Source organism: Staurois parvus, unplaced genomic scaffold (assembly GCF_062004578.1).
Source record: "Staurois parvus isolate SC_StPar_1 unplaced genomic scaffold, SC_StPar_1.0 ptg000394l, whole genome shotgun sequence".
Taxonomy (NCBI): domain Eukaryota; kingdom Metazoa; phylum Chordata; class Amphibia; order Anura; family Ranidae; genus Staurois; species Staurois parvus.
This window is the reverse complement of record NW_028318190.1, coordinates 2,544,164-2,688,342: the sequence shown is the minus strand read 5'-3', so window position 1 is coordinate 2,688,342 and position 144,179 is coordinate 2,544,164. Positions and strand designations below refer to the sequence as shown.

General features: G+C 42.1%; 1 protein-coding gene across 1 annotated transcript; it reads left to right on the top strand.

The window, feature by feature from the left end:
* Positions 1 to 49,857: 49,857 nt before the first annotated feature.
* TENT5B (terminal nucleotidyltransferase 5B) lies at positions 49,858 to 101,237 on the top strand. Its single transcript, XM_089686239.1, has 2 exons — positions 49,858 to 50,382; positions 88,942 to 101,237. Exons 1-2 carry the CDS (start codon positions 50,182 to 50,184, stop codon positions 89,968 to 89,970), a joined length of 1,230 nt encoding a protein of 409 aa, XP_089542365.1. The 5' UTR covers positions 49,858 to 50,181; the 3' UTR covers positions 89,971 to 101,237.
* Positions 101,238 to 144,179: the final 42,942 nt, after the last annotated feature.

Here is a 144,179-nt window from a genome sequence, read left to right as displayed (position 1 = left end):
AAAGGAGTTGATCGACCTGGCGATTCAGATTGATCGCAGGTTAAGGGAACGCCGGTCTGAGAGGACAGGTCAAGGCCAGGGTCAAGGAGCTACCTGGATACCCCCCAAAGGCACAGGTCATTCCGTCCCTGCTACTGTTCCACCAGTTGTCTCCACTGATGTGCCAGAACCGATGCAGCTGGGTTTGGCGCGGCAGACCCTTACTCCAGAAGAACGCCAGAGACGGCGGGCCAAGAACCTGTGTTTCTATTGCGGGGGAGCTGGACATGCAGTGCGAAACTGTCCAGTGAAGACATGTAAGTCTCGATCTTTGGTTCCTGTTTCCTTGAGTAATATAAGTCAGTCCAATTACTTAGCGGTACCCCTTTTGTTTCAGCTGCCAGAGAAAACCGTTGTAACCACTGCAATCATTGATTCGGGGGCCTGCAGTTGCTTCCTGGACCTTGACTTTGCCCGCCAGCAGGAGATACCATTACAGGCCAGGAAATGGGGGCTCAATTTGTTCTTGGCTGATGGTTCCCAAATAAAATCAGGTTTAGTGGACCAAGAGACCCCTCCCATACTCACCACCATAATGGGCTCCCATCAGGAATTACTACACTTTGACGCCATTGCGTCACCCCTTTTTCCAGTGATCCTGGGGCTTCCGTGGCTGCAGGCCCGCAACCCCCAGATCGACTGGAAAACCGGGTCCCTTAGTTTTTCTTCAGACTATTGTCAGAAAAACTGCCAGGCCTCTGGGCCCCGGGCCCCCCAGATCCTCTTATGTGCAGAAGAGGACGCTAACCTAAGACAGATTGTACCAACCGTATATCATGAATATTTAGACGTGTTCAGTAGACGAGGGGCTGATACACTACCACCACATCGACCATATGATTGTCCCATTGACTTATTGCCAGGTTCTGAGATTCCTTTTGGCCGAATCTTCCCGCTATCGGAAAAGGAATTAGGGGTACTGAAGGACTATATTGAGGAGAACCTCCAGAAAAAGTTTATTCGCCCTTCCACATCTCCGGCAGGGGCGGGTATCTTCTTTGTGGAGAAGAAAGATAAAACCTTGAGACCCTGTATTGACTATAGGGAATTAAATCGGGTGACCATCAAGAACCGCTACCCTCTACCTTTGGTCCCAGAGTTATTCCAGAGTCTGGGGACAGCGGTCTGCTTTACGAAGCTGGATCTGCGTGGGGCATAGAATCTGGTCCGCATCCGGGAGGGGGATGAGTGGAAAACAGCTTTCCGTACTCGATTTGGGCACTTCGAGTACCTGGTCATGCCATTTGGACTTTGCAATGCCCCAGCCACGTTCCAACACTTCATAAATGACGTGTTGCGTGATTTCTTGGACATTTTCGTTATCGTCTACCTAGACGATATTCTGATCTTTTCTCCATCTCTAGATGTCCACAGAAACCATGTAATCAAGGTTCTGGAACGGCTGCGCCTGCACGGCCTATATGCCAAGGCAGAAAAATGCAGCTTTGAGCAGCAAAGCATTGCATTTTTAGGAATGATTATCTCCACTGCGGGGATCGCAATGGATCCTCAAAAGATCTCGGCAATTCTTGATTGGCCAATTCCAGCCGATAAGAAAGGCGTCCAAAGGTTCATTGGATTTGCCAATTTTTACCGTAAATTCATCAGGAATTTTTCAGGTCTGGTTTCCCCCATAACGCAGTTAACCAAGTCAGGAAATCGCTTCAAGTGGACACCAGGAGCTCAAGAAGCATTTGAGACTCTGAAGCAACTGTTCACCACCGCTCCCATTTTGGGCCACCCGGATACGGCTCTGCCTTTTGTGCTAGAGGTAGACGCATCCGAAAACGCGGTTGGATCCATCCTCTCCCAAAGAAAGGGTCCCAAGGAACTTCTACACCCAGTGGCGTTCTTTTCCAGAAAACTAACCCCGGCAGAACGCAATTATGACATCGGGGACCGGGAACTATTGGCCATCAAGACGGCATTGGCAGAATGGAGATATTTACTGGAAGGAGCTGCTCACCCAATCCTGATCTTCACAGACCACAAGAACCTTGAGTACTTGAAAACAGCTAAACGCCTAAGACCACGCCAAGCCAGGTGGGCCCTGTTTTTCTCGCGGTTCACCTTTCACATTACATATAGGCCCGGTTCAAAGAATACAAAGCCTGACGCCCTGTCTCGCATGTTTGAGGACCCTGAGGAGGAACTCAAACCGGATACCATCCTGTCTGCTGGTAATTTTTTGGCTCTGCAAACGGAACTAAGGGCTAGGTTGCAGGACGCATCTGAAACTTGTTCCACAATGCCAGACATGCCACTCTCCCGCCAGGAAGGGTTAATACGGAAAGAAGGACTGATTGTGGTTCCAGAGGAGGTGCAGACACAGGTGTTAGGGCACTGCCATGATCACCCCATGGCAGGGCACTTCGGAACGGCAAAGACTCTGGAGTTACTCAAACGCACCTTTTGGTGGCCTAAGATGAACCAGGATTGCAAAAGATACGTGGAATCTTGCGAGATCTGCCAGAGGAATAAACCGACCAGAAACAAGGCCTGGGGGCTGCTACGCCCACTACCCATTCCTACACGATGCTGGCAAAAAATTGCCATGGATTTTATAGTGGAGCTACCCCATCCCAGGGTCATACGGCAATTTTTGTTATCGTGGACAGATTGTCAAAAATGGCCCACTTCATACCGCTAAGGGGGACCCCTTCAGCAGAAGAAACGGCCAGGATCTTCATCAAAGAAGTAGTTAGACTACATGGGGTTCCTGAAGATGTGGTATCCGACCGTGGGGTGCAATTCACCTCAAGATTCTGGAGAGCCCTGTGCAAAGGTCTGGACATTAAGCTTTCGCTTTCCTCCGCCTTCCATCCTCAGACGAATGGGCAGACAGAGAGAACCAATCAGACGCTGGAACAATACAGGTGTTATACATCTTTTGTACAGGACGACTGGCTGACACTCTTACCCATGGCGGAATTCGCATTCAATAACGCGAATCACTCGGCTACAGGGCAGTCTCCGTTTTTTTCAAATTACGGGTTCCATCCCATGTTCATGCCTGACCTGTTGGCAGAAAGTACGGTGCCAGCCACTCAAAGCATGTTGGAGTTCTTCTCGGACAACAACAAACGGCTACAAGAAGCTATGACTAAAGCCCAGGAGGACAACAAGGAAGCATTCGATAAGAAACGAAGGGGAGACTTAATTTTGCAGCCCGGAGACAAGGTCTGGTTGGCAACAACTAACCTGAAACTACAGTGTCCATCCAAGAAATTAGGACCAAAATTCTTAGGTCCCTTCCCGGTGAAACGCATGATTAATGAGGTTGCTTATGAGCTGACCCTTCCTGAAACCTTTAAGATCCATCCTGTGTTTCATGTCTCCTTGTTGAAACCAGTAGCCACAGACCCATTTCCAGATCGAGAAGCCAGACCCCCAGAGGCTATTACAGTAGGGGATCAGCTAGAGTTTGAGGTGGAAGCAATCCGGAACTGTCGTAGAAGGGGGGCCAGACCCAAGTCCTGATTAAGTGGAAAGGTTATGGTCCTGAGGAAAATTCTTGGGAACCTGTTCAAAATGTTCATGCTCCTAGACTTATGTGGGAATTCGTGCGTGGTCACCCGCAGTGGAGAGATCAATTGGGCACCCGGAGGGTACCCATAGGGGGGGGGGCAATGTCAGGAACCATCGCGACGCATGGGTCTACACATGCGTAGGTGTCTGCCAAGACGTATAGGTGGCAGGGCACTAGGACCCAGGCGTACCCATTGTCTGGACAGTACTAGGCAGCCACTAGGACCCAGGCTACGCCTGTCAGGTGCAGGGCGGCCTATTTTAGCTAGTCCTGCACAGACACTTGTTGCCGAATGGTCTTTGTATCCTGTTACCTGTGTGTGAGTACTTCTGATCTGGATTGTTTTCACCTTATTGCCTTCTCCCGTCCTGACCCCTTGGCTTGCCTGACTCTGCTCCCGGATGTTCCCGTTTAGATCTGACCTCCTGGTATTGACCCTGCGTGTTACCCGACTATCCTTTGCCTACCGTTTTGTACCTTACCGATCCTCTAGTTACCGTCCCGGCCTGCATGACTCTGATTTAGCTCATCCATCCATCCACCCCGCAGGGATCACTAGGCTCCCTTACATCAGACTCCTAGCTCTCTGGAGCCCCTGTCAGACTCCTCTACCCCTGTTGGAGATACCTGGTAGTTGCGACCTGGTACCGGAGCGCTCCAAGTCCATCCCCACCATCAGGGGCCCTGATGAACAAGTGCTCCGGTGCTTAGACTCCGCACGCTGGGGAGGCTCTACCGGGGGACTGATAGAGGTGCTGTCAGGCGGTCCCTTACAATCACTGACCCACCATCGAAACATATTGAACAATGTTACAGGCAGCATAAGGTTCTCCACGGCTTCTCCAGACCCTTTGACGTCTGTTACATGTGCTCAGGGTGAACCTGCTCATTTGTGAAAAGCACAGGGCGCCAGTGGTGGACCTGCCAATTCTGATGTTCAATGGCAAATGCCAATCAAGCTCTATGGTGCCGGGCAATGAGCACAGGGCCCACTAGAGGACATGGGGCCCTCTGATTCCTGATTGTTTGGTCAGAGACATTCACGCCAGTAGCCTGCTAGAGGTCATTTTGTAGAGCTCTGGCAGTGCTCACCCTGTGTCTCCTTGCACAAAGGAGCAGAAACCAGTCCTGCTGATGGATTAAGGACCTTCTTTGGCCCTGTTCAGCTCTCCTAGAGTAACTGCCTGTCTCCTGGAATCTCCTCCATGGTTTTGAGACTGTGCTGGGAGACACAGCAGAACTTCTGGAAATGGCACGTATTGATGTGCCATCCTGGAGGAGTTGGATTGCCTGTGAAACTTCTGTAGAGTCCAGGTTTTGCCTCATGCTACCCTAGCCAAATGCAAAACTAGTGAAAAACAGTCAGAAAAGATGAGTAGGGAAAAAAAATGTCAGTGGCCTCCACCTGTAAATCCATTCCTGTTTTTGGGAGTCATCTCATTGTTGCCCATCTAGTGCACCTGTTGTTAATTTCAATAACACCAAAGCAGCTGAAATTGATTAATAACCCCCTCTGCTACTTAACTGACCAGATCAATATCCCAGGAGTTTAATTGACTTGATGATATACTCTGATTAAAAAGTGTTCCTTTAATTTTTTTGAGCAGTGTATTACTTGTCCACTCACTTAGTGAATGATGTTCTCCCAATAAAGTTTATAGCATGACTAGGGAAGAAGGGGTGAGAGGGTGAGAAGGTGGCTGAAGAGTTTGCAGATGATAAGCTGAGAAACAGGTTTCCACAAATTTTTAAAGGAACTGTTCAAAAACCATTGATGATACAGATAACCTTCCTTAAAGTATAATTCCACTTTTGTAGCAAACTTGGATCACACCTATTTTATATTTGTTACATTTTCCTGTTGACATAGCGTAATGTAAAAATAAAAAATTGCTGGTTAGCTTTTTAAAGTGTTAAACTGGTAAATACCATTTCTCATCAGCAGTTAGAGCAGTCTTGTGACTTCTATCAGTGTCCAGCAGTGCACATATTAAAGCTTGTATGAGGAGTTTTCATTTTGCTCTAGGAGGATGCAGAACGCCTAACCTCTATCTGGACAGTGCTGATTGGCCCTATTCTGATCGCATGCACCCAAGAAAAAAAAAACCTCTCTAGCAATACACACTAAACTGAGCATGTGCAGAGTGACTCCACACGATATCTCTTATCAGGAGGTAAGAGGGGGACACTGGAAGAAGGGGAGGATCGGAGAAGTCAGGATCAAACAGCGTTTTTACACAATGCAGAGGATAACCCCTTCGGTTCCACAGTGAGTATAACAAGCATGCTTTATTGCATATACAGGCTGATTTTATTGTTGTGGGTTTAGTAACACTTTAAGTACTTCTTGCTTTTGCTTGAAAATCTTAACAATCTCTACTTCCTTTGTAAATTTAGGAAGGGGCTGTAGATGAATGATTAACATAATTACCCTGTCCGTAATATGCTCACAGCTCTTCATTATCAGTTGTAAACTAGATTTGAACACTGTCTGTCCTAACAAATGGTTAAACATTTAGAAAATGGCCTCCTGTATTGTATGTTAATGATGGATAGCTCAGAAATATAATCACAAAACCAACAAAAAGCATTACGGACACCCAGGGTAAAAAAGAGGAGAGAACCTTCAATGGACAATGTTTCAGGGGAGGCAACCCCCAAGTCTCTTCCCACCTGCCTGTACACTGCTAATGGCACCTGTTATATACTATAAAGAGCATTCCCCCCAGCCAGCCATTTGTGATGTCAACAATGTCAGAAATATATCATTTTCTATGCAACGCACTTCCAGAAGTGCCAGGCACCAGGTGGGTGTTTGAAAAAAACACTTCTGCCTGCCAACCAACCACATGGAGTGGCAAATCAATGTGGGGGGGGGAGGGTGTTACAGAGGACATTGCATGGCAAACAAATAGAAAACAAACAAGTGAATGTGCAGTCCATGCAGTCTAATGGAGATGCAAATGCGTTCTTCGTAAAAGGGAATTTAATGTGCACAATGTGCAAGGTTCATCTGTTGTACTACCTCGTTAGGAGTCGCTGAGTTTTGGGACCCCTAAGCTCTGCACAGCCAGGCAACATGCATTTTCTTCCAGACTGTGCACACAGGAATCATGAAACAGTCCTAGAGCTTGGTTTTTGTGCTTTTATTAAGGGACTTAGAACTTGAATGGGGTCTAGGAGTATATGGGATGCCCAATGAACTGCAGAACTTTGAGAACAAACTCCTTAGCAACTATGTACAAAAATGTGGATTTAGCAACAGGCTAGACAGCACAAAAGGCTCTCTGCTGTACCTCCTCAGACCCTAGATGAATCCTCTTCTTCACCCAGCTTCCTGAGGGTATCCCTGGGTAAGGGGGCCCAGAAGCTGCCAATTTAAAACAAGTGGTCCCAGATGAGAAGCTAGTTGGGTTTTCCACCTGACCGTCCTCTCCCCTTATCTGGCCCAAGGGGTGTAAGAGTACTCACACTGGCCTCTCCTGTAAGCTTAATGGGTTGGTGGCTGCCTTCAGGCCTTTTGCTGGGCTGGCTCCTTCCCTGCTGTACAGGCTGTCCTCCCATAGAGATGTTGAGGCAATGGAGATCCTCCTGCCCAGAACCAGCCTGTAGATAGGCTCCCTCCTTCTTGGGGCACCCTCCCAGGCTCCGCATTCCAGTCTTCCTCAGTCCATCTTCCAACTGAAACTGACTCTGCTCCCAGGCTTTTACATATTTGAGGTTTGCCCTGGTCACCATGACCAGCCTCCTACCAGGGAATCCTGAGATCCCTCAAATATGCAGATCTGGGCTTCTTCCCCTCCTCCACCCCTGTCCCAGCAAGCTCTCGGGTTTCTTGAAAGGTGGGAGCGCTCCAGAAGCCCTGACCTATTAGAGCCTCCTGCCTGTCCTGAGGTAACCTCTCTACCTCATTCCCAGGCTGACTCATCCCAGGCTGCTACTTAGCCTCTGACTAAAAACGGGGAAAAAAAAAAAGCCTATCTGGCTAACCTAATTGAAAAACAACATATACTGTACAATGAGTGTATATATTATAAAATTATAAAACATCTGTATCTCACCTCCCAACTGCAACTGGAAAAGAGAGCTGTGCTGGCATAACTGCACTGTCTGCTGAATTGCTTTCGCACCTCTTGTAAAGTCTGGTCAACATAGCCCAGACCATATGGTCACTTTAGAAGGTGAATAACTAGTAGAACAACTCACAAAAAGAACATATAGGAAGAATGTCGTCAGTATCATGAAATTACACTGTGAATAGTGTCTATAGGGATACATCCCCTACAGAAACTGATATATGCATAGCCATTTCTTACCTGCACTGTGATGTGCAGTTCTAGGATAGCCATGGGATTAACTCTTGGCATCACATTGTTACATTTGCATTTGTAGGCAGCAACTACAAACGAATTAAATGGTAACTACATACACAAACTAATTCGATTGGATTGGGAGAAATGGTATGTTTGAGAAGATTTTTTAGAAACACTCATGAAAATATAGCATACCATTTAATTATTCGAAAAGAATAATAGGTATACCTTGTCCACTGCACCCCCCCCCCCCCCCCCTGCACACCCTGGAACTGCAGGCTTAACTGTAGTCCCCTTGAGTAGGCTACTAGCGTTAAGGTAAATTTTGTTTTTTGGCCTCCCTGCAATCATGAAGGACCGTAATCATTTATATGTCTGTTCTAGGTTCTGCTTGTGCAGGTTAAGCTACATTCCCCAGAATCCCATTGAACTCTGGGATATAATGAGTGTGAGAGCTAACCCTGGCATGCATATTCATGCCCTTTCAGCTAGTTCCTGGTCAGGAGAGTGAGTGACCAGCAGGGGGCTGAGAGGGTTATAAATCGGATGGGGCCTAGAACAGCAGTCTCTTGTTCCTGGGCATCAAGATCCAGCTTGAGGGCTCATGGCATTCTTGGGAGCCTGAGGTCTGAGACATCCCTGGGAGTCCACTTGCCACACTAAAGAAATCCTTTTGGGGACCTAGCTCCTGTTAGAGTTCTGGGACCTCCGTCCAGATCATCCTGAAAAAGTGCAGAATGCTCTATAGGGTATCCAGACTGCAGACAACAAGTACAGAGACTGACCGATACTACAGGAGGCGTTACAGTACCCAGGGCACAGTGAGTACTGGCCTAGAGGATCCTAGGGACTTTCTCTGCCACCTTTGGGAGATCCATACAGTTTGTTCAGGACTATAATCCTGTTGAGGAGTTCCTGCTTTGAAGTTCCATTACCCTTTCATAATCAAGAGGGTGCTTACACCCTAAAGGAGCAGATTAGCATGCTTGTTATACTCACTGTGTAACCTAAGGGGTTAATCCTCTGAATTGTGTACAAATGCTGTTTGATCCTTTCTTCCCTGCCCCTTCTCTTATTGGAAAAATCACCTAATGCAGACTGAATCCGTAGTCACATGTACATGCTCAGTTTAGTGTGTATTGCTAGAGAGGTTTGTTTTTTTTCTTGGGACGGTGCATGTGATCAGCACAGGGCCAATCAGCACTGTCCAGACAGAGGGTCAGGACTTTCACATCCTCTTAGAGCAGAAAGAAAACTCCTCCTACAAGTTTTAACCAGTGCTCTGCTGACTGCTCTAACTGCTGATGAGAAAAGGTATTTAGCAGTTTATAGTTACTAAAATAATTGTGTTTCCATGTTCTGTGTACTGTGGAGACCAGATATAGTGAATGCAGGGTCCTGGGGTTAGTAACACTTTAGAAAACTGAGGGAAAGAAACCAGTGATAATTATCTGCAGCACTTATTGTGGATTGAACCCTTGTCCCCTCTTGTCCCCTACAGGCTGCATTGCTGGTAAGCATGGACTTATTGCCATCCACAGCCTAATCTTTTCATTGTGTTTTCTGTATGCTTCATACATTGATTGTATGTTTTTGTTATTTGTTTTTTTCAATAGTTTCACCCACGCTGTTTTGTTAACACGGCATTAAGATTACATTCAGTCTGGCTTATTGTAGAATTGGAGGGTTTAGCTGCATGTCAAGTTACACACAGGGAAACATGAAGCGACATTCATAGCCTGATCGTTGACTTGAGTGACTGTGAAATGCTGTGTGCTTGGCTGCCATGTGCAGGGAATAGAATCAGGGACCAAACAGCTGGCTGAAAAAAGAAAAAAGTCCATCCAGTTCAGCCATTAAAAAAATAAAATAAAAAACTTATAATCCTATACCCACAGTTGATCCAGAGGAAGGCAAAAAGCCCAGCAAAGCATGATCCAATTTGCTCCTGCAGGGGAAAAAAATCCTTCCTGATCCCCAGAGAGGCAATTGGATATATCCCTGGATCAACTTTACCTATAAATGTTAGTATCCAGTTATATTCTGTGTATCTAAGAAAGAATCCAGGCCTTTTTTTAAAAGCAATCCACTGAGCTGGCCAGAGTCAACTCTTGAAGGAGTCTATTCCACATTTTCACAGCTTTCAATGTGAAGAAACCTTTCCGTATTTGGAGATTAAATCTCTTTTCCTCCAGACATAAAGAGTGCCCCCTTGTCCTCTGTGATGACCTCAGGGTGAATAACTCTACACCCAGGGGCGGACTGACAACTCATGGGGCCCCCGGGCAGTAGGGGATCATGGGGCCCCTGTGTTCTTGCCCAAACTCAAAAAAGCCTATGAAAAAGGTACCAGGGGCATCTCATGGGGCCCCCTACTGACCCCGGGTCCTCGGGCAGTGCCCGAGTTTCCAAATGGTCAGTCCACCCCTGTCTACACCGAGTTCACTATATGAACCACTGATGTATTTATACATGTTGATCATATCCCCCCTTAATCTCCTCTTCTCAAGAGAGAATAAATTTAGTTCTTCTAATCTTTCCTCATAGCTGAGCTCCTCCATGCCTCTTATCAGTTTGGATACCCTGCTCTGCACTTTCTCCAGTTCCCCAATGTTCTTTTTGTGAATTGGTGTCCAAAACTGAACTGCATATTCCAGATGAGGTCTTACTAATGATCTGTGGTGTGTGCTACATACCCAAGCAAATAGAGAAAACTGTACCTCAGCCCCACTCAGAAAAACAACAAAGGATGGACAGATCTAGTGCTGCTTTTTTTACTATCAAGATAAATATATATATATATACACCTGCACTAATAAAAACCACAATAGATAATCAATAATCAAAAAATTAGCTGTGAAACATATAGAAGCTGAACACAAAAACCCTGATACTAGGCAATACGTAATAAGACATAAAAGTGCAGAGCTTACAAAAGTGAGAAATAATCATAAAAAAACAGTGAAAAGTGCATCAAACAAATAGTCCATCCAAAATTGAAAGAAAAGTCTCAGAGGTTGTGATGAAACAAAATAAATCCAAGGACAGTTGTTGTGTCACCAACCACTACTACAGAAGGCTTACCAAAAAGGCATGACCCCCTGTTAAGAGTGGTCAATTGTGCTTTGTTTAAACAATCCAGAAAGCAGGACACTTAATTGGACCTCCAGATCTCCAAAAGAGCAGATAAAGATCTTACAAACAATGGACCTTAATTGGGGTAGCTAAACCACTCAGGATAAGGCTTGGACTCGTAGTAGAAAACATGCAAAGAAAGAGCACTCCACATAGTGTAAAACCAGTGACAGGCACTCATCAAGAGTGCCCAACTATGCCATCCCTTTCCACCCAGCTCCTCCATTCACAGAAGTCGTACTACAACTTCAATGAATGAAGCAGTGTCTATAAATGGAGGACAGACAGATAATTGAAAGGTCCACCTCCTCCATTCATATATACTGTTCATAGAACCTTTCACCTCCATCTGGAGAAACACGTGTTTGCAACTTCATCTTCTTAAGGAAAAGAACCACCTGCTAATTTTACTGGCAAAGAGGTATTGAAATGTAGAAGAACATTGTCAGACTGGACCTCAAAGTGTTACTAAACCCAGGACCCTGCATTCACTATACCTGGAAATCCCACAGTACACACAACATAGAAATGCAATTATTTTAGTAAATATAAACTGCTAAATACCTTTTCTCATCAGCAGTTAGAACAGTCTTGTGACTTCTATCAGTGTCCAGCAGAGCACTGGTTAAAGCTTGTAGAAGGAGTTTTAATTTTGCTCTAGGATGATGCATAACCCCTGACCTCTGTCTGGATAGTGCTGATTGGCCCTGTGCTGATCACATGCACTCTCCCAAGGAAAAAAAAACTCTATAGCAATACACACCAAACTGAGCATGTTCAGAATGATGCCACATGATAAGTCTGATCAGGAGATAAGAAGGGGATACTGGAAGAAGTGGAGGATCAGAGAAGTAAAGAGCAAACAGCCTTTTTACACAATGCAGAGGATTAACCTCTTAGGTTCCACAGTGAGTATAACAAGCATGCTTTACTGCATATACAGACTGATTTTACTGTAGTGGGTTTAGGCTTCATTGCATTGCTCATTCTATTCCCATTTGTAGCCCTTCTGAAGCAAATAATTTAGTAGGTATAGCACAGATGCCAAATTTGTATAGTCACAAATAGAATGTAATTATTAAAACTGAACTTTGACAAAAAAACATTGGAAGGTGGATATATCATGACGTTCTCCATTCACAGAACATTTTGCATCTTGTGAGTAGAATGCAAGGTATTTACATGCAAACCAGTGCATACTGTACTGTGCAAGGTGAAAGTAATACAGTAGATTTTCAGAATACTGCATTCTACACACACGACACACACTTCATTAATGCTCCTTTATTTTTATGGTGCACATGCCCAAATATTGTTTTTGGCTGGAGTTCAGTTTAATAAATCCTGAAAAGTATTTCAATAGAGATAAATCTTTGGGTAGCCGTACTTGGAGAACTGCTTTCTACAGGGAATGTAATACATTTGCATCAATAACATGTCTGGTGGCTTGTGGCTTGTATTGAATGGCTGCCTTAATGCAATGCAGGTTAACACATGACATAATGGCTCTGATTTACTAAGAATCGAGTCTACCAGCAGACGCTGAACATTTAGGCAGACTCAATTCAATCAATTAGGACCTTTCAGTGTTCAGAAAAGCGTCTAGAAAGCTAATTGGAAATAGTCTACTTTATCGACACTATTCTCTTCGTAAATACGAAAGCAGCTTGGGCTTAGTTCTAGGAGCAATGCTGGATATGGTCGCTATGTGGCGAACAAGCACAGGCTTTGTCCCGTCCGGGTTTATCTGTCTGCCACATGAGAATACTTATAGGTGTGCTTTTTATTTTAAATTATATTATAATTTTGTATTGTATTATTTTTTGTTGCTGCTATTATTGTTGCCTCTATTAATTTTCTTGTCGTTTTTTTCTCCAAAAATGATCGGCCAACAAATGCATTTCCTAATGAATGTTACAAAGTCATACAGCCTATTTTCAAATGTCAAACATTTTCAAACTTATATCTCAAATAATTTGAATGTCTAGTTCTAATTTCCCAATATAATTATACTTCTTCATTTTCTTCAATCATGTAACTATTCTACATTCCAGCTCAAACTCTGTTACAGTGGCTTAGTGGTTAGCACTCAGGGCTTGCAGCACTTGGGTAATGGGTTCTAATTCCAGTCATGGCCACACCTGTCTAGAGTTTGCATGCTTTCTCTGTGTGGGTGTGTTTCTGCCAATACTCCAAAGACATGCTGTTAGGTTAATTGGGCCTAGTATATGTCTGAGTTTCTGGCCTTAGATTGTAAGATCCTTGACTATTGTGAATACCCTAAATATGGAGATCAATTTCCAGGGTTATGTCAGTACCAGAAATATTGATCAATCAATTAGATTGTAAGCTCCAAGGAGCAGGGCCCTCCTATCCCTCTTGTATTGAACTGTATTGTCTCCCATTATATTGTAAAACGCTTAGCAAACTGTTGGCGCTATATAAATCCTGTATAATAATAATAATCAATTAAGATTTTGGCTACTGACTAGAAAGTGGAGAAGAAGTCCAAGAGCTGGCTGGTATATGCAGGGCCACTGATAAGGGGGGCTCGGGCAGCTGACAAGCCCATCTCCAGCTGATAAATTCCATTGTTAGTCTTCTGTCATTCTACCACACAGCGGTTGACAGTGTTGTGGATGTTACCTGCGTTCCTGTTCTTCTGACAAGTTTGAAACTTTCAATTTTCCTTCTGTTTATATTGGATTGCAACTTTGTTTCTCTGCTTTCCCCTAGACTACTCATCCCTTTCTGTTCACTAATACAAACAGGAAAGTAGACATCGGTCACCCCAGTGGAGATATGGACCAGGCATCAGAGTTCCCAGGGCTGCTACGGATCGTTCTTGCAACATACCCCAGGAGAGTGTCTACGGATGAGTACCTGGAGCTCAAGCAGCGGATTCGGGAGGTGCTTTGGAGTGGAGCCCTCCAGCTTGCTGGTATGTACAAGGGCAAGTGCTATCCAACCCCAGGGGAACGGGCCAGGGACCATCGGAAGTTACGGATGCCATTCCTGGGAGAGCGACCCCAGGAGCAATGGGTGACTGAGTTGGACAGGCTGGTCCAGCAGGTGATAGAGCTGGACAACCGATATCGGGCTCTGCAATGGTACGCAGAGCAGAAATATTTAGGGGTGTCAACAGAATGCTCTCCAGAGGGATATGACTTTGGTGGCCCTGGATTGCTGTGGGAGAGCCTTACAGATCATTTTGTGTTTGGCAATGAAGGAGAACCTACCCTTGAGGACCTGCGAGAAGACAGAGAGGCTATGTTTGGTCTCACAGGAGTCTTAGAGCTTGAAACAGATCTGGAATACCTGCCGATGAAAGAACAGGATCTGGAAAGGGCATACAGGCAACTGCTAAAACATGTTCAGCAGCATGCCCAAGAATCGGCAGTGGACATTCCAGAGACTGGGGATTTGATAGACTTCTCTGCTGAGGAAAAACAACCTGGCGAGCCTCCAGCAGAAGAGCTGGCAACAGTGCCAAACATTGCTGAACTCTGCCCAGCACTGGTAACATCTTCTGGGTTCCACGGATAGGAGACGGTGAACCCCTATCCCCATACACCAGTTCCAGAGACTGGGGATTTGATTGACTTTTTTGCTGAGGAGGAACCAGCCGGAGTGCCTCCTGCAGAAGAGCTGGCATCAGGGCATGGCGTTGTTGACCCCTGCCCCACACCTGTGGTAGTTTCAGAGGACCAGGGGGAGAAGGGAGAGGAGGTTGTTGTCCTCCCTCCCCCACAGTCAGCCAGAGTGAAGGAAACTGTCTTCCTTCCCAAGCCAGGATTTGTGCACCAGGGGGACAGTGACAGAGGAATGCCATCCCAGCAGCAGATCCACAGTCTGGAAGTGAAGGAAGCCAGCCTCCCTCTCCCATGGTTAGCCGGAGCAGATGTGGGGTCCCCAGCAGAAGTGCTGGCAACAGGAGAGAGCGCCGCTGGCCTCTGCCTAGCAACTACAGTCACCACCTGGATACCCCAGGGATGCTGGGCAGTTTTCCCAGATCCCCAACAGCATGATGGAGTCGGCCCAGCCACCCTGTCTTCTCTCCAGAGGCTGAGAGGACTTCAGGGAGAAGGACCAGCCCGTACTTCTCCCCAGCGGCGGGTATGTTCTACGTGAGAGGCAGATGTTTGCTGGGTGAGTAATGTTATGTTTGGGACAGTTTGTTTGGGGAACTGTGTGGGTGCTGGTCTTGGGGGAGCACAGACTAACTTCGGAGTCCACCCGTCTGGGGTTTCCTCCTGTCTGCTTTAGTCTCCTGCCGAAAGGGGAGATATGTGACGGGAGTCACTTTGGGTGGGGGCCCATGGAACGCAGCTCACTTTGGAGAGGTGGGGAGACCCCTGTCTCAGCTCCCCATATCTCTCTTATATGTAAGTCACCCTGTGCCTGTTAGGGGTACAGGGTGATCTTTCCTAATATTGTGTAGACATGTTTAGGAGATAGGTGGGGGTTGAGAATTGTTTAATGCCATGTGGTTGCATCCCATTGTTCTATTGTGTGTCTTGCTTGGGAGCAAACTATTATGGGATGTATGTGTTTATGTGTATTGGCTTGGTGGGGGGTGTCTCCAACAGCCCTCCCTCTTGATGGGACTGTCTGTTGGTGTGTCTCTTGTTACTAAAGGTAGATTGCCCCGTCCTGTGTTATTATGCAGGGAGGGGGGGGGTTGTTCCCCTGAATGTATATATCTTGTATCTGTGTTAAATAAAGTAGTCTATTTAGTGGTTTACTTCAAGATTGGTGTAGTCTAGTCTTGTATGGTTTGCAGTGGTGTCTGTGGTCGGTGTTCGGACAGGGAAGCGGAATTATAACGGAAGTACTCAGTGCAGGCTGGGGTCAGTTCTGTTACACTGGTCAGTCCCATTCCCTTACCTATAATAATCTTTAGGGCCAGTTCACACTACATGCGATTCCTTTGCTTTTTTTCTGCATCAAAAATGCACAAAAAGAAGGTTATATGGTTGTCAATGTCATAGTCCACATCAGTGCTTGCATTTCCAGTGCGTTCCGGGTTCAGCAAAAAAAGTAGAACAGGCTGCATTGTTTCTGCACAGAACTGTACTGGAACATGGTAAAACGCACCAAAAATGCACATGTCCCTAACTGAATTGAAGAAAAAGAGGTGAAAAATTATCTGGAATGTATAAAAGCACACTTGAATGTGTCCAAAACGCACCAGAACACGCTAAACATACATCAAAAATGTGCATGCAAAAACGCATCTGGAACACATCTATACTGCGTTTCCATAGTGTGAACTGGCCCTTAGGACTTGTTCACACCATTTGTGGGGCAGAAACACATAAAAGAGAACGCATTTTCCTGCACAGCAAAGAAACGCAATGCCCTTTGTAGATGTGCGCAGGTACTATGATGAAAACCTAATTGCACCGCCACACATCTAATAAACACAGATGCATTCACAGCCACCAAAATGCATGTTACCAAATTACTACTGTATGGTTAGGTGCAACACACTTTTAAAATAATATGCCTGCAGTATTTTTATATGTTCCATCATGTTGGGCAGCCCATTGAAATTATTGGGATGAGGGAAAAATAAAGTAAAAAATGTCACTTTCACACAGGTCCTCTGGCCTGTACAGCATGAATAAGTGGGTTGTTCATGTGGCTGAAGCCACCTGTTACACTATGGGGACACAGCAGCTGTATGAACACAGGTTTTCATCGGACAGGTGTGGGGAAGTGGCCCTGAATGTTCACTGTCTGAGTTCAGGGCTGTACACCTGCACCTATATGCCTGTCAAATTAGGACCTGCAGCATTTCTATAGTGTAACATCGGTTGCATGCAAACTACTCCAAGCAGCGACAGCCACAAAACCAAACCACTGATTCACACTCTACAGGCCACAGCACCCATGTGAATGAGCCCCAAGACCTCAATTACACACAAAGCTTTATTTCTTAACTCACGTTTTTAGTGTATTTTTACCATCAATCTTATTTGGATATTTTCTCTGTTGGTGTGGAGCCTGTCAGGTAGGCTGTACGGGGCCCCGTGATATCTAACAGTGGCCCTGGGTGTATGCTTGTGTTTGTGCCACTTGTATAGTTTGGAAGAACAATAACTTGGAATACCTTGAACCTCTGCTATGTACCTGAAAATACAATTATTAGTAATGTTTCCCCTGAAGCAAGCATGAACTAACCCCTTAGTATTATAAAGCATCCTGAATTCTCATTTTCCAGAATGTACCCAATTATGCATAAGCCAGATATGTGTGTCCAGAAAGGACCTCCCAGTAGCTATTCTATGGACAAGATAAACTTTTCTGTATGCATGATCTATGTTGAGCTGCTATAGTCTATATGTTGCAATGGCCAGAAATATTTGGACCCAAACCACATGAGCTCAGGTATCCAAATGTGAAAGTTCCTTCATAGCAAACCCCCATTATGTACTGTATGGGCCTGGCCCACTCAAAATTAATGCATTGTTCCGGTAGGTCCTCCTATTACAGACTTTAGCTACATGTTGAGGAAATTGCACTGACTTTTCATCAGATTGTATATTATGTGGCCATTTTATGTCTTAGAAATAGGTGCATGCCACACCACTAATGATGAATATCCAGTAATGTACTTCTTTAGGTACAAGATGGCAGTATCATCCCCAGAAGCATAGACCAATCTAGGCTCCAAAATGTCACCACACTGTGTAATGCAAGGCATGGGCCCTTATCATTACTGCCATCTTGTGCCTAAAGAGGCACATTGCTGGATGTTCATCATTCCTGGTTTGGTATGCACCTCCGGAATGTGAGTGCATTTCTTATGGTTTAAACGCATTGTACTCTAACTCATTACACTAATGCACTGTACACTCTAACGCATTTTACACTAATGCACTGTACAGTAACGCACTGTACACTCTAATACATTGTACTCTAACGCATTGTACTCTAATGCATTTTACACTAACGCACTGTACACTCTAACGCAATGTACAGTAACGCATTGTACTCTAATGCATTTTACACTAACACACTGTACACTCTAACGCACTGTACACGCTAATGCATTTTATATTATAATAGTAAAATGCATTAGAGTGTACAATGCATTAGAGTTTACAGTGCATTAGAGTGTACAATGTATTAGAGTTTACAGTGCATTAGAGTGTACAGTGCATTAGTGTAAAATGTGTTATCGCACAATGCACTGTACACTAACGCATTGTACACTCTAATGCATTTTACATTAATGCACCGTACACGCCAATGCATTGTACTCTAATGCAATGTACACTAAGGCACAGTATGCAGTATACATGTACATATATGCAAAGATTAAACATGAAGGCCTAGCTGCTGGGATGGTTAATATCGGTGACCCACCAATACCCGCAAGCTAATGTGTAGATAAGCAGGAAGTAGCATGTGTATGCACATGTGCGCTAAGTGACATGCTGCTAGCCCCCCAAAAGCTGCACATTACCTTGTAACCAAAAAAAAAAAAAAAACCATCAAACTATCACATAACCCCCCCCCCCCCCCATGCTATGGACATAGTTGCAACGGCCACACTTACTTTGCAAATGAGGATCAGCTCCTTGGTTCAGAACAGCGATCTCGCCCTGTCCAGATGTGGTCTGGAATTCCACAAAAGAACAATTCGCAAAGCCAAAAAATAGATCACCACTAAACTCTCCTAATTACATTCCCATCCACTAACACTCCCCACTACCACTTCTGGATGCGCTCGAACGTCCTTTCGCAAACGTGATGGCATATTTCTGGTATGACAGCCACTCTAGCACCTCCTCCGACAGCCGTCTTGGCGTTTATTTGTGCACCATAGCAATTTTCCATCCGGCTCCATTGTGAATGTGACATTTGCGAATATATATTTGCAGCTCTATTGTGTATTTGGCATTGGCGAATATATGTTTGCCGGTAAAGGCCCAAAGTCAACATAAATTGGGGGCCTAATTTATTACTGTTAAGAGGATTGTAGAAAAAGAAGAGCTGTACATTGAACACGATCTATTCATTGTTACATAACTTTGTCTTGTGCAATATGGGGCTTTTGGTTCGGACATTTTTGCATTTGTGCACTCTATTAAGGTAGATTTGGGCATATTATATAGGTAGCAAAAAGTAAGTGTTAGGGGTGCTAGTATATTGAACTTAAACATGAAATAACTCCCACAAAATATACATAGTCCAAACATTTATTGATCAAATGCATATTCCACATTTATTTGGACAGCAGCAACAAGTAGGTACAGTCAATTTCTTGGTGGAAAAAAAAAAAAAAAAAAAGCATGATTGATGTTGCTAAAATAGAACTGTCCTGCTCATAAGAGCTTACAATCTAGAAGGCTATACTTCTAATGAACTGTGCTTTCACAGGTTACAGCAGGAAACATAACGGGTAATATGAATCATGCAACATTTTCAGGGCCATAAAATTAACACACACAACCACTTGATAGGATTATCTATCCAAAAAACAGGCTCCAGATCAAAATATCAATATAAAAATACATAAGAAAGTGCCAAAAAAAAAAACACCTCCCACCTCCCCAAATCCCCCACACATACATTTCTCATCAGGTTTGTCTTAAAACTGCATTTTAGTCTAAATAAGCAAGCAAATTATAGCCAAGTGCAGATTTGGAAGAGCAGAGCAATTGGCGTGTTAGGATTACAATGCAAAGACAATAAACACACAATCATTGTACAATAACACACAAACACACCTTAGAAGGACAAAAATGCAAAACATTTACAGCCCACATCAAAACACAGCCTGAGTCGGGTCTGGGGGCAATTCAGCACAATATCTCTTCTTTCTCTCCCTCCCCAAACCACTACAGGTAAGGACTTGCTGAATATAACCTGGCCTATTACCAGGACAAGCTACCCACTACTGCAGGCCTTTATATAACATAGGTTGGATTTGGAGCAAGCCAAACAAGGCCCCACCCCAATGAAGGCCACACCCACCACTATCATTCATTTGGTCAGAGAGAGTGATTGCACCTGATTAACCGGCACCAATCCTCTTCCCACCTGCGTTAACCCTTGGTATACAGGCCCCACAAATCAGAGTCAGAAAGAAAGTAACAGTGAAGTGTACCTGTGCAGCATACAACAGAACATTGAACAGGGATGTGAAGGGGAACCCCATGACAACATTTATTGGCACTATGGGCACGATTCCCTCAAGCTTATCGCATGAGTTAAGGCAGTCACATGACCACATCTCGCATGCGATACTGAAACTGTCAATTCACTTTTGCTAGTATGTGGGATTAAAAGACCTTACACCCCGGTCACATCAAAGCCGATTTGGAAATCGTGCGACTTACAGTGAAGTTGCCGATTTCCTTGCGATTTGCAAGACATCTGGCATGTCTATGCAAATCGCCACAAAAGTAGTACATGTGCTACTTTAAAAATCAGTGTCGGATATGCACTCATGTGACTGCTCCAATAGCGGACAATAGGGTGCGACTTGGCATACAATTTGCAAGTCTCATGTCATGCAAATCACATGCCAAGTCACACTCGATGTGAACGCTATTAGAGCAGTCATATCGGTGTGGTTCAAACTTGGTCAGAGCCGCAACGATTTATAAAGAAATTAATACACTACTTTTCGTGCGATTTTCAGAGAGATCTGTGTCTGATGTCTTGCAAACGCACTTGAAATCAGCATGTCCCCCAAATTTAAAATCATGCGACTTCACTGTAAGTCACATGCTTTAAAAGTTGGGCTTGATGTGACCGTGGTGTAAGTCCCACCAATTCAAAATCCACTTTGACGTGACCTGGGTGGCCCCCACTCACATCGGTGCGATTTGGCATGCGATTCGCATGCCAGGCGACTTGCAAATCATAGGCCAAGTTGCAACCTATTGTCCGCTATAGGCTGCATTCACATCCAATCCGATTTTGAAATCGTGCGACTTCACTGTATGTTGCCCGATTTCCAAATTGGATTAGATGTGACTGGGGTGTTAGCCCCCGGTCACATCAGGTGCAATTTGGCATGCAATTTGCTAGTCGCAAAGCATGCAATTCGCATGACAAGTCGCTGGTTCACCCTGCTGCGATTTCAGGTGCGATTTGGGAATTGAAATCGTACCTGATATCGGATCTAACGAATGTAAATGTGAGTGTCTTAACATATGCGATTTGCTGCAGCACAATTTCAAAAGTAGCTCTTGTCTAACTTTTTCTGCATTTTGTAGCGATTTCACATATAGACTGCAATAGAAATCGCAATGCAAAACACAATTGAAAACACAATAACTTATTGGGAAATCTACAGAAAACACGGTGAAATTGCCAACCAAAAGTGCAATTTTAAATCGCATCTAGTGTGAACCAAGCAGGCAATTCAACAAAGGAAATAAATCTTTAAAGGCATGCATTATCTGCATGCTCAGATAAGAGTCTGTTATGGATTTTGGGGGGACCCCACGCCATTATTTTATTACATTTTTGTGTGGGGATTCCCCTCAAATTCCTTTTCTCTCTCTTTCTCTCTCTCTCTCTTCTCTCTCTCTTAGCTCTTGGCTTGACAAACCCTTCCCAAAAGAGGGCGGAGTGTAAACCAAATCAAATCAATCATTAGTCCAGACCCTTATCTCAACCAGTGGCAGACTGACCATTTAGCCACTCGGACACTGGGTCAGTAGGGGGCCCCATGAGATGCCCCTGGTACCTTTCATAGGCTTTTTTTGGTGTGGTTTGAGTGTCAGTGAGGACACGGGCCCCATGATTTCCTATTGCTCGGGGGCCCCATGAGTTGTCAGTCCGCCTCTGATCTCAACCCATTCTTTAACACTCACATAAGGTACAGCTTTGAAGGCGATTGAACACAGACAAGGTCTCATTTTAATCCACATTCTAGGCATCATTTAGACAGGAATCAAAGATGCTGCCAGCACATCTATGTGAGGGCAGCCACCCAGGGAGAACATGCAACTTCATTGCCGTAGTTGGGGTTCAAACCGACGACCCTAGTGTTGTGAATCAGCAGTGCTAACCACTTATCCACTGTGCTGTGACACCCATCCAGCCTGCATTTATGTGGTGTGAATCAACCCTAAGTCCCTGGGCAAGGTCAATATAACTAGTCAGATATTTCAAATGTGACACAAATGTTGTGCTATGTTGCGAATTCAGATGTATGCTTGTTCTATGTATCCCAATACAAAGGATTGCAATACTAATACAGGTGTACCTCGGTTTACGAATGCCTCGGTTAACGTAATTTTTGGTTTACAAATGAAAATCCATTGAAAATAATGCCTCAGTTTACACATTTTTTACAAATTTATTTCGCAATACGAAGTGTATGTTGGTGCTGATTTTTAAATGCAAATGCCAGCTTTTTTATTACTTCACTATAGCTCACAAGTTTAGCTGTCACTTTCCCCAGAGTTACAGGAAACTTTGTTTCTTTTAAGAAATAAACTCAAAGAAAATGTTCTTTCTTTTAGCTGGGGGGAAAATGACAGCTGAATTTCTGAGCTATAGTGAAGAAAAAAAAAAGCCGGTGATTACATTTAAAAACCAGCACCATAATAAATAAAAAAACGGCGTGGGGTCCCCCCTCCCATCCATACCAAGCCCTGGTATGGATTTTGAGGGGAACTCCCACGCCAAAATTGTAAAAAAAATGATGTGGGGGAAAACGACCCATTTTCCTCAGAATTTCAGAGAGAAATGCACTGTAACCAGCATGTACAATATTTGCTGCCTTCCTTCCTTAAATAAGGGCAATAATTGCCACCTGCTTTTCAAAGAATGACTGACCTCACTAACAGAACTCCACACTGCTATTATTTTGAACATGCCTCTTTCAATTAGTGATTCAATTACACAGAATCAACAGCATGCATGTCATGACTGTTGGGTCTGTTGGATTTCTATTACTCTACTATACCTGCTAGTAAATTATTTGCCATGTAGAAATATAATTTCTACCAAAAACAGTGATTGATCAGGTTAGTGATCTCTGACTGCTATTATTTTGAACACAACTTAATAAGAATTACTACAGTTCTGTATTCCACTGTGGACAATAAAGAAAATACCTCATCATTATGGGGTATGAAGAAACATTTGACCTGCTCCCCTGTGATGGTGCCTGGGCTTAGCAACCAATTGCTAGGCTCGAGCTATATTAAATGACTATGGTAGTGATATTACTGCCACCCAGGTCACCGACACTGACAAATTCAGTTCCAGCTGTGATCAAGGAAAGAGGTATGAGAGAAGGCAGATGAGGTAGGCATCAGGGGTCAGGGATGTCTTCTATACAAAAACTGTCACTTTGTCCTGCATAAACCAGATAACAGTGTCTCTTTAAACCTCAACAGATTTAACAGAAGCTGACACACAGATATTTTAATTAAAAACCATCAACAGAATCACATGAAATATGTCTCTATTCATGATTCAACATGTGTTTTGCATGAATTTGTGACAGGCATACAGAATAAAGCAAAGGCTGCACATTCCACAATGTTCTAGGGACTGACTTTCAATTGGTGGATCATAGAATCAGAGATCAGAGTTGAGTGTAGAGATGATTAAAATGTATGCTTACTTTCCCAACTTACTTTACACTTAAAGGACTACACTGATGACCAATACTAAACACTGACAATTGTGTGCAATTCAAACATGTAATTATTGCATTCTGTATAATAAAGTGTATTTAAGTCCAATAACTATAATGCAATATATTGCAACTTACCAATCATAGTTACATAGTTAGTCTGGCAGAAAAAAGTCAAAAGTCCATCCAGTTCAACCATTAAAAAAAAAGTTATAATCCTATACCCACAGTTAATCCAGAGGAAGGCAAAAAAATCCAGCACAGCATAATCCAATTTGCTCCTGCAGGGAAAAATTCCTTCCTGATCCACTGATGTATTTATACATGTTGATCATATCCCCCCTTAATCTCCTCTTCTCAAGAGAGAATAAATTTGGTTCCTCTAATCTTTCCTGATAGCTGATCTCCTCCATACCTCTTATCAGTTTGGTTGCCCTTCTCTGCACTTTCTCCAGTTCCCCAATGTTCTTTTTGTGAATTGGTGCACAAAACTGAACTGCATATTCCAGATGAGGTCTTACTAATGATTTGTACAGGGGTAATATGATATCTCTCTCTCTCTCGTCTATACCTCTTTTAATACAAGAGGATTTTGCTCGCTTCAGAAACCAAAGCTTGACATTGGATGCCATTATTAAGCTTGTGATCTACCAGAACTCCCAGATCCTTCTCCACCATTGATTCCCCCAGTTGTACCCCCCCCTAGCATGTATGATGCATGCATATTCTTAGCCCCCAAGTGCATAACCTTACATTTATCAGCATTAAACCTCATTTGCCACATAGTTGCCCAATTAAACAGTGCATTGAGGTCAGCTTGTAAGTTGAAGACATCCTGTAAGGACGTTATTCCACTGCACAGCTTGGTATCATCTGCAAAGACTGAAATGGGATTTTTAATCCCAGACTTTATACTGTTTATAAATATATTAAAAAGTAAGGGTCCCAACACTGAACCTTGGGGTACACTATTGACAAACCTAGACCATTCAGAGTATGAATCATTAACCACTACTCTTTTATACTCTTTGAATACGATCTTTTAGCCAGTTTTCTATCCATTTACATACAGATTTTTCCAAGTCCGTAGACTTTACCTTACACATTAGCCATGTGTGGGGAACGGTGTCAATCGCTTTCGCAAAATCCAAGTATACCACGTCCACCACCACCCCTCTGTCCAAGTTTTTGCTCACCCATTCATAAAAAGAAATCAGATTTGTTTGACAACTTCTGTCTTTCATGAATCCATGCTGTCTGTTGCTTAAAATATTTTTTTCCAGCAAGAACTCATCTATGTGGTCTTTTATTAAACTCTCCAGTATCTTCCCAACTATAGAAGTTAAACTAACAGGTCTATAATTATTTCGTAAAGATTTTGACCCCTTTTTAAATATTGGCACCACATTGGCCTTACGCCAATCCAGTGGTACTATGCCAGTCATTAAAGAGTCCCTAAACATTAGAAACAATGGCTTTGAAATGACAGAGCTCAATTCTTTAAGGACCCGTGGGTGTATGCCATCTGGTCCAGGTGCTTTATTCACCTTTTTACACTGTCAAAATATTTTTGGATCATATCAATTTTGAGCCAATGTGGATCATCTGGAGCTGTGTCAATACAATGTCAATTATGGACAAAAGCCCCCCCCCCCCCATGCTCCTTTGTATACACAGAGCTGAAGAAGGTATTTCATTAATTTGCCTTCTCTTTGTCCCCAGTCACCCACTCTAGATTATTTTGTAAAGGGCCTACATGCTCGGATCAAACCTTTTTACTATTAATATATTTGAAGAATTGTTTGGGGTTGGTCCTGCTATCTTTTGCAATCTGTCATTCATTTTCAATTTTTGCGGCCTTTATTTCCTTTTTGCATATCCTGTTATATTCTTTGTAATATTGAAACGATGATAGTGTTCCTTCATTTTTATATTTAATAAAAGCTCTTTTCTTACTATATATAGCTTTTTTTAACTTTGGTCGTAAGCCACATAGGTTTGATTTTTAGCCTTTTAAACTTGTTGCCCATGGGAATATATTTTGCAGTGTGTTCACATACAGTCTGTTTGAAGAACTCCCATTTCTGTGTTGTGTTCATTGATGCCAATATTCCCTCCGAGTTTAAGTCTTGGAGAGCAGCTCTCAGCCTTGGAAAATTAGCTCTCTTAAAATAGAGCGTTTTTATTTTTCCCGTATGTGCTCGCTGTTTACAGCTAACAATAAATGAAATCATGTTATGGTCACTGCTACCCAGATGTTCTTTTATATGGACATTCGTAATCAGCTCTGCATGGTTTGAGATTACCAGGTCCAGCAGATCATCATCATTCCTAGTAGGGGCCTCTATGAACTATACCATAAAATTGTCCTGTAGTAGGTTTAAAAATTTTGCCCTTTAATTGTTCCTGCAGTACCATTACTCCAGTCAATTTCCGGCTAGTTAAAATCCCCCATTATTATCACTGTCCCAGCCCTTGCAGCCATTTTGATCTGTGCAAGGAGTTGAGTCTCCACCTCCTCATTAACACCGGGAGGCCTATAACAAACTCAAATTGATGTGGTGGTACTTACCAATGTGGTGGCTGCATGAATTTTTTTTCCTCAGGCTTATTTTTTCTTACCTGTGATACTGCCAGTAAAACACTTCCTGTCCTAGGGTGACAAGGCTCAACAACAGTACTATGTCTATGGAGGAGCAATGGTGTCATCGTAGCCGGTCTGCTCCCCCTTTTTGGACTACGCCCCCTCATCTATAACATTAGGAGGATGTGTTCTGTAGTCTACAGAAGTGTCGTTTACAGAAGTGAATCTAAAGCAGTTGTAATCCACTGAAATAAACAAAGCATAGCCTTCTATCATGTGTACATGCACAAAGCACCTAGTGCAATTTCTATCTTCTCTCTCTTCCCTCTGCTATCTGCATGAGTCACTTCTGACAGTTAATCTGGACACCAAGCATTCCTGGAAAACAGTCAGCCCTCCCCCCCTCTCTTAGCACACTAAGCAGGTGATAGCCTTAGATGTGCATGTTTCTCTATGAGATTGTGTAGGGGGCAGGGGCTGACTGACAGCTCATGGGGCCCCTGGGCAATAGGGGACCCTGGGGCCCCTGTGTCCTCACCCACACTCAAAAATGCCTATGAAAGGTATCAGGGGCATCTCATGGGGCCCCCTACTGACCCGGGCCCTCGGGCAGTGCCCGAGTGCCCAAATGGTCAGTCTGCCTCTGGTAGGGGGTGTCCTTTCTGAAACTCAAGTTTCAGATTACACTTAGCTTCCTGCTTTATGTTGTGCAATGTGTAACTCTCAATCCTCCCCTCCGGCTTCTGAAACTGGAAAATGCTGTGTAAATTCTGTAATTTGAATGGCTGTAGAGGAGAGAGGGCTTCGATAAACAGGTATAATGTATGTAGGAGAATCTGTTTCATCTACATGCATGACCTGAGACCTGTTGGTGTACATAAGAATTTACACCCATTTTAGCAGGGCTGGTAACACTGTTTGAGACTTCAGTGCAGTTGAGGAATAGTGTACAGATCATTACACGCTCACTTGACTTCTGGTAGGATCATCAGGCTCTTTTTTTCATGTATCAAAGAGATATAACAAAATTGCTGTAAGAGAAGTTTATTGCTGGTGTTTACTTGCACTTTAAAGCTCAACTCTGATCTGCAAGTAATATAAACATATTTGGTTCTCCCTCCAGGTTGTAAGAGTCAAAGCGGTTCTAAAGGCTCAAGGTTTTTTACCTTCATGTATTCTATGCATGAAGGTAAAAAAGCTTCTATGTGCAGCAGCTCTCCCCTGATACTTACCTGAACCCCATCGCAACCCAGTGATCATTCACAGCCAGTGAGCCAATCAGGAGAGAGAGGGGGCAGGGCTGAGCCACGGCTCTGTGTGTGAATGGACACGCAGATCAGCGGCTTGAGAGCAAGCCTGCTGGGTGCTCCCATAGCAAGCTGTTTGTGTGGGGGCACTTGGCAGGAGGGGGGACCCACAAAAAAAAGGATCAGGGCTGCTCTGTGCAATACCACTGCACAGAACAGGTAAATATAACATGTCTATTATTATTTTTTTTAAACATGCTTTTGATATGACTTAAAATGCTTGCTTAGTCTAGAGGGTAAGATATAGGCAGAAATGACTGCCTTATTTGCTACATAGTCTGTGTAAGAGAAACTCAGTACATAACAGAACCAGAAGGCTATATATTACACACTCATGCTCATGTGCATGCTCTTCAGCTAGTTCCTTCTTAATGTACATCTTGACTTGTTAAACCTGCCTACATGTGCTTGTCCCTGACATGTCTCTGGATTCCTGCCTGCCTGCTGTCACTTCAGCTTGTACTCTAACTCTTCTGCTTTAAAAGGGGAATGGCAGCCATCTTGCTACACCTAACATGGCAGTCTCCTGCTTTAGAAGGGGAAAGGCGTCCAACTTGCTACACCTAATATGTCGGCCTCCTGCTGTACTAGGGGTGTGGCATTCATCTTACTACACCCAACATGGCAACCTCCTGCTTTAAAGGCGCATGGTGGTCATCTTGCTACACCCAACATGGCAGCCTTCTGCTGTACAAGGGGCATGATAGCCATCTTGCCACACCCAACATGGCAGCCTCCAGCTTTACAAGGGGCATGATGGCCATCCTGCTACACCCAACATGGCAGCCTCCAACTTTACAAGGGGCATGATGGCCATCCTGCTACACCCAACATGGTAGCCTCCTCTTTTGCGTTGGGCGTGGCAGCCATCTTGCTAAATTTAATATGGTATGTAACGTACATGTAAGATTTGAGTAGCTGAGATGTGACCTGTAGAAATATGACTGTAGATTTAGCTCATTTCATGTTATAATAATATAAGATGTGTTCAGGATTCAGTCAGAGACATATGGTCACAAATTAGCATCTGAAGGGACAGAGCTTCCTTTAGACAGGAGGTGACACCTGGATGCCAATAAGATTTGTCACCTCCTGGAAATCTGGAAGGAAAAGGGCTCTAGAAGGTTTGGCTTCATGACACAGCGGGAGACCAGAGGTGGTCCCGATGTGTCTAGGAGCTTTGATGAATATACACAGATCAAAGGAATATATTTCATCTCTCATAAAAGCTAAAATAATAGTTGCAGAAAGATGAAAATACTTCCTTCTGATTGGACACTCTGTAGGCTACATCTGCATGTAAAACTGTATTTGTGGCCTAGGTAGAACCCCAGAGAAATGCAGAAAAGGGTTATATGATTGCAACAGCTGAACAGTGATTGGTACTGTCACGATCGGACTGATGCGCTGGTGTTGGAAATTCAACCCCTGACAAGGTAAATCGTATGGAGCCAGTTCTATTGACTGACGGATTGCGGACTTTCTCTGATTTGCTCCAGTCGCAGGATAACTCTTGGTAAAAGTTTTATTTCTGTTTTCATGTCCCTTTTATTTTATAGTCAATAGCCAATTTTGTGTCTACTTGTATTTTTTGTATTTTCTGTAACTTTTTATACTTTGTACATATTTTATGCACTGCCCACTTTCGGGATATTAAATCATAAAATTAATAAGTGACTTCTGGGTACTTAAGCTCGGGCTCATATCTCCAGAGAGATTGTATTGTATTGTATTGTATGGCAATGTCTTTATATGCTCGGTCAAGTTCATCTGTACGCAATTGCACTGTGTGCACTGTGTGTTGCCAGATTGCATGCAGATTGTAAAGGTAACAGGTCTGCCAGACGGAGATCTGTGTGTGTGGTGGCCCAGCAGGCCAGTAAAACTGTTGGGTGGTGGCAAGCTACAGTTTGTGGTGTGTCTGGTTTGGGGGGTGTGGACAGTGGAAGAGTGATTAACACTGGGTATCTAGCTTGTAGGATAGCTGGAGGAATCTTAGAAGGGTGTGCGATTGCTAGGCTGCTCCTCAACCCTTAGTGTGCACCAGATTGTATATAAAATTTGTGTCTACCTGTGTGTGTGGTCAGCTAGCTGGATTGGAGTCTCCCTCTAGTGGTGGCCAGAGGAATTGCAGGCTGTGAAAGTATATCACGGAAGGTCTTTTATATACTTATATATATTCAGATTAAGTCCCCCTTACCCCAAGTCACGGCCGCACGTGCGTGCATCAGTTAGCTAATCGCTGTGGGCGTGTGCATAAGGGGTGGATCCGTGACATGGTAGACTCCTGCTATACCAGGGTTGTTTCGGCCATCTTGCTACACCCAACATGGCAGCCTCCTGATGTACTAGGGATGTGGCAGCCATCTTACTACACCCACCATGGCAGATTTCAGCTGTACAAGGGGCATATCAGTCATCTTGCTACACACAACATGGCAGCCTCATGCTTTAGTATTGGGTATGGCAGCCATCTTGTTAAATTTAACATGGCACATTTGCAGATTACGCATAATCCATAGGCCTAGAACATCCCCCTTCTTTCTCTTGGTGGACCTCCCATGGCTTTGTTATTGTACATCATTTTTAGAGTGCTCGTATGTTTCCATCATGGGAATCTCTTCGAGAATCAAGGGGGGTCCCGCCACGGGAATATTATCGGTATTTGCAATTGCGCCACTGGGTCCTATCCCTCCGTTGTACCTCTACATACCCTTACCGCAAAACGCCCTTTGAACACGTTTGTCAGCATTCCCCAGGGTCCCCTGGTCTCATTTCTGTAATTTATGCCTCCCTTAACAGTAGGTCCTCCTCACCACCCCTGTCTTATGTCTCTCAATGGGAGTGAGATTTGGGTGTCTCGATTGTAGCGGAGGATTGGCATGGGGCCTGGGGGATGGTGGCGAAATGTTCATTCAATAAAGTCACTCTTGAGACAGCCTACAAAGTTCTTCTGTGGTGGTACTGGGTCCCAGCACGGACTGCTCACGGACTGATAGGTGTTTCTGGAACTGTGGTCTACGCGGGACGTCTTGCACATTTGGTGGTCGTGCCCCCGATTGATAGGCTTCTGGTCTAGGGTTTTTGGTTTGCTACAAACACTATTTCATATTACGGTCCGTAGGGATGCAAGGGTGGCCCTCCTGCATTGCCCAATTTTGGGTCTGTCTAGGTCTCAGGCGAAATTAGCATCCTACCTATTTATTTCGGCCAAACGCGCTGTAGCACAAGCTTGGAGAACCCCTTCGGTTGTCTTCCAGGGGGTGAAGACCCAGATGAATGCTATGTTGATCAATGAACAGATGTCTAGCATTCTTCATGATTCTCATCCGAGATTCCTTAAGGTTTGGGAACCTTGGATACGTTATTCCTTGCCATCCCTGGCTCCTACTAGTTATGGCCTCTTATAGTCGATGCCTCTGCTAGCCCTGGATCCGTGATTCTTAGTTTTCTTTTCCTCCATATTTTCTTTCTGATTACTTTTTTTTGTCATTTTATTTTCTGTTTCCTTTCTTCTAACCTTTATTCTTTGCTTTTCTTTTTCCGGTAATATGTTTGATTACTGCTGCTATTATTTGGTTCGACTTTTTGCCATCCCTCCTTGATGTAATTGGACATTTCGTTATTTGGCTAATACAAGTTAGTAGGATGTATCTATTTATGTGTTATTGTTCTGCTCTACCCCTGCGTGGGAGTATCTTGAGCTTGTTGTATTCCTAAAACAAAACTTTCTTAATAAAAATATTGAAACAGAAAATGTAACATGGCAGCCTCCTGTACAAGGGGCATGGTGGCCATCTTGCTACACCCAATATGGCAGTCTTCTGCTGTACAAGGGGCATGGCAGCCACCTTGCTACTCCCAACAGGACAAACTTCTGCTGTACAAGGGGCATGGTGGCCATCTTGCTACACCCAACATGGCAGCCTCTCACTTTACAAGGTGCATTGTAGCCATGTTGTTACACCCAGCATGGCAGCCTCCTGCTGTATCAGCATTGTGGTTGCTAACTTGCTACAGTTGCAAGAAAAAGTATGTGAACCCCTTGGGATTACGTGGAGTTTTGCATGAATTGGGCATAAAATGTGCTCTGAACGTTATCTAAGTCACAACAATAGAAGAACACAGTCTGCTGAACATAATACTACACAAACATTAGATGTTGCCATGGTTTAATTGCACATAACATTTAAACATTCACAGTGCAGGGAGGAAAAAGTATGTGAACCTTTGGACCATATATACAATTGTATTTATTAAAACAAAAAGCCACTCACAAACTCATAAAGCATGTCTCAAAAGTCGCTGAATCTCCACTGCCACCACCGCATTCAATTGCCAGCTAATACATAGATCAAAGCAGTTCTCACAGACAGTGTGGTGGTTCTCTCTTGCCTCTTGAGAAAGTCCCTGGTGGACGAAACATGTTAAGGAGTGGCCTAAACGGTGTGTGTGCAAGCTGTCAGAGAAGCCAAGGCTGAAGGAAAACCCTGTCTGTGAGAATTGATTTGATCTATGTAGTAGCCAGCAATTGAATGAAGTGGTAGCAGTGGAGATCCAGCAACTTTTGAGGTATGCTGTTTACCCTTCTGAGTTTGCGAGTGGCATTTTGTTTTAATAAATACAATTGTGTGTATGGTGTTACACTATTGGGTGTTTTTTTCTTGCGACTAAAATTTAGAGCTTTGGATAGAGCTGATCATTGGATTAGAGTGAGCTGGAAGATATTATTGATGGCCAACTTAATAGAAATCCAGCTTTATATGCCTAAATTTAGAGAGGGTATGGGGTTTCTTTATTAAAAGTGCAGAGTGCAAAAATCTGGTGCATCTGTGCATGGTAGCCAAGCAGCATCTAACCTCAGCTTGACACTATAACTTGAAAGCTGATTGGTTTCTGCCCAGAGCTGCACCAGATTTTGCACTCTCCAGTTTTGGTAAAATAACCCCTATGTGATTTGGCGAGTCCTGCCTGCTGAAGGGAGTGGGTCACAGAGCATCTTTTTAGCAAAAATTTGTAGTGTGAGCACTGAAGCCTGGTTCACACTAGCCTGCATGCTGGTTACATATGCAGGAATCACATCTGTTCCCGCAACCGCATCGCGTTTCTCTTGCAAAACGTGTCGGGATGCAATTCATTCCGAACTGGGCAAAGTGAAGATTGGAGTTCCATTTATTCAATGGAGTGAACTTGTATTATGAACTTTATTCTGTGTTTGAGAATACTCGACATTTTATGTTGAATTTATGCACAGATAATCACTTTAGGACCATATATAACTCTGTTTGATGAGTTTGATGTGATTAGGTGTAGTTACAACGCTGCACGGTGGTGATTGATATTGGAAATCATCATTAAGGCTCCGTTCACACATGTGCAGTTTGCTTTTTGTCCATTTTGCAGTGCTTTTCACAGTGGCCAGTGGTGGCTACATTAATTTTCCTTTTTCAGGCTAAGCACAGGTAGCACCCTCTAGCTTAGCTAGGTAGGATTTTTGTTAGTCAGAGGTTTGTTTAAAGCCTGGGGTGAGTAAGCCTGGGTAGAGAGTTCACCTTAGGACAAGCTGGGAGGCTCTACAGGTCAGGCCTTCTGGAAACCTCCCACCCTTCCAGAAACTTCTGGCACTTTCTGAAAGAGGGGTGGAGGCCCAAATGTGCATGTTTAAGGGAACTTGAACATGCAAATTTGGGCAGGCAATCTGCAGGCAGGAGGCCAAGCATGGTGATCAAGGACAACCCTTAAATATGATAGAGTCTGTGCAGCCGGGGAGTCGGGTGGAAGATGGACTGAAGGAATGTGCTGAAGAGTGGAGCCTGGGAGGGGAGCTATCTACAGGCTGGTTGCTGGACAGAACAATCTCCACTATGCCAAGTCTCCTAAGGAGGACAATCCTGTCAGCAGGGAAGAAGCTAGTCCACCGTATGTCAGGAAAGCAGCTACAACCCACCAGGCTAACAGGACAGGACAGTGTGAGTACTTCTACATCCCCTGGGCCAGATAGAGGGAGAGAGCAGTCAGGTGCTCGTTAGAGCTTACAATCTAAGAGGAATGATGGGTCTTGTAGTTTCGCAACAGCTGGAGGGCCGCCGGTTTGACACCCCTGTTCTAGTGTATATCCCCTCTTTTTGTGCTGACTCTGGTTTCCTCTTTTTATCTCCTCTCTTCTTCTTTGGGTGGGGATCAGGCTTAGGGTTGTCTATTTAATGAACATCTAAATAAATTTACCACAACTCCCGATGAAACAAATCATCTGATCTGAAAGCGCATACAGCAAACCACTTAATACATCAGATTTGTCAACACCAGCATAATACATCAGATTTGTTATTGAAAAATGTTAAACACTTACTGGTGGGGTGCTGGGGGAATTTTATGATAATAACTCAAGCTATAAATGGTTAAATGTTCTTTGGAACTGAAGCCAATTCCATCTTTTTAACTAAATGAGAAGTTTTAAATTATTTGCAATAAAGAAATCATGTTTCCCAGTTGCAGTTTCTAAAGATTCTTTGGGTATTATTATTATTATTATACAGTATTTATATAGCGCCAACAGTTTGCTCAGCGCTGTACATTACAATAGGAGACAATACCCAAGACAGTACAATAACAATACAATGCGATACACGGTTCGAGGGCCCTGCTCCTTGGAGCTTACAACCTAGGAGGGAGGGGATAGTGGTACGGGAGGAATAGCTGTGGGGGATGGAGTGGTAGGAAGAGTGGAGATCGGCAATTAGCAGAGGGCGGGGTAGGCTTCCCTGAAGAGGTGGGTTTTCAGGGTGCGCTTAAAGGAGAGGAGAGTAGGTGATAGTCTGATGGGGTAGGGAGTTCCAAAGGATGGGGGAAGCCCTGGAGAAGACCTGGAGATGGGCATGGGAGGAGGAGACCAGGGAACTAGAGAGTAGGAGGTCTTGTGAGGGGTGGAGAGTACGTTTTGGGTGGTATTTGGATATCAGGTCGGTGATGTAGTTTGGGGCAGTGTTATGGACAGCTTTTTACATCAGTGTTAGCATTTTGAATTTTATCCGTTGGGCAATCGGAAGCCAGTGGAGGGATTGGCAGAGGGGGGTGGCGGATACGGAGCAGTTAGGAAGGTGGATGAGTCTGGCCGCAGTATTCAGGATAGACTGAAGCGGGGATAGCCTGTGGTGAGGTAGGCCGGTGAGGAGGGAGTTACAGTAGTCAAGTCTGGTATAATAAAGGATATGGTTTGAAGACCAAAGTGCTGGTCCAAATATATACTCTACTGTATATAGAACCTTAACTGTATCATCACAGGTTGGAGGCAGGGAGGTGACTTTGCTGTATATATGTCATTGCACCAGAAAAAAATCCAGTCACCAGTCTGAGCCCCAGTGTGACTTGACAGATCAAAGTCGCATGACAAGCCACTTCTAATTTGGGACTATGGAACCTTTCAAATCAGTGCAATTCTAAGTCGCACGAACTTTGAAAAAGTTTCCTGCACTATTTTTTTGCGATTTTATGTGCAACAGGAATTGACATCTGTGCATGAAGTCACACAGATGTCGGCAAGCCACACATGAAGTTTGAAATCACATTGAAGTAGCATAATTTCAAAACCAGGGCTGGCTCTGCTGTGTGGTACAGCTGTGTTAATCTCAGAACTGTCTGGACAGATAAACAACTACCTTGACAAGTAAAATAACATCCATATATATGCATTTTGATTGCGTATTATTTAGCAGCTTGCCAGGGGATCTTCTTAAAATCACGGCACACATAAAGCAAAAACAGAAATTTGTATACGGTATGCTATTATTACACATATTAAACTCTAAACTTGCCAGAACATGTGTAGCAATGACTGCCCTTTTGGTTGCCCATAGTAATCAGAAGATCTGACTGACAAGTATTCCTTAAAACAATAATGGCATAAACACGTATACTCGTACTGGCTCTTTAGTTTTTGGCACTGGCATCCCGGTATTGTTATATTTTGGCACAGTACATTAAGCATTGGACATGGCTGCTTCTAGAGCAGGATAAAGTATTTTGCTACATGGTTGGTTTCATTTTAGGAATTTGTGTATGGAATAGACTTGCTTTGTGTTAGTTTTAGACTTTTAGTATGTTTGTTTTTAGTGTTTAAAGTGGAAATCCAGGCTATTGCCTAATAAACCTGCTCCCACAATCCTTCTAAATCCTATTCTAACTACCCTGTAGAAGGAAGATGTTTATATTTACCTAATCTCAGGCCTGTCTAGTCTGGTGTCGTGATCTGCTCCCAGCGGTGGCTTCAGGGTAAGAGGAGGGACAGCCAACAAAGCATGCCCATAGCAAGCCTATGGCTGACTTCACTGCCCAGACATTTCAGCCATTGTCGGCTGTTGGGGAGCTCACATGACCAGATTGGAGCACCCTGAAAATAAGTGTATAAGCATCTTCCTTTCACAGGGTAGTTAGAATAAGATTCTGAAGGGGGTGGGATCAGGTTTGAGCATAATTAGGCAATAGCCTGGAATTCCACTTTGGTTCGACTTATTAAACTGTTGAAATTTGATTGAAAACATTGCTTTGTATAAGGCTAAATTCACACCTATGCAGTTTGCCTTTGATCCGTTTCTGCAGTGCTGTTTGCGGCACGTTTTTGCACATGCGTTTTTGACGCATGAAAAACGCACTACATGCTTTTCTGCAGTGTCTCCATTGAAGTCTATAGAATCAAAAACCCAACTTTTTGCGTTTAAAAAAGTCCTTGACCCTTTCCAAAAAACGCACCGGGGTAATGTGGTAGTAAACCGCGACCTTTTCTTTAAAAAAAAACAAAACAAAAAAACCCTGCAAGACAATGTCATAATGTGCTAATATTCGTCACATTAGCCCTCTAGGAGAGTCTGTGGATATCACATGATCCACATTCTCAGCATGTATGAATTTATGAGCAGCAGTAAAGAGAAAATACCTCCTTGCGCATGGGCAGAGAGTTTACTTATGTGTACTGGCACAAAAACTTACTGTGCACCAAACAATCTAAATGTTACGATATGCTGATCAGCAGCATTGCTTTTATATGAAGCCCAATCTGTTTTGTGGCTGGACAGTACTTTGCCACTAATATAATCTGTGTTATGTCTATGGCTGAACCCTATCCCTAGCCCAGAATCTGCCCAAAATGCATATTATATCACCAGTGACAGTGCTGATATTGCTACTGCAACCAAAAAATAAAAACAAAACAGATGAAACACCACTGAAAAAATATTGCCCCCATCCTAAAAAAAAAAAAAAAAACTTTGCAGAATTGATGATAGTGTGCCTCCGTTTCAGGATTTTGAGTAGTGTCTGTATCTCTCTGCCACTGGTTTCTGTAAAGTAGGTTGTCTTCTGAGACACGCTTGTATATGTGTAGTACTAACCCCTTAAGTGTTTCTGAGTTTTGGGTCCCCTATAGTCCTGCACAACCAGGCAACATGCATTTTCCACACAGACTTACATCCAGGAGGCAGAGCTGTTTTTTTTTTATTTTTAGACTTTATTAGGGGAATTGAACTTGGATTGGGTAAGGGGTGTATGGGATGCAGAAAGGAATGGCAACCTGGAACTATGTACATGTCTCTTTAAGACAGTAAAAATTCTCTTCTGGAAAGCTAGATAGCATTTCGTGGTGTACCACCCAGACCCCAGATAGTCATTTATCCAGCTGTACTAGGTAAATCCCTGGGCAGGGGATCCTTTTGCCTTTCACTTTAAAAGATAAGACAGTCCCGGGTGGCAAGCTAATCCAGTTTCCCATTAGAGTGCTCCTTCCCCTTTATGGCCCAGGGGGTGCAGGTCTACTCACTCAATCCTCTGTCTGTGAGCAGTTGGGGACTGCTCTTAGGCCTTCTGTTGGGCCTCTCCTTCCCTGTTCCACAGATGGTCCTCGCTCTGGGAGCCAATGTGGTCCTGAGCTTTCCTCCTTTTCAGCTCCTCTGCCTGTAGGTGTGCCCCTTTCCATCTGGGCTCCCTCCCATGCTCTTGCTCTCCAGCCTCTCATTTCCTCTCCATCTACCACCCAAACTCTTGTCCTGTTGAGCAGGCTCTTACTCTCAAGGGCTGTCCTGGCCCCAAGCCAAGCCTTCTGTTGGGGAATGGCCAGGATCCCCTGAGATTGAAGATCCCCACCGCTTCTAGAATCTTCTCCAAAATTCTAGAGCAAGGGAAAGTTCCAGAGAGCTTGTCTGTAGAGTTTCTCAGCTCTGACCAGAATTTGACCTCCCTCTGACTATTCCCACAGGCTGCTGCTCAGCCTCTGTCTAACAAGCGGACTCTAGCTCCCCCTAGCTATCTAGGAGGGTGCTACACTTGCAAAAATTAATCAAGAGAGTGGGCAGTGGTAAAAGGTTATGCAGCTATAGCCTCTGTTACATGCATGTCATAGCAGAAATGTGACAAATCTTCCAACCATTCAAGAAACTCATCTAATATAATCATAGGCTTCATTCATATGAAGTGTATGAAGCCATAGCCTGTGTGAGGGCTGTGTTTACCCGCACAGGGATACACAGGTTTTCCACGCCTCCCTGTGCAGGCAGCCTCATTGTTGTTAATTTGGATCCAGCAACTGCAAGGATACAACGTGACATCTATGAGGATGCATGGCCCTGAACTGAGCATTCTTCTTTAGCCTCTTTCACTCTTTGGATGTATCTAGTACAAATATCTGGTTAATTTTCTTTAGCTAGCTCCTGCCATATATGTAAAAGTGATCTGGACAGCTGCAGAGCCACCCAATCATTTATTACAGTACTTGCAGATGATAGTGGGTCACTCGCTTTGTCCATCCATTCAGTAAACATCTTGCATTGTTGTCACAGCAAGCATTCTGTGAATGTAGGAGGTGTTAATAAATGTCATGATCTACCCTCCAAACACAGAATGCCTTGAATTTAGACAATTACTGAATGGATGAGCTGCAGTGCTAGCAAGCTGCTAGCACACAGCTGTACTCTAACCGGTAGTGTAAATCTCAGTGCCAGGCATTTACTATACTGTACAAGTAAAATGAAAGTAAGAGTTTTAAAGAAAGTAGCAGTCCACGATGTTTTTGACCAGAGTTCAGCTTTAATGCTGCAGCATACAAAGACATTGACATGAGAGTCAAAACTTGTAGCAAAGGTTTGAATAAGGCCCTTTACTGTTCCAGCATGACCCTCCTATCCCACTGCCCCCCTCCTTTGGCCCTGCCATCCTGTCCTGCTGCCCCCCTTCTGTGACCCTGCCATCCTGTCCTTCTGCTCCCCTCCTGTCCCACTGCCCCCCTCCTGTGACCCTGCCATCCTGTCCTGCTGCCCCACTCCCGTGACACTGCCATCCTGTCTTGCTGCCCCTTTCCTGTGACATTGCCCCAATCCTGTGACCCTGCCATCCTGTCCTGCTACCCCCTTCTGTGACACTGCCCACTCCCTGTCTCGCTGCCCAATACCTGTCCCACTGCTCCCCTCCTTGTCCACTGCCCCCTACCTGTTCCGCTGCTCCCCTCCTGTGGAGGAGATGGGACTGGAAGAGGAGGAGGACATGGGATGGGGGAGATGAGACTGGAGGAGGGCATAGAATGGAGGATATGAGACTGGAATAGGAGGAGGACATGGGATGGGAGAGATGGGACTGGAAGAGGAAGAGGACATGGGATAGAGGAGATGGGACTGGAGGAAGAAGAGGACATGGGATGGGGAAGATGAGGCATAAAGAGGAGGACATGGGATGGGGAGATGGGACTGGAGGAGGACACAGAATGGAGGAGATGAGACTGGAATAGGAGGAGGACATGGGATGGGGGAGATGGGACTGGAGGAGGAAGAGGACAATGGATGGGGGAGGTGCGACTGGAGGAAGAGGAGGACATGGGATGGGGAAGATGAGACCTAAAGAGGAGGACATGGGATGGGGAGATGGGACTGGAGGAGGACATGGATGGAACTCGGTGGGATTGCCAGTGAGCGGACTCAATGTGGCCCTTTTATTGGGTTTAAATCAATTTTAATTATTAAATAAACTTTAACCTTTAATAATAAACAGAATCACTGTTAACCATTAACAGAGCAACATGCTTAGTCAGTAAGACTCATTAACCGCTTGCCGCCCTGCCACTGTGTATATACGTGTGCAGGGCGGCAGTGGAGCGCAAAACCACGTTTAAAAACGGGTTCCGCGCTCCCGACACTTTCGCCGGCAGGGGGCGCGCGCGCTCCCGCCGACCCGCGGGTGACACTATTTGATCCAGGAGGGATCAATCATTAGATTTCAGCCAGTGATTTCTGGCTGAAATCACATGATCGGTCCCTGTGCTATCCTGTCCTGTGTTGACATACACACAGGGCAGGATATGATGTCATTCTTCTCTGCCTGGACACATTCCGTTCCAGACAGAGAAGAAAACATCCAAAAAGTGAGTACACAAGCACTACACTACAGTTAGATCACTCTAGGACACATTTAACCCCCTGATCGCCCCCCCCCCCCTCCAGTTAACCCTTCACTGCCCTGTCACCAGTGTTACTGATCAGTGAAGCGATTTTTACTGATCAGTGTCGCTGGCGACTTCCGATAGAGTTAGCGCCCCTCCCAGATAGCACCAGATTGCCCGCCAGTACACCAGTAATCCCGTTTAACCCCTTGATCGCCCCCCCCCTCCAGTTAACCCCTTCACTGCCCTGTCACCCAGTGTCACTGATCAGTGAACCAATTTTTACTGATCACTGTATCAGTGTTGCTGGCGACTTCCGATAGAGTTAGCGCCCCTCCCAGATAGCGCCAGATTGCCCGCCAGTACACCAGTAATCCCGTTTAACCCCTTGATCGCCCCCCCCCAGTTAAACCCTTCACTGCCCTGTCACCCAGTGTCACTGATCAGTGAACCAATTTTTACTGATCACTGTATCAGTGTCGCTGGCGACTTCCGATAGAGTTAGCGCCCCTCCCAGATAGCGCCAGATTGCCCGCTAGTACACCAGTAATCCCATTTAACCCCTTAATCTCCCCCTCCCCAGTTAACCCATTCACTGCCCTGTCACCAGTGTCACTGATCAGTGAACCGATTTTTACTGATCACTGTATCAGTGTCGCTGGCGACTTCCGATAGAGTTAGCGCCCCTCCCAGATAGCGCCAGATTGCCCGCCAGTACACCAGTAATCCCGTTTAACCCCTTGATCACCCCCCCCTCCAGTTAACCCCTTCACTGCCCTGTCACCAGTGTCACTGATCAGTGAACCAATTTTTACTGATCACTGCATCAGTGTCGCTGGCGACTTCCGATAGTGTTAGCGCCCCTCCCAGATAGCGCCAGTTTGCCCGCTAGTGCACCAGAAATCCCATTTAACCCCTTGATCGCCCCCCCCCCCAGTTAACCCCTTCACTGCCCTGTCACCAGTGTCATTGATTACAGTGAACAGATTTTTACTGATCACTGTATTAGTGTCACTGGTGACTTCCGATAGTGTTAGCGCCCCTCCTAGATAGCGCCAGTTTGCCCGCTAATGCACGGGATTTTTTTTACCAAAAACATGTAGCAGAATACATTTTGGCTTAAATTTATGACTAACTTTGAGTTTACGATATATTTTTTATAGCTGAAAGTAGAAAATATTGTGTTTTTTCAAAATTTTTGTGGTTTTTTTGTTTATAGCGGAAAAAATAAAAAGCGCACAGGTGATCAAATACCACCAAAAGAAAGCTCTATTTGTGTGAAAAAAAGGACGTAATTTTAGTTTGGGTGCAGCATTGCATGACCGCGCAATTATCATTTGAGTTAGTGCAGCGCTGTATAGCAAAAAAAGGCATAAATTACAGTATCTATACCATAGTTTGTAGACGCTATAACTTTCACACAAAGCAATCAATATACACTTATTGGGATTTTTTTTACCAAAAACATGTAGCAGAATACATTTTGGCTTAAATTTATGACTAACTTTGAGTTTACGATATATTTTTTATAGCTGAAAGTAGAAAATAGTTTTTTTTCAAAATTTTCGTGGTTTTTTTGTTTATAGCGCAAAAAATAAAAAGCGCACAGGTGATCAAATACCACCAAAAGAAAGCTCTATTTGTGTGAAAAAAAGGACGTAAATTTTGTTTGGGTATAGCATTGCATGACCGCGCAATTATCATTTGAATTAGTGCAGCGCCAAACAGCAAAAAAAGGCCTGGTCATTAAGGGGGGTAAATCCTCTGGGGCTCAAGTGGTTAATATCTTACACCAAACAGATATCAGTTTACCAACCACTGTCCATCCACAAAGTGGGTGACATTACCTCATGAAGATGGACTGCAACAAGAGAAAAGATCCAAAGGAAGGCTGAAGCTAATCCAGAGGTGAGTCCAGATAACAGACCTGAGGTAACTGCTGCCCACTGACAGGAGAGGATATACAGATTGAGGCTCCATGCACACGAGGCATTTTAATAACGCTGGTAACGTTAGCTGTGTAAAGTCACTTTAAAAACGTGAGTTTTCAGCGTTTTTGCATTAGAGTTTAGCGGCGTTTTTTCATGTTTGCGCTTTTAGGGTTTTTTTATTTTAAATATTTTGTTTGCTCAAAAAAAGTCCAAAAACACTGGTTTGTCGCGATTTACGGCATTTTGCAGCGTTAGAGCATTTTTACAGCTAAAAACCTCCTCTAGAAGCCCACTAGTCCTGGGGTTTTTTTCCAGCCAAAAAACACCCCTGCCAAAAAATGTTGATTACAGCCTATGTGTGCATGGACACATAGGATAACATGCTGGGGAGTTTACTGGCTGTAGAAAAATACCTCAAAAGCCAAAAACAGCCGCTGTAAAAACCTCCAGTGTGCTTTAGGACGAAAAGTTACTCTCACTGGCCAGCTGTTTACCGCCAAAATATTTTTCACCAATTCAGTTCTCAGCTGCCTGAAGATCTGCCTGGCAACCGAGGTAAATCCTCTTAGCAACAGTAGGCAGCTTGTACTCTGAAAGACAAAACAGAAAGAACCAGCAACCCCAGGGAGACATGGACGTAGGCCCCTTCACACCATACGTGCAGAAAGACTGATAGAAACTGACGCACAGATGTCACTTGCAGAGACATCTGTTTATATAAGTTTTCATGCACGCTCCAATGGGCCTTTTACATATTTCAGATTCCTGCGCAGAAAAACTGACGTCTCTGTACCATAGTGTGAACAAGCCCTTAAAGCACAACTAACCCATTGATTTACTGGTTTCAAAACACAGTTACAATCCAGGCCTGCCAGGAATCTAACTGCCACATTTGTTTGTGCTCTCAACCAAACCAAACTGCCAAGCCATCACATGTGCAGCACCATGGTAACTGTAGATCAAGCAGAGGCCAAGATGGCAGCTTCTTCGGTTAAAAAAGATATTAGGGTTAAGTTCTGCTTTAACCGTCACCATAGCCCTCTATTAAAGTAGAACTATAGGAAAAAATTTTTTTTACTTTGGATAGAGCTTTTATTTTGCCATCTTTGGGGAGATTTCTCTTCACTCCCTGTCCCATAGCCAAACAGGAAGTGAGAGGAAATCCCTGCAAATTAAGGGATTTCATTTGGGACCCCCAGAACACCAGAACTAGTGTCCCACTGGAAGATTTCCCCTCTATTACTTTTCTGAGGACAACCCAAAATTTGGGATTTTCTTTTACTTTCACTTTCAATGATAGTGGCAAACAGGACTAATAGAGAGGGTGAATCTCCTTAATGGGGCACAGATGACAAACAATGACAGGTGTTGTAATCCATCTTCACTGTGTCCAAAACTAAAAAAAAAAGCTTTGCCTTTAGTTATACTTTAAGAATATACCATATTTTTCGCTCCATAAGACACACTTTTTCCCCCCCAAAAAAATAGGGGAAAATGTCTGGCGTCTTATGGAGCGAATATGGAGCTGCTGGCTCGGTACAGTTTTTTCTCCCTGGCAGCGGCATCTGGCTGTGACAGCTTGCGGCTTCACAGCCGGGTGTCCATTGCGTATGCGCAAGAAGCACTGCGCTTTGTGAATGGTCCAGCAGTCTTCTGGGACCTATCACGTGTCCCAGAAGACGGGGAGGGAGGACAACTCCCCCCCTTCCGCAGTCTCTGGTCATCTCCTGTACCGTGTCCGCAGTCTCTGGTCATCTCCTGTACCGTGTCCGCAGTCTCTGGTCATCCCCTGTACCGTGTCCGCAGTCTCTGGTCATCCCCTGTACCGTGTCCGCAGTCTCTGGTCATCCCCTGTACCGTGTCCGCAGTCTCTGGTCATCCCCTGTACCGTGTCCGCAGTCTCTGGTCATCCCCTGTACCGTGTCCGCAGTCTCTGGTCATCCCCTGTACCGTGTCCGCAGTCTCTGGTCATCTCCTGTACCGTGTCCGCAGTCTCTGGTCATCACCTGTACCATGTCTGCAGTAACTGGTTATCTCCTGTACTATGTCTGCAGTCTACTGGTTCAGAATATTTTTTTGCTTGTTCTAAAACCTAGGTGCATCTTATGGTCAGGTGCGTCTTATGGAGCAAAAAATATGGTAATTTGTTTAAAAAACAAATGGGTGATGAGGTGAAAATCCTATGGGGCCATTTATCTTGTTATCCTTTGCCCCCTTTCTGCATGTTGATGTGAAATTATCTAAGTGCCGTTTCACACTGATGATGGGCGGGATTTGCAATGAATTGTGTTTGTTTCCTTCACTCCTTCACTTGTGCATGCACCATATTAAATTACACTCATTTATTAGTATTGGGGGAAGGTTTTTTTTTTTCAAAACAGATGTATGAAATGTTACATTACGCATAATGTCATGACAGAATCTTGATGTAAACGTTTAAAATGGGGGAGCAGGGCCCCAGGAAACACAGAGGCAGAATAGCAGAATGGAAACTGGTGAGACGAAGACAAAGTCCCGTGAACATACAGTGCTCAGCATAAGTGAACACACCCCAACAGATGTCAGAAAGCCTTTACTTTCCTTTCAGAATCAACATTTTCTATGGCACACTATACTACAAAATACTCCCACAAATGCGGGCCATTGATTGCAAACAAGATTTCTTAGGAGCAAAGCTAAATTTTAGATAACAAAATCCTAATTAACAAGAATTCAACTACAGGTGAGTCTAATTATTCATTAAAAAGGTGTCCAGCAGACAGATGATTTTAAAAGGGCATTACTTAACCACTTGCCACCCTGCCACTGTAGAAATAAGGCGCCAGGGCGGCACGGGCAGGCAAAACCAAGTTTTAAAACAAGTGTTTTGTAAACAGGTAGGGGGCACGCGCGAGGCGCGCCGCCGCCCTGCTTGTCCCGCTGATCACAGCCGTGGATATCAGTCACCGGGTCACAGCCGGTCCTTACCGGCTATGACCCGGCGATCGGCGGCAATCAGTGACAGAGAGCACAGCTGCAGTAGCTGTGCTATCTGTCACTTCCCTGACAGCTCGAGAGCACGCTGACCGGGACAGAAGAGTTTCCCTCTCCCGATCAGCGGTGTTCCCTTCAGTACACACCCCCGCCCCCTAGTAAAACACTCCCTCTCACTCAGATAACCCTTCCCTACAAAATAAAGTTAACCCCTTCCTCCCCAGTGCCTTTAGTACAGTGTCAGTGTTTTTTTTTTTTTTTGCACTGATCACTGTATTGGTGTCACCCCCAATCGGTACCCCCCAATGTCAGAATGTCCGCCGCAGTCCCGCCATAAGTTGCTGATCGCCACCATAAGTCCCCGATCGCCGCCATAAGTCCCTGATCACCGCCATTATTAGTATAAAAAAAAAACTAAAAATCCCAGTATCTTTCTCGGCATTTGTAAACGCTATAACTTTCACGGAAACCAATTAATTTACAGGTATTGGGGGTTTTTTTTACCAAAGACATGTCGCAGAATGCATTTTGGCAGAAATTTATGACTAAATTTGATTTTTAAATTTTTTTTTACTGGACATGTTTTATAGCAAAAAGTCCAAAATATTGTTTTTTTTCCCTCAAAATTGTCAGCCTTTTTTTTATAGCGCAAAAAATAAAAAACGCACAGGCGTTCAAATACCACCGAAAGAAAGCTCAATTTGTGGGGAAAAAAAGGATGTAAATTTCATTTATGTACCATATTGCATGACCGCGCAATTGTCCATTAAACTAGCATAGCGCTGTATAGCAAAAAAATGGCGTAAATTGCAGTATCTATACCATAGTTTGTAGACGCTATAACGTTCACAAAAAGCAATCAATATACACTTATTGGGAATTTTGTTTTACCAAAAACATGTAGCAGAATACATTTTGGCCTAAATTTATAACCAACTTTGAGTTTACTATATATTTTTTATAGCTGAAAGTAAAAAATATTGTTTTTCTTCAAAATTTTTGGCCTTTTTTTGTTTATAGTGTGAAACATAAAAAGCGCACAGATGATCAAATACCACCGAAAGAAATCTCTATTTGTGTGAAAAAAAGGACGTAAATTTCGTTTGGGTGCAGCATTGCATGACCGTGCAATTATCAGTTGAATTAGTGCAGCGCCGAGTAGCAAAAAGAGGCGTGGTCATTAAGGGGGGTAAATCCTCTGGAGCTCAAGTGGTTAACAAAGAAAACCCCTTCCCATTTCATGCTGTCAGCAATGTCACCACATGGAAGAGAAATGTCACAAGGCATGAGAAAGAAAATAATTTCTTTACACAAGAAACGTGAAGGCTACAAGAAGATCAGCAAAGCTTTACTTATCAGTTTCAGTACTGTAGCAAAAGTGATGCAAAAATTTAACAAAGGTGGAACTACAATCATCTCACAGAGACGTCCAGGCCTTCCACAGAAGTTAACACTTCGAAGGGGGCATCTTCTGATGAGAGGGGTTGAAGAAAATCACCATGCAAGTTCACTGCAGTTAGCTAAAGAAGTAGAAATCCAGACGGGTGATTGTTTCCTGTGATACAATACGGCGTATACTGCAGAGGAATGGTATGCATGGGTATCATCCACAAAGGAAACCTCTCCTAAAGCCCATGCACAAAAAAGCCCACCTAGAATTTGACATGGCCCATGCTGAAAAAGAAGATTACTGGGACTCTGCACTCTGGAGTGATTAAACCAAGAAAAATGTTTTTGGAACAGATGGTTTCAAAACTGTATGGCGTCGCAAAGGTGAAGAGTGCGAAGAAAAATGCATGGTGCTTCCAGTGAAACATGGTGGTGGCGGTGTCCTTCTGTGGAGCTGTATGAGTGCTGCTGGTGTTTGGGAGCTGCATTTCATAGATGGTATCATGAATTCACAGTTGTACTGCTCTATATTGTATCATGACAATGATCCAAAACACACATCTAAGGCCACTGTTGCATTTCTGAAGAAGAACAGGGTGAATGTGATTCAGTGGCCAAGTATGTCCACATAATATGTCTTATCAGGAGATAAGAGGGGGACTCTGGAAGAAGGGGAGGGTCAGAAAAGTCAGGTTCAAACAGCCTTTATACACAATGCAGAGGATTAACCACTTATGTTCCACAGGGAGTATATAAAGCATGCTTTAATGCAAATACAAACTGCTTTTACTATTGTGGGTTTAGTAACACTTTAACCTTACTTTCATGTAATGCACTAAACAAATGTTTTATAAAACTCAGTTTTGCCAACATTTTGGAAATTGTTCTTGTGTTCATTGAGATATTGATTAAAATCTTACTTTTCAAAAGGGGTGTACTCATCTATATTGAGCACTGCAGGTAAGTATATGGTCTCATGCACACTGGACATTGTTTAAGCTGCTCTTAAAGGCGTCTGGGTTTTTTTTTGCATTTTTTTGTTCCTAAAAAGACAGCGCCACAGCTAGTAAGAGATGTACTATGTGCAATTAATCCTAATAAACATGTATCACAGTGCAATATATCCATGTAAATATATAACATATATCAAAGTGTCATGTGCATGGGAATTCCTCATATAATGAATATAAACAGTCTGTGCAACCTATAGCAAAGATTCAAAAAAATATAAAAAATGTTCATGCAAATGTGTTCAAAGTGTCCCAATATAATAAATAAATGAATGTGAAATCTTCTAAAAATCTTCCTTATTCCACCAAAACACAGTGTGTTCCACCACCACATATACTAAATGAATGCACCAGAGGTAAATGCTGGTAACATTGTGAACCTCCTAACAGCGCATTCCCCTCTGGGAGTAATGATCTGTGGCAGCAGTAGATTCCTCTTTAAGAAGTTCTCAAGGCATCAGATCCATACATTACATCATATCAAGGAGGAACAGAAAGCTTGCATAGTGTAAAACCATTAAAACACATTATTTCTTAAAACCCATCCAAAGCACTCACATTTGTATGTGTCTCAACTGACATAGGTATAATTCATATAGTCGTACAGTATAACCAGGCTGGCTCCGGCCACAATCCCAAGCTGCAAGCAGAAACCTGGTGTACGTGGTGATGTTGCATCCAAGCCCCGTCCTACGCGTTTCGTCATCTGACATACTCTTTTTTTTGTGCTTCCTCTAAATGCCCCTACATGTTAGCCTATGTGTCTATGCAAACACTTTTAGAGGAGTTTAGAGGCAGAAAAAACAATGCACTACTAGTGCATCCAGGAGCAGCAGCGTTTTGGCAGAAAAAAATAACTTGACGTCTATTAATGTTTTTAAATGTGTCTAAATGCATGTTAACGCTATGCACATTTAGCACTTGAGCGTTCATTTCAATTGCCAGAATAAATTATTGTTCTGGCCAATGAAATTAATGTCCAAGCACTTGGTGCGCCTAAACGCGTTACACGCTTTTATAAGCAGACAGGCTTGTAAGAGAGTTGGCAAAACATCCTGTACGCATGAGGCCTACAAGTTTATTTACAAATTTTCTCATATTATTAGCAGATTTAGGCTGCATTCACACTTGAGAGATTTGAAGCTCGAAGCTCAAAATTGCTTGAGGAGAAAAAAATCCATTACTCTTAATGGAGATGGTTCACATTTCCACTCCAAGTCACCTGAAGCCAAATACCCAAAGCTGAAACAAGTTCTGGAGCTTTTTATGTTGCTCAATTTGGGCAGATTTTTTAACATTTTTAATTCCATAGAAATGAATGGAGAATGTGAGATTTGAGTGTTTTTGCACGCAAGTGCACGATTTTCTGCTCAAATGAAAAAATGTTTTTAAAAAATAGTAGTATAACAATATATGCATAAATAAATGTAAAATAAATACACAAATAAATTTAAATAATCATAAATAAATAAAAAATAATAAATATGTAATAATAAATAAATAATTAATTAACCTTTAAACTTAACCCCCTAACCCCCAAAAAGATATATATAAAATAAATTATTCTTGCTGATAATAATAATAATAATTTATTATTAGTGATAATAATTTATCTATTTATTGTGTATTAGGGTGTTTTATTATTCTATTATTATCATTATTAATAATAATTTTTTTTAAAGGGTTAGGGGGATAACTATTATTTATTATTACATATTATACATTTATTAATTGTATTTATTATTTATTTATGATTATTTTTATTTACGTTACATTTATTAATTTATTATTAGTGTTATTATTAACGCCCTAACAAAAAATAATTAAATCATAAGAAGACAACACATAAAATATTAACTACCCTACTTTAACAAAAAAAAAAATTACAATAAATGAATACTAATAAAAATAAAAGCTGATTGAAAAGCTAAAGCAGATGAAAAACATAGCAACAAATGGCTGCAAAAAAAAAAAAAAAAAAACCTGAAAAACGCTGTATGAAAATACGCGTAAACGAATGCAAATCGCTCAAAGACGTTGCTCTCGAGTGTGAATTCAGCCTTAGAGAAGGGGAGGTCCTCTTTAACTATACACTGCAGCTTTAAATGCACGATGTAGCCAACCACGAGACATTCTGCTGCAGAAAGTTCCAGAATCATCTTATTTATATGAAATCTAAAGAACGCCTAAAAAGACATCACATGGACCGCCCTGCACACAATAACAACGCCTCTGTAAGGGTCTGTGCTATTATTCCGCTGTCTGCACCAAAAGCGTTAATCTCCCCCATCACTCCGCTCTAACCATTACCGGTCCGCTAGTCCCTTTAAACCAATTGGCATTCCTACAGGCCAATCAGCGCTGGGATTCCTTACTCCGGGAGGTATTTTGCACCTACCAATAGGCTTAAAGAGCCGCTGGCAGCTGTCCAATAGTAGCGCCTTGCTGCTATGTGTGACGATCCCACGAATAGGCGGCAACCGAGGATATCCGAACAAATCATAGAAGGATACCGGGAGGAGGAGAAGAGTGACAGCTAGTTTACCCAATGAGAAGTAAAGCTGGGCATATAAGAAGAGAGGGTTGAGGTCGCGAGCTGCTCAGTGGGTGTTACGGCTGTCAGGATTAACATCTATTGCAGCGTGCCGGCCAGCACTGTAACCGCCCCACTTGCTCAGACAAGGCACTGACAGCGACACCTAAGCGGCCTAACGGTTCACTTTCTACTTTGTTTTTAGTCTTCTTTTACGCCCGTTGTTTTTACCGGTTTTAATTTGTAAAGCGCCGGTCGCCGCCTCTCTGACGAGCACGTTCCCTGAGCTGCAGCGTGCGTTGTGGAGACTGCGGGACCTGTTGCCGGGGCCCTGAAACTGCCGAAGCGTGTCTGAGTGCCGAGACGTGACTCCCTTCCTCGCCACCACCCACCGGGCCAGCCAGTGAATGTCAGGAGACCGCGGACAGCTCCGTGCACCCGCCATGTCCAGCCAGCCGGCGGCCGACACCCCGCTCCTGTCCCCCAGGTTCAGCGTCCTTTCGTGGCCGCAGATCCGCCGCCTGGAGGCCATCCTCGGGGAGACGGTGCCCATTCACGGACGAGGCAACTTCCCCACCCTGTCCTGTCGGCCCCGTCACCTGGTGCAGGTAAGTCCAATGTGATCTGCGTGAGGGGGGGGGAGGGAGGTGATGCCGGCCGGCACGGCCTGTCACACACGTGCTTGGTTAAAGGTCGCCTGCGCTAGTCTGAGCCTGCCACCCACACAGCACATGGACTGCCCCATGGTAAGTTGGAAACCTCTGGTCTGGTGCCAGCACTCCCAGCTCTGCCGGCCTGATGTGCGGGAGGAAAAGTGCTGCCTCAGATCCGTGCATGGCCATGGAGGCTGCTATTGCGTAACCAGGGATGTGCAGACTGGGCATGTGCTGACCATGGCACGGCTGTCTCTGCCTTTTTTTCCTAATTACACCCGAAGTCATACTGAAGGATTTTTTTCTCAGAGGTAATACTTGGCTGCTGTGCTGTAATAATCCACAGAATGCTCCCTTCATATCACTGGCACTGTCAGCTACTCCTTCCAGGTCCCTCCTTGGCAAGCCATGTGGTGTGGGTGCACCCATGCAGGTCGTACACTCAATCTGGGCTGTGTGCATCTATAGACACACGGTGCTGATAAACCATGCCACCAGCGTGCAAGAGCCTATGGCTGACCTGTCTCCTGAGAGTGGGGGACAGCATTGAAACAGCAAGTTGGTAAGGGATGTGGATCTGCCTGCTCAGTGGGGGATCTCTCCTCTGATCAAAGCTTGACAGGTCTGTGTCCCCTCTGGTGCAGTAATGCACTCTCCTCAATTGGTTGTTGGATGGAAATTGTCCTGTCTGTTGCCATCTGATCCAACCAACGGAAGGGGAATTGGATCCCCCCATCCGTCTTTTTTTTTTTTTTTTTTTTTTTTTTTTTTTTTTTTTTTTTTTTTTTTTTTTTTTTTTTTTTTTTTTGCTTGTTTGGTGTAAACCTGACACTTGTCCATTTACACCCGCTGCTCCATAGAGAATGCTGGTTCTGATCTGAAAAACGGACAGGTGGACTTGACTAGAACGTCCATGTGAAAGAGGCCTAAGTGTTTAGGGGCTAGGCATAGTGGATTTTTAACTCCATTTTTTATTTTTAAAATGGAAGTAGTCAATTATCTCATTGTAAAGTGCTGCACAAACTGTTGGTACTATATAAATCCACATTTTTTTTTTTTTTTGTCAGGTACTCATAGTGCTGTCAATTTATACAGCGCTTTACATATATATTCACATCAGTCCCTAACCCTCAAGGGGTGTACAATCTAAGGTCCCTAACTCATTCATACATACACATATTAGGGCCAATTTAGACAGGATCCAATTAACCTACCAGCATGTCTTTGGAGTGAGAGGAAACTGGAGTACCCGGAGGAAACCCACACAGGCACAAGGAGAATATGCAAGCTTCAAGCAGGTGTTGCCGTGGTTGGGATTCGAACCAACGATCCTAGTACTGCCAGGTGGAAGTGCTAACCATTTAGCCACTGTGCTGCCCAACATTTATATTCTTTACTTTAAAATTTGCTGACATGGAGGGTATTTGACAGACATTGGTCTTTTGCCATAAATGCATCCTCCTGCTTAGCTGTCATGTACTCTGAGCTGCAAATGCGCAGCTTGGTGAGCATTTATGGCCCTGATCTGTGCTGTCATGTGACTCACATGCGTGGGAGTGACTTTATCACGGTCTTTCCTATTACACGGCTGAAGGCAAGGGACCTGGGGAGGTAGACGAGGCGATGATGGAAGCACAGGGGGCTCTCCAGATTGATCCCAAAATGGCACTGGAGGGCACTGTTTGACAAGCAAGTCTGCCATAATGTACTAATATGCCATGCATACTAGCACATTATGGCATAACTCACCGGGGGGGGGTGAGACCCTTTTCACACTGGTGCCACTTTGAAAGGCACACATCAGTGCACTCTGCACTGCTGATTACATTGCGGCTTCATGCAACAGAAATCTGTGCAAGTCACAATGAAATTGGCAGAAAGTTCTACATGAACATTTTTCATGATCGCTGCAACATGAACCGCTCCATTGCCGGCATGGAGTGACTTGCCATGTGGTTTGTCCATGACAGGTCCCACCGGTGTGAACCAGTCTTAAAGGCAAATTAACAAACGTCATATTTACCTTCTATGTGCATTTTTTCACAGAGCAGCCTCTAGCCCTCTTCTCTGGTCCCCCACTGGAGCTCCTGGCCCTGCCTGCCTAATGCCAAGAGCGAGCGGCTTGCTATGGGGGCACCCAAGCAGGCTTGCTCATGAGCCACTACTCTGCATGTCCATTCATATAGAGCCAAGTTTGGCCCCACCCCCTCTCCTCATTGGCTCACTGGCTGTGAGGGGGCTGGGGAAGCTGCTGCACACAGGTTTTTCACCTTCATTCATAGAATGCATGAAGGTTAAAGAGGCTTTACAACCACTTTAAAAGGTTGTAAACCCTTACATATACCCAGTGAGGTGCCTGGCCTCAGGTGATAGTTGAAACCAATCATACATAAGTTGTACCTGTTTATCTTCAGTATTCTCTACTTTTGTTCAAAGTAGTGGTGCACTGAAATTCTGGGCTAAAATTCAAGATGCACCTGGCCAAAAACCAAAATTAAGTTTTTTTTTTTTTTAAAAAATGTAATTGTATTTGACTTTTTAATATTGTGAGTTTAAAGTAATATGAATTTTAAAAATACAATCATGCAAAATATACTTTTTTTGAAAGTAACACAAATTGGTCAAAATAAAATGTATATAAAATTGAAAACCTTGAATAGAGGAGCATTGAAGTCAGTTATTATCGATGCTTTTTTTTTTCATCAGCAAAATGCCAATAACCCTGTTTGCAGCCGATTCATTTTCGGCAGCCAATATATTGGTGCATCACTAGTTCAAGGTCCAGAATTGGTAGAGCTTGACTGAGCTGTCCAAAAGTGGGTTGGGGGGAAGGGACACATCACTCCTCACATAGCACATTGGGCAGAGCTGAGGTTGTTAGTTTGTGTACTGGAGGTCCCTCCTGTCACCTTCCAGTGACCAACAGTGGGGCATAATTCCTGCCAATGAATCTGAGATCAATGATGGGGCACTATTCCTCCTGACCACAGGTGCTATGTAACTGACCACCAACCCTGAGGTAATGTTTAATCTCAGATGGTGGGACATTTTCTATTCCCACTGGCCAAAATCCAGCCCCCCTAAAATGTGAAGGACAGTAAACTGACCCTTTGAAAAGTTTATAGACCCCCTCCCCTGCCTATAGAATTCATATTTCATGTCATATTTTAATGTATGCTATATATTAACCACTTGCCTACCGAGCACTTATACCCCCTTCCTTACCAGGCCAATTTTCAGCTTTCAGTGCTGCCGCATTTTGATTGACAATTGCGCGGTCATGCAACATTGTACCTATATGAAATTTTGATCATTTTTTTCTCACAAATAGAGCTTTCTTTTGGTGGTATTTAATCGCCACTGGGCGCTTTACTTTTTGCGCTATAAATAAAAAAAGTGCAAAAAATTTGAAAAAAAAAGTATTTGTTTCTTTTATAAAATTTTTCAAACGGGTATTTTTTCTCCTTCACGGATGGGCGGCACGGATGGGCGGCACGGATGGGCGGCACGGATGGGCACATGTAGGTGGCACTGCAGAGTGGCACAGGTGGGTGCACTGCTGGGCACGGGTGGGCGGAGCTAGTGGGCGCACTGCTGGGCGGAACTTGCGGGTGGTACTGCTGGGCACCGATCTGATCATCAGTGCCCTGATGATCGGTGCCGATCCCCGCTCTGACAACTGCCGGTTCTCGGCAGTACTTTCCTCACGATCTGACAGCATGAGGAAAGTGCAGCCGAGAACCGGCACTTGCATTTCCTTCTGATCAGCGTGTCATTGGACACCGCTGATCAGGTGGTAAAAGGCCGCTGTGATTGGCCTTTTACCACATCACGTGATCAGCTGTGTCCGTAGGACACAGCGATCACGGAGATCGCCGGGTGCGCGCCCCCTCGGGCGCGCAGGAGCGCGTTCTGGGAGGACGTCATATGACGTCCACTCAGAACTGGCCGGCCGCAGTGAAGCCGTCATTCGGCTATCTGCGGTCGGCAGCTGGTTAAAGTAAAAGGTGTGCAGCTGAGCTTAAGGCCATTCTTGATCTAGAGAAGTCTCTCCGCTCTTTCCCCCTCAGGGCAGACTGATAGCTGTAGGAGCCATTGGCTTCAGCTGCTGTCAAATTCTGGGGTGGGGGCCATATGCAAGTCTATAGACACACAGCATGGCTTAGGAATGAGCCTGCAGTTATGCCACAATAGGAAGTGGCTTCCTATTGATGGTACACCAAGAATAGGTGAGTGCAGAGGACCTGAAGAGGATTGGGGCTGCTCTGTGCAAAGTCATTGCACAGAGCAAGTATAAATTGTTATTGAAGAAAGCCTTGGCTTTAGACTTCTTAAAGTGACAGTTTTGGCTTAACCTTTCTAGTCTTAAACCTGCTCCCAATCAAAGCCCTATTCTAACTAGGAATGTCTTATACCTGTTCAGTTACATGGTTGGTTTCCAGCACCAGCTTTAGGGAAGAGCGCAGCAACAATGGCTGCTATAAATGGGGAGTGATGTGACCCATAGGCTTACTATTGGGCATCCATTGTCTACTGCCCTGTCCTCTGAAGCTGGCTGTGGGAGCCAATCATGTGACCAGAGTCTTTAGAATAGGCAAGTATAGACCTTTCCTCTACAGGGTAGTTGGACAAGGCTTAGAATGGGGGTGGTAGAAGCTTTAAGTATAGCTGGGATTTGACTAGAATTCTGCTTTTAAGGACTGGTGAGCTGCAATGAGTTTTGGGTTTAATACAGCTTTAAGTCAACTGTGCAATGCACTGTAGCGATGTATTTCACTGCCCCTACACAAACATGTAAACCAGTGCATGTGCCCTAGTGTTGCAGGCTGGTGTGAATGAGCCCCAAGTCTCATTCAACTGGGCTCCTGCAATGCCCCTGACATTTAATAGCATGTGCTGGGTATTAAAACTACCCCTTTAAGAACTACAGTTGCCTTGTGTGGCTCTTCCCTCCCCTCTGGCACATGCACAGATAGGCTCTGCCCAGCCTTTGGGTCCTGGCAGAGCCCTTTGGCACATCTGTGTGCACGTGGATAATTTCCTCATGTGTATATAGACAGAACAGTATTGGAGCTTCTGTAATTTAAGTCTTTGTGCATGTGCACAGATGTGCCTTAGGGCTCATTTGGGACCCAATGCCCTGTTACAGCAACCAGGCAGGGGCTACAAATCTCATTCTTGCCTAGATAAATGCAGAAGAGTCTGTTTATCAAATTGAGAAGGGAGGCAGGGGATATATTTTTTTTGCTCCATAAGACGCACCTGACCATAAGACACACCTAGATTTTAGGAGGAAAACAAGAAAAATATTCTGAACCAATGGACTGCAGATATAGTACAGGAGATGATCAGACTGCGGACCTTTGTGGAGCAGGTACCCACTCCCACTTCCATGTAGTTGTCCTCCCCATAGTCTTGTGGGACATGTGACAGGTCCCAGAAGACTAAAAGTGGCCATTCACAAAGCGCAGCGCTTCATGCGCAGTGGACACCCAGCTGTGAAGCCGCAAGCTGTCAGTCGGGTGCCCACACTGAAGATACTGGTGCAAGGGAGAGAAGACTGCCAGTGAAAGCAGGACACTGCTGGACCAAGGGACAGGCAAGACTGAGGAGCAGGTTCTTCTGCACAGTAGAGCCAAGCGGCCGGCCCGGTATTCTAACACAGCAGTGGTGGAAAGTCCGGTCACTCCATAAGACGCACAGACATTTTCCCCTTTTTTTGGGGGGGGGGGATGTGTGTCTTACGGAGCAAAAAATACGGTTTATTAGGCTCTATGCACACTGGGTGTTAACGCTGGTAGCGTTCGCTGTGTAAAGTCACATTACAAATGTGAGTTTAAGTGGTTTTTAGCATTTGCGTTTTGAGCAAAAAAAGTGGTAAAAAATGCAAAATGCAGCTAAAGTCCAAAAACGCTGTTTTTGCCAACTAAACCCCTCTAGAAACCCACTAGTTCTGTTTTTTTCCAGCCAAAAAGGCCCCTGGCAAAAACTGCTGATTTAGTCTGTGTGCATGGACAAATAGGATAACATGCTGGGGAGTTTACTGGCTGTAGAAAACCCCAAAAGCCAAAAACAGCAGCTATAAATACTTCCAATGTGCATGAGTACTTAGTTGGTGAAGGGCTGATTTAAATTTACTTTTTATTTAACTTTTTGCATATCGGCTGACTCCACCAGCCACCTGTCTACGTGTACTTGTGGCAACTACATTGCTCTGGACTGGGTTCCTGATGGTAGCACAGCATGTGTTGGCATGGTCATGTAGTCCCCACCAGAGGTGCAGTTAAGACTAAAATGCAGTGGAACCATTGGGAGATGGATAGAGCAATGTCAGCATAACAAGTGTATTTAACAAGGACCTCTGTATTGGTGGTCACTGTTTTTTAGTACAAGGTGCAGATTTAAATAGTCAAATGACTTGCACAGCCATGCAAAGCAGTGTGCAGGAGCTGACGGGAGAGAACTGTCAGAGATGCTCGGCAAACACCAGGCACCAGCAAGTAATCACCTTCTGGGACCTGGTGATTAACAGCAGAGGCTGCGAATGACAGTGCGGGTAGGATGTGCATGTGGCTCGTGCATGCCCCCTACCCACACATGCAAAATCACATGTATACATGATTTTGTGCACCCATGCTGCCCTGTAGCAGTACTTCTGCTATAGGGCAGATGGGAAGCTGTTAAAGCTTGAAGTATTCATTTTGCTCTAGGATGCCGAACCCCTGACCTGTCTGGACAGTGCTGATTGGCCTGTGCTGATCACATGCACTGTCCCTAGAAAACCATTCTAGCAATACACCCCAAACTAAGCATGTGCATAGTGACTCTACACAATGTCTTATCAGAAGATAAGTGGGGGACACAGGATCAGAAGTCAGGATCATAGTGGTTTTACACAATGCAGAAGATTAACCCCTTAGGTTCCACAGTGAGTATAACAAGCCTGCTGTACTGCATATAAAGACTGATTTTATGGTTGTGGGTTTAGTAACAGATTTGAGTGATTGGATTTTACAGATTCTAGGCTTCACATTGATAAACTGGGCAGCGGTGGTGATGGAAGGCTGAACTTTGGAAATGACTGGTAACTGGCCATGCTTGTGCGTGCCTTGAACCTGGAAGACACTGCTGATGTACTGGTGCATGGTTGTGCCTTTGAGCCACCCACCTGCAGTAAAGTTACTGCAGGCAGTGAGCAACTGGTTAAAACTGAATAGTGGATGCTCTGCTGTTTCCAATAGTACAGACTGACCATAAATTAGGTTTCACGTTAACAGTTGATCAAACTACTCATTCCCAAAGACCCAGCTGAGTTTAGCCAAAAGGCCTCTTGCACACTGGGTGCTTGGCAGTCTCTCCTAGACTCCTTTCCTTTTGGCAGTGGCGTTTTGGCAAAAATGCTTTATGCTTTTAAACATTTAGTTGTAGCAAGCACTTGGGCGTTCATTTATTCTGGCCAATGAAATTAACACTTAAATACTCCTAAGCATTTACATGCATCAAACACTTTCGGCCAAAATGCTGCTGCTCCTGGACCTGCAGACGTGTTTATTTACGCCTCTAAATACCTAATGTATGGACACAGACAAGTTACAGGGGCATTTAGAGGCAGAAAATGCCGATGCCCTTAATTGCAATGTTAATAATGGCTTGTGCATGAGGCCAAATAGTAGAGGTGGTCAGGAAAGGGAAACCATTAGTTTGTAAATCTTTGCTGCCCTAGGCAGTGGCCCACATGTCATGGTAAATACAAACCTGGCTCTGTATAGCCAAAAGATCACTTTGGAGCACTAACCTTCTTTAGCAGAAGACAGTGTTATCTGTAAATCAAGACCTTAGCATTTACTTTCTGCACTTCAACCTGATGAATGCAGGATAAAGCTATTAATCTTTGACTTGAGCATAGTGTTACTCAACTTTGCCTAGGCTGTAACAAATTAAAGTTCAGTCCCTAGCTGTAATTTTTTTTCAGATTAGCAAATCATAAACGGCAATGAGTTGCAGACTTGTTTCTACACAGCCTGTTTATCCTACCAATTTATCAATCTAATTAGTAGTTGCCCTGAGAATGCATAAGGTCTGACTACAGACACAAAATGATATGTAGTTAAGTCTGGTTATTAATGCAAGACTTGGAAGGGTTAGATTGTGCTGAGCCATGATAAATGGCTTAGGTTATCTAGATTCAAATTTGGCACGAAACCAAAGTAGTCAGAACTTGAAATTTGGCATCTTGCCAACACATTTTACTGATATTGCACTTCTAGAAGGTTCTAAAGACCTTGTTTCTATTGGCTTTACTTGGTGGGGTTTTACTCTAAATGTTCAGTTACTTTCTAGTATTCACCTACATGGGTTTAATGCGTTTAGCTTTAAAAATGTATGTTAGGCTCACATTCTAAACACCAGGAATTGTTTTGTTGCTATTATCACATGGTGGCTCACAAAGTACTCTATATTGAGCAAAAGGGGTACATAAGATGTAATGCATCCTCTGCACACAAGTCAACAGTATGTTTCTCAGCAAGATCAGTGGATTTTGAACTTAGAAATGCTAGGAGATGACTAGTTCAGGTTCATTTATTTCGATGCAGAAGTGGCACATAGTGCCAATAAGTGATCAGGCAGCTCTACAACTGCCCATAGCCTGCAGAAATAATCATGACTGCTTTTGCTGCCATGAGCTTGTTTACTCAGTTCTTGCCCAGCCAATAGCAAAATGACATCTGAGCAGGACTCTTGTTGATACAGGTGGGTGTCATGACAGCCTCACGGATTGTGCCTGCAGAGCCATGCTGTGGCGAGCTCACCGGTTTTGTCCCTTGGACACAGGCAATGACATTTCTGTACTGGCCCTTGCCAGTACCATGTGACTGCTGTGATCAGTCACAGCAGGTCACGACAATTGTAAACAATGGATGGCTTCCTTTCATGCCATCCCTTGTGTACAGTTGCCACTAGCAGTGATTGGTCACCGTACTCACATGGTACAGACTGGACCAATCACAGCCCATTTGTCATGTGATTAGCTGTGGCTAATCACCTCAAAAAAAAACTGAATTTATTAAATGCTTGCTTATAGCCATGAAATTCTTTGCTATAAGCAATCACAAATACTGACTACTTCCCAAAGTAGTTATGGTAACCTTATATTGCTCTGATCAGTGTTAGGAAAAATTGTAACCGTACAGAAAAAAAATCTAATTAGTTTAATTACTTTACTAGTCGGTGTCCTGAGTTACTGCCACACCAGTTAGGATGCTGTACTGGTGACAGTGTTAAAGTGTAGATTTTAATTAATTTTCCAAAATTATGACAGAAAAAAACTCACCATGCCTCTTATGAAATAAAGTGCCTGGTATTAAAGTGGTTAATTCTTGATTGGCTGTAAATTGTCCCAAATGTCATGACAAGTGTACAACCCCCTGGGTGAAAACAGCAGGTTGTACTTTTGTTGAAAGCACTGGAACTGGCTGCACTAGTGGTGTGAACTAGGGCCATTGGAATACATAGTAACTACTGTGATGCATTCCAGAAAATGCATAACAGAAATGCACTGGAAAGCTACTGGTTCAAACCAGGCTTCTAACATACTTCATGAGGCAGTTTACCTGGAGGCATTCTCCCCACCTTCACCCCATTACTGGACAGTGAGAAGTGGCACATGAGCTCACCTGTCATTCTGCTCTCCTACTGGCATGCTTTTTGCACTGCAAACTATTTGCTTCTGTTTCCTTTGTGCTCTTATGTACAGGAGGCTGACAGGTTGTCAAATTTGAGCATTTGTACTGCATTAAAAAGGATTGGTTATCTGCCTGGAGTTCAGCTTTAATTCAGGAAGCCTACATTTTTAAAACTGTTTAAATCTTAGGGAACAATGCATGAAGCATGCCAGGCATCACTAACAAATGAGTAAAGTCAGTTTCATGAGGGCAAGGGCTCAGTGTTTGGATATGCCTCTCCCCACAGGAAAACCTGTAAATTGAGCTTTAGAATGGGGTGTAGCCAGCAAAAAGGTGCAATTAATGCCAACTAACAGGCTGAAAAGCAGCATCTGGACACTGTACAGAGTGGTACGTAAGGGTCAGTCTCTCTGGGATGTTTACTTGCACGCTGTTTTTGTGTGCATGGAGCTGCACGTGTGCTGGTCAGTAACAATCCCAGTACTCTTGGACAAGTTGCAGAACACCAGGCTGCCAAGCAACATGGTTAAGATGTCAAAGTGGCTTTTTTTTTTATTTTGTTTTTGCAGGTGTTGCATGGGAATTATTTTGCCAGAGGCAGTGGGAAGAGCAATGTCTGGATTAGGAGGGTGGTGGAAATAGAGCTGTAGTTGTGCACTTGTCTTTGGGGAAATTAAATTGGTCTCAAAAGCTTTTCCACCTCACCTTCTGTTTAAGTACCTTTGGTGACAACTAGGATGATTTCTATTCTTTTGGTTGCAGGGCTCAAAGGGAAATCTGGCAGTACATACGTCCTGGCAGCTAACGATAACCAAAGTTTGCTGCAATAAATATTTTGTCTTCATTAAATTCCTGAAAGTTGACTGCAGTGATGTCATGCAAAGGGAAAGATTCCAGAGATGAGTAGTAATATATAATTGTATATGAATATAAAGTACAACATGGTGACTAATGTCCAATTCCACACCCACAGCTGTCAGCAAGTGACAACCAAGCTCTTGCACTGCAAGTTTTGGCCATCATACTTAACCAGACTAGGCTGCATTCATTTAGGAATGAGTCTCTTCAATAAAATCTAAGACTCTTATGGCATTTGAGTTTACTATAGTAGTCACGTGACAATTAAATGTTTCCATTAAAACTGTTCCCCATATTAAACAAAAAGCTAAATCTATAAGACCCTATCTTATGTATAGTTGCCTATGTCTTAGCATGGTGGGCCAGGCATAAGCACTTGCATGGACAGTTTTTAGCACTTGCTCAGCTCTTGTCTGTTTGCTTAATGGTTCTTTATGTACAAAAGCACTTGGCTTTTTTGGTGTATGTTCTGGTGCTTTTTTAAATCTCTTGTATTTACTCTTGGAATCAATTTTTCAGAAGAGAAGATTGTCTTGCTGAACTCTAAAGCAGTATAAAACTAAACAATATACTGCAGTTTACTTGTGGTAAAGGCATTACATAAAAGCTGATCATTGTAAGCACCCCTGTCAGCAGTAAATAGTCTCTCAATACATTTAACTGGTATATTAGCAGGAAAGCTTGTTCTGTTGAAAGTTTCATATGGTGATCTGGCTAGTAAAGAAAATGAATGCAGCCACCACATCTAATTGGTAAGCTGCAATATACACTGGTCAAAAAATTAAAGTAACACTTTGAAAACACATCAGCTCACAATGAGGAAAAATATCATGCTGGATATCTATACTGATATGGACTGGGAAATGTGCTCAACATGGGCAATACTAAAAAAAGTTATATTGGACCACAGACCTGATTCATCATGCCTGTTCTCTGCTGCCATGGCCAGGCATAGATGAGTATAATGCATTTTATACATTTCAATGACAGTCCTGTCATCCTGAAGGTGACCTGAAATTGACCGGCTCCACAATTTGGCCCCTCATAAATCACCTTAACCAAAAATTTGCAGATGTCTATACTCCAGCAAAACATCTGCATGGAGTCCCTCATTAATTTTTCTGGTCGCCTTGCATTCAGACAATTTCTCCCCAGCAAGTATGCCAGATATGGGGTCAAGATGTATAAGATCTGTGAGGGCAACAGGCTATACAGTGAGGAACAGAAGTATTTGAACACCCGGCAATTTTGCAAGTTCTCCCACTTAGAAATCTTGGAGGGGTCTGAAATTCACATTGTAGGTGCATTCCCACTCAGAGAATTGAAATAAAAATCAATGAGATTTCCTGAATTTTTTTAAGAATTTGTCTTGCACTGCTGAACAGAACTATTTGAGAGCCAGAATTCTTGCAGTTTTAGGTGTTCAAAGACCTGTTAGTGTGCCTTAAGTCCACCTCTACTCCACTAATTAATCTAACTTGGTGGCACCTGTCTGAGCTCTTTAAAAATGGTAAAAATCCTCCTGTGCTCAAAATGGGGTCCTAACTCCCAAGCTGCTAGCACAAACTGCTTTAAGACAATGAGTGAAGTGACTAAATATATACAAATAGTGCAGCGCTACAAATCAATAAATAAAACACAAACGCAAAACCCCCTGTGCACACACTGTAAAATATACACAGTGCAAAATGTGTAATCAAGTGTACATGTGACCAGTGTCCAATCCAACACTCATGAGAATCACAATAATATATCCACACAATTTTATATAAAAATGTCCAATAGTGGTGCTCATCACAAGAATATATATCCACACAGAAAATGCTCATGCAGGTGCTGACATGTGATCACTCTTCTGCAAATCCTTAATGGCTGAAGTGCCCCCTCACCTCCTTGTATTGACCCTACAAGGTCAGCTCGCTCAGATATAAACCCCTTAGGATGGTATCAGGATTATTGGCCAAATCCACTTCAACGTATTCCAATCTTCCCATATACAGCCCTGTCAGTGATGTCCTCTCTAGGCCATATATAAACAAAAAACCTCCATAGTGTAAAACCTTTTTATTGGGGTATAAACAAATTAAAATGCCCACTCACATTCCTTCGCCTCTGACACTGCAGATCTACCACATGCTGGAATTGTACTGCATGGGTATACAATACAGGATTTTCAAATATGGCTCCCACGCCAGAAGTGACGGCACCCGGAAATGCCTCCTCGCGTACCGACAAGCTCTTTAAAGACACCTGTCCACACCAGTCAGATGCCAACTACTACCATGGGCAAGACAAAAGAGCTGTCAAACACCAGGGACAAAATTTTGGACTTCCACAAGGCTGGAAAGGGCTACGGGGCAATTGCCAAGCAGCTTGGTGAAAATAGATCAACTGTTGGAGCAATTGTTAGAAAATGGAAGAGGCTAAAGACTGTCAGTCTCCCTTGGACTGGGGCTCCATGCAAGATCTCACCTCGTGGGATATCACTGATAAGAAAGGTGAGGAAAGCCCAGAACTACAAGGGAGGAGCTGGTCAATGACATGAAGAGAGCTGGGACCACAGTTTCAAAGGTCACTGTCAGTAGAAGACTATGCCGTCATGGTTTCAAATAATGCATTGCATGGAAGGTTCCCCTGCTCAAGTGATCACATGTCCAGGCCCGTCTGAAGTTTGCCAATGACAATCTGGATGATCCAGAGGATGCATGGGAGAAAGTCATGTGGTCAGATGAGACCAAAGTAGGACTTTTTGGTCTAAACTTCACTCCTCGTGTTTGGAGGAAAGGATGAGTTGCATCCCAAGAACACCATCCCTACTGTGAAGCATGGGGGTGGTAACATCATGCTTTGGGGGTGCTTTTCTGCAAAGGAGACAGGACGCCTGCACTGTATTAAGGAGAGGATGAATGGGGCCATTGTGAGATTTTGAGTAACAACCTCCTTCCCTCAGTCAGAGCATTGAAGATGGGCTGTGGCTGGGTCTTCCTACATGACAACGACCTGAAGCACACAGCCAGGATAACCAAGGAGTGGCTCCGTAAGAAGCATATCAAGGTTCTGGAGTGGCCTAGCCAGTCTGCAGACCTAAATCCAATATCTTTGGAGGGAGGTGAAACTGTTGCTCAGCGACAGCCCCAAAACCTGACAGATCTAGAGGAGATCTATGTGGAGGAGTGGGCCAAAATCCCTGTTGCAGTGTGCAAACCTGGTCAAGAACTACAGGAAACGTTTGACCTCTGTAATTGCAAACAAAGGCTTCTGTACCAAATATTAACACTGATTTTCTCAGGTGTTCAAATACTTATGTTCAGCAGTGAGAGACAAATTCTTTAAAAATCATACAATGTGATTTCCTGAATTTTTTTTTTTTAAATTCTGTCTGAGTGGGAATGCACCTACAATGTAAATTTTCAACCCCTCCATGATTTCTAAGTGGGAGAACTTGCAAAATTGCAGGGTGTTCAAATACTTCTGTTTCTCACTGTATGTTTTGGCTTTACAAGGGAAAAGTCAGAGCTCCCTGGATGCCCAGACTACATGGGGAGCAGTGGCAGGATAGTTTGGGACTTGGTGTCATCCTTTCCATATCAGGTACCACTTATGCATGGACAATTGTTGTTCAAGCGTGCCTCTATTTAGATATTTGTACAATCTTGGAATTGGCGCAAGTGGCACCATGCGACCTGATCACTGGGGCTTCCCTTAACAGCTTGTAAATACCAGCCTTAGTAAGGGGGAAAGCCTGCTTGAGAAATGAGCAATTGCTCGCAGTGAAGTGGAAGGACAAACAGGATGTTTTCATCCTGTTCATTTACACACGAACAAATTGCCACGGCAGCTGATGTTGAGAAGCCCGTGTCCACAACTATAACCTTGACATGGGAAGTGTGGACTTCAACGACCAGATGAAGCTGTACTTGGTTTCCTGAAAAGCCAGACACTGGTACAAAAGTGTCTTTATTTCAGTTGGCTTTATATAATGCTTTTGTGCTTTACAAAGCAACTGGACGAAGTGGATCCTTCCTAAAATTCCAGGAAAAGATCACGGCCCTTTTGTATCCAGAAGGTGCTGTGGCCCAAACCCCCATCACAGATGCAGTTAGCTGGCTGCATGAGGCATTTTCCCAAGGCCATTCCTGGTATCCCAAACTACACCCCAAAATGTTGTTTCTATAGCAGACATGGAATTAGGCATGACACCTGTGTTTGTTTGTTTTTTCTTTCCTGTCCTGGCCAACCTGATTTCTGCCTCGAGGACTGCTTCCATCACTACCACACTAGTTGAGTATTAGTATAGGGTACAGCACAGTTCAGGGCACATATTTGCACAGGGTCTTGACAGATGTTAGGGGTAGTCAGGAAACTGGCTATTGCATTGAGACCCTACAGTCTGTTTTTTCACTTTTTTTTTTTTTTTTTTTACAGAACTTAAAGTACAAAAGTTTAAAAAAAACAAGTTTTTTTGAGCTACTGTTAGGAGTTTACTGTTTTATTAACCATTGCATTTTTCTTTGCAGGAATGCCATTCAGCTGCAGCACTGACCTGTTTATTGTGACAACAGAAACATGCACTCAAAATATACATGTTGGTGTGAATTTTTCATCCGCGAAAATTTTTGGCAGATTTCTTCACACATTGACCGATGTCAATAGAAGAATCTGCTTTTTTGGTTTTGTTTTCTTCAGCTCATGGGCTGAATGACATGAGAAAAATTTCATGTGGTCACCATTAAAAGTGGGTGAATGCAGGACAGTATAGTCTAATGGTGGACGTACCACACTTTTTCTGGCTTATTTCCTTTCATTCAGCCCACAGGCTGCATATAAAAATATCATATGTCCAACAATGACCAGCGACTTACTGGTACATCACTGGACTGAGTGGTTATACAAGGATGCTGCAGGCATCAACCTGATATCATTTCTTCTACCGGCGATTACCTTCCATGTAAAAGCAATCCTAGTGGCTAATTATCTGCAGGATTGCTTTTACAAGCAGCGGGACGCACGCGCAGGGAACGGAACCCAGAAGATGGATGCCGGCATCAGCCAGAGGATATTGCCGGGCACACTGCAGGAGGGACATCGCGGGAGCGAAGGACAAGGTAAATGAAGAATAGATCCCGGAGCAATGCTGCAGGGTATTCCTGAGTGTAGTTCAGGGTTACCACTTGTGGTGCTGAAACTTTACCCCGAGCTACACTCTAACTCCTCCAGGGAGTTTAAAAAGTATGCAGTTTGTGGCCATTGCATGGGGCGTGTGCAACTTTAAAGCATGTCATATTTACTCTGCATACCATCTTTTTATATTTTACCAAATTGGCCAATATATAAAATTTACATTTGAAGTGACTGTGCCAAAAAATTGCAGCACCCACCATTTTATTCACTAGACTTGGGGGTCCAAAGAAATTTCCTAGCAACTATTTTTTTTGGTTTTTTTTCTTAATTTCACCCCAAGGAATTTAAAGAGGCATGGTGAGTATTTTGCAGATCTCATATTTTTTTTTTTTTCTTACAAGGTTTTGAAATCTAAAAATGTGTTCACTTTTTCCAAAAACTTGTGGCAACAAGATCTGCGAAAATACTCACCATCAAATTCCTTGGTGTCTACTTTCCAAAAAGGGCTTGGGGGGGGGGGGGGGGGTGTTGGATCTACTATCTTGGCATTTCAGGGACTACAAAACTGATAGCGAGGAAGTTGTATACCTTCAGGCTTTCAAAGTGGTCATAGGATTTCAGGCTCCTGTATGTGGCTAGAAGTGTCAGAATGCATTCTGGGGTGTAATTCCACATATACCCATGGCTTGTGTGAGCAATAGATCATTTAAGTGACAACTTTGTGTAAGTAATTTTCCAAAAATGTGTGGGGGGAAAAAAAATAAGTCTTCCATGGACTTAACATGCCTCTCGCCAGATAACTTAGGGTGTCTACTTTCCGAAAAGGGGTCATTTGTGGGTGTTTGTGCTGTCCTGGTATTTTAGCACCAAGAAATGATAGGCAGTCAAAGTAAAAGCTGTGTAAATTCCATCATCTATAGCAACCTTTCTCAACCAGGGTGCCTTAAGGCTTATTCAGGGGTGCCTTGGCAAAATGTCTAAATTGCCCAAAACTTGTATACAAGCCAGCGGGTGGATCAAACCTGCCTTTCAGTTACACAAAGCCACATGTTTTCATTGTGCACAATTACAACCTTCCACCTTGACAACCAATGACATCACTTGAGAGAGGATGTTAGCTGCCTAAACAGCATCCTAGTTTGACCCTCCCCTGCCCCTCTCATCCTAGTTTGACCCTCCCCTGCCCCTCTCAATCAGCGCTGGGGTCACATTAGCTCAGTGATGGAGAAACTGAGGAAGTGACACTGGAATACCAATCAGTCCAAGTGTGCGAAAGCTTTCTTTTTTTTTTTTTCTTAATAAAACATTTCTAATGTTGGTTGTCCTACATGTGTGGATGTTGCTGTGTTATAAAACTTTTAGACTAGTTTTTTCATATTTTAGAATGGGGTGCCTCAGGACTGTCCTTAATTGTAAAGGGTGCCTTGACTGAAAGGTTGAGACACTGACCTATACCATAGTTTGTAGATGCTATAACTTTTACACAAACTAATATGCAGTTATTGGAATTTTTTTATAACAAAGATGTAGCAAAATACACTTTAGCCCTAAATTTTTATGAAGAAAGTATTTTGGATATTTTTTATAAATGAGAAAATAAAATTTTCAGTTTTGGCATAAATTGCAGTATTTATATCTTAGTTTATAGGTGCTCTAACTTTTCACACAAAGCAATCAATATACACTTATTGGGGTTTTCTTTTACCAAAAACCACAGAATACATTTTGGCTTAAATTTATGACTGAGTTTACTATAGATATAGATATATTTATAGCTGAAAGTAAACTTTTTAACTTTTCAGTCTGTTTATAGCGCAAAAAATAAAGTGCACACGTGATCAAATACCACTGAAAGAAGCTATTTGTGTGGAAAAGACATGAATTTCATTTGGGTACAGCATTGCATGATCGTGCAATTACCAGTTGAAATAGTGCAGTGCTGAATAGCAAAAAAAGCCTGATCAGGAGGGCAAGTGGTTAAGAAGTCTCCCCCTTGTCTTTAGGATGGGAAGCGAAGGAAAAACTCCCTCTCCAATGTGACAAGCTTGTGAGGGTTTTTACTTTATACTTATCTACTTGATATAAATGGAAACCAGCTTTGGGTATAAATATCTCAATGTACTACCTATCAAATTTATATTCATGTTTTAAGCATTTACGGTAGTCTGAGCTCAAGGCAAGTAACTTTCTTGTGATTTACAGCTTAACCCAAGTAGTCTCCTCTCCCCATGTTCACTTGCTAATATTACAAACCTTTGCAAGTTGCTAGTTGAGGAGTAGAACCCCTCAACACTGAATACTACACAGGCCCTATGATTCCAAATTTTGAATTCGGATTTCTTGCACTAGAACAGTGGTCTTCAAACTTTAAGGGGCCAGTTTACTGTCCTTCAGACTTCATGGGGGCTGGACTGTGGCCATTAAAAGCAGAAAATGTCCTGGTGTCAGTGGGAGTAAATACCCTGACCTCTTTGGTGTGTAGAGGAACTGTGCCCCATCGTTTCCATCCTTGGTTGGGAAGATCCATGCCCCAACTCTTCACTATGAAGAATGGTGTCATTGGGAGGAATTGTGGTCTCGTCACTGGGCGGAATTGTGCCCTATCATTTGCGTTGGGGAAAAAATCATACTCCAACACTGATGGCACTTGGAAGAATGGTGTCCCATTACATGTCTTTGGGTGGGAAGAATCATGCCAGCACACTGGTATGGCATTGTGCACCATCATTGGTGTCATTGAAAGGAATTGTCCTTTTTTGCCTTCAGCCTTCTAATGCCACAAATAAGTATCCAAATTGGAACAACCTCTGTAAACCTTGGGATATGTACCTAGACTTAATGCTGTGGGCACAGCTTGTAATGTTCAGGCACTAGATCCTGCATGGGCACTCATCTTGGCAGTTTGTGCAACAAGTAGTCGTAAAGTGCTCTACAAGACTAGGGCCTGTCCCTGAAGACTGCTTTTGGGGAGGTAAGGGTGAAGACTGAATTTATGCAGTATAGTTTTGTGGACATGTAAGACATGGTCGCCCTGTATCTGACAGTGATATTCAAATTGTATTCACTACAGTGTAAAGGGTTCAAATTTGGTACTAAATCAACCACTCTATTTTAGCATGTATGGTCAGGTGTGAAATCGGAGCCCCTAAAAGGTACTGGGACTTTTCTCTCACCCTTACATCATGAGGATTTGCTATGGGATGGTTTAAACACTGGTTGCTGCATTTTCCCTCTTGACTACCTCATTTGGCATACCTTACAAGGGAATACCCTCACACATAGCTATTGTAGAGACAACCAGGTGGAAGGTAGCCATTGCAAAACCACTGGGGAACATTAGCTCTGCTGAAGGTCTGTATAACACTGACAGTGCCCCTTGCAGAGATTGCTGTAGAGCTGGCTCCTGCTCTAATGCATTTGTTTATTGCATGCTTGAAATCTGTCTACTTGAGAAGCAGCATTTTCTGCATCTGTCAATTCCTTGGAAAAATTGCTCTAATACAGCTGTCTTTGCCCAGGACTCACACAATTACCTCCTGTTCCTGGTTCTCTGCCTCAGTCTGCTTAGTCTAGGTCAGGCATATCAGGATCACACATGAGGCAAGTAAGAGGACCTAGAGAAGTTCTGAAAGAAGCTGCAAAAGATTTTTATCCCCCCAGAATACCACTATATTGAAGAGGGAGCTTCATGCAACTTGCTTGCTAATGTTGAAAAGCTCATTGCTGCCATCTGGAAAAGCCTTGGCATTTTCCAACTTGATTCTACATCTTGCAATGCCTCTTTGGGCACAAGTAGACCTACAAAATTTTTTTCTGTTCAAGTCACTGTACATTTTGCTCATGGATGACTTCAGACAGAATTTTTACTTCTGTTGGCTAGTTCAGGAAGTATTTTGGAAGCGTTCACAAAGTGGTCTGTTCTGTAGGTCTGCCTTTCTCAATTTTTTTTTTCAACATGGAGGAACCCTCAAAATAACTTTTGGGCTTCAAGGTAACCCTGCTAATATATTTATAGATCACACCACAGGTGTGGTGGTCAGTGGCTAAAATGCCCCTTACATCTGTGGTCATTGAAAACACCCCTCCCTTCTTACAAAGGGCTTAAAGCCTCATTGGTGGCAGCAGTGACTCACCTGAGGCAGAAAGCACTTGCTTAAAGAATCCCTAGCCTCTTCTGGAGGAACTATAGGGTGCCACTTAACCCTGGTTTAGAAATCCTGCTGTAGTTGACACTGCCATCTGTTAAACCTCTCACTATACCAATTGATTCTAAAGTTAGAACGTTTTACACTTTTAGGAGTAGTGGTGTTTATTTACTAAAGCTGGTGAATGCAAAATCGTGCTCACTTCTGCATAGGAACCAATCGGCTTCTAACCTCAGCTTGTTAAATTAAGCTTTGGCAATGAAACCTGGAAGCTGATTGGTTTGTATGCAGAAGTGAGCCCAATGTTGCACTCCAGCTTTAGTAAATGAACCCCAGTGACTTGACAAAGCAGTTGTAGCAACTACATTCTGTTTTGTGCCAACACCCTACTAGAACATGTTGGGAGGTTTCCAAAATGGCTTTAATCTGTTCATACACAGAATTTTGTGGCTAGCCTGAAAAGCTAAAGCTGAAAATGTATATCATTTATGCCATTCGTAGGATGTCTGTCTAGTCTTTAGAGGCATTTAACCAGTTCATCAGATGTCACAGGCAAGTCAAAATTCTTTTTTTTTTTTTTTTTCTTCTCTATGCTCCCCAAGGGTTAGTGAACCAAACCTTCCATTCCGGAATTGCGCACAGGACAGGGTCAGAAAGCTTTCTTCAGAGTAGAAATGCTACAAAAGTGGACTTTTTATGGTGGATGGATGGGAAAGTGTAAAGATTTGGTAAATAGCCCTGTTACCTCGAAGATCACACTAACTTTTTTTTTTCTGTTCAGTGTGCATACTTGGAGCTTACTCAAAATAAAAGGCATTCTAGCCAAATGCAGTGTTTGCAGAACTGCTGCAGACCAGATATCTGCAAGAAAATATGAATCCTAAGAAAATGCTCCCGGTCTTGTCATGTGGACTCTTCATGCTGTATCTTGGGAAGGGGGAAGAAGTATTGCTTAGTGTAGTATTTGCTTGAAGTTCTCTAAACTTCAAGCATCCTTACAAAATGTAATGCATTAGAAATCCCAACATGTGCATTCTGATGTATAATGCATTATTTCTGAGGCCTAACAGGTTAAATGGACAGCTGGGAATGTCATGTCCTTAAAGTAACATGAAGATGGTCTAGATGGCAATTAAAAAAAAGCTTTTGAGGCTTCAAACTGATGTGTCAATGAGCTTATTGGCCTCAAGTGTAAAGCTATTAACAGGTTCTTACTATGGCACATGGATAATTACAGTCCTGAGTATTATCATACAGCTGCTTCTGACAGGTCTAAGAGGTGTGGTGCAGATTCCACCCAAACATAAGGCATTTTAATTCTGCTAATCAGTCCACTGTCTAGCTTCTTATACACCTTTTTTGGCACAATTGGACTCCATGCACACTAGTGTTTAGGCTCCTAGAAGCTGTTTGCATTTTTTCTGCTCCTAGAACCTAAATGGTGTTATACTATGTGTTCATGCACACTTAGGCTGTTAGTGTGTTTTGAGCTTCAGTGGCTAGGAGTAGTTTTTGTAGAGGTTTTGAGCATTTTCCAGCAGGAAAAATTCTACTAAAGCTGTGTTTTTGTTTTTTTTTTGTTTTTTTTTTTTTTTTGTGCCCAATCCCTAGTTGATAGATGATCAGCTGATGGATATTGAGATCCTGTGCTAAGCCATAGAGCCCCAATTTAGCTCAGAACTGTGCAGTGTCCTTCAACATGCAGATTTCTGTACAACTTTCTAAACTAAAACTTAGCTGGCTTTAAATGTTTCATTTGCTGTTACAACCTCACAACATGCTACTTCTATAACCTGTTCCATAGAAAAATGTTTTTGCACTTTTCAGGTTTCATCACCCCTAGATGACTTAATGTCTTATTCTCTCCTTACTCTATTGTATTCAAAGGAAAAATGGCTGAAGATATTTCAAACTGTAATTGAACTTCTGTTCCTTCCCATAGGACCAGGAAATACACTTTTAGAGCCTTCTGATCGCTTTTAACGAATTCCATTAAAATGTCTCTAGGCAATTGGTTTTGGATAGTGGGGAAGGGTAAGAACTTTAAAATGAAAATACACTGCAGCTGGGCACCACAAAAATGATGTTTATCCACTTGCCCTCCACCTTATAGCTGAAGTACTGCTACAGGGCAGCAGGGGGTGTGCAAAATCACATGTATAAGTGATTTGTATTTCCTGGTAGAGGGTGCACATGCTACCCTATCTGCACTGCTGGAGGTGGTAATCACCAGGTCTCAGCTGGTACTCTGATCAGGGAAAGCTGGCAGAGGAAAGACTGAGTTTTTGCTAGAAAATTGTTTTTTGTTTTTTTTTTTTTTTATAGTGCAGAAAATAAATGCAGAGGTGATCAAATACCACAGTGAGCTCGACTTGTGTGAAAAACATACATTTAATTACAGCTTTGCATGACCACGTAATTGTCAGTTAAAGTAACGCAGCACTTTATTGCAAAAATGGCCTGCTCAAGAAGGGGGCTAAATCCTCTGCAGGGCAAGTGGTTCATTTTTTTTTTCATAGGTGTGCAACAAATGCATTAAATCAGACTTCTGAAACCTACAGCATAAACTTCTCATTCAACCAATGATGTGGTACAAGAGGTACATTAAAGCGTAACTAAATCCACAACAGTAAATACAGTCTGTATATGCAGTAAAGCATGCTTGTTAAACTCCCTGTGGAACTTAAAAGGTTAATCCTTTGCATTGTGTAAACATGGTTTGATCATGGTTTCTGATTCTCCCCTTCCAGTGCCCCCTCTTGCCTCCTGATGAGGCATATTGTGTGCTGTTACTCTAGCAATACACACCAAACTAAGCATGTGCAGTGGTTTTTTTTCTTGAGTGCATTTGCTCAGTCCAGAAAGGTCAGGGGTCCTGCATCCTCCAGCAAAATGAAAACACCAAGCTTTAGCCAGTCCTCAGAAGTCACTAGACTGCTATATCTTGCTGAGAAGCAGTTTATATTTACTAAAGTAATTGCACTTCCATGTTCTGTGTACTGTGGGAGGCTGGATATAGTGAATGCAGGGTCTGGGGTTTAGTAACACTTTAAGGAGACACATTTTCTGATCGATAAGCAAGCAAGGTGTACATCCATTAACTAAATCAAGGAATACTATAAAGTTAATGTAGTCAGGGATATTCAGAGGGGAACAAATAGCGCCTGCAGGGCCAGTATACCAGGGTCTATGCCGAGATAACAAAAGCTTATTGTCACCTAAAAGGAACTCCATCATGGGGGGAAGCTGAATGCAGGGTGCCTGCTGGATTTTGTGTGCACAAATTGTGTGGTAGAGGGAGGAGAATGCTGTGTAAGGGGAAGGAAAGGGGGGGGGGGGGGTCACCACCATGAGGGCAGTAACAACCCAGCTGAGCTGGGAACTTTTCCCTTTTTTTTTTTTCTTCTTCTTCTGGACATGCTTTACCCCTCCATGCTGCAAAAGCCAGTTAGACCGGGGCAGTGGCCATTTTTTTTGTACTAGTTACAATATAACCTGTAAGTAGCACAGACAGGAGTAAAAATGTTTTATATATAATCTTGTTTTGACTTTAAGAGCATGAATTTAAATTAATTTCTTTGAGTAGTGTAAATCCATATTAAAGGAGCACTCTGAAAACATCATCTCAATGGGGAAAATATGGTGGATATCTATATGCAATGTGGAATGTTAGGAATGTAAGAATGCTGTATCATTTGATAGAAATTGCCATTAACCTACAGAGGACTGAATTCAGACTCCCTGAAAAGCATAGTGAAAAACTGATGCAGCAGGCTAGTCCATTTTGCAGAAGAAACTCAAAATGGTACTCAGTAGTTTGTATGGCCCCCACGTGCTTGTATGCATGCCTGAAAATGTCATGGTGTTTCCTCTCAGATCTGGACCAGGGCATCACTGAGCTCCTGGACAGTCTTAGGTGCAACCTGGCGGCATTGGATGGACAAACATGATATGCCAGAGGTGTTCTATTAGATTTAGGTCAGTTTAGTGTGGGGGCCATTCAATGGTATCAATTCCTTCATCCTCCAGGAACTGCCTGCGTACTCTTGCCACATGAGGCTTGTCATTGTTGTGCACCAGATGGAACCCACTAGACCAGTGTAGGCTCTGACGGTGGGTCCAAGGATTTCATCCTGATGCCTAACGGTAGTCAGGGTGCCATATGTGCTAAGGGTGAGCCTGCTCTAATCTGTGAAAAGTAGAGGGTGCCAGTGGTGGACCTGCCAATTCTGGTGTTCAGTGGTAAATGTCAAGCAAACTCTGTGGTGCCAAGCAGTGAGCAAAGAGCCCACTAGAGGATGTTGGGCCCTCAGGCCACCCTCATGAAGTCTGTTTCTGATTGTTTGCTCAGACATCCACACCAGTGGCCTGCTGGAGGTAATTTTGTATGGCTCTAGCAGTGCTCATCCTGTTCCTCTTTGCACAAAGGAGCAGATACTGGTCCTGCTCATGGGTTAAGGACCTTTCTATGGCCCTGTCCAGCTCTCCTAGAGAAACTGCCTGTCTCCTGGAATTTCCTCATTGCTTTTGAGACTGTGCTGGAAAACACCTGGCAATTGCACATATTTGGTTGGACTGCCTGTGCAACCTCTGTAAGGTACATGTATTGCCCCATGCTACTAGTAGCGACCCTGACCCTAGCCAAATGCAAAACCAGTGAAAAACAGTCCAAAAAGAGTAGGGAAAAATGTCAGTGGTCACCTGTAAAAAAACATTCCTGTTTTTGGGGTGTACCTGTTTTTTATTAACACCAAAGCAGCTGAAACCTATTAACTCCCCCCCTGCTACTTAACTGTCTAGATCAATGTCTCAGGACTTTAATTGACTTGATGCTATGTTCTGATTAATGTGTTCCTTAACTTTTTTGAGCAGTGTATTTTCAGCAAAACTCAAATGCATCCCTTTATAAATTCAATGTATGTATTCACACTGGTCCATTGTGCTTCTCTTGCAGGGAATAATCCTGCTTGCTGCATTTTTGGTGAGGTTAAAAACACCCACTGAAGCCTGGTTCGCACAATGTTTGTTTCTACAAAAAGCCGTCTTTTTTTTTTTTTTTTTTTTTTTTTTAAGATGCAAAACGTGTTTTTGGTTTTACAGCCTTCAATGGAGACCCTGCAGAAAACTCATGTAGTCCATGTTGATGCATTTTCACGTTTTGCTTTATCTGCCCAGCAACAATAAATTTAAAAACTCAAACTGCATTGGTGTGAACCAGGCTCCAAATATATTGAACATTCACTCGTTGCGTTCGTTACATTTGACATTTTTAATCTGCCCAGCAGTAAGTTGGCCTCAAAGTTTAGAAATTCTAAAAGCGCATCAATGTGTCAAGAACACTTGTGCAATACGCAAGCAGCATTGGTGTGAACCAGGCCTGAAATGCATTGCAAAACCCATAAACACCTATTTTGATGTGTTTAAGTCGTGGCCTATGAAAAACGCACCCAAAATGTGGTAAAATCACACGTTTTTCAGCAGCAAATATCAGCTCCTCCCCCACCTTTCAGCAAAATGCAGATAACCCTATTTTCAGCTGATACATTTTGGCTGCCAGTATATCTGCATCCCTAGTTAGGAGTATTGGAGGAACTCATCAGAGAACAGGTTGCAATAGAACCAGTTTGTCTTCTGTTCCTCAGATTTGTGCTGCAAAGAGCAGAAGTCAGATTTTCCATTTGCTCAATATCATCCACTCTTGTGAGCTATTGGGCCACTGTTGGGGCTGACCTTTTCCACATGCAAGGGATATAGGCTTGTGCTGCATTAAGGGGGTGTTTGGGAAGAGATTGTTTCCTGGATAAAGGAGTCTACGTAGAACTGGCTGGAGCATCCTGCAGAGAATTATCTGAATTTGTAGATAAGTTGGAAGTACTGCTTGCCAAAGTCACAAAGCTTGGGGCAGTCCAAAAAAAAAATGCCCCAATAGATTCTCTATGGGGTTCAGGTCAGGCAAGTTTGCTGGCCAATCAAGCACAGTAATCCCACGGTCATTGAACCAGGTTTTGGTGCTTTTGGCAGTGTAGGCAGGTGCCAGGTACTGCTGGAAAATGAAGTCCGCATCCCCATAAAGCTCGTCTGCGGAAGGAAGCATGAAGTGCTCCCAGATCTCCTGGTAGACGGCTGTGTTGACCATGGACTTAATGAAGCACAGTGGACAAACACCAGCAGATGACATGGCTCCCCAAATCAACATAGACTGTGGAAACTTCACACTGGACTTCAAGCATCTTGCAGTTTGTGCCTCTCCATTCTTCCTCCATACTCTGGGTCCTTGGTTTCTGAATGAGATGCAAAAGCTGCTCTCATCAAAAAAGAGGACTTTGGACCACTGAGCAACAGACCAGGTAAGACGCTTCTGACGATTGTTGTTCAGGAGCGGCTTGACAAGAGGAATACGACATTTGAAGCCCATGTCCAGGATCTGCCTGTGTGGTGGCTTTTGATGCACTGACTCCAGACTCAGTCCACTCCTTGTGAAAGTCCCCAACACTTTTGAATGGCCTTTTCCTGACAATCCTCTCCAGGCTGCGGTCATCCCTGCTGCTTGTGCACCTTTTTTCTTATATACTTTTCCCTTCCATATAACTTTCTATTAATGTACTTTGATACAGCACTTTGGGAACATCAAACTTTTGCAATTACTTTTTGAAGCTTTCCCTCCTTATGGAGGGTGTCAATAGTTTTCTGCACAACTGTCAGGTCAGCAGTCTTTCCCATGATTGTGATTCCTACTGAACCAGACTGAGACCATTTAAAGGCTCAGGAACCCTTTGCTGGTGTTATGCCTTAATTAGCTGATTAGAGTGGAACACTTTGAGCCTAGAATATTGCACCTTTTCACAATATTCTAATTTTCTGAGATTGTGGATTTGGGGTTTTCATGAGCTGTAAGCCATAATCATCACAATTATGACAAATCACAGCTTTAAATATCTTTCTTTGAATATGAGTCTCATATTAGTTTCACCTTTTAAGTTGTATTACTGAAATGAACTTTTGCACAATATTCTAATTTTTCGAGTTTCACCTGTACATCCGAATTGGAAGAAAGGTTTAGGCATTACAGCTCTAAAGAGAAGCCATCCCCCTTTTCAAGGGACTTAAAGTAAAAAAAACCTGAATATAATCATATATAAAATGTTCAATTAATTTTGTTGAGAATACTTTACTGGCAATGACTGGCTGAAGTCTGGAACCCATGGACATTACCAAAGACTGGGTTGCCTCCTCTGATGCTTTGCCAGGCTCTAACTGCAGCTGTCTTCAGTTCTTTGTGGGGCTTTCTGCCTTTAGTTTTGCCATTTCAGAATATTCCACTTTCCTTCAAAAGCTCCTGAGTTGCTTTTGCAGTGTTTTTGGATCATTGTCCATCTGTACTGTGAAGAGCCGTCCAGTTAACTTTGCTGCATTTGGCTGAATCCGGGCTGACAGTATATTTTTAAACCCAGCAGAATTCATCTGGCTGCTTCTCTTGTCAAATCAATAAAAACCAATTTGTGCCACTGGAAGTCATGCATGTCCATGCCATCACACTGCCTCCACCATGTTTTACAGAGCACAGTGTGCTTTTGGATCATGAGGTGTTTCAAGCCTTCTCCATACTTTTCTTCCCTTCATTCTGGCACAGATTAGCCTTAGTTTCATCTGTCCAAAGATGTTATTCCAGAACTGGTTTGACCTAGTTTTTGAAGCTTTACAATGGCCTGTTTCACTTGCATGGAGAGCTCCTTTGAATGCATGATCTAGGTTCACAGCAATAGATTCCAAATACCACACTTAGAATCAGCTTCAGCCCTTTTACCTACTTAATTGATGAAATATTGAAGGAGTAGCCCACACCTGGCCATGAAACAGCTTTTGATTTAATTGTCCAATTACTTTTGGTCCCTTGAAAAAGGGGTGACTACTTTTAAGAGCTGTAATTCCTAAACCCTTCCTCCAATTTGGATGTACAAACCTTCAAATTAAACCTGCGTACACTTTCAGCCCAAATCAATTCTATAACTATAGCATGAATGCTTTGGTAAGTACCTGACAAAACTAAAATTGTGCCTGTGTCCAAATATATAATCTCTCCCTCCACTGGCTTCCCATTGCCCAATGGATAAAATTCAAAACATTAACATTTAAAGTCATTTATAACTCTGCCCCAAATTACATCAACAATCTTGTCTCCAAATACCACCCAAACCGTACTCTCCACTCCTCGCAAGACCTGCTCTCTAGCTCCCTTGTCTCCTCCTCCCATGCTTGTCAGACTTCTCCAGAGCTTCCCTCGTTCTCTGGAACGCTCTACCCCAATTTATCAGACTATCACCTACTCTGATCACTTTTAGGCGATCGCTGAAAACCTATCTCTTCAGGGAAGCCTATCCTGCCCTTAGCTAATGGAATCTTCTACTCTTCCAACCAGTCTGTCCCCCACAGTTACTACTTTTTTGTACCACTAGCCCCTCCCTCCTAGATTGTAAGCTCCAAGGAGCAGGGCCCTCCTATCCCTCTTGTATTGAACTGTATTGTTGCTGTATTGTCTCCCGTTATATTGGGCTGAGCAAACTGTTGGTGCTATATAAATCCTGTATAATATATGGACCTAACTGCAGAGTATTTGGTCCTTTTTGGGAATCAAACGTGACATCTCCCACTCAAGATTAAGTTGGTCTGTGGCATGAAGAGCCAACAAGGCTTTGTATGAGGCAGAAAGGGAATGACAAATTGGTCCCTCGCCTAAGCAGGGCTTCTCGAATGTAATTTCCATGTGAAGTGTAGGCAGAGACCTCAGAAAAGGGGAGATCTGGTGAGCTCTCCAGGGGTTTGGGCTGAGAGCTGCCTGCCCAGACAAAGTTGGTGGTTGGAATCTAGTTATGAGAACTATTGGGAGGCATGCAGGAGTCCTTGTGCAGATTATGATATGAAAGTAAGGCCAGGGGTGTACCCCAGGTGGCCCACTATTGGGGTCAGTGGAGAGGGCAAGCTTTGCAGTGAAGCTGACTGCATCTATTCACTTCCGCAAGTATGCATCCTATAAGGGGATGTGTGGTTAAATGAGCAACTGTCTCTTGCTCTAGGTTGACCCAAAGTTTTTGGTCCTTGTTCCTATATCAATTGACCACTCTGGTCATATGAACAGCTGTATAAGGCATGGTCAGGGAATCCACCCTGAAGTTTTGGCCTCCAGCTTTAGGGCCCTAAGACTGGGATATTTACCATGCCAGATACATTTCATGAAGGCAGATCTCATTGCAGGGAAGAAAGTTTGGGGTTTTCTAATGAGGAAGGCTTGCAGCAGATTAGAAGTCCAGGCATTGCATTCATCTTTAGTACAGTAGTTTAAAACTGAGTATTAAAATTCAATAATATATACTAGCTGCTTCTATTTGTGATGTAACCATCAAAGCTGGCACAATATGGAACAGCGCTGACCTTCCCTAAAATTACAACTATGTGCAATGTCTATTACCTTCCTGTAAAAATGTGAAATACTCACTATAATCAAGAGCTATTCAATTCTCTACTATACAACAGAAACCCTAATACCATCTAACATCCCCCTACGCTACCATATATCAAATTAAAGTGCAAGAGCACCATATGATACTGATATTTTGTGTATAACATCCCCTCACATTGTGTGTAAATGTAAGACCGTCCACCCATGCAAGATAAACCACCAAATGAATGAACTCACCAGAACGATGTGCTGGTCAGATCATAAACCAGCTAAACTGCATGTTCTGGGAGTAACACTCTGCAGTGCCATAATCCTGCTATCTCAGACTTGTCTAGATATGGTATCTCTCATTCACTAAAGAGGGAAAAAGAACTTCCATAGGTTGAAACAGTCAACTGATTTATTATGTAAAAGCACTTTTACAAGTGTCTTCACTGATACAGGTTTACAAGCATAACTGTTGGATTGTCTCCAACTGAGACCAACCTCCATGCATAGTGATGTCACCTCCAAAGCCCTGCCCTATGCGTGTCATCTCTTGACATTCTCTGGGAGCAGAAGGGCATACACCTCCTCGTACTTGCCATATATACTCATTGTAACCATGGAGACCATTATACCTCCACCTAAAAACATATTGCAACAACTAACAAATACATCTCATAGACAATCCCATAGAGCAACATGGACCCATATACTGAGATACCAATACATCATGCAGGTCCCATATTGCTCAAGGGAACTCAATCGAATGAAAACATAGTAGAGATGTGAGGAAACTGTTAGTTTATCTCGTATTACCAAAAATATGTATAAAATAAGCCAACTATTACAGAACTGCAAAAAATATTTTTACACAAACATCCATAAAAAGTAAAAATGTCATGATCGGGTATGTGTTTTTGGATGATTTTTGTTATTTTGACTTTTGATTTTGAGACCGATTTTAGATGTTTTCTAAGTAAGGAGATGTTATACTGATTGTGTTGCACATGCACTTTGATTATATGGTAGAGTGGGGGATGTTTGATGGTCTTAGGGGTTTTTTTTTTTCTGCATTCACTTATATAGTGGAGCTAATTGAATAGCACTTTGCACTTGATACTGGTGAATGTTTTATCACATTTTTACATAGTTGAGTATAGGGTAGCCTTGGAGCAGATTTAGACTCGTTTCACATTTTTATAGGGAAGTAATTGATTGCACATTGTTGGTTGTGATGTTGGGGAAGGTCAGCGCTGTTCCATATTTCGCCATCTTTAGTACTTTTGCAGTGACTGAATACCATTTCACAAGGTCAGCTTTGAAATTGAGTGTAAAAATATAGCTCAAATTTGCTGAGTTTTTGCTGCTTTAGATAATGAATGGAGCAAGCCACCCATTTAAATGGAAAAGTGGGGCATATGCCTGTCATAACAGTCTGGAGATCTCTTCTTTAAAGCTTCAGATTTTTGAAGGTTGACTTGGAATTTGGATATGGCTCTATACAGTTTTAACTTCTGGAGCAAAGTAAGGAGTTCTGCCACGTAGAAAAGGTCACGAGCATATACTGTAACTTTGCTGCCGATTTTCAGCGCAGATGCCCTTGATAGTTTGATTTTGTCCTGACAACTTTGAGAAGAGGCTCCAATGAGAACGGGCAAACACTGTCTGGTTCGGTTAGTGATCAGTCAAAACCATTCGCCCTAACCGTGGCAGTAGTGTTTGTGTATAAGGCTGCAATCCAAGACTGAATAGGGGCTGGCATTCCAATATGTTGAAGTGTTGCCTGCAGGAAGGCCCCTTTTTTTGTTTTTAATATGCAATTCAAACTCCCCTATCCATCCATGTCTCTATGCTTTATTCTGCTGAGAAATTGCTTTAACCACTTCCACACCGGACACTTTTACCCCCTTCCTGACCAGGGCAATTTTCAGCTTTTAGCGCTATCACACTTTGAATGACAATTGCGCGGTCATGCAACACTGTACCCAAATTAATTTTTTGCCTTTTTTTTTAGATAGATAAAGCTTTATTTTGGTGGTATTTATTCACCACTGGGATTTGTATTTTTTTTTTGCTATGTAAATGAAATGTCCAAAAATTTTGAAAAGTGTTTTTTATAAAAGTTTGTAAATATTTAATCATAAATCTTAGCCAAAATTTATTCCGTTATCTTTTTAGTAAAAAAAAAATCCAAATTAGTTTAAGCAAAAATTATAATTTTTAAACCTTTTTTTACATTTTTATTATTTTTTTATATTTTTATTTTTTTACATACTGTCACCCTAGCAGTACAGTGTCACCATGGTGACACTGTACTACTTGTGAGGGGTGATGAAGATTTTTTTTTTTTTTTTTTTTTGCACTGATTGCTTTTACACCCATATAGGATGTAAAAGCAATCATTTCTCTTTCTCTGTGTGCATTCTTGCACTCATTGAGAAGAACTGAGTGAGCTGTGATTGGTCACAGCTTGTCACATGGTACAAGGCTTTTGTGAATAGCCTTGTACCATGTGACCTCTGTGATCATTCACAGATTTCACACATAGTAAGCAATGATGTCAGAAGTGACATCTTGCTTACTACTTTGCATGTGATCACTGATTGGCCAATCAGTGATCACATGATCGGGACCTCGTACAGAGGTCCCATCCGATCGGTGTTTCACTGTGTCCGGAGGACACAGCGGGCACCGGATTGCGGTGCTGTGCGCTCCCAGGGAGCGCGCACAAGCAGGGTGCGGGGAGGCCGTTTATAGACGGCCACCCGACCCTGCAGTGCCATCGTCCAGCCGTTTATATACAACGGCCGGTCGGGAAGTGGTTAAACACCCCCCAGCCTTTCCAGCTGTTTTCATCTTGAGTAAGGGCAGATTCATGTAACAATGACTTCCTGGAACCATTTGCCCTTAGTTCAGGCATACAAGGAGTATGTGCTTGGCAGAGAACCCACTCCAGAAAACTCCTGGGAGCCACTGGCTCCTGCTGCTGTCTCTGACAATTAGGAGACAGAGAACCAGGAGAGCTGCTCCTCTCATGCACATCACTGGACTAAGATGGGGCTCAGGTAAGTACTGGGGGTTGTTGCTGCACACAGGTTTTTACTTTCATGCATACAGTATGCTGCATGTAACATAATCTCCCCACCTTCAACAGATCATGGTAACATGTAGAAAACTTTTTTTTTTTTTTTGTGGTCTCTTAAAAGTAGACTCCTTAACATGCTGGATATACTTGGCACACCTCTAATGTCTGTGGATTATGACCATGGCACTGAGATGGGCTGTAGCTCCTAGTAACAAACTGGTTTCTAAGTGTCCTACTTTTTTTCTGTGAAGTCCTTTAGTGGTAATCTGGTTGCTGTAGGCAACAATGCTTGAGTTTCTCCGATATAATCCCCAGTGGTCAGTGCACTAAAACATGAAAAATCTAATGTGACCTGGTCTGTGGTGTAGTTTTATGTATGCATATACAGTAACTGCAAAATTTAAAGCTTTTGCATACCTATTCTGAAAACAGGATATAGGTTAGCAGCATAGACATTAAATAACATGGGAATGGGAGTGTCTGGATTAAAATGCAGAAGACAACACACCTGTCTGATCAAAGCTTGGAAGCCTGACAGACGCTGAGGGGAGAATTGTCTCAAGAAAACATGTTGGAGCATGGAGAATTGCTGAATGTGCAGATCCTTTTCTGATATACTTGGGATGTAAATCTCAAGTGTTTGGGTTTTAATATAGAAATTCAAGCTGTCATTTAGTTTGCATAGTGAGACTTTGCTTAAACATCCAGTTTGTGTTAAGAGGACAATGACTTTGACCAAACGTATCTGTTTGGTGCAAGACAAGCCTTTTGTGAATTTTATATAGCATTTGCAGTGGGCTTCTACAGTTGCTGTCTACTGGACACTTTCATTAATCTCACAAAACTGACCTTGCTACTTTATTTAGTGGAGGTGCAACATATCCAGTTACTCAGTTTGGGCCCTCAGATGACACCACTGGTGTAATCAGGAGTGGGTGGGATATGGCTCTCTCGATAGAATCTTGAGGCTGGAAGAAGTGTTTGCCCATGCACTGATTTATATTAGACTTCAGGGCATGTATGTTCATAGTGCCTAAATGTGAAAACTCCTCACATGTTATGTCTGCTTGCATGTTTTATCATGTAGGCAGCTGTATGAGCTCCTGCAGGAATATGTGCATTAGTCCTTTTTTTAAAGGTTCTCAGCAGGGGAGGAGGCCAGGAGCGCCAATGTGGACCAGAGAAGAGTATCAGCGCTGCTCTATGCAAAACCATTGCACAGGGCAATGTCAAGTACTTTGATTTAAAAAAAAAAAAAAAAAAAAATCTTTAATGTACCACAATAGACCAGATGTATGGGGGTGGTAATGTCCATTGCGTTAAGGTGGCCCCTTTATTTGCCTGGGCTGCTGGTTCAACACAACAGACTTGGTTAAAGAATACGTTCACCTTTCATAACGTTACACCCATAATTCAGGGTATAACCTGTTACAATCGGACCCTCCCCACCCCTGCATTGATGGCACGCAACCATCCCATTCAGCCATGCCACTCATTCAGTCATCTGTGAATGAGACTAATGCAGGCCACATATGGGTGGAATTCTGAACTAATTTTCTTCAGAAAATCTGAAGTTTTGTGGGTTTTGTAATCCGATGGCACCGCCATTGATTTTCAAAATTCAACTCACGAAGCCTTTAATTTTACCTTTATGTTGCTACAGAAAAGAATATTCGTGGCCAAGAATTTCTTTTCTTTGCAGGTCACAGCTCATGCGGTGTTTTTTTTTGTTTTTTTTTTAATTACATTTTGCACACGATTCTCCCATCATTGATTAGAAATTTGTTCGATTTTCACAATTTCCAACATGTCCGATCACTCAAATTTGGTTGCTTGAAAATCTGCTGTTGCCCACTAACAATGTGAAATTTTAATGAAAATTCTTAGAAGATTTTTATAAGAATTATTTTGAAATTTGACCCATGTATGGCTTGCGTCTCAACAGCCTTAGCACTTATCAGCTTGTAGTCCTCAATGAACTACCACGGCACTGTAAAGCACAGTGGTAGTTCATTCATTCATCCTGTCAGTGTATCTGCTTGCTCAAGACCTGCATGGCATTAGCAATCTGCTGATCGCTGGTGCAATGCTTTCCAGGCTCCTGCAAACAAATGCACATTTTACCTGCAAAAGTGCGTTTTTTTGTTTGTTTTTTGTAGAAGGTGAACTTATCCTTTTTTTAGTCAAGTTCATTATTGAAAACTTGTGCCTGGTGTGTTTTAGTAATATGCATGTTGCTGGAGTGATGTGGTTGTGAATGAGCCCTAAGATCTTGTAAAAAAACATGTTGGATGGCAAAACTTTAGTTTTAATGTGCAGTGTTTTTAAAACCTTTCAAACGGAGCCACGTACGCTGGAAAGAATGCAGTTAGTGAGTCATAAAGGATGGTCCTGTGTCGTAGGCCTATATCACAGTAAAGGATTTGTACTGATGTATAGGCATGTGATGTCGTCCTGCTTGTTTTATATACAAGCCCTTTTACAGTCAACATGTCTGGAATAATGCCAACTTCTCCACTGTAGAGGACAAACTAGTGCTGCTGGTCCTCTCGTATGGAACCATTGTACTTTTGGTGAATTTCATCACTGGGTATTAAGTAGTCTCTAATGACAGTGAGTCCTGACAATATGATTAGATATTTCTACCAATATACTTCCTCTCAAAGGTTTTTGTGCCCCATATTCTAAAGCTTTTAATCTATAGCCTTTGGCTGTCCCCTACCACATTTTGGTTATGTTCTGAGTATGCCAGATTCACAAGGGAGTCATCAGGTGGCTGTTCTGGGACACAATCTCATGCGGGGAAAATTGTCGTCTGAGTATTATATCAAAGTTGCTCTGAAAGCCAGCAGTGGCAAGAATATGTAAACCCAAAATGTCAAATTGCTGTACTATGTGCTTGTATGAAAATCTGTCCTGTTCTTTGTATGGTTTCTTCTATGTGAAATCCCTGGTGTTCCTGCCAGTCCCTCTGATTTCCTATTAAAAATTGAACAAGCGAAGCACAAATTTTCTAGCTGTGCTGGAACTTGCCTGCTGTCAAATGTACAGACTTGTCCTGACACTCCCACCCCTTCCGTTCACTGGAAAGACCAGTGTACTGCTGTTTCTGCTCTGAGCTCCCTATGCAGCCAAGAACTGAGGGTATGTGATTATAAAGAGGGAAAGGTAACGTTGTTAGAAATGAAAGGCAAAACATAACATTTTATATTTTTAAACTGAATAAGTTTTTACAATGAGGATTTACATATAATTTAAAAGGTTAATTCATGGCAAAGTACAAGGACTTTCAGAAAGTTAATTTGCTTTGCCTGAATATTCAAGTTGCATCATTCAGACTTGCAAAAGTTCTACTTTCAGCATAACACAGGTCCATGACTCCTGTCGCTGGAACTTTTTTCTAACAGGTTGTGTTTTTTTCTCACACCACTACCACTGCTCTATTTGCTGGTTCCCTAAAGGTACTGCAATAGCATGTTCTTGCATTTGTCCCCTCTTAACCCCTTGGTGCTGACTGCCTCCTGGCTCTTTAAGGGTTCTTGAGGTCATGTGATTGTTGCTGTGATTGTCACATGATCAGAAACATCCCGATAGCAAGTATGCATCAGGTGCTTACCGATCACTGCCAGCTACCATGCTGCAAGCATGCATGGAGCATGCTCCTTGTTTGTTTTTAAACAGGGCTGCAAATTTGCTGCCACTTGGCATGAAGTCCCACATGCTGAGTAGCTGCAAATATGAAAGCAGTCTGCTTCAACATAAAGGGTCTTTTTTTCTGAATTTGATAAATGAGGCAGAGCTGCATAATTGTGTGTATATAGTTAGTGAAGAACAGAAGTATTTGAACACCCTGCAATTTTGCAAGTTCTCCCACTTATAAATCATGGAGGTGTCTGAAATTCACATTGTAGGTGCATTCCCACTCAGACAGAATTTAAAAAAAAAAATTCAGGAAATTGCATTGTATGATTTTTTTTTTTTAAAGAATTTATTTGTCTTGCACTGCTGAACATAAGTATTTGAACACCTAAGAAACCGCAAGAATTCTCTCTCAAAGACCTGTTACTGTGCCTTTTTTAAAGTCCACCTCTTCTCCACTCATTAATCTAACTTAGTAGCACCTGTCTGAGCTCTTTAAAGACACCTGTCCACCCCAGTCAAACACCAACTACCATGGGTAAGAGCAAAGAGCTGTCAAAAGACACTAGAGACAAAATTGTGGACCTCCACAAGGCTGGAAAGGGCTACGGGGCAATTGCCAAGCAGCTTGGTGAAAATAGATCAATTGTTGGAGCAATTGTTAGAAAATGGAAGAGGCTAAAGACAACTGTCAGTCTCCCTCAGACTGGGGCTCCATGCAAGATCTCACCTCGTTGGGTATCACTGATAAGAAAGGTGAGAAATCAGCCCAGAACTACAAGGGAGGAGCTGGTCAATGACATTAAGAGCTGGGACCACAGTTTCAAAGGTCACTGTCAGTAGAACACTACGCCTACATGGTTTCAAATCCTGCATTGCACGGAAGGTTTCCCTGCTCAAGTGATCACATGTCCAGGCCCGTCTGAAGTTTGCCAATGACCATCTGGATGATCCAGAGGAGGCATGGGAGAAAGTCATGTGGTCAGATTAGACCAAAAAGTCCTACTTTGGTCTCAACTTCACTCGTCCTCATGTTTGGAGGAAAGGATGAGTTGCATCCCAAGAACGCCATCCCTACTGTGAAGCATGAGGGTGGTAACATCATGCTTTGGGGGTGCTTTTCTGTGAAGGGGACAGGACAACTGCACTGTTTTATGGAGAGGATGAATGGGGCCATTTATTGTGAGATTTTGAGCAACAACCTCCTTCCCTCAGTCAGAGCATTGAAGATGGGTTGTGGCTGGGTCTTCCAATATGACAACAACCCAAAGCACACAACCAGGATAACCAAGGAGTGGCTCCGTAAGAAGCATATCAAGGTTCTGGAGTGGCCTAGCCAGTCTCCAGACCTAAATCCAATAGAACATCTTTGGAGGGAGCTGAAACTCCGTGTTGCTCACAGGCCCAAAACCTGACAGATCTAGAGGAGATCTGTGTGGAGGAGTGGGCCAAAATCCCTGTTGCAGTGTGTGCAAACCTGGTCAAGAACTACAGGAAACGTTTGACCTCTGTAATTGCAAACAAAGGCTTCTGTACCAAATATTAACACTTATTTTCTCAGGTGTTCAAATACTTACGTTCAGCAGTGCAAGACAAATTCTTTAAAAATCATACAATGTGATTTCCTGAATTTACACCTATAATGTGAATTTTAGACCCCTCCATGATTTCGAAGTGGGAGAACTTGCAAAATCGCAGGGTGTTCAAATACTTCTGTTCCTCACTGTACATGCTGCTCCATCTTGGTTCGTGTATAAAAGCGCATCTACACTGCATCAGAGCACCACAAACCAAACTTTTTTTTTTTTTATTTTATACAAAGTAAACTCACCCATTCATCCAGGTCTCTGTGCTTTTTGTTGAGTAATCACTTTGAAAAACTCCCACCTGATGAGTAAGAGCAGATTATCAATGTATTTACTGCCTGGCATCAATCTGCCCTTGGCTCAGGAATTCAGACAGGAGGGTGTGCTTTAGCTGAGAACCCCCACTTTCCCTTGAAGACTCCTGGGATGTATGACATTTTGCCTAGGCCTGGAAACCAGAAAGTGGGGTTTCTAAAGTGCCTCCTGCTAATTTTGAATATAATTTAAATTACTGTTTTGTCACATACTTGGAGAACGGCTCTTGAAGAAATGCATAGTAGGGAATCTAAAAATCGCATGTACATTACCCTGATGTGATAGGCTGCTTTATATGCAGTTGTAGAGTTCAAGGAGCTATGAAAATGTAGCTGGATCATAAAGGTAGGGTAAAAATACAGCTGCTTTTTAAAGAGTACTTTCAGGCTGACAGGGCTTTCTATACAGGAGGGTTATTTGCAGCATTATGTAGAGAACACTCCGCAGGCTACAACATGTTATGCATCTTGGGATTTTGTCCACACTGTTGTGTGGTATCAAAGGTCCATAAAATAAAAAGCGCACACAGTCCAGGTGTTAGTGGGTGAATGGCCCTATAGCATGTTTAATTTATGGACAACTGCATCTCTTAATTTTGGGTTTTGCTAGCATTCATAACTCTTAACTTTGTGTTCTCTTGCAGGTGGTCCGAAGTCGTCTACAGCAAAAGGGTATTGTAGTTCACAATGTGAGACTAAATGGTTCTGCTGCTAGTCATGTGCTGCATGAAGACAGTGGCCTGGGATATAAGGATTTGGACCTTATATTTATGGTTGACTTGAAAGGACCTGATGCATTTCAGGTGGTGAAGCATGCAGTGTTGGATTGCCTCCTGGACTTCCTGCCACCTGGAGTTAACAAAGAGAAGATCACACCTATGACTTTAAAGGAAGCTTATGTACAGAAGCTGGTTAAGGTTTGTACTGAAAGTGATCGATGGAGTCTGATATCTTTGTCAAATAACAATGGAAAAAATATGGAATTAAAGTTTGTGGACACTCTAAGACGTCAGTTTGAGTTTAGTGTTGACTCATTCCAGATCATACTAGAGTCAATGCTTTTAGCCAACCAGTGTTCAGAAACTCTTATGACTCCAACCTTCCACCCCACTGTGACTGGAGAGAGCATGTATGGAAATTTTGAGGAAGCCATGGACCACTTGCGCAACAAAATCATTGCTACACGTAACCCAGAGGAGATCAGGGGAGGTGGACTTCTTAAATACTGTAACTTGCTGGTTCGTGGATTTAAACCAAAATCTGAAGTGGACATGAAAACAATGCAGCGGTACATGTGCTCTCGATACTTCATAGATTTCCCAGATATAAGAGAACAGTTACGAAAACTAAAGTGCTACCTCCAGGACCACTTTGTGGGCATGGAAGGCAAGCGCTATGATTGCCTGATGACCCTTCACAATGTGGTGAATGAAAGCACAGTATGTTTAATGGGACATGAGAGACGCCAGACATTGACACTAATTGCCTCTTTAGCACTTCAGGTACTATCTGAGCAGAATGCTGTTCCTGCTATCCCAAATTTCACCTGCTATTACCAGCCAGCTCCATTCATGAATGATGGGAACTACAGCAGCTACTATTTCACTCCTCTACAGCCCCTTGTGTCCTGCAGTCACTCCTCATACCAGACATGGCTCCCATGCTGCAACTGACATGCAGGCTGAGCAGTGACTGGGGTATATGCTTTGCCTGATGGTCTCCTAAACTTAACAGGGAAGTCTACATTTTGTGTTCTTATTAAAGTGATAGCTTTTTTTCCCTCATGTCAGCTGGAGATCATGAAGGCATTCATTTTGGCATATACTCCATCTTTTCATCAAACAGGACTCACTGAAGGACTACCATTAGTATTCTTAAAGTTTTTCTCCCCTGCTAGACTTGTATGTACTGCTGCAGGCTTTAGATATGTAAATAGGGGGTGTTTGGACCAAAGAATAGGAGGTAGGACTCAAGTGCCTGATTGGTTTAACTCCTAGCTTCCAGAGATCCTTTCTGCCTACTTTGTGTTCATATTACTTAACACTTTTGCTGAATGTCCTAAGAGCTCAGCTTCCTTCTGACTTTAAAGTCATTACATCACTGACTTGTAGGGTAAAGTAGCTGTTGGTGACCCCCCCACTTGTCAGTTTGTAGTGTTTAAGTGCCATCTCTTTATACACCTAACATTTGCAGATAATTCCAGTGTTTCATATCAGTTTCTATATTTCATTTAAGAAAAAAAAAAAAAAAAACTTCAGTATTGTGTGGTGCTATGGGGCCACTTCAGTTTCCATCACTGCTTTCTTTAATTAAATGTAGATCATGTCAACTTATTCATCTCTAAATTCTTATGTAATAGCCAGACACACAATTGTGAGGGGTGGTTTTTTTTTTTTTTTCTTCCTCCCTGTACGTCAGGATTTTACTTCCCTCCTAGAAGTATTGATCTGCAAATGTAGAAGTGGTCGTCTGCTCTCCTCATATGTTTGTCATCAACGGTTGAAACCTGATGCATAAATGTATGGCTTAAGCTTTTAGAACACACAAAAGTATACTTTGATGGTTCACCATAGTAAAACTGGGCAACTTTACAATGCATCAAAGATTTTAAAGGTATTAAAGTTGAGCCGTGTTTGGGAAAATTGGACCTGAGAATTTTTTTTTTTTTTTTCCTCCCCAGTGTTGAACACTTTACGATCTTCCAGTCTTCAGTTTTCTTCTGTATGGTGCATTGTCAGTCTTGCATGTCTTGGCTAGTACACTTTGATAGTCTCAATAGTGGATGTTTCTAGAATGTCTATCCTAAGTTGGATTACGTTGTGGTTTAACTACACGTTTTTTATTTAGCAAGTTCTCGTTTTTGCTTCCTAGAGTTCTGTTCTAGGCAAACTTCATTCTATGAAAATAGAAGGGTAGGTGCTACAGTGGGAGACTGACTTCATACAATAAGCTAGCCATAGATGGATGGGGGGGACCTCTGATATCCAGCCATGTTTTGCCAACTTGCCCAGCCAAGCATTGGCAGAGCATGTGCAGTCTGGACAGTTTCTGCTGAAGCAAACTTCGATCTATGTATGGCTGTTCAAGCGAGATTTTAACAAGCCAGTTTCTCATGAACAATGCATGCAGCCAATAGGCTGCGGTGCTGATCAGTAAATTCTGACAGGGGCATCCCACTCCCATCCCATCCCTGCTGGCCTTGTATACTAAAACTTGCTTTCAGAAATCTCCGGTAGAGGGTTTAAGAAAGTTTGAAAAATCTGCTCATAACAATTGGGCACATTCTAGCTGTCATTTCCCTGTTCCTGTTGTGGACTCCATAAGGAACACTACTGCTAGTGATAAAATCACATCTAGGTCAGTAGGCAGTACCGTTGAATTGTATTTGTTCCAGGACTAGTCCTTTTAAAATGTGAGGATTCATTTGGTTAAATTTTTTAGATTTTTTTGTTCAACTTTAAAACTGATTTTAAGGTATGGCCAGCATACCATTTAATTTTGTAAAATGGCTGTATGACCAGCATAACATTTAATTTATAAAGTGGCCATAAAGTTTCAGGCTTGTAACACAACTCTTGGTCTAAGGGCTCACTTGCATAGATGCTCGCTCCTATGCAGTGGCCAGAGCCGTTTGTTTACTACCGCTGAGCTGCAGGCAGCCCATAGAATGTGGGTACCATGCACCTGTCCTGCATCCCTGTAAACCTCTGGGTGGATCTGACAATGTGTACCCATTTACTTTCTGTGAATGGATACATACCTCAGTGGAGCTAGTATTTAAAAAAAAACAAAAAAAAAAAAACCAAAACTTGGTGCCTGAGTGAGCCCCAATTATGTAAATTTTTGCATTCCATTAGGTTTGCTGTAACTGTTACCAAAATGCCATTTCCCTATAGATTTATGTAATATCTGGTATTTAAAATTTGTGTTTTTTTTTTTAAATTTAGATTAGATGGCACATTTTTATGCTCCACGTTGGCCTTGTAAATTTTTGGATAGAAACATTTAACCCAAGTCTGAACTTGTACTTGTGCCTTTTTTCAGCTTCTAGTGTCAGGTTGTTGAGTCTAGCTTTGAAAGCTAGAAGTTTGTTGGTTGCCAGAACACTGCTGCTCTAGTTTATTTGTTGTATTGGTAAATTTCCCTCCGTGTTACTAGTCCAGTTTTTAGTAAAACTGTGACTAGACTCTGGACATGGAAATATTTACACTCTTAAAGGCTAAGTTTACTTTTTTTTTTTTAATTATGGCCTTTGCGGTTAAGGGGCCCCAGTAGATATTACAAATCCATGCCAATTTGTTCAAATCCTTCATTTTATTTTACATTTAGGTCCCTTCAGAAGCCTGGCTAATATGAACTACATGAGCATTGACCTTCACGCATGGAGGGCAAGGGGACTTTCTAGTTTTATTTAAAAAGATATTTTTTTTATACCATACTTTTTTTTTTAAGTTTTTTTTTTTTATTTTTTTAGCAACTTTATTGCTATCACCAGGACTGAACATGCTGGTGATAGCATGGGCGGTGACAGGTCCTCTTCATGGAAAGATGGGGGGTGTTTAAGACACCAAATCTCTCCTGGCCTCTAAAGCATCTGATCAAACCAAGATTGATTTGTTCAGATGCTTTATACGCTGGTAACTGCTTGTAAATAAACGAAGGAACAATCCTGATCACTTGAGTTTCTGATCTCAGAGGGTGGAACGATGTCGGTTCCTCTGCAGTGTAGCTGATGCTGCCAGTTTGAACAAGAGAAATTTCTATCTAAGTTCTGCTTTACAGCACATTTTGGACTTGCACACTTAAGTGCTTGTTCCTGAATGGTCTAAATTGGGTTTCTAGATTTTCCACTAGAAGGATCGCTGTATTTCACTTGGCATCATTTAGTGTCTGTTTCACTGAGTGAAGTTATAGGGGCACACCGTTTTCAATGTCAGCTTTGACTTTGCAAAAGGAGCAGTAAAAACACAGCCATAGTGTAGCAATGGAAAGTGGAAAACACAATTTGCATGAGTAATGAACAAATCAGACTGTCCCTAGTTTAACCTTGTGGCGCCGACCGCATGCAAATGTGCGGCCTCCCGGCTTGTGAGCCTTGATGCCAAGTGGCCGCACATTTGCGTGCAATTAAGAAACCTATGTGATGAGAGCGCTGCCCTGCGCGCTCCCAACACACATCTCCTCTTGCGATCCGAGCCGTTCCCAATCATGTGACTGTGAATCACGGCGGTCACATGACCCTTAAACCCCGCCCCGCCTCTCAGCTTCTAAACCCTTAAAGGGCCAGGAGGCGCCTGTGGGTTAAATTGGGTCGGTCTTTACTATAGGTTTTTTCTTCCCAAACTGACTTATTGGAGCTCATGCTTTGGAGATTGGTGCATGGGCATACACCTTTTTTGAGGTGCCTGGGAGCTCTAGCTGGTGTGCAATTCTGCCCATAGGACTGCATTGACAGTCTGCTGTGTGTGGCTAGACACGTAAAAGCTGGTACTTAGGTTTGCATGCATATAGTTGTATTTTCCCAAAAAGTTTACTTTATCGTTTAAGAAATGACATCCATGTGTGAATGCAAGATGGAGTATTTACAGGTGTATATTTTGTATTGCACACTAGCTGGTGCTCCTGCGAGCTGCAGAAACAAGTGTATTTTCTAAATTCCAATTTGCCTCGATTTGTGAATTTGCCCTTACAAAGGGAGCCAACTTTTTTTTTTTTTAAATCTACATAGGATGTATAGATAATTATGGCAGGTAATGTAAAACATTCACCTGCAAAATTGACCAGTACAGGGCACATAGGAAAGAATGGTAGGACATAAGGCACAAGTTGCACTTTTATCAAAAGTAAGCCTGCATAAGCACAGGTGGAAACATTAATGGCAATGGTCAGTGCATGATGCTTTCTGCAATCGTATAAGTGTAAGCAAGCTTATTGGTCCATAAAGACAAGACTTTTGGAACTAGACTCCAAGGTATGAGATTTAATCTAATATGGTTGAACACCTTCATGATTTGCTTAAATTATATTCTAAACCCTTTAAGCGGAATACAATTCATGTGGATTCCTTTCTAGATGTTAAAGACTGGCCTGTGTGCAATTAAGCATCTAAGGAGCACATGACTGTTACTTATTTAGGTTGGGTTACTGAAGGCCCCAGTTCATAGTAGATGGAAATCACAAACTGGATAAATGCACTGTGAGAACTATTCCATTTTATAGCAAAATTACAAGCTTTTGGGTTTCTTGCCTTTTTTTTGCAGGAGAGAACTTGATAGGTACCTGTTTTATATGGAGAGATGCCTGGTGCAACCAAGGGTCTCATCTAGTATGAATTGTCGGTTTGCTTACTCTTGGCACAAAGCACACAACTTTTTCAGCCATGGCTGTATGTTACGGCTGCGTGGTGTTTGATCTGTGGCCTTCAAGCTTTGCAAAACCTAGGCCCTGTTGATACTTGTCTCTGAATGCAGTGCATCAGGACAGCCAGTTCATTTAGAGTAATGGACTGGAAAATGCATCTGCGCAATTCTTTGGCAAGGCATCAATGTGGATAATGCTGCACTACAATGCCAATGCATTGCTTTGTGTTGGGGTACTATTCACAATTAAAGGAACCACAATGTGGTATGTGAGGACTGCCTAAAAGTAGTGTGGCTGCTTTGTACATGAGTGTTTGAAGCTGGCATTGCATGTGTGTGGGGGACTAATATGTTTGGGGGTGGCCCCCCAAAAGAAACTGCTCAATTTGATAGTTATGGGGGCTTTGGGCCTACTCGGCTCTAGGTCTTTTACCAGAATGTCTTAGGTCTTCCTTTACCAGAATGTCTTAGATCCTGTCTGGTTCCAGGTTTACAGGATCTCTTCTCGCTGTTGACCAGTTTGTAAACATTGTTGTTCCCCCAATGGACTCCCAATACAGAAAGTACAGAAGTCTCTAGGTTAAATATCCACACTTTTGGTGTTGATCACAGCTGCATCTAGCTAAAATATGACGGGGGGAGTTATGATGCTATAAGTCTGGCCACAGATTTGCTGCACAGCTGAGTATCTAACTTTTGCTGCTTATGTTTTTATTGAACTACTGTAGAGTTCAAATGTACTAGAGTACTGTTGGTGTCTAAACAACTGTATTTAGCCTTGTCGATCGAGATTCACTTCTATGCAATGGCATAAAGGGGCAATATACTGGCCTTTTCAGCATGTCTCTTGAAACTCCACAAGAGTTTGCAGTTCACATCTGCTATAAAAATTGGGCTGGTTGGATGGGGCTACCTCATACAAGCCTACATCAGCTGGAGGGAGGAACAGCATGTGGAATTCTTTCTGTGTAGCAGGAAAGTTGTGGTATTTCAAGATGCAGGCTGCTAGAAAGGTAACTTACCACCACTTAGTTCTTTTGTATAAAAGGGTTCCTGTGCGGACAGGGTCACTCTGTATCAACTCTCGTCCTATTGACTATAGTTGCCTGTACTGCTTAGGTAATCTCCTCTTGAATTGTCAATATATTCATAACCGTTAGGTATTACATTTCTTTTTTTGGCCTGAGCAGAAATGTCTGACCATCATGCAAGTCATACAGGTATACAATGAGAGAAGTCTAATGGTTTCCTCCTTCTGTGCCAAACCGTGCAGATGAAGTAATCATCCATGCCAGGTATTGTAATTGGACATCTGCAGCACATGTTGCTGTCTGAATGCCTGAGCAGTGTCTTCATCCTATTAGTTGGCAGTCCCTCTTTGGCTCTTTCCACCTACATTCTTAAGCCAGGAGGTGCAAACAGGGGTCACCCATGGCTTGCATGTCAGAAGATTAGGGAAGACTTAAGCTGGCCATGCATAGTTATGTCAGCTGGCTCCTTAATCTGCATCTTCTCAGCACTGAGCTCAGACAGCTATGAAAATTACAAGGGGGGGAAAAAGGCAAAACTACCAATTAAATCCTTTCTCCAGCAACCCAGACAGCATTAAGCTTAGGAGAAGGGGCTGCCTCATTTGGGGCTTTATAATTAGATATCAGACTGACAGGTAGCCAATATTGCTGAATAACGCTCGACAGATTCCTGTAAGCCATGGCTGTTTTAAAAAACAAAAAAAACTTGCAAGCATGGACCATCTAGAATCTAAATTTTTATGTTTTTTTTGTTGCCAAGCTGTGGATACTTGTATTTAAGGGTGCCCTCACACTGGTGGTTTTAACTGATCCTGGCCATCCCCACCCCTCCTGTTTTTGATGTGTGCAATTCAAAGCACTCCCTAGATCAACAAAGTGTACATTGTTGGGAACTGTTTAAGAGGTGGTCCAAACCAGTTTGTCATGCAAACTGTTCCAAAGCACAGAACTTTCCATAGATGACTGCACAGAAGTGGGGATTACCTGTGGTCTGGTTAGTGAAGGCGATTATGTAGGTGTACATGAAAACATCTACTTAGTCCAGTGTGGGAAGGGGGGGTGGCAGTCAATCTAGGGACTTGGGTATGATTCAGTGCAATCAATCCCAGGGTAAGTGCACCCCTAAAATACCTTTTCACTGCCTTGATGTGAACAAGCCCCTGCTGTTCTCTATAGCTACACCTGCTGTAGGGCTACCCATTCCTTTGTTCCTAACCAAGGCACTGCAGGGGCCTTCTAGCCAGGTATTTCTGTGGAATGTAACACATTCCATAGCTTGGCTACAGGTCATAAACTACTACAGGGAAAGCAAGTGGCCACTGCAAATAGTTCAGTTATGTAAGTGGCTATCTGTCTTCAGTAATTATGCTTTTTCTTTGTCATTTTTAGTGGTGGAATAGGTAGCTTTTAATCCTGTTCTTGGTCATGCCTGACATGCTGTAAATGCTAATTGTCATGTAGCTCCTTAGCGACTACATATTGAAGGTAGATTAGAACAATGTCAGTTTTTTTTTGTAAGTCTTGACACTCCTGTGAGTTTTTATGCTTTATTCATGGTCAGTAAGTGCTTGTTCAGTGTGCTGTATAGAAACACAGCATTCAGTAACCTACCTTGTCTATGATGGGTAGAGATGCCTTTCAGATTGCTACAATGCAGGCGTGTTGTGATGCAGTTCACAATATTGTGCTATGTTGCCAGAAATGCTGCAGGTGCAGGCTTTTCTAGCCTTCATGCAGGGAGAAACTTAACACCAACAAATTGGCATGGTGTGAATGGGCCCTTTCTATGCAGTTAATGAGTCGAAATAAAGGGAAGGCACCAACCTTTTTCCAGATGGAAACCTGCAATGGCAGCCCCTGGTTCTTATATGTAGGTTTTTTTGGGAATCTGTCCCCACTTACTTTAATGGTGTGCAGGAATTATAAAGAGATTAGAAGACAATTTGATAATTTTTTGCATTTTTTTAAATAGTGTGAACATTTTAATACACTTTCAATTATAACTATGCAGGCACCATGACTGCTTTTGCTTAGTTTAGGAAGTGATCTTTTTTTGTTTACACACCCGGTCATGTGACCCTGCATCTCCTCTTCCTGATGGATATGAAATGTCCCTCTACAGAACACTGCAGACATAGTGCCTGTATTTCATAGTCTGCTCAGCTTGAGGTAAGATGCAGGGGATGTGTTAAAGAGACAGGCTGTGATTGGTCAGGGGGGGGTGTGTTGGTTGTACAAATTACCCCATACAGCCATTTCATGTATCTGCTGGTCATTCAATATAGGACACTATGCAAAACATGAAAACTGGCTACAGTAAAGGATCTGAGGCTGCATGGTCAGTTTCAAAACTAGGAAGAAAAGGCAACTGGCAGGACCAACCAGATATTTCAGAGGGGGGAAGTATATGAGAATTTTATAAAATTCACATGTGAATGCATATAAAAAATATTTAGGGTAACATACTTAACTGGCTGCTATCAAAAACAAGGAAATTATGCAATACACACTTTCACTACAATTTGCCAAATCCAGCTGCGTAGCTAGACCTGAATGAGTTACAGCTTCAAACATCTTTAAAATACATGGGTTTATAAGATGTCTATTCTTCTCATGCTGTATGGGAGAATATTTGTTTAAAATGTTTGATACTTAGGCAATTTAAAGTGGGGAAAATAATTGATCCCATGCAGCTTATGGACAAAGAAATGAAAGGTCTATAATTATCATAGGTGTATTTTAAATGATAGATACAGAATATTTTACTCACTGAACTGGAACTCCATTTATAACATTTGTATCATGTTTTTTCTGGATGTCTGGTTAAAGTATTTGATCCCCAAGTAAAACATGACTTAGTATGTGGTGGTTGGCAAGCATAGAGGTAGGATATTTCTTGTAGTTACCAGGTTTGCACACATCTCATGAGGGATTTTAGTCTGTTCTTTACAGATCTCTAAATCCTTAAGGTTTCTTGACTGTTTGGCAACTTGAAGTTTCAGCTCCCTCCATACATTTTGTAGGCAACTCCATGCCCTTTTAATGTGCTGCTTCTTGAACCACTCTTGTTGCCTTGGTGACATGTTTTAGGTCATTGCCATGCTGGAAGATCCATCCACAACCCATCTTAAGAGTTCTGATGGCTCTATCCATTGACCCCTGAATGTGGCAAAATCGGCCTGTAACTTTTTAGCAGAGAAACAGTTCTAAAGTCTGTTTCCACCTCTGCTTGACTGTAGGGATGGCATTCTTAGTGTTTTGGAGGAAGAAAAATGTTGACTATGACCCTGAGCTGACTTAATGCCAAAGAGCTAAATTTTGGTCTCATCTGACCACCTCACTTTCTCCCAATCCTTCTCTGAATCATTTAGATCTTCATTTGCAAACTTCAGATTGGCCTGTACATGTGCGTGCTTGAGGAGGGGGGCCTTGCAGGATTTCAATCCATGGTGGCATATTGTTACCAATGGTTTGTTTGGTGACTGACTGGTCCCAACTGCCTTGAGATCATTCATAAGCTCCTCCTGCGTAGTTCTGGGCTGATCATCACTTTTCTCATTATCATCCTTACCCCAGGAGGCAAAATCTTGCAAGGAGCTCCAGACCGAGGGTGATTGATGGTTATTTTGTATTTCTTTCATTTGTGAATAATTGCTCAGTTGTCTTTATCCCACCAAGCTTTTTCCTGAAGGTCTTGTAGGCATTTGCAGCCTTGTGCAGGTCCAGTCTGGTCTCTGTCCTTTTGACAACGCTTTGGTCTTGCCTAGGGTGATGCTCAAGAAAGGGATTCTATGGACAGGGCTTTCATACACATACATTGTCATTAGGACATTATATTGACAGGAGGATGTTCTATTGACAGGACTAATCTGTGTATCACATGAGCACATAGCCAGGCTGTGGGAGACAGAAATATTGTTGGTAGGGGATCAAATACTGCTTTGAATCACTGAACTGCAACTCCATTTATAACATTTTTTGTTTCTGTGTGTTCTGGATTTTTGGTTGATATTTGGTCTGTAATTCTTTACATAGGTGTATTTTTAAATGATAGACCCTTCATTTCTTTGTAAGTGGGCAAATGTACAAAATCTGCAGGGGGTCAATACATTTCCCAACTCTATGTGCAGTACAGCATGTAGTACAGATTTGTGTCATCCTAGTTAGGCTGTTTACACTATACCAGTTTCTCTGTTTGTGGGACACAGCAGCCCATTCATTTGAAAAAGGGGGGGGGGGGGGGGGGTGTGGTTTCATTAAGGATTCATGGTAGCCCTGCTTGTCTGCTAACAGCAGTGTGGAAAGGTGTTGTGATTACATGCAGTCCTACATCTGCATATAGTGTGAACCTAGGCTAAGTTGATGGTGCAGTAACTGTGTGAGGAAGGTGCAGAGAATTACAGTAATGGCACTGATGATGCAGTTGCACATGGTTTTTAAAAGCCTTAGGTGTGAGCAAATGGGTTTAGGTACCACCTTTAACCTTTTCATAGCTGGGGTGGGACTTCTTTTGGTGTAGCTGTATGCCCTCCTTCAGTGTGGATGAGAGAGAATGGCGAGTGGTACATATCCCATATCTCTGGGCAGACCCAGACTCCATAACTTTTATAATGGCAGGAAAAGACTACAACTGTGTTAACAGGCCATACTTAACTTGAATACACTCCAACTTTAGGAATAAAATGTATTTTCCTTTGCATGAGAGCACGTACCACTGCTAAGAATGATACCAGTATTTGCCAGGCACTGGAATAATTTCATGGAACCTAGTTTGGGGTGTCTATTTTTAATCTGGTGTTACAGCTAACACCTGGCCTGACCCTGCTTGTAAAATGACTGTCTGTCTTACACCGCCTCACTTAATGAGAACACAGTTTGATGCTGCAGAATTTGGGTGGAACACATGGTAACTGAGTCACAAGGGAAGCTTTACATTGTCTTGCTGTTTTATAATATGCAAAGAGATTTCAGGCAACTGCACCTCTACTACTTTCCAAGACTAGTTTTTATTCAGGCCTGTGGGAGCTTAGAAAACTAGTTGGTTGTTTGGCAAATGCAGTCGGTGTGTGGCCTATCGGAGCACTTCTACTTTTTTTCACTCTAACAGAGAAAAAGCACTATAGTTCTGACCAAATTTAGGCAGTGTTCTCTAGGATTGGGAGTGCCTGACAATTGGTGACTTCATTCTTGTAGCTGCCTGCTCAGCTCATTCCTGGAATCTGAGCACACATTTTAACGCTTTCAATCCATAACAAGGCCCATGTTTCCACTGCAACATAGCAATGAAAACTGATTGCATGTACTAGTCAGGCATACCATTTATGTCTAGCTTGATATTGTGCCTTTTTACTTATCATTTTGTTCCATCATGTTTTGAGGCTAAACTGTTGCATTTGGGAGTTAATGTCTCTTTGGTTTTGCTTGCAATGTTATGTAGCCAGAATATTTTCCAACATGGCCCATTATTTTCTAAGGGGAAAATGTGCAGTGTTATTACCACTCTCCTATGGGATTGTGGAGAACCGCAAAAAAATAAATCTATTTTCTCAGTGTCTGTCTCTTATTCCTGTGTATACATGTCTATAAAATGCACCAAGACTGATGCTGAAATACTGTTCTAGGCAAATTACAACATGTAAAATAAACTACCGGGGGGGGGGGGGGAAGGTATATAGTGCCTGGTAGTGATTACAGCCCTATTATATATTTTGTGAGTATAAATGGCTGATAAGTGCCAATTTTGACTTTAAAAGTTACCTAAATAATTTTCAATGCAAATAATTAGACAAAATGGTCCAATTCCAACCTTGAAAACATTTCTTCATAAAGCAGAATAGGGGCCTAGGTGCAGTAGCACCTTTTTGCCCCCTAAACTCCTTTTTATATTAAATTAAAAAAAAAAAAACAGTAGGAAAGGGGGAATTGTTAGTGGGTGACTTGGATGTTACTTTAACCTGTTGAGCTCTTGAAATGTTACCTTCATGATTATGCCTCTTTTGCTATTTAGCTTAGTGCTAATTTAACTGGTAATTGCATGATCATGTAATGCTGCACCTGAATTTATATATAATTTTTTTCATACAAAAAGCCTTCTTTTAGTGGGATTTGATTACTAATAATTTTTATTTTTTTAATTTTCTGCCATAAAACAAAAAATCAAATTTATTTATAAATTTTAGGCCAAAATATACTCTGCTATATGCCTCCTCCCTTTTTTTTTTTTTTTTTTTTTTAAGCCAAAAAAAAAAAATTATCCTCAAAGTGTATATTGATTAGTTTGTGTGAAAGCTATAGTGTTTACAACCTATGCATACTGGAATTTTTTTTATGCTAGTAGTGATCAATGACTTACAGTGGGACTGTGTTATGCAGGCCATAGACGGGGAGAAAAATGGCAGATTTTTCTTTTAAAAAACGAAAATTCGGTCGTTCAAGCGGCTGACGTTACCATTAATGGTAAAAAAAATCGGCCGATTTTCATCCTGTCTAGAGCCGGCAAAAAGTGTCCCTGCAGAGAGCTCTGCTATTTCTTTGACAGTTCCTTGACCTTTACAGAGGTTGCAACATTGTATCTATTTGTTTCCATTTAGGATACAGATGTTTTTATTCAGAAACAAATTGACAGTTCTCTGACAGTTCCTTGACATTTACAGAGGTTGCAACATTGTATCTATTTGTTTCTGAATAAAAACATCTGTATCCTAAATGGAAACAAATAGATACAATGTTGCAACCTCTGTAAATGTCAAGGAACTGTCAGAGAACTGTCAAAGAAATAGCGGAGCTCTCTGCAGGGACCCTTTTTGCCGTACTGGAATTTCTCTAATTTTTCATTCTTCTTCCTCCCTATAGCCTGCATTAGTGTGTCTAGCAATCTAACATCTCACCAGTGAGAGTAATACAGTGTTAATACTATATCCAGTTACTGTACTAATTGCACTGGCTGGGAAGGGGTGAAATGTGTACCATAACAAGTGGTGTAAATTTTTTAATGTGGTGCTTTTTACTAAATGTGGGCGGAACAGATTATTTCCTCTGGATAGAGCCCTGCAGTTGTCAACACTGAGCTCTGGGCTGTGATTGTACACAGCAGGAGCTTCCAAGGTGTCCAATCACAGTGAGAGTTGGTGGTCAGGGGTGTGCGCCCTGTACCCTGGTAAGGCCAGCAAAATACAGGTATGCCCTGTGTCCATCTGCAAGCGGTTAAAGTAGCCCTATTTTGAATAGGCTTTCAATACAGCAGAGCAGACATAAAAGGGTACTTTTATTTTTTCAAATCCCCCTCCTTGCTCTGCTGTACTGCATTGCAAAGCAGGAGTGCTATTCAAAAATTTTGATTAGGCTGAACACAACTTTTTTTTTTTCTTCAAATTTAAAGTGATTAATTGTAAATAGAATGAGAAATGCAGGTGTATGCATTGGTAAACAGCTACTGTTGATTTTATGAAAAAAAAGTGTAATACAGAATAGCTCATACCATCAGTTTTGCAAAGCTCTGCAATGCATTTACCATTTTTGTATTGACTGCTTTTCACCATACATCCACCCAAAACAATTCCTTTATTAAAGGGCTAACTGCACCCACCCTGGATGACAACTCTCCAACTTTAGATGCTTGAGTAGCTATTCACAAATTTAACCTATGAAGAAATCGGTTAGGTGCAGTGTCATGTAGTCTACCTGAAATTAGTGGGTATTTTTTTTTCATTAGGACTCTGGCAGGGGCAATGTTGGTAAAGTATTTGTAAACACCTTATGATGTCTCCATAGCAGCCTGTGCTGCAGAAGGCAGGACTGCTCTAGACTAAAATGTCCTAAATTACCTCAATGGGGAGCTAAAACTGAATGGGAGGAATTTATAAATTAAGTTTTCACATACTCTAAATCTTAACTCCTTGCCCCTTTCAGATTTTATCTGCTATTTGGGTCCCTGCTACAGCGATTTGATCTTGTGTCTATCATAGTGATGACTTCAGAAAAACAGGACCTGATGGTAAAGCTCTCTAATGGGAACAGAAACAAAAAACACTTTTTAATAGAGCGGATAAAGGGTAAAAATTAGGTTTTATGAGTGTGTGGCTTCCTCTCCTACTGTCCCATGTTTCATCATGCCTGTGGTGTAATGCACAAAATAAAGGGGAAGTTTCTTTCCTAATATAGGCACAGAAAATATTCAAAACCTGATGGATGTTCTAACCCTTCTATACTGTAGACAAAGGACAGGGATTTTTAATAATTGCAAATTGGTATTTAGATCATGTTACTGCTTACTAAAATATCCATTTGCCAGGATAACATTCTCCAGTGCAAATTAATATATTTCATAATAGAAACTATTTAATGGCAATACAGCCCTGCAAAGCCAAAATTACTCCTTAACTACATATAATTCTCTACATCTACTTTAAATATCGTTACACATTCCCTGTGGAGAAACAATGGATGTAGCACTAAGAAATTAAACTGGCCTTTGGGCAAGCAAACGGTTAAAGTGGCCAGCAAGCCACTCTAATGTGGGTCAGCAGTGGGAGGGTGTATTCAGTTAGACAGAGGATCTTTTCTGTTCTAGTTTAGTGTAAAATGTTAGAAATATTTTCTTGTATGTGCTGATGTAATCTTACATGTTTAGTATTTCTCACATTAGAAGATATTATTGCAGTGGGATATTTTCCTTCTGGAAAATGAGTACTTCTGCCTGCATTGGGTACAGTACTTGTTATTGCCTTATATCCTGTCAAACCGCTTGCTAATAACAAGCGATGCTCACATGTTGGAACCTTACTTGTTCATATTAGACAGACCATGGCTGACCTCACCCTTTGCATTTTATCTTAAAATGTATTGCCATTCAAGGCATTCAAGGCATTTAGCACTGCAGACAGTGCTGCACAAATGCTGGGTATTCATACACCTTGAGTTATAGTCTTGTACGTTTCAGATTGGCCACTGGCAAAATTTTTGAAGATACGCTCCCTTAGTGTCTCCTGCTTACCCTAATTAAACACCCTACTCCCTGAGTACCCCACAGAGAATTACCCTCATTAGCTATGGTGGAAATCAGGCAAACATTCACTTTACTGAAGGTGTGCACAATACAGAGTCACGATGCTTTCCTTGCCTTGGAGCAGAACCTAATTTTAACATCGGTCTCTGCATTTGACTCTAGTTCTGTTTTAGGCATGCAACAAGTGGCCTACCTGCCAAAGGCAGATTTTTCTGCTACTATGTCACAATTCCTCTGACAACAGTTTTAAATCTCTGTCCAGGGCTCCTTCCCCAGCTCCACTGTCTACCTGAGTTGGGTCCCAATATGGCTGACACAGAAGAGGTGGAGAACAAAGAATGAAATGAAGAGGACCAAGGGCAGTGTTAAAGGAGGATGTGGAATATTTCTCAGCTCTAAACTCCTATACACCTAAAGTTGCAGCTTCACATAATATGCTTGCAAATGTTCATGTGTTCACTTTTGCTGTGCGTAAAAGCCTTAACATTGTTGAGGATATTTCCCATTCATGGACAATTTATGATGAGTGGGTCAATCCAGAGAAGACTTTCACTCCAAAAATTATTAAGCTCTAGCCAATGGAAAAAAAAAAATGTTTTGACCCTACTGCCTCAATCTTAAACCTCTTACTGTACAATCGAAGATATTCATGCACTGAAAGATTCTGCAGATAGGAAGTTTGAGATACTCTCTTTACACTTGCAGACCTACTGTAGCTGTGTCTTAACTGAGCAAGTACAGCAATTGTCTTCTGCTCTGCTTTTTTTTTGTGTGGATACCCTAGAACAAATAGTGGAACAAATTTTTAAAATGGCACATATCTCCATTCACATGTGCAGAATCTTGTGGTTCATAGCCTGGTCAGCTGAAGCTGCATGTAAGACTCCTCACACATTTGAAGGAGAATGTCTTTTTGGTCAGGCACTTGACAAATTCATCAAAGATGTAATTGGAGTGAAGGTTCTTAACCATATAAGATTCAAAAATCCCCCTTCCCAAGAGACTCTACCTCTTCAAAACACAGAGGACCTAATTGCTATACCTAGACTTCAGCTTTAAAACCTAAGTTCAGCCCTTACTTTTGGCATAAGACTTAGTCCACCAAGTCTTCCAAGTGAAGGGGCACCCTCATTCCTAAAGCTCAGTTCACATCCAAAATCACCGTGATTCTGCCCACACCACACTAGTTCAGGAGCCATTCATTTTCAATGGCATCTAAACGTGGGTGCAATTGTGGCACGATTGTGGCTTTGCAATTGTGGCAAACCACATCACATAAAGTTTGTTGCCCAAAAAGGACCTGAACAAGCGTGGTGTGATTTGTCAGTTTTGTAGAGCATTTTGGGATCGTGGGCAAAAATGCATAGATGTGAATGTAGCTTAAAAGTGTGGGGGGGGGGGCAGGGGTATCTGTTACAGTTTGCTTTTCTCTTGGTCACAGACATCCTAAACCTGTGGGTTCAATCATTGGTTTCACTGTGGTACAAAATAGAGTTCAAACACCCCCTCACCTTTTTCTCACCTTTTTTTTCTCCTAAATTAACCAAGACCTGCACAAAGACAGTCATATTTGCAGAATGCCCTGAACCAGACAGGTTCAAAGGATTCTATTCATACAGTACCAAAGGCAAACTGGAGTATTCCTCCTATTTTACCTAAAATCCCTCAACAAATACCTTAATTTCCAAAACTTTTTTATGGAATCTGCAAGGTCAGTTATTGAGACCAGGGGAATACTAGGCAGCCCTTGCACATCCAAGATGCCTATATGCATAGTCCAATAAGTCCACCTCATCAGCGCTTTATATGTTTGACAGTGTGACATACTGAATATGATTGTCTCATACTGCAATTTTGATCTATCCTCTGCATCCCAGTGTCGTCTTCTTTCCCTTCTAAAAACTCAAAAATAAATAAATAAAACTCAGGACATCCAAGTAACAGGTTATCGAGGCAACGTTCTAATGAACTCATCTCCGTTCCAGTTATCGACAAATGACAATTTAGATCATGGGTGGCCAACCTTTTATTGTTCCTGGACCACATTGGAAGAGGAGGAATTGTCTTTGGCCACACATAAAATACACTGAGAATAAGAATAACTGCTGAGCAGAAAAAGTTGAGCAGATCACAAGTTAATGATCACTGATATAGATAATGTACCTATCTGAGTAATAAAACGTTTTAAAATATTTTTAATTATAAAAGTAAAAGAGGGCAACATAAAACTAGTGTGATATTTGAAACTGTTTTTGATAAACTAACGCATTTTAACTCCCGTCCGGCCATTTATATGCATGGGCCGGACAGGAGTTTTGCAGGAGTGGGTGGCCGTTTATAAATGTCCTCCCCGCTTCCCTGCCTGTGCGCGCTCCCTGGGAGTGCACAGCACCGCGATCCGGAGCCTGCTGTGAACACCAATCGCTGTACTGGACCTCTGTATGAGGTCCCAATCATGTGATCACTGATTGGTCAATCAGTGATTACATGAATAGTAAACAAGATGTCACTTCTGACATCATTGCTTACTACTAGTGAAATCTGTGAATGATCACAGAGGTCACATGGTACAAGGCTATTCACAACAGCCTTGCACCATGTGACAAGCTGTGACCAATCACAGCTCTCACAGTATTTCTCAATGGCTGCAATAATGCAGCCAGAGAGAAGGAGAAATTATTGCTTTTACAGTCTTTATGGGTAAAAGCAATCAGTGGTGACACTGTACTGCTAAGGTGACAGTATGTTAAAAAAAAAAACCATTAATAATAATATAAAAGAAAAATGTCAAACATTTTTGAAAAATTATAATTTTTGGTTATAAACTAATTTGGGTTATTTTTTTTTTTACTAAAAAGATAGCTGAATACATTTTGGCCAGGATTTATAAAGAAAGGTTATTTATTTGCAAAATTGTATAAGAAAAACACCTTTTTTCAAATTTTTGGACTTTTTCATTTATATAGCAAAAAAATTAAATCCCAGTGGTGAATAAATACCACCAAAATAAAGTTTTATCTGTCTCAAAAAAATGCTAAAAAATTCATATGGGTACAGTGTTGCATGACCGCGCAATTGTCATTCAAAGTGTGATAGCACTGAAAGCTGAAAAGTGGCCTGGCAGGAAGGGGGTGAAAGTGTCCGGACTTGACGTAGTTAAAAATCAACATTTTTAAGAGTGTACAATTTTATGTTGGGCTGCATTCATGGCAGTTTTGTGCCACAGGTTGGACACCCCTGATTTACATGCTCCAGACTTTCCTTGAGAATTCTACCCTCATGGTAACCTCCTTCAAGACTATTCTATTTGGCCAATTTCATTCAAGGCCTCTTCAAAACAACAACTTGTTGACCTGGAACAAGCATGCTCCTTCTCTTGGCCTACCCATGTTCCTGTACAGCCAAGCATGGAATTCCCTAGAGTAGTGGATTTCCAGCCCAGCCTTAACAATATGGAAGCCTTTCCTTTCTTATAACTAGATGCCAGTATTTCAGGCTGGGCAGGAGTGTTTCAGTGCCTCATGATCTAGGGAACTTGGTCATCAGTGGAAGCCAAGCTCCCAAACAACATCCCGGAGCTTGTAGCAAAAGAGTGGCTCTGCAACACTGGACCCTCTTCCTGCAAGGATACCCAAATGGTGCAACCAGACAATGTCACAGATGTGGCCTGGCATCATCTACCAAGGGGTTTCCAGAAGTCATACAAAAGTAAGAGAAAGTCCCCCTGCGCTAAACGGATAATAAATAAATTAACCAAGCAGCGAACACCCTATCCTATACCTGAAGGTGCAATAAATGATAAACAATAAATTGGTGTAGCGCTACAATAAATAAGTGAAATTGCATATAAGTATATTCAATAAGACCATATATACATATAAATAAGTGGGGGATCCTTCAGGGATCTGAATGAAGTGAAACAACAAGTGGTAAAGTATATATATATATATGGTCCCAAAATGGACCCAAAATAAAGTGCAAAACTGCCCAATCCCAAATTGTTATAAATATACTATAAACAAAGTGACACAGTGAATCCCAAATGGTGGGATAACCTTAAATCAAAGTGACTTCTGCTGAGACCCCAAATAAATACACATGTATCAAATACACAATGCAAAGTAATAAACACATTGATCAATATAAATGAAAAACCACGTTTAAAATATTAATATATAAAGGAGTCCAATGAAAGTGCAAAGATTGTGCAAAAAAACAAAAAATGTGCTTCAATCTTCAAAAACAGATGTTCGTAGTGCTTGTGCCAAACGCAAGTGGATAGATATCCTTAAATGGCAGAAATGCCTCCTCACTTCCTTACCTCGACCCTTAGAGCCAAAACGCCTTATGAATCACCCTGGATCCTACACAGCAGATAGCTTCACACCATACAGCTTCAGATCATACAGGCTCCAGTGGCTCCACATACCCTCAATGGTAGCTTGCTTACAGCATTGGTTCCCCTTCCAAAGGTAGATCACCGCAGTACAGCCCACTTAATTAAGGCCATGAAAAATATGAAAAATATTAAGGCCACAAAAAAAACGAGAGACCTCCATAGTGCAACACCATTTAATGGTAGTAAATTAGGGTAAAACGCCAAGTAAAAACTCACATTATGGATGATACAATGAAGCAGTCACACCACATGCTATGGGTGTACTCTGTAGAACACTTGGTGTAGCAAGATGGCGTCTGCCAGAAACACGTCATCGCGCATCTACGCGTTACATCACGCTCCCCATGTGACTTCCTCAGGAATCCACATGAATAAGTGGGCTGTACTGCGGTGATCTACCTTTGGAAGGGGAACCAATGTTTTAAGCAAGCTACCATTGAGGGTATCTGGAGCCTGTATGATGTGGAGCTATCTGCTGTGTAGGATCCAGGGTGATCCATAAGGTGTTTTGGCCCTAAGGGTCGGGGTAAGGAGGTGAGGAGGCATTTCTGCCATTTAAGGATATCTATCCACTTGCGTTTGGCACAAGCACTACGAACACCTGTTTTTGAAGATTGAAGCACATTTTTTGTGTTTTTTTGCACAATCTTTGCACTTTCATTGGACTCTTTTATATATTAATATTTTAAACTTGGTTTTTTACTTATATTGATCACTGTGTTTATTACTTTGCATTGTGTATTTGATACATGTGTATTTATTTGGGGTCTCAGCAGAAGTCACTTTGATTTAAGGTTATCCCACCATTTGGGATTCACTGTGTCACTTTGTTTATAGTATATTTATCCCAATTTGGGATTGGGTGGTTTTGCACTTTATTTTGGGTCCATTTTGGGACCAGATATATATGCACTTTACCACTTGTTGTTTCACTTCATTTAGATCCCTTAAGGATCCGCCACTTATTTATATGTACTGTATATATGGTCTTATTGAATATTCTTATATGCAATTTCACTTATTTATTGTAGCGCTACACCAATTTATTGTTTTTCCAGACGTCATGCAGCCTTGAGTTAAGCAAGCCAGATCATCTCATGGATGGAGTCTCGCTGTCCAGCTATCTCTGCTGTACACATCCCAGGACTGGACAACTGGAAAGCAGTTTGTCTCAGCCGCCACTGCCTGGATTAATAGGAAGGGGCTCTTCCTGTTGGGGACTGCAGATACCCAACAAAAACCTACCTTAGTTGTGGCCAGGACCAAGGATCCTTGAGCACTGGCATTGCATTCCTTAATCCCCTGGTCTCAGTTCAGGCTAACCTGCACCTTCCCTTTAGTGCAAATTCTACCTCATCTGCTGCGCAGCACAGTGGCTTAATGGTTAGCACGTCTGCCTTGCAGTCAAATGGGTCATGGATTCGATTCCCAAGCATGGCACCTCCTGCATGGAGTTTGCATGTTCTCCCTGTGCTTGTGTGGGTTTCCTCCGGGTGCTCTGGTTTCCTCCTACACTCCAAAGACATGCTGGTAGGTGAATTATTTCCTGTCCAAATTGGCCCTACTATGTGTATGTATGAATGTGAGTTAGGGACCTTAGATTGTATGCCCCTTGAGTGTTAGGGACTGATGTGAATGTACAATATATATGTAAAGCGCTGTGTAAATTGACAGCGCTATATAAGTACCTGAAATAAATAAATCTGCTCCACAAAATAGAGAAAGAGAAAAATCCAGTAATTGTCATTGCACTAAACTCTTCCAGAAGGTACACAGACATACTTGGACTACTAGAAGACAACCCCTGGCCTCTCTCCAACAGACCAGACCTGCTGTCTCCCAATTCACCCTATCATCGGAACCTTGCAATGGACATCTTGCTTCCAAGTCCACCATTGCTCCATTGATAAGACAACTTGTAGCTAGATTTTATGCTCTAAAGGACAAGACTCCTGCAGTTTTACGTGCCCACTTTACCAAGTCACTTGACTTTTTCTGGGCATTCCAGCCCATATTTGTAAGGCCACCATGTGGTCTTTTGTTCATATCTTATCTGCTTCAAAATCTTACTAAGTGTACATTCAGTCTTCTGTGGATTTAGCCTTTGGCCGCAAGGCTTTTGCAGCAGCACATTAAAGTTGAATCCCTGTTGTTTTTGGGCCTGTTGGCATTATTTCTGTTTGCCCACCTTTCTCATTTATTTCTTGGGGACATCCCAGGGGCTATACTGTACGATTAAAATAGGAGTTCTGTACTGTACGATTAAAATGAGAACAATTTTGACTTGCCCATAAATTCCATATCTTTATCTTTAAGTACATTTCACAGGCCACCCTCACTTCCTTTCCTGGATTACTCTGCATTGCTTGCTACAAAAATGAGAACTCGTGGGGTGGTGTAGGTCATAGGAGAGACACCCAAAAGGTGTGTCCTCAAAAGTTTTGCCCATGTCCAATCACCTGAAGGTATGAGACTATAACCCAGGGTCTATGAATACTCTTGTGTCTTGTACTGTACTCCAAAATATGGCATTTACGGGTAAGTCAAAATTCCTCCTTTTTTTATAGCACAATGTTAACCTTGTGTGTTATAGCAATGTCATACTTTTATAGGAAATTTTTTCTTCAGCTCTTGGCCTGGTGCCACAAGATATGAGGGAAAATCTCTCTTTAGTGTGGACAGAGTGTAATTCAAGCTAAAAAGAGATTCTAACTTTCTCCAAGCCATCCATTGCCTGTTTTGAGGTGAAATGTATCATGAGGTAAAGTAAAAATGCAGCAAAAAAAAAAAAAAGTAAATGCGCTTCTGGGCAACTTTCCAATATGATCCTGAGCACCAGGGCTCAAATAATTCAGTGAACAAGCAGAGGTCTTCCTGCTTGACTATGGCTATCCCAGCAGAGGTAAAGGCAGCAAGCAAGAGCATGCTAGTTACCAGTCACCAAACTTGCCAATAATGCATTATGCTACACATCTACCAGGTAGCTTGAACCTGTTTAATTTTTCTGTGCAGTGATAATAGTTCCTCTTGAAGCTGTAGTTAACAAGTTCCCCACAGGGGCTGGCTCCCTCCTCTTGCATTGGGAATAAGTTATTTCATATTGTACCCTGATTGTACCACAATCTGTTAATGGGGGAGAGTCTAATGAGTCACAGGATTTACTACACAAAATGGATCATGTTACATGCAGTGTAATCAATGAAAGAATGTTTTGTCAATGGGGAGGAGGTGGGTCCCCACGAGGAGCATGTTCACTGCAGCTTCATAGAAGACTCAAGCTATTAACTCCTGCAGTGCCCGCAGAGGACCTATCATCACTGTAAAGACCTCTACAAGATCCAGCTGCCTGCACAATGTGAGACATAATTACAGGTAAGAGGAGTCACTAAAGCTGTAAAGAACAGTGGTGGTCCTTACAGCAAAAAATACAAGAAAATAATTATTTTCCCTCAAATGGTTCTGCATTTTGTTTCTGACAAAGAGAATATGTTTTGGAGCAGCAGGTTAACTATTATTCTTGCTGAGACTTCTTTAACCACTTCTAGTCCGGGCCAATTCTAACGTCCCTCTCCTACAGTACTAGTGCCGCACTACCTTTTGGTGAACTGGCGAGCCCCAGCAGCCAAGTACATCCAAGTCTTTTTCATACCAGCACTGCAGTATCACTTGGTGACGTGACGAGTCTAATAAGTGCAGTACAAGCTGGTGCTGTGGCGATTATATGGCCTGTAGAGTCCATAGTGTGCTTCTGGAAGTGCTTGCAAATCCTGATTGACATCCCACAGATTCTGCAGCACCCGTACTTCCCCCGTTCACTGCCCAACCCGGAATTCAGGTGGAAACAGCAAATTTAACTACTGCCCTTAATTTTATGGAGCTGTTTTTCACAGAAGATTTGTACAATTTGATTGTGGGCCAAAGCAATCTATATGCACAACAATATATCACCCAACCCAAATTCAGCTCTTGCCATGGAAGCCTTTTTCAGTTTCCGAATTTTAAACTTTTTTTGGGGCCTAACCCTAAACTTGGGCATTACAAAAAAATAATGAGGTGCGGCCATATTGGTCCACAGACCTAATTCATCATATGCCCATGTGCTCTGCTGCCATGGCCCGGCACAGATATGAGGCAATAATGAATTTCATGCGTTTCAGTGATAGCACACGTTAGCGATAGAAGTCGTTCTTGGGTTGACACTAAACATGACCGGATCTACAAAATTTGGCTCCTCATAAACCATCTCACTGAGAAATTTTCAGATGTGTATACACCCCAGCAAAACATCTGTATGGATGCGTCCCTTGTTCACTTTACTGGCTGCCTTGCATTGAAACAGTATCTCCCCAGCAAGCGTGCCAGATCTGGGGTCAAACTGTATAAGCTCTGTGAGAGAGCCTCAGGATTTAAATATAATTTTAGGGTTTATGATGGAAGAGACAGTGAAGTAAAGCCCACTGACTGGCCAGACTACATGGGGATCAGTGTCAAGATAGTTTGGGACTTGTTGTCTTTGTTCCGTAAGGGGCACCACTTATATGTGGACAATTTCTACACAAGTGTGCCACTATTTAGACATTTTTACAATCTTGGAATTGGCTCATGTGGCACAGTGCAACCTAATTGCCGGGGCTTCCACCAATGGCTTGTAAATACCCAACTTAGAAAGGGGGAGAAAGCCCGATAGAAAAATGATGAATTGTTCGCAGTGAAGTAGAATGACAAATGGGATGTTTTTGTCCTGTCTTCCATTCACACAGACATGACAGTTCAAGCTAGCATGATATCTGGCGTTGTTGAGGAACCTCTCTGTGTCCATGACTATATCCTTCACATGGGAGGGGTGGGCTTTAACGACCAAATTATGAATCCATACCTAGTGTCCTGGAGAGCTCAACACTGGTACAAAAAGGTGTCTATTTATTTCAATTGGTTATATGTAACGCTTTTGCAATTTACAAAGCAACTGGATGAAGTGAATAGTTTCTAAAATTTCAGGAAGAGATCATCAGCCCTTTTGTATTCAGAAGGTGCTGTGGCCCATTCCCCAAATTCAAATGCAGTTAGCAGGCTGCATAAGAGGCAATGTCCTCTCTGGTACCCCAACCCAAAGGTCACCCCAAAGAAGATGTCGTGACATGACACCCACTTTTTTTCGTCCCTCCTGTCCTGGCCAACCTGATTTCTGCCTCATGGACTGCTTCCGTCGCTACCATACACTAGTGGAGTATTATTATAGGGTACAGCATGACACAGTCTAGGGCAAATATTCTCCATTTTCACACAGGTTCTCAAAAGATGTTAGATAATCAGGAAACTGTCTATCGCATTTTGAGAGATCAGAAGCTGATACAAAAATTTTAAAATAAATAAATTCGTTTTTTAAAAAGTAAAAAAAAAATACAAAAAAGTTGTAATTTTATTGAGTTAAAGTTCTATTGTTTCTTTGCTTTACTGTTAACCGTTGTTTGCTTTACAGGAACACCATTCAGTTGTTGTTTTATTAAGTCAATGTTCTATTGTTACTGTGCTTTTTTGTTAACCGTTGTTTACTTTGCAGTAACACAGCAGCACCAATCTGTTTATTCTGACAGCAACAGGGTCTTGTTCTCAGAATATATGTCAGTGCGTGGGTCGCTGCTGGATGAGATTTTTCATCCGCAGTTAAAAAAAGAACATATATGCCCAAGCATGGGGGTCTGGGGTGGTCAGTGGGTAGATCGTCCCTATGCTTCTGCATTTTTTTTTTCTGACATTTCAATTACAAAAGTTGTCTTTTTATTGAGTTAATGTTCTATTGTTACTATGTTTTATTGTTAACCGTTGTTTGCTTTGCAGGAACACCATTCAGCTGCAGCACCAATCTGTTTATTCTGTGTTTATTCTGATAGCAACAGGGTCTTGCTCTCAGAATATACATCCATGTGTGCAGTGCTGCTAGATGAGATTTTTCATCCGCAGTTAAAAAATAGAACATATATGCCCAAGCATGAGGGCCCGGGGTGGTCAGTGGGTGGATTGCCCTTATGCTTCAGCATATCTTTGTTCATTTTTTCTAGCAGAGATTTCTTCATCCACATTGATTGGTGTGAATGGAGGAATCTCTTAGGGTCTTCTTTTTTTTTTTGTTCAGCCCACGGGCTGAACGAAAAAGACAACATTACATGTATGCCCAACATTAGAAGTGGCTGGATGAAGGACGATATATTTTAATGATGGGCATACCACACACTTTTTCTGGCAAAGATTTCTTCATCCACATCGATCGATGAAGGAATCTGTTAGGTCTTTTTTTTTTCGTGCATCCCGCAGGAAAAAAAGAACATTACATATTTGGCCAGCAAGGACCAGTGATGTACTGGTATGTCGCCTGACTTTGAGTTATTTTTTTCAGCTGACAATCGGATTTCATGTAAAAGTAATCCTAGCGGCTAATTAGTCACTGGATTGCTTTTACAAGCAACGGGAGCAGATTCCACCGCCCCCCTCCCTGCAGCCTTTTACGGCTTTCTCCGGCTCTCCTGTCGCACCGGGGAACCCTGGAATGCAGCTGTTGGTTCTGACTGCTTACCATAGAGCTTATCAGAGACTAGAACGGCTCCAATCATCTCTATGGTCTAAGAAACCGGAAGCTCCGAGCATTTCACCACTTCGGTTTCACCGGATATAAACAGCACCATTTTTAAAATAGGAAAGCATCGGATCACACTAATCTTGGTGTGATCAGATGCTTTAAAGGCAGAGGAGAGATCTACAGTCTAATAGACCCCAGATTTCTCAGAAGAGAGTACCTGTCACTGCCTATTGCTATCATAAGGGATATTTACATTCCCTGTGATAACAAAAAAAGTGATCAAAAAAATAAATAAGTAAAAGGGTCAGTGTCCCCCACGCTCGAGCGCAACGACGTACGCAAGCATTGGGCCTGTGTCAATATGTAAACAGCGGTTGCAGCATGCATGTGAGGTATCACCGTGAATGTCCGATCGAGGGCAGTAGGGCAGTAGACCTAGTAGAGTGCTAGACCTCCTCTATAAATCTAAAGTGGTAGCCTGTACAGGCTTTTAAAGTGTCGCCTATATGTCACCGTTGAATGGGGAGTGCGCAGTTTTAAAGCATGTCATGTTTGGTATCTACTTACTCAGCATAACATCATCTTTTATATTTTACCAAACAATTGACCAATATATTGCTTTAAAATGCAAAAATGTAGTTTTTCCAAAATATTTGCGGTTTAAAAATTGCTGCGCAAGTACTGTGTGACATAAAAAATAGCAACACCCACCATTTTATTCTCTAGAGTCTCTAAACCCCCAAACATTATATATATATATTTTTTTAAATTAAAGTAATTTTCTAGCAAAAAATACAGATTTTTTTCATGTGAACAAAAGAGTGTCAGAAAAGGCCTCATCTTCAAGTGATTGGAAGAGTGGGTGATGTGTGCTAATGTTGGGCATAAAATGCCAGGATAGCACAAAACCCCTTCAATTGACCACTTTTTGGAAAGTATTCACATATACCCATGGCATGTGTGAGCAATATATCATTTAGATGACAACTTTGTGTAAAAAACATTTTTTTTGTAATATTCCACAAACTTGTGGTTAAAAAAAAAAAAAATCTTCCATGGACTCAACATGCCTCTCAGCAAATAGCTTAGGGTGTCTACTTCCAAAAAAGGGGTAATTTGAGGGCGGGGGTTGTGCTATCCTGAATTTTTGGAGCCTTTGAAACTGTGATAGGAAGTGAGGAAGTGAAATGAGGAATTTAAACACCATCAGGCATTCAAAGGGGTCACTGGATTTTGGGCTCCTGTGTGCGGCTACGCTGCCAAAAAGTCTCACACATGTGGTATCCCCATACTCAGGAGAAGTAGGAAAATATTTTGGGGTGTAATTCCATATATACCCATGGGATATGTGAGCAATATATCATTTAAATGACAGCTTTGTGTAAAAAAAAAAAAAAAAGTTTGTCATTTTCTAAAAACTAGTGAAAAACAAAAAAAAACTTCCGTGGACTCAACATGCCTCTCTGCAAATAGCTTAGGGTGTCTACTTTCAGAAAAGGGGTCATTTGGGAGGGGGGTGTAGTGCCCTGGCATTTTAGCACCTCAAGCAATGTTATAGGCAGTCAGAAAGTAAAAGCTGTGTAAATTGCAGTATCTATACCATAGTTTGTAGACGCTGTAACTTCCACAAAAACCAATGAATATATACTTATTGGGATTTTTTTTGACCAAAGACATGTAGCAGAATACATTTTTGCATAGATTTATGACTACATTTGAGTTTATTGGAAATTCTTTATAACAGAAAGTAGAAAATGTTATTTTTTTTCAAAAATTGTGGTCTTTTTTCATTTATATCACAAAAAATAAAATACTCAGTGGTGATCAAATACTACCAAAAGGGGAGTAAATCTTCCAGAGGGCAAGTGGTTAAAAATATTTTTATACTGACACTTTTTTTAATTTTTGTATCTCGTATGAGCAGGTAGTTACTCAATGACAGGAAGCATCAATCAACTACCTATAGCTCTCACCAGCGCCATGGTAGTTCATTGGCAACTATAAGCTGACAGCCACAAAGACTGTTGGTACTTGTAGTTCTCCCATTCACAGAACTCTGTGAATAAATTAAGTGGCCAGGTGGGTGAAGCCCCGAATGGCTTTGCTTGTTCTTTTTTAAATTGTGACAGCGGGTGCGGGGAGAGGATCCCTGGCTCACTGTCACTATGGGGGATCTCGGGGGAGCGTGTAGTGGCTGCTTCAACAGTAACATGTTCCATGTTATACCCTGAATAACGGTGTAACATGTTACAAAAGGTGAACTTATTCAAAGTTTTTTTTTTTGAGCTTTCACATTCTTTCAGCTAAGGGATTGCAGTATATTACACCACAGCCAGCCACTAGCGTGCTGTAAAATGAATATTGCTGATGTGTTTTTTACTTTATTGAAATGCCACAAAATGACATATCATTCATCTTTAAGCACTGCATTGCAACATGATGTGCTGCCCAAAAATGCAGCATGTACTACTTTTTTTCAGTGCACATCACTGTGCTACAAAAACGGTGAGTTTGAATTGAACTCATAGGACTCAAGGCAAATTGCCTTGTCTATGTGTTGGGACTCCAATGGGCTAGGCTGCCTAGTGCACCCCAAAGAATATGGTGTGAATAGGCTCTAAATCGGAGGACAGGTGTATGGACCATGATCACATTGTCCCATGAAATAGAAAAATGTTTGGGTTAACAATGGTATAATATACACTATATTGCCAAACGTATTGGGACACCCCTCCAAATCATTGGATTCAGGTGTTCCAGGCACCTCCATGGCCTCCATGCAGACTGCTTCTACAAACATTTGTGAAAGAATGGGTCGCTCTCAGGAGCTCACTGAAATCAAGCGAGGTACCGTGATTGGTTGCCACCTGTGCAATAAGTCCATCCGTAAAATTTCCTTGCTACTAAATCAGGGCTTAAAATTTCAAGTCCTGAGATACTAGCCAGGCCTTAAGAGTTACTAGCCACCGGTTGTCCCACCCAACCCCTACCCTGTCGTGCCCCTAATTCTGCCCCTAAACACGCCCTAGTAAATTATTTCATGATGTGACAATCATAAATGTTTTATGCAGATTTAAGTTACAAAAATAAATATTAGCAACAACTTTAACAATATTAATATAAAGCAATGTAAGGAAATAAGTTATTTACATCAAAAGGGAAACAAAATATTAAGCGTAGCTGCTCAAACTCTTTATAAACTTAGAACATTTTTTTAACCCCCCCTTCACACCCCCCACAGCCATGTTATGTACCCCATCACATTCCCCTCCCCCCCACAGCCAGTGTTCTCTACCCTCCTTCACACCCCACTCCCCCCCCCCCCACAGCCATGTTTTTACCTCCTCCCCACCACAGCCATGTCCTCTACTCCCATCACACACCCCTTCTCCACAGCCAATCATCTTTTATTGTTCTTACTGTGGTAAGCCTTGTAAAGATACATTATAATTGGTTGCTATGCGTTACTACATTGTGCACATCATTACTGCCTTGTTAAGTAAATGTTTTTAATGCTATATTTAATATAGAATTAAAATATCTACTTAACAAGGCAGTAATGACCAGTGCCTATAGTAGCCAATCATATTTTATCCTTATTTTATCACAGTCCGATCAATGAAATATGATTGCTGGTATGCTGCTCACCCCCCACTCACGATGCAGCTCCACACTGCTGAGTGCTCATTCTCTGCTAACAGAATGATGGGACAGAGGCTGGGAGGAGACTAGACTCCCATTTAGGTGGTACCCGCACCCCCTTCAAATGTGGCTTCACACTCACCCTCAGCTTATTTTCACTGGCGAGTGAAAATTTTGAGGGCTGTACTAAATATTCCATGGTCAACTGCTGGTGGTAGTATAACAAAGTGGAAGCAACTGGGAACAACAGGAACTCAGCCACGAAGTGGTAGGCCACGTAAAATGACAGAGCGGAGTCAGCACATGCTGTAGCAGACAGTGCACAGAAGTCACCAACTGTCTGCAGAGTCAATAGCTAAAGACCTCCAAACTTCATTAGCACAACAACAGTGCGTAGAGACCTTCATGGAATGGGTTTCCATGGCTGAGCAGCTGCATCGAAGCCTTGCATCACCAAGTGCAATGCAAACCGTCGTATGCAGTGGTGGAAAGCACGCCACCACTGGACTCTAGAGCAGTGGAGACATGTTCTGTGGAGTGACGAATCATGCTTCTCTGTCTGGCAATCCGATGGATGTGTCTGGGTTTTGTGGTTGCCAGGTGAACGGTACTTGCCTGATTGCATTGTGCCAAGTATAAAGTTTGGTGGAGAGGGGATTATGGTGTGGGGTTTTTTCTCACGGGTTGGGCTTGGCCCTTAGTTCCAGTGAAGGGAACTCTGAAGGCAACAGCATACCAAGACATTTTGGACAATTTCATGCTTTGGGGAGGGCCCCTTTCTGTTCCAACATGACTGCACACCAGTGCCATAAAGACATGGATGAGCGAGTTTCAGGTGGAGGAACTTGACTGGCCTGCACAGAGTCCTGACGTCAACCCTATAGAACACCTTTGGGATAAATTAGAGCGGAGAATGCAAGCCAGGCCTTCTTATCCAACATCAGTGTCTGACTTCACAAATGCGCTTCTGGAAGAATGGTCAAACATTCCCATAGACACACTCCTAAACCTTGTGGACAGCCTCCCAGAAGAGTTGAAGCTGTTGTAGCTGCAAAGGGTGGGCCAACTCAATATTGAAACCTATGGACTAAGACTGGGATGCCATTAAAGTTCATGTGCATGTAAAGGCAGGCATCCCCATACTTTTGGATACAAAGAAAATCAAACAGAGGGCATACCGGCCTAGTGCATTATCACAAAAAATATTTATTGGAAGGATAAAAAGTAAGTATTGTACTAACAATTGACATACAGTTCAAAGGCACATCACACTAAACAGCGGTGTCCAATCCACACTGCATATAAGTCCATAAATGGAACCCTGGACTTCCAACAGGGTAACACGTTGAGGACTCAGAGCCCTGAGGAAGGAGTGCATTTTCCAGGACATCTGAGTTGTTACCATAGCCCTAGCTGAGTCCATCCCCAAGTGCAGGAGTACAGAGTTTGCTGTGTTTTCATCCCAATACTTTTGGCAATATAGTGTATGTGCATGCTTTTAGATGCCAATAAGCTTGGCTCAAACAGTTAAAGTATAACCACTTGATCTCCGAAAAGTTTTACCCCCTTCATGACCAGGCCATTTTTTTTCTGTTTGGCAGTGCGCTACTTTAAATGGTAATTGTGCAATCATGCAATGCTGTACCCAAATGAAATTTATAAACTATTTGTTTTCACACAAATAGAGCTTTCTTTTTGTGGTATTTCATCACTACTGGGTTTTTCATTTTTTGCAATATAAACAGAAAAAGACCAAAAATTAAAAAACAAAACAATATTTTTTATTTTCTGCAATAAAAGATATTAAAAAAAATAAAAAAACTAATTTCATAAATGTTTGCTAAAATATATTCTGCTACACGTCTTTGGTAAAAAAAAATCCCAAATAAGTGTATATTGATTGGTTTGCATGAAAGTTTTAGCATCTACAACCAATGGTATATATTTTTATACTACTAATGGTGGCGATCAGCAGTTGTGGTGGCACATCGCAGCTGTCTGTAGAGAGCATTGTGTTGTTTACCAACACAGGGCTCTCTAATGTCCTTCACTCAGCCTATCAGTGGGTGCCGGCCATAAATCATTGGCCAACACCTAATGATCGCCATGTGTTGGAGCAAATTGCAGCACAGCCAGGGTGGCTGGTGTGGCGTGCCCCTTACCAGGAAGAGCCGGATCACATACATGTACATGATCTGATGCAGTGGGCCCATTCTGCTGCAGTATAGGCGGTCGCCAACTGGTTAATTTAAGGTACTTTTTTTTTTAAATTAGATTTGGACAGAGCGGAGAGGGGTTAGAACGCCTGTCAGTTTTTGTTGCTTTCTGTGCCCCTGTTAGGGAGATTCCCCCTCTCTAATAATTATGTTTATCTTTATAATCGAAAGTAAAAAAAATCCCACATTTTGGGCTGTCCCCAGAACTATGAATGAGAGGACATTTTTTGATGGGGACACTATTTCTGGTGACAACCAGGGATTCCATCGCTTTAGAGGGATTTCCTCTCATTTTCTGTTTGGGCTATGGCACAGGAAGTGAAGGGAAATTTCCCCAATCGGACAAAGATGGCACAAACAGCTGATGGGGTTGTAACCCTCCCATACTCTATCCAAAATAAAAATATTAACCTTTAGTTCTACTTTAACAGCATCTTTATTCCACACAACATGTGCTGTAAATGTGTAACTATATATGCGTGTGTGTATTTATACCTAAAATGTATGCATAACTCCTATTTCAACATCCCAGGTTTAAATAATACCCTGGTAGGTTAGCGGCATAAACTGTCAAGAGAAAAACAAAACTCTTACAAAGATTCGTTTTTAATAAAGTCTGCTAAATTATTACACATATTCTTTTTATCTGCCTACTACTCCTGTTTTACTTAGCTGTGGAGCACAAAAAGATTGATAAACATTTCTGTTCTACAGACTCTGTTCCACTGCCTCTCCTACTACCTGCTCTGAGCAATTATTTATGATATGGACAGCCACCTAAGCAACTCCTACTCATGAGCTTGTAGAGCAAGACTGTCTGCCAAATTGTCCCTTTAATAACTGACATATCTAAGTTATACTTAGCCTGTAATTAATTAAAATCAGCCAGTACCTGTCTACATTTAATAATTCATTGAACTGTAAAATGTAAATATGCGTCAGTAATTAAAATCATGGGATGGCAACTGCAAGTCTAATTTTAAAGTGTTAATAAACCCACAATAGTAAAATCAGTCTGTATATGCAGTAAAGCATACTTGTTATGCTCACTGGAACCGAAGGGGTTAATCCTCTGCATTGTGTAAAAAGGCTGTTTGATCCTGACTTCTCTAATCCTCCCCTTCTTCCAGTGCCCCCCTCTTATCTCCTGATAAGACATATTGTGTGGAGACACTATGCACATATTCAGTTTGGTGAGCATTGCTAGAGAGGTTTTTTTTTTCTTGGGAGAGTGCATGTGATCAGCACAGGGCCAATCAGCACTGTCCAGACAGAAATCAGGGGTCCTGCATCCTAGAGCAGAATGAAAACTTCTCCTACAAGCTTTAACGTACTCAGCTGGGCACTGATAGACGTCACAAGAATGCTAACCCTTTGATCACCCCTCATGTTAACCCCTTCCTGCCCAGTGCCATTAGCACAGTGTCAGTGTTTTTTTTTTTAGCACTTGGTGTCACCCTTATAAGGGGTGCCACTTAGAATATATGTGGACAATTTTTATATAAGTGTGCCACTATTCAGACATTAATACAGTCTTGGAATTGTCTCATGTGGCACCACGACACTGGGGCTTCCCATAATGGCTTGTAAATACCCAACTTAGAAAGGGAGCGAAAGCCTGCTTGAAGAATGCTGAATTGCTCACAATGAAATGGAAGGACAAATTAAATGTTTTCAGGGTGTTGCTCTCAGAATATATATCAGTGTTCACAGTTCTGCTGAAGGAGATTTCTCATCCACAGTTAAAAAAAAAGAACGTATATGCCCAAGATTGCTCCTATGGTTTGGCATATATTTTCTTCTTTTTTGGGGGGGTTGGCAGAGATTTCAAATAAAAAAAAAGTTGTTTTATTAAGTTAATGTTCTATTATACCTGTTGATTGCTTTGCAGGAACGCCATTCAGCCGCAGCACTGATCTGTTTATTCTGACAGCAGCAGGGTGTGCTTGCAGAATACATATATCAATGATTGCAGCACTGAAGGAGGAGATTTCTCATCTGCAGTTAAAAAAAAGAACGTATATGCCCAAGCATGGGGGCCTGGGGTGGTCAGTGGATGGATCGCCCCTATGCTTCGGCTCATTTTCTTTATTCACATCGATGGATGTGAATTGAGGAATCTGTTAGGTTCTTTTGTTTGTTCAGCCCATGGGCTAAATGAAAGAAAGAACATTGAACAACAATACAGAGATTTTCCAGCTAGCAGGACCACAATCTAGGTCCCATCAGCCTGAGAGCGATTGTCACTGGGTTAGGTTAATTACGCAATTAACCCTTCAAACTCCAAACTGCCACCAGATAGCTTTGGGCCTATCAACCCTTCACAATGTTAGCAAGAACACATGTGAACAATAAATGTCTGTAACACACACTATCACCACAGACAAGTATATTCAGAGGATTATTATATACAGTAGCACTCTTCAAGAGACATGGATTCTTAGTTTGCATTAAAAGCTTTAGAGACAGTTTCAGCACTTTTCAAAATAGAGTTTATTATTAAAAAGATCAAAATGGTGCAATTAAAATATTTACAGAAAGGGATGTTACAAAGAAATAAAACGAAAAAATGTTGCCTTGGCTCTCAAGTCCGTTAAGATGTTCCTTGGTTGATGTTAAACGAGAGCTTGTATACTAGATCCGGTCAGCTCTGGCATCTATAGTGTTTTAATTAAGATTAGGCTCTTCTGAAGTTCGTTAAAACTTACAGTTACAAATTCCAGTTTTCAGGAGGAAGGAAGGATGGAAGATCATTGCTCATGAAAAACAAAAATGGCTGTCGCATACAGGTTCCATGTCTCTATTGCGCACAATTGTTACAGAAGTGGGTGGATGCAGGGCTGTATATTCTAATGGTGGGCATACCACACACTTTTTCTTGAAGAATTTTTTTTCTCTCTTTTTATTCAGCCCACAGGCTGCATAAAAAAAAGAATATAACATATATGCACAACAAGGACCAGCAATGTACTGGTACATCACTTGACTTTGAGTGGTTATACCAGGATGATGCTTGCAGCTGCAGTCAGAAAGTAAAAGCTGCGAAAATTCCAGTACCTATACCATAATTTTTTTTACCAAAGACATGTAGCAGAATACATTTTGGCCTAAATTTATGATGACATTTGAGTTTATTGGATATTAATTATAACACAAGGTAGAAAATATAATTTCTTTTTAAATTTTTGGTCTTTTTTTGTTTATATCACAAAACATAAAAAATCAAGTGGTGATCAAATACCACCAAAAGAAAGCTCTTTTTCTGTGAAAAAAATTATCTAAATTTTGTTTGGGTACAGCATTGCATGACCTCGCAATTACCAGTTAATTAGCGCAATACCAGGTAGCAAAAATTGGCCTGGTCAGGAAGGGGGTAAAAACCTTACGGAGGTCAAGTGGTTAACCACTTCGGGTCTCACACCTATTCGCCCTTTATAGACCAGAGCAATTTTTACATTCCTGCTATGGACCTGTTTATTCGGTGATAGCCTATTCATTTGAATGGACAGCTGTGCCCGCGTTTCATGCAAGGAAAAGGTTCATTCACCTTTTCTGAAATGCATCCACACAGAAATGGCATGGTCTTTTTGACCATGCAGGTTCCGTGCAATTGCCACTACTGGATGAGTAGCATGGAAGAAGCAAGAGAAGCGCAATGCGGCTGTGGGTGTGGAAATCACATCGATTTCTGCATCCACAACCACCCTGCAGCGTGTGGGCTAGTGTGAACTTAGCCTCAGATGACAACATAATACATATATTGTTTTTTTTTAAGGACAAACAAGGATTCTTTTTCTTGAATATTGACTTGCACCAATTATATTTTTTCACAATCCTTAGACAATTAAATACAACAAAAATAACAAAATTGCACTTTTTAAAAGGAAATTACTGCACAAAAAAAGTGTGCATTTCATTCTGTAATTTGTCTTGTTTAAAATTACACTAAAAATGGTACAAAGCATTAAAACGTTATTTACAAATTAAATAAAATTTTTTTTTCAATTTTGCGCATAAAAATATTAATGAACAAAGCAAACACAAGAACAAGTTTTAATTATCAATAGTTTATAAAATAGAAATAAACAAATAAAATCAGCAGGAAAATATTAAATGGAAAATGAGAAAAAGAAGTTTAGGGCTGATTGGAGTAAATTAAGGGTTATTAAGGGGTTAAACAGAGGAACATTTGATTAAAACAAAAACAAAAACTTTTTTATACTTGACAGGTTGCTTTTAACTGACTTAATTTTCAAATTGAAATTCATCCTTTTGATCTGTAGATGAATACACAGAAACAATGTTTCTTTTTATCTTTCTGTTTTAGGCTGAGCAATGTTGTTGATAAACCCTGTCAGGCTGCTTCTTTTTTTTTTTGACAGCTCCGATTGCTGAGACATTTCTTTTGTTTACACTTCAGCTGCCAGCAGGGGAACCCTGCTGACAGCTGAATTGTCTCCAGTTGTTAAAGAAGCTGTTGCCCCACAATTACAGGCTTTTTTTGCTGTCAGTGGGGAATCTCACTGACAGCTGCAAGAACTGAGCCTGATGGTATCAGTTTCAGGTATCAGAGCATTTGCAAGAGTACCTATACTCATGCAAATGCTTAGTATTGGCACCGATACCAGTATCAGTATTGGTGCAACTCTATTAGTAATAGTAATTTTCAGCCAAAATATCACAGCACTGAAAAATGGCCTGGAAATGAAGGGAGTGAAAGGGGGTGAAACATACTGAAGTAGTTAAAGAAGTTTAACTTACAAAATGTTTACTTTTATTTATTTCCCTGGGGGACTAAGTGCATTTAGCATTTGGTCCTGTTCAAATTGATCCCTTGGTTGGTTAACAGCATGATCAAACAATTCACCCTCTGCTGCCTGACAATGATATGTGACTGAGAGGTGGATTTGTGACAGGGATGGTTTCTAGAATCAGGAGCTGCTCTAGAAGCCAGTGATTCCGTTTACATCACACAGCCTGTGGCCCTATGTGTCTCTCTGTAGCTGCACATATCTAGCAGATGGGTAACATAGCCCATAGCATTGAGTGATTTTTCACTTTTATGACTGATCAGTAATGGCGGACTGTGTCATACTCGGCACTGACCCAACATCGCTGATCATTCTTTATAAAAGTGAAAGTTCACACAGCGCAGCAGTGGGGCTATGGGGCCAGGGTTGTGTGTGTAAAATTAGCTGCTGAAAGATCACAGCATCTATTACTAATAAACAATAAGTGCTACCTTTTCATTCATAGTAGTAAAAGATCACTCACAGCTCTGTGTGATCTGTCTGTGGCTGCTTTTACACATACAGGGCACTGGCAGATAGATTACACAGAGCCGCAGCTGTTTTACTATTATGAATGAACAAGTTGCTTTGATTGTTCCTTCATAATAGTGAAAGATAACTCAGTTTAAAAGCACTTTCCCTCCACCCTATAGCAGAATTACAGGATGGCAGGGCTGCGCAAAATCTCTTATATATACGTGTTTGCATTTGCAGGTAGGGGATGCGTGCACTGCCCTACCTGTGCCACTATTGGCAGCTAGGGATGTCAATCACTGGGTCCTAGTCAGCAATTCCTGGCCAGAACTCGGAGATCGTTGGGTAAAGCTGACAGGGGAGAGACTTCTGTGTAAACAACACAGGTCTCTCTCCTGTCAGCATGGACATGCTGTTTTCTATCTCTCTGCACAGCAGAGAAATACAAAGCAGCATGTCTCCCTACTAAAACACAGCACACAGTAAAACACACACATCACACAGTTAACTCTTTGAGCACCCCAGATGTTAACCCCTTCTGCTCTGTGTCATTAGTAATTTTTAATAGCACTGATCACTGTATTAGTGTCACTGGAGATTTCAGTGGCAGTTAGTCAATTCCCACCCAGTGTCAGAATGCCCACCACAGTCCCGCTATAAGTCGCTGATCACCACCATTACTAGTATAAACATTTTTTTTTAAATTCCAGTATATATACCTCCATTTGTAGATGCTATAACGTTTGCTTAAACCAATTAATTTACATGTATTGGGATTTTGTTTTAGCAAAGGCATGTAGTAGAATGCATTTTGGCCTAAATTTATGAAGAAATCAGATTTTTTTAATTGGATATGTTTTATAGAAAAAAGTCAAAAATATTGTTTGTTTTTCAAAATTGTCAGTCTTTTTTTGTTTATAGCGCAAAAAATAAAAAAGGAAGAGGTGATCAAATACCACCGAAAGAAAGCCCTATTTGTGGGGGAAAAAAATGACATAAATTTCATTTATGTACAGCATTGCATGACCGCGCAAATTGTCAGTTAAAGTAACGCAGCACCGTATCACAAAAAAAGGCCTGGTCAGGAAGGGGGGTAAATCCTCTGGATGGCAAGTGGGTAAAGAGGGGGTGGAGGCTCCTTGCTGTTTGTACCTCCCCAACAAGAACACATACTTTGGGCTAAAAGAAATAGGTGGCACTACAGTCAAGATAAAAAGTTGTCTTTGTGGGACAAAAGGGACACCAATCAGAATGGGACTAAGTGCTATAAGCCTATGAAAAAGGTACCAGTGGCATCTCATGGGGCCCCCTACTGACCCCGGGCCAAATGGTCAGTCTACCCCTGGCTGCTATGATAAATGTTTTATACACCTAAGCTCAAACTGATTATTTACAAAACCATTATTTTTCCTTTTTTGCTTTTTTCTCAAGATTTTCTTTTAGCAAGATTCCTTTGCAGCTACATAACCACTGCGGCTTTTCTTGCATCTTTGAGATCAGTTGATTACTCTAAAATGTATACTCTAGTCTAAACCCAAGTTTGTTTTTATAAAGCCAATTTTATGACATACACTTCCCTGACAGAATATGGTTTTATTATTACATTAGGGACATCAACATTCCTGTACTCAGTCCTGATGTTTAATGTAAAGCCTAACGCTAAAACTGCTTTCACACTAGTCCATTTTTCTTCCATTTCTGCGTTAAAAAAAGCAGAAGAAAAATATGTGACCATGTATTCCTATGGAACCCTTCACACTGATCTGTTGCGGGGTACAGTGCACTTTTTTAAAATCATGCTTACTGCATTTTTGGTGTCTTAAAAAAAACACCAATAACTCACACTCCCCATTGAAAACAATAGAAAATGCAGCAAAAAAAAAGCACCCCTGTTGCTTTTTTGGTGCAGTTTTTTAGTGGCATATCCTGTTAAAAAAACAAACTTGGTAATGGCGCAGTTAAAAACACGGTAAAAACACATATGTTTGTGTAGCATATCAGTGTGAAAATAGCCTAACTATTCTTAGAAATACTCCCTCCCCCCACCTCTTGTGCATACCCTGTGTAAAAAAGATCTCTGTACTTACCTGTTTTTGAATCCAGTCATGCAGCTCCAGCTTCCCTGCGTAAGAAAGCACTCAACAATGGCTGTAAATTCCAGGAGCTGTGACAACACCTGTGGCCCAGCCCTTTCCTTTCCCCTGCAGCAGCTGCTTACTGACAAAGGGGACCAGAAGTGAAGGATCATGTGACTGGACTAAAGTGGATTAAAAATAGGTAAATAAACAGATTTTTTTACTCATGGAATTATAGGTAGGAGGGGAAGGGATGTTTTTAAGAATAGTTATTTCTAATCTTCCACTTTAAGTGAGTATAGACATATCAAATGCCTTAACTGAAAAGTTCACCATGAAAAAAAAGCACTTGCAGTAGTCGAATTCTAAACACACTGAAAGTTATTGAAAACTCATTTATGGAAAGAAAAAAACATGCAAACATGTTCTAATCACACACACACACACATACTGTATATATATATATATATATAATTTTAAATTTTTTTTACATTGGTGACAGGGTCTCTTTAAATATAACAGAATCTCTAGCCAACATCCTTACCTAATATTGGTCACAAAGTAATACTGGAGGGAAGACAAAGGAAGTTGACTGTCATGCTATATTATTGTCTTCCATCCCTTTGCTCCCAAGGTTCTTGAGACCCAAAAACAAGGCCAGGGGCATTGATAAGAAGTACCACCAGTCCTCCTGTACGGGGCCCAGGCAGCTGAGTGAATTGAATGTGGGCAGGGAGGGTGGTCGGCATGGCGGGGGGGGCAATTACTGGAACCGATCCCCTGTATGGTTCTCTCTGCAGCAGCTGAAAGCTAGCTTTTTCTCCTCTCCTTCCAGCCAGCTTTTAGCTGCTGAAGAGAAAGCCATATGGGGATCGTTTCCAGTAATTTCCCCTTCCCCTCCCATCCCACCCCTCCCCTCCTGATCACCCTCCCTGTGTATCATACATTTCCCCCTGCTGCTCAGGCCTCTGTGTACCTCTACCCCCTGCAGTGCTGCCAGCTTCCCTTCTCACCTGCAGCTGCACGCATACAATTGGATCCTTCAGGACGGAGAGTGGTGGAAGGGTCGAGTAAATATGTCACATTTACCAGCCCCTTCCTTTCCTGAATGAACACAATGAATGATTGGTACCGATCTTTCACGGTGTTCATTAATACCTGAATCACTGTAAACTGTGTTTATTTGGGGGGCCCTGTCAGGTTGGCTGTATGGGGTCCAGTGATTTCTAACAGCAGCCCTAAACAAAGCACTAGCTTTAAAATACTCAGCAGATTTTTGGAATTACATATTCCGGTACTCTCATGTCAATGTACTAATGGCACTGGCTGGGAAGGAGTTAACATCTAGGGGCAATCAAAGGGTTAACTGTGTGCCTAACAATGTGTAACATGTGTAATATGTGCTGCTTTTACTATATGGCTGTTTTCTGCCTTGTAGGGAGAAAAACAGAGAGATCATTGTTCTCTGTACACAGAGTTCTGTGTTTTATAAACACAGAACTATGTGTGTGACTGGACACAACCGATCAGCTGACATCCGCCAAAATCATTGGCTGAAATCAGCTGCTAAACTTGTGCTATGTCCAATCACAGCAAGGGTCGGCATGCACTTGCCCAAACCCGAAAGAATGCAAATCACGAAAATGTGACTGTGCCTGCCAGTGCTTCTCCACCGCAGTAATAGTACAGCGGCGGGGTGGCAAGTGGTTAGGGGACTGAATGAGTACAAACCAGCAATCACCCCTAAATGAAGGAGTGAGAGAAGTGCAATATCTCATGTGTCTGGGACAGCGTGTAGCTCAAGTACAGTGCAAGACAGCCAGGAGCATGCTAATTCTCCAGCCTTGGGACTAGAGCAGTCAGAAGCCAGGTGATATGTCTTTAACTAGTTGCCGACCGCAGATAACCGAATGACGGCTGCACTGCAGTCGACCAGTTTTGGGAGGGCGTCATATGACGTCCTCCCAGAACGCTCTCTCCTGCACGCACCAGGTGATCTTTGTGATCGCTGTGTCCTACGGACACAACTGATCATGTGATGTGGTAAAAGGCCAATCACAGTGGCCTTTTACCACGTGATCAGCAATGTCCAATGACACGCTGATGACACCGGGAAATGCAATTGCGGGTTCTCGGCTGCACTTTCCTCACGCTGTCAGAGCATGAGGAAAGTACTGCCGAGAACTGGCATTTGTCAGAGCAGGGATCGGCACCAATCATCAGGGCACTGATGATCAGTGCCCTGATGATCAGTGCCCAGCAGTGCCACCCACCAGTACCGCCCACAAGTGCCCAGCAGTGCCACCCAGCAGTGCCACCCACCTGTGCCCATCAGTGCCACCAACCTGCACTCAGCAGTGCCCATCAGTGCAGCCCAGCAGTGCCACCCACCTGTGCCCAGCAGTGCAGTCCAGCAGTGCCGCCAGTCAGTGCCCAGAGGTTGCACCAGTCAGTGCCCAGCAGTGCTGCCAGTCAGTGCCAACTATCAGTACCCATCATCAATGCCCGCTCATCAGTGCCACCTATCAGTGCTGCCTATGAGTGCCACCTCATTAATGCTGCCTATCAGTGCCGCCTATCAGTGCAGCCTTTTTTTGTTTATAGCGCAAAAAGTAAAACACCCAGAGGCAAGTAAATACCACCAAAAGAAAGCTCTATCTGTGAGAAAAAAATTATAAAAATTTCATATGGGTATAATGTTGCATTGTCATTCAAAGTGCGACAGTGCTGAAAGCTGAAAATTGGCCTGGTAAGGAAGGGGGTATAAGTGCCCGGTAGGCAAGTGGTTAAAGGAGAAGTACAGCCAAAGCTCGCTTGGCTTTATTTCTCCTGTGGATAACAAGAGTGCAGTTAGTTTGTGACCTGCTTTAGCTGTCAGCTGATATCACTCAGCCGGTCCAGGCTGGAGAAAGATCCTGACTTTAAAGTCATGATCCAGCCAGATCCCGGCACCTGGCTCAGCCTCTCAACGATCTGATGAGAGCCTTAACCTAGCGGCTCCTGCCCTCTCCGTGGCCCAGCGCTCCAGTGAGCGCTGGGGGTGGGCAGAGCAGAGAGCGGTGACTTACAGACACTAGCTCTCTGCTTACGGAGCACTTACATAGGACTGATGGTGCATCTGTCCACCACTGGCTCTGAGAACTGAGCGATCAAAGACCCTTGATTGCTCAGTTCTCAGAGCCAGCGGGCGACAGATACAGCATTGGACAAATGCTGCATCCACCTAGGTAAGTATGATTTCTATTTAAAAAAATAAAAAACCCTCAACTTCTCTTTTAATGAAACTTTTTTTGGGGGGGCCTTTCACACAGGTGTTCCGTTTGTTTTCATCAGTTCAGTCATGTTTTTTCCAAAAAAAAAAGATTCACATCAGTTTTTCATCAGTTTACATCAGCTTTTCATCAATTTACATCAGTTTACATCCGTTTTTCATCAGTTTACATCAGTTTTTCATCAATTTACCTCTCTTTGTGCTGGGAGCGCGCCGCACAGTGTGCTCCCAGCACAAAGACCAGGGTGTTGCTGAAAGCCCCGGGTCCTGTTCTAACGATCGGGACCTGGGACTCCCGATTCCAGGTCACATGATCACTGTGATAGCCTCTGATTGGCTATCGCAGTGGTCAGTCACTGTGAAGCCCACCCCCCTTGGTTTTTTTTCTCTCTGAATGGAGGAGAGAGATGCATTGTATCTCTCTCTCTCCTTCCAGAGAGAAAAAAGAACAACTGTTTGTAAAAAAAAAAAAAGATTAATAAATAAATATTAAAAAAATAAATAAATAAACACCTAGATCAAGGTTTGATCTAGTTCAGTGCCAGGGTTAGTGTTTGGTTCAAGGGTGGGGTCAAAGGTCTGGATTTTTTTTTTTTAAATTGGTGTCAGTGTGTTTTAGGTAAAAAACAAAACAAAATGTGCACTATTGTTTCTGGGCTGTACTACGGGTACAAACAACAAACAACATACACATATATAGTATTGCTGCGATTGTCAAGAGCTGACAAATTTAGTTTGGGTTGTTCTTTGGTGGATGGTTATGGTAATAACAAGAAACACACAGCTAAATAAAAAAATGATTTTTTTTTACTATTTTGGGCCAGTTTTCCTTTGATGATAAAAAAAACAAATCAGGAGATATCTATTACCATTTACCACCAAATGAAAGCCCAATTTGTCCTGAAAAAAACAAGATATAATTCACCTGGATGTACAAAGTAGTTGTGATGGTATGTACGGTTTTACTAACACATGTCAACGTTGTAAAATTTTACTTAGGCTTTAAGATTTCTTTTACGCTTAGGCGTGAAGGGGTTAATATCAGCCTTCATGACACTTGCTGGCGCTATCATTTCCATGTACTAACACTAAGTCTTGCTGGCACCAACACAAAACGCTTTGCCACCAGCAATAATGCTCAATGCCTCTGCTCTTGCCTGGCACTGTTAGTATTGCTGGCTGGCTTGATGCTTTTCCCTCCACATGGTGTTACATCATGGCTGCTCTGTACAAACAGGAAGTGGGTGACACTGCTCTGCCCTAGTTCTCCATTATTTCCCAGTGCATTCTGGGATACAGGAACCTCCACTGTTTCTCACCCAGCACCCAGCTAACATTTTATAAATGCTTCAGTAACACGCCGGAAATGCTATAGGTGCGGTTACGGCATTCAACCATTGAAATAAACGGGCAGCTGCAAGCACTGATGCCTCTTGAAAGCAACATGCTGCTTCATTTTTAACACAACCCAACCCTATTTATTATTATTATTATACAGGATTTATATAGCGCCAACAGTTTGCGCAGCGCTTTACAACATGAAGGTAGACATTACAGTTACAATACAATTTGGTACAACAGGAAACAGAGGGCCCTGCTCGTTAGAGCTACCCTAGCACACCTGTGTGTACCGCACATTGTAAATTTCATAGCAGGCACTGAACGGCAGTTATGAGGCCTAAATGCCACTTAAACACAGGGTATTGACACATGTGTGAATAGGGTTGTCACCTCATCCGTTTAACCACTTGCCCTCCAGAAGATTTACCCCCCTTCCTGACCAGGCCATTTTTTCTGATACAGTGCTGCATTACTTTAACTGACCATTGCGCGGTCATGCAACAAATGAAATTTGTGTCATTTTTTCCCCCACAAATAGAGCTTTCTTTCGGTAGTATTTGATTTTATTTTTTGTGATATAAACAAAAAAAGACCGACAATTTTGAAAAATGGTCAAAATGTATTCTGCTACATGTCTTTGCTAAAAAAAAAAATCCCAATACGTGTATATTAATTGGTTTACGTGAACGTTATAGCGTCTACAAATGGTGGTATAGATACTGGAATTTTTCCTTACATTGTTTTATACTAATAATGGCAGCAATCAGCGACTTATTATTATTATACAGTATTTATATAGCGCTAAAAGGTTTGCTCAGCGCTGTACATTATAATGGGAGACAGTACATGAGACAATACAGTAACAAAACAAAACACGAGGGGGTCAAGGGCCCTGCTCTTTCGAGCTTACAATCTAGGACTTATAACGGGACTGCGGCGAGCATTCTGACATTGGGTGGGAACTAACTGTCACTGACATCCCCAGTGACACTAATAAAAATGATTTAAATTTTTTTATACTCGCAATGGCGGCGATCAGCGACTTATAACGGGACTGCAGTGGGCATTTTGACACTGGGGTTGAATTGACTGTCACTGACATCCCCATGTGACACTAATAAAAATTAATAAAAAATTTTTATACTAGCAATGGCGGCGATCAGCGACTTATAACGGGACTGCGGCGTGCATTCTGACATTGGGAGGGAACTAACTGTCACTGACATCCCCACCCATATGGAAAAAAAATATATTTGAAATATATTTTAAAAATATTCTTCCCAAATATCTTGACATATATTTGAAATGCTACAATTTTGGCCATATTCAATATATTTCAAAATATATTTTTATATATATATATATATATATATATATACTACATGTTGAAATGCGTTTTTATTACAAAATATATGAAAAAAATTTTTATTACAAAATATTTTAAAAAATACATTTCAAATATACTGTATGCCTTTTTAAATACAAATCTACATTTTTGGATTACATTTAAAATATATGTTAAAATGACGTTGTTATATGTTATTCATATTTTTTAAATATATGCTTCATATTTTTTTTAACATGTAAAAAAGCAATTTTAACATATATTTTTACATATATTTGTAAATGCATTCCAAAAATGTAGATTTGTATTTTTAAAGACATACAGTATACAGTATATAAGCCATACAGTATATTTGAAATGTATTTTTAAAAATATTTTTCAGATATTTTGTAATAACAACGCATTTCAACATGCAGTATATATATATATATATATATATATATATTTATTTATTTATTGAAATATATTTTGAAATATATTGAATACGGCCAAAATTGTGGCATTTCAAATATATGTGAATATATTTGGGAAGAATGTTTTTAAAATATATTTCAAATATATTTTTCTTCCATGTGGGCAGTGACACTTATAAAAATGATTTAAACTTTTTTATATTAGTAATGGCGACAATCAGTGACTTATAACGGGACTGTGGCGTGCATTCTGACATTGGGTGGGAATTAACTGTCACTGACATCCCCAGTGACACTAATAAAAATTATTTTAATTTTTTTATACTAGTAATGGCGGCGATCAGCGACTTATAATGGGACTGTGGCATTTATTTTGACATTGGGTGGGAACTAACTGTCACTGACATCCCCACCCATATGGAAGAAAAATATATTTGAAATATATTTTAAAAATATTCTTCCCAAACATATTGACATATATTTGAAATGCTACAATTTTGGCCATATTCAATATATTTCAAAATATATTTCAATAAATATATATATATACTGCATGTTGAAATGCGTTTTTAATACAAAATATCTGGAAAATATTTTTAAAAATACATTTCAAATATACTGTATGTCTTTAAAAATACAAATCTACATTCTTGGAATACATTTACATGCATTATATATATATAGATATTTATTGAAATATATTTTGAAATATATTGAATATGGCCAAAATTTTAGCGTTTCAAATATATGTCATTATATTTGGGAAGAATATTTTTAAAATATATTTCAAATATACTTTTCTTCCACGTGGGCAGTGACACTTATAAATATTATTAAAAAATTTTTAAACTAGTACTGGCGGCGATCAGCGACTTATAACACGACTGCGATGTGCATTCTGACATTGGGTGGGAACTAACTGCCATTGCAATCCCCAGTGACACGAATACAGTGACCAGTGCTAATAAAATGCACTGACACTGTACTAATGACACTTTGCAGGAAAGGGTTAACATCTGGGGCAACCAAAGGGTTAACTGTGTGCTGTGTGTGTTTTGCTATGTGTGCTGTGTGCTGTTTTACGTTGGAGACATGCTGCTGTGTATTTCCCTGCTGTGCAGAGAAATACAAAACAGCATGTCCTTGGTGGAAGGAGAGAGACCTGTGTTTACACACAGGTCCCTCCCCTGTCAGCTTTAGACGGCGAACGCCGAGTGCTGGTGGGGAATCTCCAACTAGGACCCGGTGATTGGCATGCCTAGCCTCCAATGGCGGCGTGGGTAGGGTAGCAGGCACGTACCCAGAAATGCAAATCATATATATGATTTTGCGCAGCCCTGCTGCCCTGTAGCAGTAGTTCCACTATGAGGCGGTGGGAAAGTGGTGAAAACCAAACACATATTATTTACACAGATTCTGTGGCTGATTAAGGCGGTAATTAAACCCAATTAGTGCCTTATCTGCATTAATTTATCCTCAGAAAGTGTGTAATTGATATGCGTTCCGGTTTTAAAGGGATGAGGTGGCGACCCTATGTGTGAATGAACCCTAACAGCAACAATTTTATTAACTGCCATTTTATTTATACTTAAACTATACATTTCATAAATAAAAAAAAAGAGTAAGCTACCTTGTGCAAAGATTTTCTGTTATATGTAATAGTATCAGCCTCTAGGTGAAAGGCTCTTTAAAAAAAAAAAGAAAAAAAGTTAACTTACTAAGAAGGATATTCCTAACCTCTCCCCCTTTCAGGATTCCTTGCGTAGTATGTTGGTGAGTAAGATGATTAATATTGCATACGCAATGGTGACAGGAGGAGAGTGTTTATATTGTGCAGAATGAACCTTATATGGCTGCTCACAGATCGAATGAACAATGCCAAACTTTGGATTGCCATTTACTTTGCAAATGTTATATTGCTGCAAATACAAGTGTGAAAGTTTAGAAACACTCCTGTTTTAGCAGATTTATAATTTAGCTAATGTGTGGCAATTCATTGTCAGCCTTTTTTCTTTTACAGTTCTTAATCACCGACTGAAAAATTGTATGTTAGTGCAAATAAAAAACAATATTGCGGACGGTGCTCAATTGTTTTAATCACCGCCAGGACGACATTTAGAACATCGTCACCCCAAAACCGGTTGTAATACTGGTTCAATCAAAACTGATACACCCAATTGAAATGTGCAAGAACATGTTGACTCTTTCCTCCTGAGCAAGATTGACAGGCATCTGACAGACAACCGGCTTGCTCATTAGTATGTGCTGTAAGACTGGCCATACATTATTCAATTTTCTTGAGATTTTTGCTTTAGATTTAACAAAAACCATATAATATGAGGTCAAACCTATAAAATATTTTCAGTTGTATCCAGGGGCAGACTGACAACTCATGGGGCCCCCGGGCAACAGGGGATCATGGGGCCCCTGTGTCCTTGCCCAAACTCAATAAAGCCTATGAAAAAGGTACCTGGGGCATCTCATGGGGCCCCCTACTGACTCTGGGCCTTCAGGCAGTGCCTGAGTTTCCAAATGGTCAGCCGCCCCTGGTTGTATCCAAGTAGACAGGCCCTTGCACTATATAGTTGAAGGTAAATCTAAAGGAAATTGGGCAGAAATTGGACAGAAAATTGTATAGTGTATGGCCAGCCTTAGTTGTATGTATAGCGTATGGCCAGCCTTCAACTATGTAATGGAAGGGCCTGCCTAATTGGATACAATTGAAAGTGTTGTTAGGTTTGACTTCCTATTATATGGTTTTTGGTAAATCTAAACCAAAAATATTGCTTTAGATTTACCAAAAACTGTAAATTATCCAGTTAGGCAGGCCCTTGCACTACATATTTGAAGGTAAATCTAAAGAAAATTGGGCAGAAACTGGACAGAAAACTGTAAGAAAATTGTATAATGAATGGCCAGCCTAAGGCCCCTCTGTTGTGGGGTGGTATGCGTTCCTTGTTATCTCCTTTCAAGTTTCCATGTCTGCATGGGTGATTTACCTTTAGGGCTGGTTCACATTCTAGACACACAGTTCAGATGCGTTCCAGATGCGTTTTTGCATGCGCGTTTTTGATGCATTTTTTACTCATTCAAGTGCGTTTTTTATGCATTCCAGTTCATTTTTTCTCCTCTCTTTTTCTTCAATATAGCCTCTCTAGCAGTCTGATTATGTCCATATTTCTGTGCTCAAAGCCGTACATTTTTTTGCATGGAAATATGTAGTTTTTTTATTGTAGGCCTGTAATTTTTAGGAATAACTCACTGAAATCTGTACGAACAAGAGTCTAGTAAACATTCCGGGTATGATAAAATTTGAAACACAAAATCATAAATTATAATTTAATAAATAATCATAAAAATAATATTATAATAATAAATTTCATTCAATAATATAATCAAACTAAAAACACTGAAATTTGAAATATAGCGCCAAGTTCGCACATCACTGAGCAAAGTCGCAAAATTGTTTTCAGTGTCTGATGACGAATTTCCCCACGAATCATTATCACTCAATTCTGCAAGCGGTTCTAATTTACTATCGCTGTTCTCTAGCTGATCTAAAACCACTTTTGACCTAAAGGGACGCTTTTTGGATGCCATGGACTTTTCTAAGTTTCCAGGCAGAAAGAACAGCAAAAATGCAGACAGGGCACAGGACAAAGCAGTAGGGACAAAATGTATGTGAAATGGTTTGATACAGTAATGTTTTACTATGTGATTTTAGTATATTTAGTGAATGTCACTTCTAAAATTTTCAAATTTCCCGCCGTTCCGTCCCCATACGGCCTGACGTCACAGGGAACGAAACCCAGATGACAGATGCCGGAGGACATTGCCGGGGACACTGCAGGAGGGAGATCGTGGGAGCGCAGGAAAAGGTAAGTGCAGAAGAGATCCCAGAGCAACGCTGCAGGGTATTCCCGAGTGTAGCTTGGGTTTACCACTTGTGATGCTGAAACTTTACCCCGAGCTACACTCGGGAATACCTCCAGGGAGGTTAAATAGGGACATGTGCGTTCCAGTGCATTTTTGCTGCATCCTGTTCTACTTTTTTTTCTGCAACTGGAACGCACTGGAACTGCAAGCACTGGTGTGAACAATGACATTGACAACCATATAACCTACTTTCTGTGCATTTGGATGCAGAAAAAAAAGCAACTGAAACACATGTAGTGTGAACTGGGCCATAGGGGTTTTGTAAATTGTGCTTTCTGGTAAAGAACATTTTAGGCTGAACCACATCCTATATTGAATATTTTTTGACCAGAATGTTATCTTCTTTGCAACTTCAGTAAAACAGCCAAAACAGCATTCCTGTCAGTGCATTTAAAAAATCGGGTTACTACCAGATCCTTTGCAAAGAACCTGTCTTAAGTGACTAGGCAATCATGCCCAACTGCTAAAGGGTGTCTGTGTCAGCTCCTCTAATTATCCAGAGACACCCTGTGCAACACCCTTATTCACCATTTGTACACGTGGCTCTGTCAAAAATAGTAAACTGTTAATAAAAAAAAACATTTCTACCTACTAAGAGTAACATAAATAAAATAAATCATATGTATTTAATACAATAATATAAATCAAAAGATGCAGCGCTGGACAAGAAGTACTATAAGTATATAAATAAATGAATAAATAGTTGTAAAACAAGCAGTTCATATAATAATATCAAGGTAACTTCAGGTGCTCTCATCTATTCCTATCCTCCAGGTAACAAGGTGCTGTGCGATATAGTGCAGAAGAAATGCACACTCACCAGAACGCACAGTTTAATGAGCGTTTATATATATTTTTTTTCCTTGAGGTCATCGGCTGGTCAAGGCAGGGTCTGGAATCCAATGGTCTCCCTCCAGTGCTACTGGGTGTTATTGCTAGGACATCAGGATGATCCCTCGGATGTTAGCCTGTGGACTACTCCTCAAGTGGTAAGAACGCTCCTTCACCAGCAGTGAGATGGATGGCTCCACCACTGATTATGCTTTTCAATTCCGCACTCTGCTGCTAACGGGTGTCACATTGTTCACCTTCCGGCAGCTCAGGAGACCAGAAGAAACATTTCTTCTGGTCTCCTGAGCTGCCGGAAGGTGAACAATGTGACACCCGTTAGCAGCAGAGTGCGGAATTGAAAAGCATAATCAGTGGTGGAGCCATCCATCTCACTGCTGGTGAAGGAGCGTTCTTACCACTTGAGGAGTAGTCCACAGGCTAACATCCGAGGGATCATCCTGATGTCCTAGCAATAACACCCAGTAGCACTGGAGGGAGACCATTGGATTCCAGACCCTGCCTTGACCAGCCGATGACCTCAAGGAAAAAATATATATATAAACGCTCATTAAACTGTGCGTTCTGGTGAGTGTGCATTTCTTCTGCACTATATCGCACAGCACCTTGTTACCTGGAGGATAGGAATAGATGAGAGCACCTGAAGTCACCTTGATATTATTATATGAACTGCTTGTTTTACAACTATTTATTCATTTATTTATATACTTATAGTACTTCTTGTCCAGCGCTGCATCTTTTGATTTATATTATTGTTTTATTAGGTTTATGGTTACCTGGTGCACAGCTGCTACATTGCATTTGTAGGTGCGCTCGTATACATGATCTCTATTATATGTATTTAATACGTAAATGACATGATGATCCATAACCATAATCCATAATAAATCTACTACATATACATATAAAGGTATGTGAATTCCTCTAATGTAAAAGTGGAACTTTAGTCAGAAAATGAAGCCCTGTTAGATCACTTCAGGCTGGCCCCTTTTGTAGGTATAACTATGTAAAACATTACACCTTGCTCTGCACATGGTCAGGTGCTCTCTATTTTTTGGCACTGTGCCCAAAATCAGAGCCATTAGAGGCCGATCTGCTGACGGCCTAAATACATGGGTCGAATTCCGAACGATTTTTCGGTCAAAAACCTAAAACATTGTTTGTTCTGTAATCCGATGGTGCCACCAATGATTTTGAAAATTGGTCGTTTTTCATGAATTTTCCAGCATGCCCAATATACAAAATGGGGAGGAACCACGAAAATTGGCTGGTGCCAATGCCCCACCATTGGATTGCAGAACGCACAATGTTTTCAATTTTTGATCGAAAAATCATTCGGAATTCGACCCATGTATGGCCTGCTTCAGTCCTCATACACACTGGATATTTTTACAGCTGCTGTTTTTGGCTTTTGATGTTTTTTTCTACAGACAGTAAACTCCCCAGCATGTTATCCTATGTGTCCATGCACACTGACTGCAATCAGCGTTTTTTGGCAGGAAATAATTTTAGCCTGTGAAATATAATCACATTCATCTGAACAATTCCTCCTAATTCTCATATATTAACCCCCTAGGTATATTTTTTAACCAAGTGGGATGGTGTCCACTTCTGATAGAAAGATAACTATTTCTATCAGTAGGTTTAAAATATACCTTTGTAATTAACCCATTATCTCTTCTCATAATAGTGACATCTATAAAATTGATAGATTCAGAACTTAGTTGATATTCTAATTTGATGTGATTCTTATTGTTGTTTAAGTACGACATGAAGTGATGCAATTCCACATCAGATCCCATCCAGATGAGCAACAGGTCATCTATGAATCTTTTGTAGAAGATCAGTTCAGGTCTACGATTTTGAAATACAAGTCTGTCCTCCCATTCAGCCATAAATATATTCGCTAAGGTAGGTGCAAATTTGGCTCCCATAGCCACCCCACTCACCTGTTTATAATAACTATTGTCAAACCAAAAATAATTGTGTTTTAAACAAAAATCCAAAGCTTTCTCCAAAATAACTTTTTGAATATAAGGGAGATCCCCCCTTTGGCTGAGTGCCCAATTCAGGGCTAACATAGCATCATCATGACCTATGATGGTATGTAATGATCATACATCAGCCGTAACTATGTAGATTTGTTGATCAGTATCATATCAAATAACTTGTAATAAATTCAATAGATCTTTAGTATCCTTTAACTAAGATTTGGTTTGTACAACACTGGTCTGCAAAAATGTACCCAAATACTCTCCTAATCTCACTGACACAGAGCCTATACCATTGACTATAGGCCTAGCTGGAGGGCAGGTTATAGTCTTATGAATTTTTGGAAGGGTATATATCACAGGTAATCTGCAACAACTAGGCACTAATTATTTTCTTTCTTTCTTGTTCAGAACATGATTTTGATAGCCCCACTTCACTAATAATTTAAATTCATCCCTGTATCTATGTGTAGGATCTCTCAACAAATTTTTATATACTTTATCATCATTCAACATAGTTTTTAACTGTTGCATATAAAAAATCTTATCTAAAATGACAACACCACCCCCTTTATCAGCGGGTGTAATTATAATGTCCTTTCTCTTTTCTAAATCTTTTATCCCCTCCATAATATATGGGGCATTAATACGTTTCATTGGGTTGATTGATTCCAAATCCCTAATAATCCAATTTTTGAATACATCTATACATTGGTTAGCCACATTTGGGGGATTAAATGTGGATTTGTTGTGGAGACCACTGTCCAAACAAATACCCTCTTGGGGTTGTTTGTCAACGTTAATTCTTGGATTATTAAGAAAATATTTTTTAAGGTTTAATTGCCGTATATATTTATGTACGTCTATGTAAACGTTGAATTTATTAATAGATTTTTTTAGACCCAAATTTAAAATATTAGTTTCTTTATGTGTCAACAGAGTACTACTCAGATTATATATTCCTGCATCCTTTATTCCATTCTCCGTTTTTTTTTGCGCTGGACCCTCCTCCCTGCTTTACACCCTCTTGTTCTCTTTCTATGTGATAGCCCCTCCCCCGTCCCATTGGAAAAAAGGGGCAGAACGTCTCGTCATAGATCCATGACCTCTTCTACCCCCCCTCCCTCCATAAGAGGGCACTGCATAGTAAGAGGTATCATTGGAATCCTCTCAATAATCCTCAAATGCTTGAAATCTATTAAAGGTTTACCACACTAAATGCCTCAAACGTCGCAGCCGTGCGCTGGAGAGACTATGGCGCAAAACCAGGTCCCCTCATGCATTCTCCCTCTACAAATCTGCCTTCCTCACCTACACCTCCTCCCTCCACGCCGCCAAGCAGGCCTACTTTGTTAACCTGATTAACACCCTCTCCACCTGCCCTCGCCGACTCTTCTCCACCTTCAACTCCCTGCTCTCTCCCCCCCCCTCCTCCACTTAGTACCTCACTCACCGCCCACGAAATTGCCACTCATCTCCACAAAAAGATTGACGCAATCCGCAAGGACATAGTCAACTTGCAATCTACCTCCCCATCTAGCCCCCCCCCTTCCATCACCCCCTCATCTCTCCCCTCCTCTGACCTCGCAACGGCACTGCCCCCCACCACACCCAAGGCCCTGCCTACCGTAACCCCCCCATCACTGCACTCCTTCAGCCCTACTACCACTGAGGAAGTCAGCAGAGTCTTCTCAGAAGCCCGCCTCACTACCTGCCCCCTGGACCCTATCCCCTCTCAACTCCTCCGGTCACCCCCCTCTTCCCTCATCCGCTCCCTCACCCACATCTTTAATCTCTCCCTCTCTACTGGCGTCTTCCCCTCCCCCCTAAAACATGCGCACATCACCCCCATACCCAAAAAGCCCTCCCTGGACCCCACTGACCTCAACAACCTCAGACCAATTTCCCTGCTGCCACTCACTTCCAAGCTCCTTGAGCGCTTGGTCTTCGATCGCCTAAGTGCCCACCTGACTGACAGCAACCTCCTTGACCCACTACAGTCCGGCTTCCGTCCCCTACACTCCACCGAAACTGCCCTCCTCAAAATCACCAACGATCTACTAACCGCCAAAGCCAAAGGCGACTACTCTGTCCTCCTCCTCCTAGACCTCTCCGCGGCCTTTGACACAGTCGACCACCCCCTCCTCCTTAATAAACTACTCTCCCTTGGCA

What these genes read in the sequence shown, in the direction of transcription:
- TENT5B (XM_089686239.1), top strand. Translation starts at nt 50,182, where the DNA reads ATGTCAGGAGACCGCGGACAGCTCCGTGCACCCGCCATGTCCAGCCAG. An exon ending in GGCCCCGTCACCTGGTGCAG is followed by an intron (nt 50,383 to 88,941) that starts GTAAGTCCAATG and finishes GTTCTCTTGCAG; the next exon opens with GTGGTCCGAAGTCGTCTACA.